General features: G+C 38.3%; 12 protein-coding genes and 2 pseudogenes across 22 annotated transcripts in view; 10 read left to right on the top strand and 4 right to left on the bottom strand.

Moving 5' to 3' along the window:
* The first annotated feature begins 8,554 nt into the window (after window positions 1-8,554).
* Window positions 8,555-13,269, top strand: LOC130724155 (beta-1,2-xylosyltransferase). The gene is made up of 3 exons (XM_057575328.1): window positions 8,555-9,264; window positions 10,460-10,609; window positions 12,159-13,269. Exons 1-3 carry the CDS (start codon window positions 8,602-8,604, stop codon window positions 12,882-12,884), a joined length of 1,539 nt encoding a protein of 512 aa, XP_057431311.1. The 5' UTR covers window positions 8,555-8,601; the 3' UTR covers window positions 12,885-13,269.
* A 3,295-nt stretch (window positions 13,270-16,564) lies between these two features.
* LOC130724154 (uncharacterized) lies at window positions 16,565-22,116 on the top strand. 2 transcript variants are annotated; one of them, XM_057575326.1, is made up of 8 exons: window positions 16,565-16,731; window positions 16,996-18,191; window positions 18,857-18,963; window positions 19,423-19,911; window positions 20,213-20,362; window positions 20,471-20,602; window positions 20,691-21,127; window positions 21,350-22,116. In XM_057575326.1, the coding sequence occupies exons 3-8, from the start codon at window positions 18,897-18,899 to the stop codon at window positions 21,953-21,955; spliced, it is 1,881 nt and encodes a 626-aa protein (XP_057431309.1). In that variant the 5' UTR covers window positions 16,565-16,731; window positions 16,996-18,191; window positions 18,857-18,896; the 3' UTR covers window positions 21,956-22,116. The 2 variants fall into 2 exon arrangements, with proteins under 2 accessions (XP_057431309.1, XP_057431308.1); XM_057575325.1 differs by having other exon boundaries at window positions 16,996-18,337.
* Window positions 22,117-22,797: 681 nt separating this feature from the next.
* Window positions 22,798-25,818, bottom strand: LOC130724157 (40S ribosomal protein S8). The gene is made up of 5 exons (XM_057575331.1): window positions 25,662-25,818; window positions 25,499-25,571; window positions 24,542-24,875; window positions 23,803-23,972; window positions 22,798-23,220 (listed from the first exon to the last, which is right to left on the bottom strand). Exons 1-5 carry the CDS (start codon window positions 25,663-25,665, stop codon window positions 23,145-23,147), a joined length of 657 nt encoding a protein of 218 aa, XP_057431314.1. The 5' UTR covers window positions 25,666-25,818; the 3' UTR covers window positions 22,798-23,144.
* Window positions 25,819-28,588: 2,770 nt separating this feature from the next.
* LOC130724156 (cytokinin riboside 5'-monophosphate phosphoribohydrolase LOG7) lies at window positions 28,589-31,794 on the top strand. 2 transcript variants are annotated; one of them, XM_057575329.1, is made up of 4 exons: window positions 28,589-28,917; window positions 30,377-30,505; window positions 30,681-30,865; window positions 31,169-31,794. In XM_057575329.1, the coding sequence occupies exons 1-4, from the start codon at window positions 28,714-28,716 to the stop codon at window positions 31,560-31,562; spliced, it is 912 nt and encodes a 303-aa protein (XP_057431312.1). In that variant the 5' UTR covers window positions 28,589-28,713; the 3' UTR covers window positions 31,563-31,794. The 2 variants fall into 2 exon arrangements, with proteins under 2 accessions (XP_057431312.1, XP_057431313.1); XM_057575330.1 differs by lacking the exon at window positions 30,377-30,505 and having other exon boundaries at window positions 28,598-28,917.
* An 812-nt stretch (window positions 31,795-32,606) lies between these two features.
* LOC130724153 (disease resistance protein RPM1-like) lies at window positions 32,607-36,409 on the top strand. Its single transcript, XM_057575324.1, has 2 exons — window positions 32,607-35,723; window positions 36,068-36,409. The coding sequence occupies exon 1, from the start codon at window positions 32,910-32,912 to the stop codon at window positions 35,694-35,696; it is 2,787 nt and encodes a 928-aa protein (XP_057431307.1). The 5' UTR covers window positions 32,607-32,909; the 3' UTR covers window positions 35,697-35,723; window positions 36,068-36,409.
* Window positions 36,410-57,249: 20,840 nt separating this feature from the next.
* LOC130726136 (disease resistance protein PIK6-NP-like) lies at window positions 57,250-60,923 on the top strand. 2 transcript variants are annotated; one of them, XM_057577366.1, is made up of 2 exons: window positions 57,250-59,701; window positions 59,987-60,923. In XM_057577366.1, exon 1 carries the CDS (start codon window positions 58,600-58,602, stop codon window positions 59,416-59,418), a length of 819 nt encoding a protein of 272 aa, XP_057433349.1. In that variant the 5' UTR covers window positions 57,250-58,599; the 3' UTR covers window positions 59,419-59,701; window positions 59,987-60,923. Both variants share the same exon structure in this region, with proteins under 2 accessions (XP_057433349.1, XP_057433350.1).
* A 3,956-nt stretch (window positions 60,924-64,879) lies between these two features.
* On the top strand, window positions 64,880-68,213 carry LOC130726137 (disease resistance protein RPM1-like; annotated as a pseudogene).
* A 13,243-nt stretch (window positions 68,214-81,456) lies between these two features.
* Window positions 81,457-87,617, bottom strand: LOC130726887 (kinesin-like protein KIN-12F). 3 transcript variants are annotated; one of them, XM_057578209.1, is made up of 17 exons: window positions 87,477-87,617; window positions 87,109-87,309; window positions 86,836-86,973; window positions 86,543-86,626; window positions 86,316-86,441; window positions 86,169-86,228; window positions 86,007-86,060; window positions 85,822-85,914; window positions 85,538-85,633; window positions 85,243-85,388; window positions 84,804-84,953; window positions 84,580-84,706; window positions 83,571-84,494; window positions 83,393-83,491; window positions 83,229-83,318; window positions 82,354-83,139; window positions 81,457-81,847 (listed from the first exon to the last, which is right to left on the bottom strand). In XM_057578209.1, the coding sequence occupies exons 3-17, from the start codon at window positions 86,875-86,877 to the stop codon at window positions 81,593-81,595; spliced, it is 3,132 nt and encodes a 1,043-aa protein (XP_057434192.1). In that variant the 5' UTR covers window positions 86,878-86,973; window positions 87,109-87,309; window positions 87,477-87,617; the 3' UTR covers window positions 81,457-81,592. The 3 variants fall into 3 exon arrangements, with proteins under 3 accessions (XP_057434192.1, XP_057434191.1, XP_057434190.1); XM_057578208.1 differs by lacking the exon at window positions 87,109-87,309 and having other exon boundaries at window positions 87,477-87,614; XM_057578207.1 differs by lacking the exon at window positions 87,477-87,617 and having other exon boundaries at window positions 87,109-87,455.
* Window positions 87,618-87,913: 296 nt separating this feature from the next.
* Window positions 87,914-95,835, top strand: LOC130726888 (uncharacterized). Of its 6 annotated transcripts, none has more exons than XM_057578213.1 (2): window positions 87,914-88,052; window positions 94,137-95,835. In XM_057578213.1, the coding sequence occupies exon 2, from the start codon at window positions 94,166-94,168 to the stop codon at window positions 95,417-95,419; it is 1,254 nt and encodes a 417-aa protein (XP_057434196.1). In that variant the 5' UTR covers window positions 87,914-88,052; window positions 94,137-94,165; the 3' UTR covers window positions 95,420-95,835. The 6 variants fall into 6 exon arrangements, with proteins under 6 accessions (XP_057434196.1, XP_057434197.1, XP_057434193.1 ...); XM_057578214.1 differs by lacking the exon at window positions 87,914-88,052 and adding an exon at window positions 89,111-91,591; XM_057578210.1 differs by lacking the exon at window positions 87,914-88,052 and adding an exon at window positions 92,884-93,299.
* A 654-nt stretch (window positions 95,836-96,489) lies between these two features.
* On the bottom strand, window positions 96,490-101,921 carry LOC130726886 (protein TORNADO 1). The gene is made up of 3 exons (XM_057578206.1): window positions 100,055-101,921; window positions 98,373-99,616; window positions 96,490-98,047 (listed from the first exon to the last, which is right to left on the bottom strand). Exons 1-3 carry the CDS (start codon window positions 101,556-101,558, stop codon window positions 96,668-96,670), a joined length of 4,128 nt encoding a protein of 1,375 aa, XP_057434189.1. The 5' UTR covers window positions 101,559-101,921; the 3' UTR covers window positions 96,490-96,667.
* An 8,879-nt stretch (window positions 101,922-110,800) lies between these two features.
* LOC130726863 (heterogeneous nuclear ribonucleoprotein 1-like) lies at window positions 110,801-116,775 on the bottom strand (annotated as a pseudogene).
* A 5,887-nt stretch (window positions 116,776-122,662) lies between these two features.
* LOC130725346 (uncharacterized) lies at window positions 122,663-123,112 on the top strand. The gene has a single exon (XM_057576585.1). The coding sequence runs from the start codon at window positions 122,663-122,665 to the stop codon at window positions 123,110-123,112; it is 450 nt and encodes a 149-aa protein (XP_057432568.1).
* An 8,534-nt stretch (window positions 123,113-131,646) lies between these two features.
* On the top strand, window positions 131,647-133,275 carry LOC130725345 (uncharacterized). The gene is made up of 2 exons (XM_057576584.1): window positions 131,647-132,243; window positions 132,400-133,275. The coding sequence occupies exons 1-2, from the start codon at window positions 131,647-131,649 to the stop codon at window positions 133,273-133,275; spliced, it is 1,473 nt and encodes a 490-aa protein (XP_057432567.1).
* Window positions 133,276-141,792: 8,517 nt separating this feature from the next.
* The window catches only part of LOC130723993 (FRIGIDA-like protein 1), a 4,161-nt gene continuing 3,807 nt past the window's right edge, over window positions 141,793-142,146 (top strand). The window contains exon 1 of the mRNA XM_057575149.1: window positions 141,793-142,146. This exon is cut by the window's right edge and continues 594 nt beyond it. Coding sequence (XP_057431132.1) covers window positions 142,005-142,146 — 142 coding nt within the window. The 5' untranslated portion in view covers window positions 141,793-142,004.

Here is a 142,146-nt window from a genome sequence, read left to right as displayed (position 1 = left end):
CATAGTCTCTAGAGCCGCCTCTACTGCTCTGATTTCTTCAGAGGTTCAGCTCCTTCTGGAAGAGTTCTTGAATTTCCTCCATGAAATTAGGGAAACCTCTGAGGATGTTGTCCATCTCCGGATTCAGACCCATCCCCAGCAGCTCATTGGTCAGCTGGTAGATGGTAGGATCCTCTGGATGCCTAACATTGATGAACAAGTCTTCATCAAATGCCTTCTTCCTGAGTTCTTCTAAGCAAGCTATGTATGATGCCATTGCTATATGAATTCTGAAGCAGATGAGTTGTGAAGACCGTTATGGATTTACCTGCTTTTTATAAGCTGAGTTACGTCTCCAGATGTTAATGCTAAAGTAGTTTCTCGAGATATCTTCATTGGAAATTGATGCAAGCATTTAACCTTTTGGCCGGTGGTAAACGTTCTTTTCTTCTTTGGCCGGTGTTCTTCACTTCATTTAATTTTCTTCATCTGCATTAATTAACTATTTTCTTAATTAATTATATTATTATCCTTTTCCCCATTTTTTTTAACTTAGACCTTCTCTAAGGGGGAGTACCTTGTACTTCAAGCTAAGTTTTTCACACCCCATGCTTTTTGCTTATGACAAAAAGGGGGAGTACAACCATTTTTTTATGTGTAAGCTGTGTTAGTGTGATTTCTTTTTCTTTTGGAGAATTTAAGAGTTCCATTCTTTATGACCATAGATCTGTCGGTGGGCATTTGCAAGGAATACATTTTCATTTCTTCTGAAGTGATCGTATGCTAAATCGGTTGACTCTGTTACTTTTACCTTGCCCTTTACTCTGAATATTTATGCGCTCCGATATTCACATATTATCTATGTCATAAATTCTCACTCTGAACTCTTTTATTATTTAGCTCAGAATCTAGATATTACTAATGTTTTCATTAATTCTCAGATTCAGGGGGAGCTAAGCTCAGAATCAAGCTGTGACTTGGATTCAGAATGAGCAACATAAACCATTCACCTCAGGATAAGTTTATCTCTATTCTCTAAACTCTGAGTGAATTCAGTTTATTGTTTAAGAATTGTTCATCAAAATACTTGGTTTTGTCATCATCAAAAATGGGGAGATTGTAAGATCAAGTTTTGATCATCTAGTACAACTCTATGTTTTGATGATTACATGTTAACTATTATGTATGAACAATTATGGTACTCTAACGTTGTTTTCTGAGTGTTTAAATGACAGGCTCTGACTCTGGTCTAATTACACATAAATCAGAAGCACTATGCTCAAAGAGTAACCTACGCAACGCTTTCTCACTCACTATGTTCAATCTGAACAGTAGAATAAGCTTCAGAAGATCTGAAGATAGTTAAGCTCTGATATGGATTCAGATCACTTGAAGTTCTGAAGACCAGAAGCTCTGAAGGTCTAGAAGCTCTAAAGGTTCAGAGGCTCTGAAGGTCCAGAAGTTCTGAAGGTCCAGAAGCTGAGAAGTGAAGACTCTGAAGTCCAAGAGTAAGCTGACTCTGAAGACCAAGTACTTCTCCTCTGAGTCCAGAAGCAGAAGTTACAAAGGTCAGAGGATCTAAGCTTCCCTCTGACTCTGATCACCAAGCTTCACAAGATCCAACATGAAGCGTCGCTCTGATCAGAAGTCATCTAGGTTAAAGGTCAAGTCGTTATCCAAATACAAAAGCAACTGTACTATTCCTGACGACCTTACCTAACGTGTTCAGCCACAGCAGAACCTGGAAATCCCAGATCTTCCCTCCAACGATAGCATTCCATGCAACGTCTAAACCCTAATCCTTGGAGTATATTAAGAGGCTGAAGATGAAAGATGCCACCTAAGAAACTTTGTTCAAGCTCAAGCTATATTCAAATATTCTCTTAGCAATCTTTCTTCAAACTGTTCTTATTGTGTTTACTTTAGCTTTCTGAGAAGCAATTCTTTGTAAACCCAAACTCTCAAACAGTTGTTTGTTTTTCCTTAAGGAGACCAAGGTTGGTTAGATCCTTGAGAAGACTAAGAGAGTTAATCTTAGTGATAGCTAAGTCATTGTATTGTTAGTCACTTTGCAGGTTGCAAGTGCAGTTGTAACAAACTTTGATTAGTGGATTGACTTCATTCTAAGAAGGAAGAAATCACCTTAACGGGTGGACTGGATTAGCTTGAGGGATTTATCAAGTGAACCAGGATAAAATCATTGTGTGCTTTCCTCAACTCTTATCTTAGCACTTTTATCTTCTGTGTTTGAAGTGATTTGTTAAAATCTCAAGTGGGAAAAGTTTTAGTTTGAAAACGCTATTCAAACCTCCCCCCCCCCCTTTCTATCGTTTTTCATACCTTCAGAGTCCTCTCTTGCGGGAGGGATAGGCAGGAAAGGGGAAGGAGGTCTTCAGTCACTCCGTTTTTTAATTGGGTCACGAATGGTATTCGATTATGACATTTTGAATAGTCAAAGTGTGTTTGCTTTATGTTTTATAGCATGCACACTTGTACGAACACACTTATCATGTAATAAGAGGGACAAATGTATGGCCAAATTAAACCATCTGCTAAATTGCTCATCACCTATGAAGCACAGACACCTCATATGGAGTGTCCGAGTGTGAGACACCGATACGACACCGACACTCATATGACACCAATACGACACGTGTCAAACACTATTTTGCAGTGTCTAAATAAAATAATATATTTTTGCGGCTCGGACACTTGAGCTGACATCTCTTAATTGCTCGGACACCTGGACAAGTTTTCAAAAAAAAAAATTAGAAGTCAAACCATGAAAAAAATTCCATTTTCACTTGATGAACTATAGCTAAAGGTTATACTTTTCACTAGTGATGATCAAGAAGGAGGTGAAAACTATTAAATAGATTAGTTCTTTTATATTTTAGTCAAAGAGATTACATTGTAAAATGGTTCCTCTAAGTATTTTTATGAAGCTGGCATAAAGTTTAGAAAATTTATTTCATGTTTAATTTGTGAAGAGACTAATTTATACTGACTTTGAGAATGTCAATATATCTATATATCTACACGCACGCACACGCAGCACTCACACACATATTTATGTATATAAGCGGTGTCCCAATGTCCAATTTTTTAAGATTATTTTGTCATGATCTGATACTTTCATTTTGCTCTTGATTTAGTTGACACTTTGGTCATTTCTAAATATGGAGCAAATGGAGACTATCCTGCCTGTACTGACTTGGCTTATGAAAAGGCTATATCAGATGGTGCAAATATTATTGATTGTCCTATTTAGATGTCGGAGGATGGCGTGCCATTTTGCTTAAGCTCCATCTTATGGAGAGCACAATCGTCATTCAATCAAAATTCTCAATGCTTCCCACAAGTATCTCTGAGCTCCAATCTGATATTGGCATATTTACGTTCAGTATGACATGCGATGATATAAAAATCTTGACCCGTAAGTCGAATGGTCTAATACCCTTCATCATTCTTCTTGTTGGGAATAGCTAAGGCACACTCTTTCCTTTAAATACAAGAAAAACATAATATATGACAAAAAAATTAATAAGTAAATGTATTTTGAAATCTTTTTTTTTTCTTTTTCAATTTCTTCTGCAGCCACAATGTCAAGCCCTTATGCTGCTGAATTCCATTTATTGAGGAATCCAAAATATAACAAAAATCTGAAACTTCTCACATTGTCAGAATTTATGAACTTAACAAAAAGTCTGACTTCCCTATCCGGTGTCATGATCATAGTTGAGGTACATTTTGCTTATGCTTAAATTATTTCAGTCTATGATGTATGATGAAATATATGAATGATTAAATGTAATTTGTAGCGTTAAGAATATTATAAACTAATATAAATGTATTAATTAAAATTGAGAAGATAAAAATTATGTTTACAATTTAGTAAAAATTAGCTTATTTCTATTATTAATAACTCTTGTCCTCTCTACTTTTTTGGTTAGTGAGAACGGAAAAAAAAAAGTAAATTAGTCCTGAAGTTTAAGTAACGTGCGATAGAGATTCTAGCCTTTTAAAAAGCGTAGTTATATCCTTAAAGTCTGTAAAATAACCTATTGTTGATATTTTTATTAAATTTTAACATATTTTAGCACATGATTTGCACATGACATTTTTCTCCCTAAATTACCCTTATAAATTACTTACCCTCACATGAAAAAATACTTAGATTTTTTCCCATTGTGGTATACTATATTTCCTGAGTTTCCTGTTAATTCCTAAGTTTTTTTTTCACCGCGATATATGAAAAATGTTTGATTTTTTTACTGTTGTTTCTTGAGTAAGATTGACTCTCAGTTGTATATAAAGTAAAAAAATTGAAAATTGACCAAATTTTTTAATTTTATGTATATTAGCGGATTTTATGCACCAAAAAAAATATACTAATGGATTTTAATAACCAAACATATAAAAAGGAAACTTATTTTCAAAATAATTTTAGGCATGTCAAATCATTCATTTCTAGTTCCAACACCCTTATACGACTAATCTTCAAAAAGTAGGATACTAAGACACCGCGTATATACATAAATATGTGTGTGTGTGTGTTGCGTGCATCCGTACTAATTTGTATATAGAAACTTTGTACCATGACCTGGATTGTGTATTTGAAGCTTCGTTGATATCTAACTCTTTATCGTTGTCACTTTGTACGTACTAATTTGTGTATATAAGATGATGTATCTGGTGAGAGGGGGTATCTTTTGTGAGAGGGAGATGAATGATTTTCAACCTTTAGATTAAGATTAAAGGTTCAGATTAAATGCAAGGTTAAACACCTCACGTGTTCTCTTTATTCCCACCATATTCACAAACACAAATTGATTCCCCTGTTTCTAAATGTAAAGCTTTTTTCAACCATTGCTCCTCACACTTTCTCCATCATCGACGATGCCAACGGGAACCACCATCGATCATTGACTCCACCAACATCTCTTCCACTCTTCCCTCGCTCTGCTAGCAAGTGTGTCTGTCACTTCCCTTCCCCTTCATTTATTCAACGTTCACCAATCACCATGTTAAAACGAAAAAGAAGAGGACATGAAGTTGATGATGAAGAACGTTGAAGAAGATTGATGATATAAATAAAATTGTGTTGCTAGATATTTTGTTTATATATGTAGCTCAATTGGTTAAGTGGTGGTTTTGCCACTTAGAAGTCTTGGGTTAGAATCTCCCTCACCCTTTTTTTCAAATTTAACTCGTAATTTCCACGTGGCAGGTCCGAAAAATAAATAAAAAAAAAGCCATGTCAGCTCATTCTGTTAGTATTTTAACGCTCGGTTGACATAAGGGTATACGGTGGACCTTTTGAAAACATGAGGGGTAGAAACGTCAACAAAAATAGAGTATGAGAAGAATTTTCACAAACTTGAAACATCAGGGGGCCAAAAGTGATTTTTAGCCTTTTAAAATGGAAATTACATAAGTACTCAGAATTTAATTGCGTTAAAGGAAAGAGAGTTGGCCTAAAAACTAGAAACAACCAGTGACAACGTATCCCAAAAGAAAGATACAAACACCCCAAACAAACCCTGAAAACACCTAAAAGAAGAAGAAAAAAGGCCGCAAAGCCAAAATGCTAACACCCAAAGAATCAAAACAAACCAAAAGCACTGAAAACCCCGATAAGAAAAAACAACCTCTCAATAACCTAACTATATGAACCTGATCCACCACAATCTCTAGTAGTCCATGGGCGGATTACAAATTGCAAATTTTGAAAAAAAAAATTGTCTCTAGTGGACCATAAGATATATTAATAAAATATTTAATTGATTATATTAAATATTTTTTTGCTGTAAAAAAAATCAATAAACAATTAAATAATTAAATAATATTTGAAAAACAAAATTACAAAATTAGCCTCCTCTTTTCTCTTACTTTGATAGTTTTCTCTATTGTAGAGCCCTTCCACCAAGGTCACGGTGAAGCCACCGATGTGGCGAACTCATCGCCCTTCAAGTTAAAACAAATGGAACTCAAATGTTGGAGGGTACTTGATGCAATCCAGATTCAACTTCCATGGTTTTCACATATTCACCTTCCTCCCCCCTCACTTTACTCCGAAAGAGCCTTTCCACCCACTTCCATTGAAAGCGAGCTACCCGAGATATGGGGAAGAAAGCACAAGTGTGAAAACAACTCAAGATCTACACATTTGCCTTACCATGTCCACACCACCTTAAACCTTCATATTCGTTGCACCATCCCCACCGAGATCACAACCTGAAACTAGCCACCTACCACAAAGCACCAAGTCGTATTCGAGCGACACGATCGACCTGTGCATGGTGAACGTCGAACCTGGAAACATAACCGCAATGGTTGCAGCGTGGTTCGAAGGAAGCAACAACAATGACATCAAGGTCGGAGTCTGATACGAGGTAGCAATAATGGCTTCGACAAAGGGTTTGTAAGAAAATGATATCTATATATATATATATGTAAAGGAGACTTGAGTTTAGTTGCACTCCTTTACATTAAATGCAATAAATGATAAAACATTTCTTTTGTATATTAATACCATAAATAATAAAATAAAAAACTAATTAAAACTTCCTAAGTCTTAATCTATTCCACTACCTACTAAAATGTAAAAGTCACTTTGAACTTTTATATTAAATAGATTAAGTTAAAATATTGAAATTGAGTAAAATTGTCTAAGTCATTAGCTATTCAACTACATACTAAAATGTAAAACTCAAATGAAATTTTGTTATAAATACATAAAAAAAATGAAAAATTTCCTTTGTATTATATACATTAAACTAAAAACTTATCAATAAAAATTTCAAATCAATAAGTTATTCAACTACCAACTAATTTATACGTTTATTGTATAAGATAGAACGTAACATGACAAAAGGCTCCATGACATAACTATGTTCTCTAAAAAGGAGTAAAACAAGACACTCTAATAAAAAAATTATATTGATATTTATCGACCAAAAAGTTACACTGGCAAAAGTACACATACATGTGAACAATTTTAGTAATATAACAATAAAAAATATTAAAATAATTTATGCAAATAAATATCTTAATAAAACATTGATTTAAAATATATTTGTGGATGCCTCATTCGCCTTTAGAAATGTCTTAGATTCGAATATTGTATCTATCTATATATATATGTAAAGAAGACTTGAGTTTAGTTGCACTTCTTTACATTAAATGCATTAAATGATAAAGCATTGCTTTTGTATATTAATACCTTAAATAATAAAATAATAAAACTAATTAAAATTTCTTAAGTCTTAATCTATTCCACTACCTACTAAAATCTAAAAGTCACTTTGAACTTTTATATTAAATAAATTAAATTAAAATATTGAAATTGAATATAATTGTCTAAGTCATTAGCTATTCAACTACATACTAAAATGTAAAACTCAATTGAAATTTTTTTATAAATACATAAAAAAATAAAAAATTTCATTTGTATTATATACATTAAACTAAAAACTTATCAATAAAAATTTCAAATCAATAAGTTATTCAACTACCAACTAATTTTTACGTTTGTTGTATAAGATAGAACATAACATGACAAAAGGCTCCATGACATAACTCTGTTCTCTCAAAAGGAGTAAAACAAGACACTCTAATAAAAAAAATTACATTGATATTTATCGACCAAAAGGTTATACTGGCAAAAGTACACATAATTTACATGTAAACAATTTTAGTTATATAACAATAAAAAATATTAAAAGTGTGTGTGTTCATTATAAAAATCAAATTTGCCTACATAAACAAATTTAACATCAAAAATAAAAATTAAATATTGATAAAATATGAATTATTAGTAAATAATTTAGACAAAACAGTTTTAAAATTAAAATTTTTCCATAAGGTATTTGTGTATTATTTAAAAAAAAATTAAATATGTTTTTTGATCTATTATATATTAGTGCAAATGACTTGAGAGGCATAACAGAGGAAACTAATTACAAAAAAACTAAATAATTTAAAATTTAATAGATACTGTTTTATGTTATTTAAGTTTTTTTAAAGAGTTATTAAAGTTATAATTTATTTAAAATTACTTTTTTGTTGATAAAAAACACACGGATTATGTTATTATTATATCTTATTTGAAGATATCAAAACTTATTATTTAATATTAAATATTTCAAAATTGAATAATTATTTTTCATATAAACAAATAAATGAATTATTAAATTATTAAAACTAATTCCATGCTAATTAGTAAATTAAATTATTAAATTTAAGTATGTATTGTTTTACAAAAAGAAAACTCTAAATTGTCTCAAGATAATCATTTTTAATTTTATTATACTTATGATCAAAAATATTTTAATATTCATTTAAAGTATAATAATTTTAAAATAATGTTAAAAAATATTGTAAATAATCTGGTGCATAATATCTAGTATTTTAGTAAATTGAAGGTTATTTAATTAATTTTCAATTCTGTTACCTTCTATTCCATTTTGTTCCGTTTCGCAACTAAACGCAAAGAGAACAAAGTTCACGTGGCAGCATCTTATTGGTCTGTATTGTCTCCTTTGGTAAAAGCACTTCCACTTCCTTATTTGATTCTACTTCTCTTAACTTCACACCCCACGACACACAGTCAGAGAAGCCATGAACAGAAGGAACACCTTGCTTCTGAAGACTCTGTTGTTCCTCTTCGCTCTCAACTCCTTCTCTCTCTGTCTCTACTTCGCACACCATCATCATCACTCTTCTTCCAAACCTAACCACCACTCTTCTCTCACACTCCCACCTTTCCGACGACCCTTTGGTGAGACCCACCACCAGACCCACTTCTCCAAACCATGGCCTATCTTACCCTCTTACCTTCCATGGTCCCCACCTTCCAACTCCACCCTTCTCCGCTCCTGCGAGGGCTATTTCGGTAACGGCTTCACGCGCCGCCTTGACCTCCGCTCCGCCGCCGCCGGAGCGGGGTGGTTCCGGTGCTGGCACAGTGAGACTCTGGGGAGCTCTGTTTGTGAGGGGGGGAGGGTGCGTATGGTGCCGGAGAGGATTCAGGTGGCGAAGGGCGGTGAGGCTCTGGCGGAGGTTATTGGGAGAGGGGAGGAGGAGGAGCTGCCCATGTTCCAAAACGGTGCGTTTGAGGTTGATGGGGGTGAAGGGTTTGGTGGGGGGAAGGAGGGGAAGATGGTGGTTGACCGTGAGTTTTTGGATCGGTATGTGCCTCGTGGTGAGGTGATGAAGCACACCATGCGTGATTTGATCAGTAAGATTCGGATCGTTGGAGGGAAGGACTTTGCTTGTGATGAGGTGAGGGGTAGAATGTTTGAATTTTGTTTTTCTTCTGCTTTCTATTTTTGTTGACTTGGATCATCTAGGTGTATGTGGTTAGTGCTTGAGTTGGGTAGAAATTGATTTCTATTTTGAACTTTGGATGTTGATTTTTCTCATTTGGATAATTCTGAATCAGATTTGTGGTAATTGTTGATCTCTTTTAGATGGGGGAATAGATATCTTCTGGTTTGTCCTGATTTAGCAGGGGGGGTTTAATGCATTGATTTGGTGGAATCATTTAGGAAGGACTAAAACAAACTAAGAATGCAGCTAGCTGGGGCTGTCTAATCTCTCTGCTTATTAGAGACTTCAATTCTCTTGAAGCAGCCATGAGTAGAGCATTGAAGAGAGGCCTAGAAATAGTTTCATTTTATAACAAGTTTTGGGGTGAAGACTCGGCCTTAGAGTTAGAGATGTAGTGTGTGTTTGGATACCAGTTGAGTGCAATGTGAATGTACTTTCATCCTTATCTATAAGATTATTTTCGTTCACTATTTGTTGCGAAGTGTGATAAGTCAGTTGTTAAAAATGTATATGTTAGGAAGAGGTTTAAGAAGTCTGGCTAAAGTCTGACTATTTTGTGTAATAGAAGGCCTTACTGACTATCTCATCAGTTAGTAAGACGCAGCTTCAATAGGTTTAGGCTATATATAGGAATTAGTTATTAGTGAAGGTAGTTATTGAAAAATAGGTAATTGGTGAGCTGGTTTCTTGGTAAGTGGTAACCAAACTGGTTTCTCGGTAACCAGTATCTCTCCCTATCTTCCCTAAACAACCCTGTTATCTCTTGTACATTCCAACAGAAATAATACTACAATTCCCCTCTAGAATCACATTGATTCTGGGTTAGCATTCTATTGTTTGGCTGTTCTCTATTGCTTTCTGGTACCAGTTCTATCAAAGTGAGTGCTAATGTCGGTTCATATTGATGTCAACTGGTATCCAAATATAGCCAATCATTCCCTTTCATAAAAAATGTGTATGCAAGATTCAATTGGTAAAACCTTTCATTCCCTCACTGTATGTCTTCTATCTTTATTTTGATTTTTAAATCTTCCCAACTGTTCCTCCCCTTTGATATAATTAACTGTAATATTGTTATCTTTCTCTGGCTGGTCAACTTCTACTTTTACGTGCTTTTGACATGAGGACTTGTACTTTCTGCTTGCAGTGGATAGAGGAACCAACACTTCTGGTGACACGCTTTGAGTATGCTAATCTTTTTCACACTGTCACGGACTGGTACAGTGCATATGTTTCTTCTAGAGTTACTGGCCTGCCTAATCGACCTCATTTGGTCTTTGTAGACGGCCACTGTATGGTATGCATGATTAGTATTGTTAATCTGTTTCACTCGATTTCAACGTTCTAATGTTGTTGGTTTGCATCTAGCACTGTGAAAACATGAATGTAACGCGTGCTGCGTCTTGATGCTATTGGTTTGCATATATAATATATTTGCCTTTTGCAAATGAATTGTTGTCATTATCTGTAAACAAACCAACCAAACAAATAAGAGTCAAAATTAAAAGGTAAAGGTATAATATAAAAGCCATTTATGTGACCTAATAGCTCATGTGTAAGTGTATTGAGATGTGAAGAGTGAAAGAAGAGGTTGTTAACTGTGTAAGTGTTTTTTGTGACCTGATTATGAAATGAAAAATCAGTTGTTGATGTTGGTAATATGGTATGTTTTCGGATGAATTGTGCCCTCTTTTATGAAAGGAACCAAATGGACCCAGCAGATTTTTATGAGTAAATGAAAAGAATTAATAATTGGAGTATCTTTAGATTTCTTTTTTGGTTGGAAACTCTATTGTAAAATTTAGTTATAATTGAAAAGATTCTGTCAAATTGATCTAATTTTGTATGTTTTCTAGTTTCCCCTTTTACCTTTTCATTTTCAATCCTGTACAATTTGGTATTTTATTAGTCTTCAGGAAAGAGGGGATATATTTTTGCACGCAGTATTATCTAAAGAATAATTCTGAACATCTAACTTCGAACTCAAGTTTTAAACTTGATGTGACAGATAAGGATGATAACTAATATTTATGATGTAGCTCAACCATATAATTTTAATCAACTTCTCTTTGTAGTTTATAAAATGGTTGGCTTTCAAATTTCAAATGTCTGATAATGGTTGGGTACTTCCAGTCAGCAGTGTCAAATCAAATCCGTTTGGTCGTCTTAGTGAACCTGCCAAACATGGAATTATCTTGTGATCAATGTGATATGTCGCTATTTGTTATGATATTAAATATTTTTCTGGTTTGTTGTCGGCACTTGTTAATAGTTATAACATGATTATCATGAGTTTTTGGTTGGTCACTAGTGTGTTAGTCATTCTATGTACATAAGATATACCTATTGACTATTAGATTTGATGTTAGATAAATTTCCTAATATCAGATAATAATCAAATCAACTGTCAAGTATTGTGAAAACATATCAACAGAGTTGTGCTCAAACTTCAAACATATCAATTCTATATCTGGGTTAGGCATGAGCAGATCATTTTTTCAACTGCCATATTTTTTTGTGACCACATATGTTGTTCTTAATCTTTACTAATAATATCATGAGCTTTTGGTTGGTCACCATGCGTGTTAGGGTTTTAATTTTCTATTAAGAAATTAGGATATTTCTCGCCATCCATACGACTTCAAAAATTCATGACATGCAATTATTTTGGTTAAATTTGCAAGTTTAATTATGTTGATTAAATATTACTGCTTTGTTTTGTTTCTTCTGCATGAACATGCATGTACTGTCTTTTACATATTTGTTAGTTTTGTTTGCCTTGCTGGCAAATAAGGATATTGGCAGAATTATTCGTTAATTTACTAGGTTGCTCCAATAAATTTCAGACTCCTCTTGAAGAGACATGGAAAGCATTATTTTCAAGCCTCAGATATGCTAAAAACTTCAGTGGTACAGTTTGTTTTCGTCATGCTGTTCTCTCACCTTTGGGATACGAGACTGCAATGTTTAAAGGACTAACTGAAGAGATAGATTGTGATGGAGCTTCTGCACAAGAACTGTGGCAAAAGCCTGATGACCACAAAACTGCTCGCGTTTCTGAGTTTGGAGAAATGATAAGAGCAGCGTTTGGGCTACCTTTAAACCTGCACCATCATGTTGGAAAACATGTCTCTGGACACAATGTCCTCTTTGTTCGTAGGGAAGATTACTTAGCTCACCCACGTCACGGGGGTAAAGTTGAATCAAGACTTAGTAACGAGCAAGAAGTCTTCGACTCCTTGAAGAGCTGGGCATCTAATTATAAAGGGTGTAAAATCAACCTTGTGAATGGGTTGTTTGCTCACATGTCTATGAAGGAGCAGGTGCGAGCCATTCAAGACGCGTCGGTTATCATCGGTGCCCACGGTGCTGGTCTTACTCACATAGTTTCTGCATTGCCTAAAACTGTGATTCTTGAGATTATTAGCAGCCAATTCAGACGGCCGCATTTTGCGTATATTGCCCAGTGGAAGGGGTTGGAGTATCATGCAATTAACCTTGATGGATCATATGCTGTACCTGGAACTGTGATCAATGAGCTGGTCAGCATAATGAAAAGCCTTGGGTGTTGAGTGTTTGGGTTTGGACTTCAATTTTTTATGACTAACATCTCATCTGTGGCATGCTCTCTCTTAACTGCAACCAGTTTGGTTAGTGCAACTGAATTTAACATAATGATTCTATGATGTTTGTGTTCAACTGAAGAAGGATGCAGGATCAGTGCCATGAGAGAGAGTTCGAATTTGCTGCCTTCATTTGCTCCATGTCCCATGTTGTATACAGATTAGGATTCTCAAATTTTTGCCTTGTATATTGAGATTTTACACACACAGCCTTGTTGTATTCATGAGCTCATTTTTTTTCTCCGGATCATTCTAATACAGATACTGTTACTTAGAATTGAGGTGATACATACACATTGCGTTTGTACGTAATAACTTTGGTCTTTGGCTGACATATCTCAAGCTTTTTTCCCATGAAAAAAGTACTTTTATTCTAAAATAATCAATTTTAATGATATTAGATGTGTTTTTACAAATTTTGAAAATACTAGAATAAGAAAAAACTAGGTTTCTGATTAATGAGAAAGTAGCATCCGGTTAAAAATAGTTTTAGTGAATAAAAAATGTTTTCTTCTTCTAGTTTGCACTTAATTTCAAAACAACTTCAGCATTTTCTGTTGGGAAACAACAGAGCTGAAGAAAAATAAAACACAATCACAACACAAGAAAATTATGTGGAAACTCCAAAACCGGAGAAAAAACCACGACCGTTGTCTAAACCGACAACCAGAGAAATATCACTATGTGAAAATTGTTACAACACATAGACTTCTCTCACTCTCACCCCAATGCCCCAGTACAACCACACTCTCATAAAGCAAATATTAAACTAAGTCAGATATAAGCTTAAAGTGCTACTGACTGGTGCATCTAAAAACAAAGAACCTAGGTCCAATATATAGCCTTGGTCTCCCCCTTGTTTCACCACACTAAGCGATGTGGGACTTCTCCAATAGCTAATTTTTAACCTCCTTCTTTATTTTAGAAACATGGGCAATGTGGGACTTGACAATCAACCCCAACAATCTCCACCTTGATTGTAAGAGTTACACATCTTCCGCTTGCATTGTCTATACCGACAATCATACTCTACCATAAAAGAGTAGACTTCACTTGGAAACAAACCATCCAAAGAATTTTCTTCACTTGGAACTAAATCATTCCAAGAATTTCCACATGTCGAAACCTTGTTGAAATTTTATGGTGCAACTCCCATGTTGGCTTCCAGGAAGTTCTTCAGCCATCGACACCTTTCACCACACACCTTGCATCAATGCCAACCAATGCCCGTGTGTTGTTTCTGAATCCGCTAGCAATAACTTGTCCTTTTCCATGGTATAGCAGAAAATACCATAAGGACAAACTTTATCTTCTAGATGAGATCATCACCATCATCTCCCAGAACAAGGGAGACAGTGCTAGCACTTACCTCAGAGTCTGTCTTTTTCAGATACTGCTCCACCTAGACAATTTCTCTTCACATGCCCAGACTTTCCACACTTCCAGCACGCCAGATTCTTTGCAAGGATCTTCTTCCCATTAGCCCCACCTCTAGTTAGCAATATTGAGCTTGAAGAACAGTGCTAGCACTTACCTCAGAGTCTGTCTTTTTCAGATACTGCTCCACCTAGACAATTTCTCTTCACATGCCCAGAATTTCCACACTTCCAGCACGCCAGATTCTTTGCAAGGATCTTCTTCCCATTAGCCCCACCTCCAGTTAGCAATATTGAGCTTGATGAAGTGCTTTCATCATTTTTCATTCTCCTTTCTTCCGAAATAATTTTAGTTGCAACTTCTTCAAAACTCAAACTTTCCTTCACATACATCAAAACACGTTTCAGATGAACATAGGAAGATGGAAGGGACAAAATGAGCCTTAATGCTTTATCTTCATCATCAATCTCTACTTTAATAGATTCCAGCTTGGAGATAATATTATTCAAAGTACTCAGATGATCAGATATTTTCGTACCTTCATCTATGCGTAGATTGTGGAATTTCTCTTTCAGCAACAACCGATTTGAGATGCCCTTTGCCTGATATAACCTTTCAAGCTTCTCCCAGAGCTCCTTGGCTGATGACAAATTCTGTACATTTGCAAGAACATTCTTTTGCAAACACAGACGAATTGCACTTGCAGCCCTCAAATCTAGTTCCTCCCACTTGTCGGCCTCCATGTTGGAAGTGTTTCCTTTCAGCGCCTTGTGTAATCCTGATTGTATCAGCACATCCTGGACTTGTACTTTCCACAAGCCAAAGTTGATTTTTCCATCAAACTTCTCTATGTCAAACTTCATAGCGCTTGAATAAGACATAACAACTGCAAACCTCCTCTTCAGCACCTCCACAATATCACACTTATTTTCTGGTGTGGAAGATCAGATAATACTGCAACCACAGAGCATACTAAGAATTGTGATATCTCATCGAACCGAAGCTTTTGATACCACTGTTGGGAAACAACAGAGCTGAAGAAAAATAAAACACAATCACAACACAAGAAAATTACGTGGAAACTCCAAAACCGGAGAAAAAACTACGACCGTTGTCTAAACCGACAACCAGAGAAATATCACTATGTGAAAATTGTTACAACACATAGACTTCTCTCACTCTCACCCCAATGCCCCAGTACAACCACACTCTCACAAAGCAAATATTAAACTAAGTCAGATATAAGCTTAAAGTGCTACTGACTGGTGCATCTAAAAACAAAGAACCTAGGTCTAATATATAGCCTTGGTCTCCCCCTTGTTTCACCGCACTAAGCGATGTGAGACTTCTCCAATAGCTAATTTTTAACCTCCTTCTTTATTTTAGAAACATGAGCAATGTGGGACTTGACAATCAACCCCAACATTTTCTAAATTGGAATTTTTTCTTTCCGATTTAGAAACCATGTTTTGTGAATATGATTTTTAGTTTTAATAACATATAAAATTTTAACGTAAAAAAAATAACGTGTAAAAATTTATATCTCATCATTTTCTAGTAATTCCTCGTTCCACTATCACTATTGTCATTTTCACCCAACACAACCTTCACCGCCGTTGTCACCTAGTATCGACACCCACTGCCACCCACCAACACCTTCAATAGGCACTACCACCACCAGCATCTTATTTGACACCCACCGCCGCACCACAACCTAGTATCTCCACTACCATTGCCACCTAATACTCTCCACCACCACCACTGTTATAATGACCGTCACTGCCACCACCACCAGCATCAGGTAACATCCACCACCACGACCAAGTAACATTAGTCGCCGTCATTGCCACCACCACCGCTGTCACTAGACAACATCAACTGCCACCGCCACCTGGTATCATTCACCACCACCATCATTGCTATTCAGTATCCTATACTACAACCACCCTGACACCCCTCCACTACGCTCTACCATGATCGTCACTTTCCACGACTACGCAAGCTATATACTATACTAAGTGGAGTTAATATTGGTAGAAAATGTCTTAGAATGTTGAATACCGTGATTATAAAGCCTACAACTTCTACAAAATTAAAAGTGTCTTTTTAAAATTGAAAAATTAGTTTTAATTTTTTTAAAAATTTTGAAACATAAATCTAAAATACACCTTGAAGGGGACCTAAAATAAACCCACTTGAATTTTTTCAAAAGAAAAAATACTTATTTTCTTAAAAAAAAATTGTAATACAAGATCTACAACAAATTACAGCACTTTTTAATGTGAAGCCTTTCTGCTTTCAAGTGAGTAGAATTGCTTATTATGAAGAATCAGAAGCCAAAGCACCACTCTGAGGTACCCTATTGATCGGTTCTCAACTCTTCGTATCTGCACATTAACGTTAACGCTCAAACTCAACGGTATGTATTGTTCCATTGATAAATCCTCACATCTTAGAATTCATAGTGAAGCTAAATTCTTAGTTTCGTTGTTTCCTGATTCCCATTCATTTTTAAATGCACCCCACCTGTTTGATGAAATGCCTCATTGTTATCTTATTTTTGTTTTCATTTATTATTACAGTGACATTCATAATTATGATCATCAATGTGTTAAGTTTATTGCCACTGAACTCAAACACACAATTTTGTATCACTGATCAATGGTGTCTTCTTTTGTGATAGGTGGTTTAGCAAATGGTGGTGTGTTTTCCATCAACACCAAAGAAACTGGCCATGACCATTGCGTGCTTCCTCTGTGGTGGTGCAGGTTTAGCTGTTGGGGCGCACCTCTCTTACGTCAATGTTGCTCCCCAGCGGGATCGAACCTTAGCTCGCGATGATTTTGTTAGAGAAACGTTGAGGAAGAAGTATGGTTACATTCCCCCGATGCAGGCTCGAAACATGGCTCGCAGTGATTCCACCAAACAACAGTGAATGACTTTTGAGTTTTAAATCACTTCATCAAATGAAGAATAAATGCTTATTGCCTATGCTTTTCACCCTATTTATCAATGTTTATAGTTGTGCCCTTCTTGAGTTTCTGCAACTTTATAGTTGTGTACTCTTGATATCAAATGTGTGTATGGGTAGTGTATTTTAGAGATTATTATTATTGTTGTGAAATAGCTGCACTAATGTTGCAGACATCAACTCGATCAGATGAAGCCATTAGTTTGATTCCTTATGGATATGTCACCGTGGATAATTCATTAGTACTCACTCAATGAGATTCTGTTCTATTGAAGTAAAAAGGCTAGTAACTAACTTGAAAATAGGGATGTTAGGAGTTAGGACGGTTTAAAAGGAAAGACCAAATTTGAAACTACTTGAGGAAGAAAAGTGCCACAACTAAATGAAGCCAGCTAGGGAAGTACATTGTAATGAGTATGACCATCATGCAGCAGATAAACAATTGTTAGTACTGCACAATTGTACACTTCCAATTGAAATATAATTTGTCATCTTCAGCTTCTTATTTTCTTTCTGGTAAAGCATAGGATAGATATGGAGATATACAAAATATTGCAGTTCAAAATTAGGATTTCAAGTAATTTTGCATAGCCTACAAAGAAAGCATCTCCAGCTCCTATATCTTGAAGAGTTTAATGAGTGTTCTTGTGTATATTTTCCTTCATCTTCTGCAGCTGCTCATGATTATCCATTGAATCAGATTTTAGCTTCCAAAACCAAGATAATTTTATTGTAGAAATGTCATTTGCAGGATGATACATGTTACATGGTCTAAAATGAGGAAATGGGGTTGAATAAAATGAAGAATGTAAGAGGGGCATGCAATAACAGTGAGAAGGAGGAAGGAGGTTCAAAGAAGAAAGATGCAAGGAAACAACTTGAATAGAATTTCTGCAAACTCAATTAAGGTCTTCTATATGTGTCAACAAAATCAAATTTCTATCCGGTCACTGTTTATGCCGATTATTTCGGATTCAAAATTTAGCCACAGTTAAAGCTCTTCATCCCTCCCCATGGGTGTACTCAGCTTGCGTTGCCAACTGAACTGATTCTCGTGAGTAAAATTAAATTTCTATGCTATTAAATAACATGACAAGTAATTATATTGAAATAGAGGTGTTCTGAGGGTTAATAAACATAAAAGCCAAATTAGAAACTTAATGAGGAAGGGTAACATGAGATGCATTGCTTTTACTTTTTTCTAGGCAAGTGCATTATTCTCACCAGTGAAAGGGAATGAAAAGTTCAGCAATAGTGGAAACGAGAATCAGCACTGTGCTCCCCATGTCTTTAAAAAAGCAAAAAAAGGAATATTTAAGTTAATACTGCACAAATAACAATACACACAAAAATGTAAGAAAAGAAAAGAGAAAAAAAATGCAAAAATGTAGTGTTCTTTCCGTTTGAAGTATTACTCATCCTCCTCAGCTTGTTCTTATGTTCTTTCCATCAAAGGAAAGAAGAGTTTCAACTTTGCGTTGTGAACACGGAAAGCAAAGCATATACATGTCCAGCTCTTATAACTGGAACAGCTGAATGAGTGTTTTTGCATGTTTTCCTTCATCTTCTGCAGTGGTTGATTATCCATTGAAGCTTTCAAATTTGCAGAACAAATGTTACTAAAAGAATCAAGTTCACTGATGCCTGACGATGATGTCAAGGCTGCTATTACTGAGTTTGGTATGTCATTTCCTATCCATTATTACAAAGAAAAAAGCATCATCTGCTTCAGTATATATAGGATTGTGCTCTATGATTCTTGTTTTTCTTAAGAAAAAGGGATTCTGAAACAAACCATGGGATTCGTAGAAATAAAATGATTTCTAGATTGGGATAGTAGGCAGTAGGCTTCAAAATTTTGTGACTTTGCGGTCACAGCTTCGAGTTGTGGAATCAGTCCATTGCAAAGCTTAGCAAGAGAATTTAAAGTCTAATCTCTTTTATTTTTGTGTAAAGCTTAGCACTTCTTGATTTAAGTTTGCTATAGATTATGACATATTCAAATGTACATACTTGATTCAGATTGAGATCACATGAGACATTTTTACTAAGTGCTGTTTTGCAAAGAAATGTTGTCTTTTCCATATTACAATTTCCCATTTCCATACAACTAATGTTGTTACTAACCATTGGCAAAAGCTAGGGGATTCAACCACAGTTACTACCAACCCCTGCACATAGCAATACTAAAAGGCGATTGGAAATCTACAAAGGCTTTCCTTGATAGAGATCCAAGTGCATTGACAGCAAAGATTACCATGATTGGCAGGACTGCACTTCATGTTGCGGCGCTCGGAGGTCAGTGGCGGCTTGTTGAGAAGCTGGTGCAACATGTGCCGGCACATTTACTTGGAGAACTTGACTTGATGGGTTGTACTTGCCTACACTATGTTGCAATGGGTGAAAGCATAATGGCAGCCAAAGCATTGGTGGCTAAAAATCCTTCTCTGACACAAATTATAGATTTCAGAGGTTCCACACCACTCATCTATAGTATTACCTCTACCAGATGTAAGGAGATGGTGTGGTATCTTGTCTTGAACACTACAGATGAGAGACCTGGTTCTCCATTCTCTGGTCCTTCTGCTGGTCTGCTTGTGGCTTTGCTTACTGCTGCCGGATTGCATGGTAATCCAAATGCTTTGCTGAATAGTATATGCAACTATGCAAGTGCGTGTTTAGAAACTCGTTCGAAAATCACGGTGAAGCTAAATGGTGGACAGAAGCAAAAGATAAGTAAAGTTACTTATTTCTGTCCACCATGATGATTTTTTGTTTCACTGTGGTTTCCGAACGAGTTTCCAAACATCCAGCAAATGCTGAATAACTTAGCACTTAGAACAAGCTAATAACCATGTTTCTACCCCTTCAATATATCCTTTTATAACTTCTTTCTTTTTGGGGGGCTCTCCCATCATCCTATGTACAGATATCACCATGTATCTTCTTCAGCAGTACCCTAACTTGGCCACTATTTCTGATTCAAATGGAAGCACAGTGCTCAATGTATTGTCGAAACTGCCCTCGCATTTCCAAGGTGGAAATAAGCTTAGGTTTTGGGGGAAATGCCTTTACCATTGTAAGTACCTTTTTCTATAGGCGTGATTCTTTTCTCCTACCATCCTTGATTGTAATCCTCTTCCACCATGTTGAAATTTTGACATTTCCTCTTCTTCAACTATGTAAGTTGTTCCCGTGGAACTTGATTACTTACCACCCAATCAGTTGAGAGGAGATTTAAAAGATTCTTATGGGCAAAAATCAAGCCATACCCATTCTCATTTTGGAAGTACAATATGCAATGCACTTCAAAATCTTGGTATGTTGTACATCTAACCTCTAACTCCCTAACATGCTTTTTCTCTTAGTTTCTGTTTCTCTTCAAAAATAAGTAACCTTATTTGCAGTTCCTGGTATAAAGCTAGTTCGAGATGCAAAGTTAAGACAAGAATCTGCTGTGAGATTGGTAGAATTTGTTTGCTCACAAGTTTCAGCCATGAACGACTCTCAATTCTGGCAGACTTTTGTGAGTGCAGGCATTATCTTCAATGCCGCATCATCTGGCATAGTTGAAATCTTAAGGATTTGTTGCCAATTTTTTCCTGATTTAGTTTGGACTCACATGCCAAATGAAGGGTACATAGCTCAAATAGCCATCAAGAACCGGCAAGAAAAAGTTTTCAGTTTTCTGTGCAAGATGCCAATCATTTGCAAGTTTTTAGTCTTAGCTTTAGATGAATCACAGAACACCACATCACATCTGGCAGCAAGGTTTACTTCTCCTAAACTAGCATCAATTTCTGGTGCAGCATTTCAAATGCAGAGAGAGTTACAGTGGTTCAAGGTTTGTTCAATCTCACAATCGCCTTCTTAGTGCAGGTTTGGAAACTCGTTCCAAAACCAAAGTGAAGATAAAATCATGGAGGACAGAAGCAAAAACTAAGAGAAGTTGTTTCTGCCCACCAAGATTTTGGTTTCACCATGGTTTTAGAACGAGTTTCCAAACATGCTAATTGTGAAGTACAATTCGGAAAAGATGTTGATAGGATGGGATGATGTCCAACAGGAAGTAGAGAAATGGGATCACCCTCTCCATAAAGAAGTAAAAGACCAAGATGGTAAAACAGCTTGGCAATTGTTCAGGGAAGAGCACAAAGCATTGCTTGAAGAAGGGAAGAATTGGATGAAGGACACATCAAACTCTTGCATGATAGTGGCAACTCTTATTGCTACAGTGGCTTTTGCTGCTGCTATCACAGTACCTGGAGGCAACCAACAGGACAAAGGATTCCCAATATTCTTGCCACATAACACATTTTTAGTGTTTATTGTGTCGGATGCATTAGCTTTGTGTTCCTCAATGGCTTCTCTTCTGATGTTTTTAGCAATCCTGAATGCGCCCTATGCGGAGGAGGATTTTCTTAACGCATTACCCCATAGATTGATAATTGGTTTGGCATCTCTGTTCTTTGCCATAGTGACCACAATGATAGCATTTAGTGCAGCCCTGTCTTTGTTGCTCCAGGAGAGACTAAAATGGGTGCCAATTCCTATTGTTCTTCTGGCTTGTGTTCCGATCACTTTATTTGCAAGGCTTCAACTTCCATTGTTCATACAAATGATCATATCAACATATGGATCTCCCATTTACCATCATCAGAGACTTTGGTAAGGCGCTTCTGGTCTATTCTATAGCTCATAAGAAACAAGACAGCAAGGAAAACAAGACAAAATCAAGTTGCTATGTCTCTTTTGTAAAGCACCCTGTCTCGTCTATTAAATTTGTGTCAAATATATACACATCAAATTTAAATTTTCCCATTCATTCTTTTATCTGTTAAACCTTCCCATTTACCTATTCCAAAAGCATCCAAGGCTCTCTCTCTCTCTCTCTCGCTGGTCTGTGTTTCTCTAAGTTTAACATTATTGAATACCAAAACCTTGCTCTACACCATTGGATAAACAGATAATCAGGGAATACAAATGCTGATACTAAATGTCTCTTATCAAATAAGTATATGCAAGCAAAAATTTAGATATCATTTAAATAGTTTTCTACTTGCACACTATGGCCATGGCATATTAAAAACAAGTACACGATCAAATTTAAAAATTAAACTCTACAATAGAAATACTATACTGGACATATTGCTCAGTAACAATATAATCATTCAATGTTGTTAATTGGACCAATCAAAAATGGTTCTTAAGCTTCATCCACAGTACAAGAATTATTATTATATCCTAGCTATTGTCTTCAACAGATATAAATTCAGTATAACAACAAAGATATGAAGGCGCTAGTAATTGCTGTTTGTTTTAAAGTTATGATAAAATTAAATTCAACACATAATTAGATTTGTAAGAATTGAGATTTGACTTGTTCATAGAAATAAGATTGCAGAAGTTTAAAAGAAAATTGTTTTTATAGGATAAAGTTAAATAACTTTTGAAGACAAATTTTCTAATAAGGATGACATCAGAAATGAAAACCAAAATAATACAGGCGGTAAATGAGTAATGAGAGGGATAATGTAATTGCGTAAATGTTTCAATTTAAAAAAGGAGCTCAACATCTACTTTCGTTCAATTGAGCTTTCGATACGCAAGAGCATACTTGAGAACACAAGCAGATTTACCCAAAACCTCATTTTGCTCTGAATGATGAAGTAATTTTAGTCTCAACTTTAAAACAAACACACTAAGTCGTAATGGAGGTAACCAATTTAAACAGTCTCTACAAGTAAACAAATATAAGCGTTCTGGCCTATGTTGACTCCCATAAACCCCTCCCTGCCCAAGAAAGCAGACCTCCAGGCAAAACTGATCATTCGGTTGTGTCTGAGATGTGCGAACAGAGCTTACGCAGCACCCTTGCCCTTCTTCTTCTGAAGCTTCTTCATGTAGAATTCTAGCTCTTTGCCTTCTAATATATATCTGCCATAAATTTACAACAAATTAGGTGCTTATAACAATATAACTAGAACTATTAAATTCAAAATTAAAAAATATTGCCCCATCGGCCAAACTGTCAAACTGTAAAGGGCAGTGATAAAATAAGTGCTTCTCTTTTCACCCGTGAACTTTAGAGGTGAGCATCACATAATTCTTTTGAAGTTAGCACAGGAGACATGGAGTTTCAGATATTGTGATAAAATCAATAAAAAAATAAACAAAATATCATTGATCAATCAGTCTACCAGTTCCTTTTTGCCATTGTAAATCATATTCATAACCATCCACAAATCTTAAAACAACAGCAGATATAACTTTGAAAATGACAGATCAGTGGGCCCCATTTTTTAAAAATTAAACAAACTTAAGCACTTATTTATTAGCCCTATCAGTATTAAAATTCTAGCTCATCAGATATATCTTCTTTTTGCAAGTAAGACATTGTTCAACAAAAACATTAAAACAATCTAAATTTGAAAGGCAATTCTAAGTTTAACCACAAAGTGCAATGAAAGGAACGAATGCACGTATATATCTGATAGCTAATCAAGTAAAAATACATACCCATCAGAACGACCACATTGACCGGGTCGGGATGAGATACAGGCTAAAAGGCGGCCACCTCCAAATTGTTCTTCAATATGAGCATCAAGTGTCCGGTTCTCTGTACGCTTTTCCAATTTTCTTAAGACATGGTTGCTCTTTTTTGCCTCCTCAGTGGCAGTTTCAACATCCTGTCCAAACATAGGTATTAAATGATGTAAACAAATACTTAAGTAATCAATCTAGCAAGTAAAACTAAATAAAATCATGTAATATTAATTGAAAAATCACAGTTGGTAAAACATGATATCCTATTCTACTTTTATAGGATAAAACTGTAATATTTCATAACGTAACCCAGATTCAGAACTCATTTTAGAGAAATAACTTTAAATATGTGAAGATCAGTTTTTACTGCATTGAAAATTTAAAGCCCTGGAGTAATTTAAGATTAGATTTATAGAATTTACAGATTTAGACGAATGACAATAAAAGTCCAATATCATAAAATAAACAATTGACAAGCATGCTAATAAAATTAAGCAATAAGTATCAAAAGATAAAATTAAGCAATGAACTGGATGAATAACCAGTGTGATTATGAACACAGCAAAAGATGAAACCTTACAATGTTCCAACAGCCAACATTGGCAATTACTATTTTATGAAATCTAATATCATGTTTATTAGGAAAGCATCTGAAAGGAAAACAGAAACAGTATGTATGGAGTAAATACACAATAGATACTGTTACAAATACCTCTCCTTCCTTCTTGGCAGCAGTTGCACCCTTCTTCTTGCGACCAAGGTCAACACCATAATGTTGGAGATACCACTGCTTGAAAGGAGCTGCATCAACCTGAATAATGGCACCCTTGACCAATGTCTGAGTACGAACCAGCTCATTGTTGGATGCATTATACACCACATCAAGAATTCTAGTTTTGCGGGTCACAGTTTCACTCCCCCAGGAGAAGTTTCCAGTATCAAGCCTCAACGCACGCCACTTCACATTCCCACCTCGAACCCTAATCCTCCTAACAGTTTTGTTGCTTGAAAGCTTGGTGTTAGCTGGTTGCCTCCCGAGCTCATACCTGTCAACAAAGACACCCCATTAAACACCCAATAATTATTAGGAAAAAATGGATAGTATAAGTGGGGCACGGCATGAGTTAAAGACACATTAAAACAAAAAATACTAAATTATCTAAAAAACCATTCCCACCCCTCTCTTAGTATGTTTACAAAACAGATATTAGTCAATGCTGATACACAGGCATTAAGAACTATCACTGTTCAATAAATAAACAAATTAACAAACTAATAAACAAAGGGTTCCCTCTAAATAATGGCGGAAATGACAGCTATATAGTGGATTATCGGAAACTGCCATGGCAGATATTTGATAACACTGATACACAGCCATTAAGAACTATTATTTAAATAGTTCAGGTACCTCACCCATAAAGATGCAAAATCAGCTACCCAATAAAGATGCAAAATCAGCTTTTCCAATAATAGTTTCTAACAAACAAAATTCCCTAGTCATATACCTGCTGAGGCACTTCAAAACAATCAAATAAACAGAAAAAATGGTCTCCAATTTTCAGAAACAATGTTTTTTTGCCTCATTTTCTAATCTTACATCTTAGCAATAAGCAAATGATAGCATAGCAGCAATAACAACAACTAGAAACAATGAGATATAGGAATTTACTTTCTCTTCTTCCTCCAAGCCTTCTTTTTACCACCAGTGGCGCGCCTCTTGTGCATGGAATCACGAGAGATACCTGCACAGATTCACACGAGTCAGCATCAAATGAAATGCGAGTTGAAGATTGAAAGAGAGGCAGAGAGAGAGAGAGAGTGGTAGCGCGTACCCATTTTCGGTCGACGAAGCAGAGAACAGTGGTGCCGCTGCGAGCTCTACCAAGAGACTTTCAGAGGAGGAGGAAGAAGATGAGTAGAGAGCAGCTAGGGTTAATGAGAAACACTCATTGGGCCAAGATGGATCCACGACTTAAATTGCAGCCCACACTCCTTTATTTTTTTCGTAGAGGATTATTTTTTTCCTTTTTAGTAACCCATACTTTTTTTTTAATTTTTTTTGAACCAAACATATTCTTTAATTAAAATCAAGCCGGCATCGAAGCCACAACATCCGCCTGCAAGAGGCTTAACAATCCCGAAGGTTCCTCCTCCAACCAAACAACATTAGAAAGGTTGGAGGCATTCCGGCTATAAAATCAGCCACAAGAGTTCTCAAGTCTACGAACAAAGGAAAGAAACATCTAATGAAGTCATATTTGAAAGAATTCATAAAGTGAGAAAAAATTTAAAGTCAAAAAACACTCTCATTTTCACCTTTAGAGACCTTACACATTAAATCATCATTCTCTTATAAGCTCTTAGTATTCTTTTAGTGTCAAATCTTGTATCACAAAATTAAAGAGTTGCTAGATCTTAAACTTTATACATCATTCTTTTTTAAGAGAATCCAAGTAGAAGAAAAATCCACTTATCATATTTGGGTTTAGGAGAAGTCTTGAAGAATACTTGTTGAAAAAATCTCCTATAAAATACTTGTGAAGGAGGAGTCATTGATACTTGGTTGAAATAGTGGTAAATCTCGGTGGATACCAAGACCTAGACGTATCGCATCATTTTAGGGTGACCACAATAAATCTCTTGTGTAATTTACTTGCTTTTAATTTATGTATTCTTATATCTTATCTGTTGCAGAAATATATTTGTTTGTTTTAAAAGATTGTTTTAAAAAGACACAATTTAAACCCTCGTTATTGTGCCCTTGCATGGCTGCATTATTTCTCAGCATGTTCACTCAAATAGACAAGTTATACACCAAGCTGAACCCATGATGTAAAAACCTCAATGGTCGTATAAAAGGCCTAAAAACCTCATATTAGGAGTGAACCAATTGACTTATGAGTGGAGAAGTTTATATCTTCTTTTTAAACTAACGCTTCCATCTTACAATGCTTTTGACTCTTTTAGAGTATTAGATTGTGCAACAATTAGAAAGTCTACATCATGGCTTCAATCACACCAAAAGAGGTCAATCCATCATATTTGAGAACAAGGAGATGAGGGGAACTTCTGTAGATTCCAAACAAGCAGCAAGAGCTAAAAGGGAAGATGGAGTTGGATGCAACTAGTGTGAAGGAGCCAACCAAGATGCCAGTGGGAGCAGTGACTTCCAGCGAAATCCAATGAGGGTGGAGACCATGGTTGGAGTTGGAGTTCTAATCGTAGCTGCAAGTGGTGGACAATTAAAACCCCCTTTTATTGTGTTCATGCATTATTTCTTAACATGTTCACTCAAATAGACAAGCTATACATCATACTGAAACCATTATGTAAAACCTCCAATGGTCGTATAAAAGACCTAAAAGACTCATATTAGCAGTGAACCAATTGACTTCTAGGTGGAGAAGTTTTAATTAGTGTTAAGAAAACCAGACCGGACCGACCGGTTCAACCAATAGGACCGAAAACCGGACATGGTACCGGTCCGGAACTCTTTAAAAACCGCTGGAAAGTAAACTGGAATTAAACCGTTCAAGCCGGCCTTCCAATGTATATAAACTTACTTTGCCAGTTCATTTCCCAATAAAAACGTCACTTGCCATTTTTTTTTCTTGCACAAACTTACCAATGAACCATCTGGTTTCGTTGTTTTTTTTTTTATTTAATAGTATATACTAATATATATATATATATATATATATATATATATATAACATTTGTTAACTTTATGAAACTTTAATATTATTTTGTCTGCTTGATATCTATTACTATTACATGTAATTAAACTTAAATTTGAGTATAAATTTAGGAGTAATAAGATAAGTATTAGTATTAAATATTCTTTTTATTAGTAACGGTTCGACCTCGGTTTGATTACGGTTGAACCTTTGAACCTTAAACCAGTACCTTCATCGGTTCAATGACCGGTCCAGTTTTCAGAACATTGGTTTTAATCTTCTTTTTTAAACTAGCGCTTCCATCTTACAACGCATTCGAATCTTTCAGAGAAGTAGATTGTGCAACAGTTAGAAAGTCCACATCATGGCTTCAATGTACCAAAAGAGGTCAATCCATCACATTTGAGAATAAGGAGATGAGGGAAACTTCTGTAGATTCCAAACAATCAACAAGAGTTAAAAGGGAAGATGGAGCGATGGATGCAACAAGTGTGAAGGAACCAACTAGGATGCCAGTGGGAGCAGTGGCCGCCAGCAAAATCCAATGGGGGTGGAGACCATGGTTGGAGTTGGAGCTGTAGTCGTAGCTTCAGGTGGTGGTCGGAGCTATTGTCGCAGACGGTGGAGTAAGGGATACAAACCCTACTTTCTCTCCAAATTATAACCAAGCAAAGCCCACTCCTCCTTTCAACCTAGAGACCCGCTAGAAAGAGACGAATGAGAAGGTAGCCTCAGGCTTGGATTGAGGAGGTGCGTCACAACAACATATCGCGCTTCTAAATCACATAGGCTTTCCCGAAGACATGGCTTCCTCAGGATGTGGCGATTCAACGTTGGAACTGCGGCTAGGCTCCCAATGGTAGATGGAGGCAGAAGAGGTGGCCAAGGTGGAGGCATGTGTGACGGGGGGAGGTTAAAATCTTTTAACAAAATGAAATGTTCAAAATTTTTATATTGTCCTCATAAGCCCAAAATCTCATTAACCTTGAAACAGTAAAAGCCCAGCACAAAAAAAAAAGACTCTATCCTCTGTTTGGCTGTTTTTGCTTAATAAAAAATCTGTCCATGTTCTGTCTCGGTGCAACAAGAATATTGTTTGTATTTTCCAGACATCCCATAGATTATCGAAGGAAAAAAAAACATAGATTGTTGGTGTCTACTACTATAGTTATAGTAATCTTCGCTGGTTTCTTTGGGAGTTTCAAGGATGGGATTCTCAGTGGCAGCTTCGCTGGGTTCCCATATTGTGCTGAGAGAAACTCATGAAAACAGAATCAAGTGCCGATTGTTTTGCAAAAGAGAGCACAGTAGCGTTGGTTTCAAGTTCTCAAAGCGTAAGGCCAATCAAAGAGCAGTTTTTCTTAGCAAACAAGAGTCAGTTGACTTGGATGAGAGGAAGAGCCCAAATGAGGTAATACCCACTTAGCATTTACCATCTTCTTTGTTGAAGTTAGTGTCTTTTGCTTGTATGTGATGAGAATTGGGAATGTTGAAGCCCATTTCTGTTAAACAAGCTTCTGTTTTGTTGCAATGCTTAAGAGTGGCTAAATCTATATAAACTTGTAGCTGTTTTGTGTTTCAATGGATATGGTATGCACATTGATTAGAGAATGTGTTCTACTGAATTTGTTTTCTGAGTATGTTATTCATGGAAGAATCTACCTGGGGAAGGCTTTGTTGTGTTGTTATTCATGGAGGAGTTTCCAGTTTTACAATGATGGGATGCTAGAAATTGATGATATGGAGAGCAGTTTCAATTTTTTGATGGAAATTGTTTACCTTTACTATGGATATTCTTCTTCTTTTATGACTGTATGGAGGTTAATTGTTAAGTTTCTTGATAGGGAATCTGAAGCACACAAGTGTGTGGGTTTTAGGACTGTAGCTAGGTTGCACTATTTACCACAGACCTATCAAAAAGTAGTTGTAATCAAATTTTGTGAAGGTGATGGTAGGGGTATTTGCTGGGATTCCTTTGGTGGAAGACAGAACTCAGAAATGATATAGGGGTTGATTTTTAATGGGACTGCTGATGAGTGATGGCCATTAAACATCTTTCTTCAGCTTATCTTGTGTCTAATTGTTGAAAATACTGTCTTCAAACCTTGATATTTTATGAAAAACTGTGAATGAGAGCAAAATAATTCATTTTCTGTCTTGAAAACTTAAATATGACCTAACCTATGGTAGGACTGGTTTCTACTAGTATTCAATAGCCTAAGACGCCCGTTTATCCATGGATTCGTGCTGGTTAGTCATGGAAGTTGATTTTTTCTTAATAGGGCTTGCCATGATGTAGTTATGGGCTCCGTAGTGTTCCTGTGGGCATTTGCTTATTTGTGTCATGAATTTTGTTGATTCTCAAATTTGTTCTCATTTTCATTTTGTTCTTTCTGCATTCCACTTTGTGGTATTGAGTATTGACATCAGTAAATATCACGAATAAACCATATTTGAGGTTATGAGGTTCAGCAATGTGAAATGCAATTTATGATGGATAATATTGTGGACCTAGGGTACATATATCTAGTTTGTCCTTGGGGCAGTATATTTTTTGCTTAATTAGGCATATGCCACCTTTAGAATTCTTGGACTTAACATTCCAACTTCTGGTGCCGATAATTGGTGCAAACTTTTGGTGCTTGATACAACTCTAACAATAAGGAAATAATAGGTCAAGAACTTTGCTCAGAACTGATTATGCATCATGGATTCTCTAGAAAGCACTTTGTTCAGAGAGTTCTTTTAGGCTTCTAACTTCTTCCTTCAGTTCTAACTATATTCAATAATTTTTATGGCCCTTTGGAATTGCTGTGAAAAGTCAGCAATATGAATCTTAACTTCGGTTTTCTTAAAACTATAAATTACAGGTTAGAGAAGAGATCAAACAATGTTATGAACTCATAAACAGATTAGGGAGAGGAGCTCTGTATTTAGGTTCTTCAAGGATGGGCCCTGGCCATTCGCATTACCTGCAAGCAAAAGAGCTGGCCAAAGAGGCAAGTAATTTCTTACATTAGCTTGCCTGTTTTCTTGCTTACTTGCTGCTGGGTATAATGCAAGTTCTTATTCTTTTGTTAGCCAATAATGTTGCTTCTGGCATATTTGATTGAGACATTGGCAAGTGTCTTCTGTAGAAGATATGACTATTTTTCCTCACATCTTTGTGAGCAGATAGCAAATCTATTGGACTGCACTACATGGTCAGGGGCTGGACCAGGGCTAATGGATGCTGTTACTCAAGGTGCTCTTCTGGCAGGAAAACCAATTGGTGGATTCAAGATAGGAAAAGAAGCAGGGGAATGGACAGCATCCAACTTCCATCCATACTTACCGTCAGGAAATTACCTTACCTGCAGGTAATCTACTTCCATTGCTTTATAGCACTAACGCACATGCAAGTGTTTGACGGAGCTTTTGAGAATAGCTTATGACCTACCTTTAAGTTGTTTTGAGCTTATTTTCTTAAGATGCTCATATTAGCTTATGAATAAGCGTTAATGTAACATATTTTGTACTTCTTTCAATAAGCTTCTCAAATTAGCTTATGAATAAGCACTTATGTGATAAGCGCTTATTGCCATAAGCGCTTAATTAAGTTATTTACCCAAACGCATCCTTAACTTCAATGGTCTGCTTAGACTGTTTTCAATTTTTTTCAGGTTTTTCTCTGCGCGAAAGCACGGGCTGGTTGATGCTGTAGTGAGGAGCAACTCTTCTGATAAGACTGCTGTTGTTGCCCTTCCTGGTGGGGTTGGTACTCTAGATGAGTTGTTTGAGATACTGGCATTGATTCAGCTAGAACGAATTGGATCAAAGCTTCCTGTTCCCTTCCTGTTGATGAACTATGATTCATTTTATTCAAAGCTGCTTGACTTTCTAAACGTTTGTGAGGATTGGGGAACTGTCTCTAAAGGAGAAGTTGCATCTTTGTGGAAGGTTTGTAACAGCAACTCAGAAGCCTTGGCTTACCTGGCAGATTTCTACTGCATTTCTTCCAGTGACACAAGTCAGAATGTAACTGAATTGTATAGCAATCATGAATCAGCTTCCTGATAAGAATTTTCCCTTCTTTTTTTCTTTTTGTCCCCTGAATGTTAATTGTTAGGTAATAATTTTCTTGCTCAACATAGCTTGAACAGTATAATATTCTGCTAAATGGTTGCAATGTTAACAAGTTTAATGCTTGACTTTTGACATGTGCAGTTGCAAGCAGATTCATAGGTAGTCACATTTGTGATTTGAATTGTGGAAAAAGGAAATGAGAGTTTTTTCCAACTTCACTTAATTATTTTTGTTAACTAGTGCCATTTATTGTTATTATTTTTAAAAACTAATTTTGATTATCATTAGTCTCAAAAGAAATAGAAAACTGCTTCAAACAAGTAAATTATAAATCATAGTCTAAAAGAACATGACAGTGAAGGCTTGAGAAGTAGAACAGAGGGGGGAAAGGAACAGGGAAGCAAGCTCTCATAGAGGGGAATGGATGGAGAATGAGGAGCAGACTGGGAGGAAAATGTATGGTTTATGTAAAAAAAACAGATACATGGCATGCTAAGAACTAAGTATGTGCCTAAATACTAGTTGAGTTTGTGTGAGTAATATTAACCCAATCCATATGAAGAGTTGAGTTCCATTCACTTTTTGCTTCAAAGTGAGTGTTAATGCCTATTAGCATTTACATCAACAGCGATTCAAACATATCACGGTTCTGTGTTTGGAACAAATAATTGAAGGAGTATGGCATGTTAAGAACTAAGAGATCACTAGCTCTACTGCCAGCACTTTCATTTATGAATGATTTGAAGAAAAATTAAAATGGGAATATTTTGTAAAATCAATCGCTTCCTCCTTATTTGATGCCCCAACAAGTACGTGTACCCACACATGTTTTAGGCATAGGAAAAAGTGTGGTTGAAACTCAATATAGAGACAGGAACAGAAGAGAAACAAACGGGATTGGGACAGATAACAAGTGATATGATAGGAAAAAAAAGAGATAAATATGAATAAAAATTGAATGGAAATGAGATGAATAGAAAATGCCGTGTGAATTTCACATGCCCACTAAGCTATGAGGAGGGTAGGAAGTACAAACCTTGAAAAAATGTAGATCCAAACACTAATTATCAAAGTTGACTTGTTTTAGGAACGACCATGTTCTTGGGTAAGCAGCCAAAGGAGTAACTTCCATATGTTATTTATTTATTCTTTCGGAACAACTAAGAATGACAAGTTGAGTCTGAATAATGATTAAACAATGACCTGGAAAACTCAAGTCTTCTTCCTCTCACCATTGAGTCATTGACTTTAGGATATAAAGATCTTGAAGCACAAAAAGCTTCCCCTTCATCTCACCACTTAGCAGAAACCAGAGCTAGCCAGAACTGCCAGAACAAAATGTGTGATCAAGTAGTGTCCTTGGCTCGTGAGCAATTGCTCCCACTGGCTCGTGATCATCTGCTTCCAGTGTTAAAGGAAGCAGCCAACATGATCAGGGGTGTTCCAAAAGGAGTAGCAGAAATGAAAGGTGACCTTGAAAGCATTGAAGACTTCATCAATGATGCAGTTCGAATGGCTGAGGCTGAAGAAGACCACACGCGTGATGGGATCAAAACAAGGGTGAAGCAGCTCAGAGAAGCATCTTTTCTCATAGAAGATGTCATTGATGAATACTCCATCTGTGAGGGGCATCGGCCTCGGGATCCCGGGTGTGCTACAATCCCCCGTGACACCGCTGGCTTCATCAAAACCATGATGCTTCGCCTTCAGATAGCCTACAAGATTCAGAACATCAAATCAGAAGTTGATGGAATGGTGAAAGGAAGTGATAAAAGTGGCATTCAAATCCAAATTTCTTCAGAACAAGGACAGAACAGTTCTTCAGGAATTCAAAATCTCACATTGAACAACCTTCAACCGGATCCATTGAAAGATGAAGCTGAAGTTGTCGGCTTTGAAGCTCCAAGAGATGAATTGATTCGTTGGTTGGTGGAGGGAGAAGAAGCAAAGCGCACAGTCATCTCTGTGGTGGGACAGGGAGGTCAGGGGAAAACCACTCTTGCTAAGAAAGTCTATGACACTAAAGAGGTCATTGAGCACTTCCGTTGCCACGCGACGATCACGGTGTCCAAGTCCTACAATGTAGATAGCTTGTTGAGAGACATGTTGCAGCAGTTTTGCAATGAAAGCAACAAGGATCCTCCTCAGGCAATGGAAGGAGAGCCGTTGAGAGCTGAAGTGACAAAGCACTTGCAGGATAAGAGGTATCTCATCTTGTTTGATAATGTTTGGGACATAAATTTCTGGAAGGTGATTGAATATGCTTTGAAAGATAATAAGAAAGGAAGTAGGATATTAATCACAACCAGGAATATGGATGTTGCTATGTCATGCAAGAGATCTTCTCTTGTTCTAGTGCATCAGCTGCAACCTTTAAGTCGAATAAAATCTTTGGAGCTGTTCTATAAGAAGGCGTTCTTTGAATTTGATGGAGATTGTCCCAAAAATCTTTTGGATGTATCTGCTAAAATTGTTGAAAAATGTGATGATTTACCTCTAGCAATTGTGGCCATTGGCGGTCTTTTATCTGGTAAAGATAGAGATCCATTTCAATGGGAAAGGTTTAATGAAACTCTAAGTTTCGAGTTGGAGAAGAATCCTGATTTGTCTGTTATAACAAAGATTTTAGGCTTGAGTTATCATGATTTACCTTACTACCTCAAATGGTGCTTCTTGTACTTTGGGATATATCCTGAAGACTACGAAATCAAAGCTGATAGACTGATTAGGCAGTGGGTAGCTGAAGGGTTTGTCAAAGATGAAAAGGTGAAAACAGTGGAGGAAACTGCAGAAACATATTTAACGGACTTGATTCACAGAAGCCTGGTTCAAGTGACTTCATTAGCTAGTGATGGAAAAACTAGAAGTTGTCGTGTTCATGACCTGGTACGACAAATGATCCTTGATAAAATTCAAGATCTAAGTTTTTGCCATTTCCCTAGTAGTGAAAATGAGAAGAAACCAGTCTTTGATGGAATGGTTCGTCGCCTCACAATAGCATCCAGTTGCAACAATGGGATGGGAAGTGTTGAAACCTCAAACATTCGGTCACTGCATATTTTCAAAAATGAAGAACTACCAGATTCCTATGTGACAAGTATCCCTTCAAGGCACAGGTTACTAAAAGTGCTTGATCTTGAAGATGTTTCCCTGTATCATCAAGTTCCTAAAAATTTGGGGGACTTGTTCCTCTTGAGGTATTTAAGCTTCAGAAATACAAAGGTAGAAAATCTTCCAGGATCCATTGGTATGCTCCTCAACCTAGAGACCTTGGATCTAAGGCAAACGCTGGTGCGCGAGTTGCCAAGAGAGATTAACATGCTTACAAAGCTAAGACACCTTCTAGCATATGATATCTCCAAGGGAGTTGGGTATGGGATTCAACTAAAAAATGGCATTGGGGACATAGAATCCTTACAAACTCTACGTGAAGTCGAAGCGGATCACGGTGGGATTGAGCTGATAAAAGAGCTTGAAAGGCTTACAGAGTTAAGAATGCTGGGGTTGACCAATGTGAAGGGAGAATACACAAGTGCTCTATGTTCCTCAATAAATAATAAGCAACACTTGGAGAAACTATATATTACTGCAGTTAATGGAAAAGAGGTCATTGATTTGCATCATCATGTATCTGCACCTCGACTTAGGAAGCTTCGCCTTACTGGGAGGTTAAACAATTTCCCACACTGGGTTCGAAATCTCAACTTACTTGTTAAGTTGTCCTTGTCACACTCCATGTTAACTCATGATCCCTTGGAATCACTGAAAGATCTGACAAATTTGCAGTACCTCAGCATCCTGTACCATGCATATGATGGTGAAACTTTGCATTTTCCAGATGGGGGGTTTCGGAGCCTGAAGCAGTTAGTACTCAGGCGCTTGTATAATTTGAATTCTATCAGTATCGGTGAAGGAGCACTGTGTTCACTGGAGAGGTTAAAGTTGGTGAATATATCCGAACTCTATGAGGTGCCTTCTGATGTCTATGACTTAAAAAAGCTTCAAGTTTTCCACATTGTGAACATGCCAGAGTTTGAGCAGAACATTGATCGCGATATAGGAAAGTTCCAATGGATCATAGAGCAGGTGCCCTTTGTGAGCATTGCTGAACGAACTTGGGCATGAAGAAAATGTCCAACTTTGGAAATAAAGGTGTGTTTTTTCTTCCTGATATTTGCATAATGATGTTGTTAGTAATGTCAACTGTTTAGCCTTCAACATGAAAGTTTTATCTGATTCCCAAGATAATTTCTAGTACTTCTCTCTGTTTGGTTTTTGGTTTATTCAGCATGTTACTTTTCAGCATTTGTTAGAAATTATGAATGGTAATGTCTATTCAGCAAATAAATAAATAAATATAGCATTGTTTTCGGCTTCAAGGAGTACGGACTTGGATTTATCTTTTCATCATACACAGTCTCACCTTTTCTCTTTGGTTATATACTGATATTGTAGTTTTTTTTGTCAACTACTGATATTGTGCTTTAAATATGCAGGAAGGCATAGTGCTGCAGAATTCAGATTCTCCATGCATGCAGGCTTTCATGATGATGACATTATATGTTTAAGTTTCTGCTTTGGCCTTTGGTGCTTCAATCCTCAAGTGAAGAGAATAATGGACCTGTCTTTCCTTGGTAGAGGAATATGAAACCTCTGAGTAAATGAGAGTGATTCAAGACATTTTGCTTTTTTATTCGTTTCCTTTGCAATGTATCATGCTTGCATTATGTTGTGAGAATTTCTTTTTCACGAATTGTAATCCATTTTTTCTGTTGATATATGCCTTTTCATTTAGATATTGACATGAAAGTTTCATGTAATTTCATTCCTTTCATAACGTTTCCTTTCTTTCTTTTTTCTTCTAAATTGCCTCTGCTTCCATCAAGGGTACCAATGCCTTGGTAACAATAAAAATGAATTGCATCGCCCTCCTTTTCAGATTACACCAGTTCATGACTGATATTTGGATAGTTAGTATCATGTGATGGAGCAAGAAAAATAAGAGGCAATTGATTCCCTCTTGAAATAAAGAAAATCAGTTCGATTTTCATGTTATATTTTTCATATCACTTGTAGAGGGTGGACAATTAGCTAGAACGTAGCAGGTGATGGAGTTTAAGCAAAACTGATGGGAAAAGAACTATCCAAAAACTGCAGACCAAGAGTAGGGCATCACATCATAAACACTTTTAAATCAAACAAAATTTAGAGGAATTGATTTTTAATGACCATTTTAGACTGGGGTCTATAAGTCAGGATTAGAAACATATTTAACCCATATCTTAAATGTTTTGAAACTCAAGGATTGTATAATATCAGGTGGAGAGTGCTCTTAATTAGATATAGTCATTGATGTACTAAAATGACAATCAACAAGATACATACGCCTCTAACTCTCATGAGATAATACATGTTCCGATAGTCAGATGGACTACCTCCCAGTACCCACAAACAGTAGGTTGTTGAATGTGTTCGCCCCTGCTTCGTCTCCGAGCGTCATCCGAGAGATTCGTGCTGAGTACTCTTGCATCCTGCTTAAGGGTGAAGAACTGCGTACACAACAACCCAACTTATAGGGTGATCCAAACTTAAGCGGTAAGCTCCACACTAATCTACCACAAAGGGCCAGCAACCAACAAATCTCCATTTTTCTGTTACACATGCATTTAGGTTAGGAGTCTAGTTAGCTATATAAGGTAGTATACACTATGTAATTGGTATGTTGATGAATGATATGTCCTCTCTTTCCTCTATTCTCTATGTTCTCCTTCCCTTTTCCCTCTCTTTCTAGTTCTTGTCCTATCATTTTCTGACTACAATCCCAACAAAACCGATTGCGATCCGCTCCACCTGATAGGGTACTTTACAAATCCGATGTCATTATGACGACGATTCAACTAAACTAAGGGCCCAATCGATTGCGATCCGCTCCATTTTCCCGTTGCTCATGTCTCATCAAAAGTTAGCAGTTCACTAACCAAGGATTAAGCGTAGCGCTCGAAGCCCTAACTAACCAAACGATGGAGCACCCACGATTCCTTATGAGTTCCTAGATGATATTGTGGGCCCAATCATGCATAGCATATTGAGATTATAACGGGGGAGAAGTGGAAGTGTGGAACTAATAGTTCAACATGAGTAAATATGTTGTGTGACATGAGATGTGTCATCACAACAGTTGGCTTGAACTAAATTATATTCTCCTTTTGATATATATGATATGATATTGTGCTGTTATATGTTCATATTGTGACTAACATATCACTCACTGCATGTGGGATCGTGAGAGACTTGGTTGTGCAGCGGATTTCATGGGAAAAGCACATTTCTCAGGGATGCAATTTCATCTTCTTGATAAAAAAGGTTTATTTTGCAAATATTAGAAGTATGAGGGTATTTCAAAAAAATAGTAAAAATATTTAGTCACCTATTCTATTCATATATTGATTTTAGTGGTACAACTTATTCAGGTATGCTACACTTTCTATTTGCTTCCTATTTTTCTCATTTTATCAATTATTTTGTCAAAAAAATTGTCAGCAATTATAAAACAATACAACATGAGACACTCCATCTACAACATATTTTATCTATCTCTTTCTTTCCATCTTTGTCACATTGTATATGACATCGGGTCTTAGACCCTCCAAATTATCAAAAAAAAAAAACATTGTATATGACATCAACTTTTTATCTTTTTTCTTAGTGTTTCTACACTCATTTTGTTTATCCAACGTTTTCCAATTATCAATTATATCTCTGAATTGTGTATCCATCCAATGGGGATGGGGGAGTATACCAATCAATTTGTAAACAAAAAATTAATGAACTCGTTCGATCACAGTTATGAATTATCTAGGCTTCAATAAGTTTTTGGTCCCTAACCTTTACCAAATGCTCGGTTTTCGTCCATCGCCGGAGCAAAAGTGGGTTTTAGTCCATAACCTTTGCCACAAGATTTGGTTTTCATCCCTCCGGAGCTCTGGGTAACGTCGGCCCATGTGACAATGCCACATAATATTAACGAGGCCAGGTGGCTTTTTTTTGTCCATTTTGTTAAAAAAATAGAAACCCAGAAAACCATGAATCTTCATCTTCTTCAATTATCTTCTTCATAATCCTCATCTTAAAATCCAGAAAATAAAACATCAACATCACTATTCATAAAATCCCCAAATTAAAAACCTACTCCCCAAATTAAAAATCCCTAAATTAAAACATCAAGCCACCATTTTCACTAGAAACCTATTTCCAAAACATCCAGCCCTGACTTTCTCCTCTTCCTCCTCCTATACAGCTCATCGCGCTCTTCTCCCTCTCCCTCTGGTTCTCGAATTCCACTTGTATCCACCTCTATATCTCCTTCGATCTGGGTTTTCATGGGTTATCCTTTTCGACCCCAGATCGAGGGAAAGTGCGAGAACCCAGATCTTTGCTCAATGGTGGAACTCGCGGGAGGTAGCGGCAGAGATGGAGAAGATGACGCGGCGCAGAGACGACTCGATGATGGTGGTGGTTCTTCAGCGACTCAGATCCAGGAGAGGGAAAGCTAGGTTTGGGTTTCTGGGGAAAGAGTGAGAATGGGGGTTTTCTGGGTTTTTGGTTTAGATATGAGTTTTCATGAGTTTCTTCATTTGAAAGCTCACATCTTTATCTTGATCTAAGATAGCACAGATCTGGTTTGCGGTACAGGGACGATATCTGGCTTATGTGCTCAGCAATTCATAGAGTATTTGATCGATGATTGGTTCCCTTTAATGGCTTTTGGGTTTCCAATTTTTGTTCGTCGATTTGTGCATATCTGAAGAAATTATGTTGATTTCAAATTGTATTTGTCATATGGGATTTTTTTTATTGTTTCTTTCATTATTTGGATTATATAATTTGTTAGAAGAATGAAATGTTAGTTTTACTTGTAGCTGTTAGTTTAGTTGGGCCAATTTGTGGGCTTGTGACTTAGCTAGGATCCGCCACTAGTATTGGCAAGTTGCCACTTTAAGTGGCAGTGTGTATTGTTTGTTGTATAAATACTGTGTACAGAATGAATGAAGTAGAGAATACACTTTGGTAGAAACAGTTTTATCGTTGAGTTTCCATATTCTCTCACAGTTGGTATCAGAGCTCCAAAAGGGGGCCTGATCCAAAAGAAGAAGATCGCAAAGAACCGCAATTCTTGTGAGTAAGGAAGGTGAAGACGAAGCACAATCAAGGTTGTGAGGATCTAATTTCGATGGCAGACAAAGATAACTCCAATTTCATTCCACCAGCGGTTCCCAAATTCGATGGGTATTACGATCATTGGGCGATGTTGATGGAGAATTTGATGAGGTCGAAGGAATATTGGAGTCTGATCGAGCATGGAATTCCAGCATTGCCGCCCAATCCAACCCCAGAGCACACAAAGGCACATGAAGAGGGAAAATTGAAGGATCTCAAGGCAAAGAACTACCTCTTTCAATCCATTGAAAGAAGAATCATGGAGACCATCTTGCACAAGGACACAACGAAGGAAATCTGGGATTCGATGAAATCCAAGTTTCATGGCTCCAACAAGGTTAGAAGGGCTCAACTTCAAGCTCTTAGACGTGAATTCGAAGTTCTTGGGATGAAAGAAGAAGAATCGGTGAATGATTACTTTGCAAGAACTCTTGCAATTGCAAATAAAATGAAGATTCAAGGTGATACACAGTCAGAAACCGTTATTGTAGAGAAGATTCTTCGGTCTATGACTCAGAAATTTAACTATGTTGTGTGCTCCATTGAAGAGTCAAATAACGTGAGTACTCTCACCATTGATGAATTGCAAAGTAGCCTTCTTGTTCATGAGCAAAGAATGACAAGTTCTGGAAATACAGGAAATTCTGGCAGCTATGGAAATTCGGGCAGTTCTGGCAGAACCATGGAAGGGGTAGAGGAAGATCTTTCAGAGGAGGTCGTGGAAGAGGCAGGAGCTGGAACAAGGAGAGTGTTGAATGCTACAAATGTCACAAACTTGGACATTTTCAGTATGAATGCCCAAGTTGGGAGGATAATGCCAATTATGCAGAATTTCACGATGATAGTGAGGAGCTTCTTCTTATGGCAAACTCAGATATTGAGGAGCAATCATCAGGAGGAAAGGTATGGTATCTTGATTCTGGGTGCAGTAATCATATGTGTGGAGTAAAAGATTGGTTCTTTGAATTAGATGAGGATTTTAGAACCACTGTTAAGCTTGGTGATGACTCAAAAATGTCAGTAAAAGGAAAGGGAAATGTTAAACTTCGTATTATTGGTATTGTTCAGATTGTGACTGGGGTTTATTTCATGCCTGATTTGAAAAACAACCTGCTGAGTATAGGCCAATTAGAAGAAAGGGGATTAGACATAAGTTTTAAGAATGGATGGTGTAGGGTTTACCATTCAGATAAGGGTCTTATTATGGAGTCTAAAAGGTCCTCAAATAGAATGTATCCAATTCTGGCAATTGTTATTACTCCTAGCTGTTATAAGATTGCTGGTGAAGATGTCACCCAATTATGACATAGAAGATATGGACATCTCGGAATTAGTGGTTTGAAGATTTTATCTCAGAAAACCATGGTGAGGGGATTGCCTGCACTAAAGGATTCTGGAACAATTTGCTATGACTGTTCAAGGGGTAAGCAACATAGAGAACCCTTTCCCCATAAGAGTTCTTGGAGAGCTTCCAAGAGACTTGAGCTCATTCATGCTGATATTTGTGGCCCCATAAAGCCTGAATCCAATAACAACAAGAGATATTTCATTACATTCATAGATGATTTCTGCAGAAAGACTTGGGTTTACTTCTTGGCTGAAAAATCCTCTGCTTTAGAAGTATTTAAAAGGTTTAAGGCTTTCTCAGAAAAGGAAAGTGGTGAGGTTATATGTTGTCTTAGAACTGACAGGGGAGGGAAGTTCAATTCTAAGGACTTTGATCAATTTTGCATTCAACATGGTATTAAGAGGCAGTTGACTGCTTCCTACACCCCACAACAGAATGGGGTGGCTGAAAGGAAAAACAGAACTATCTTAAACATGGTAAGGAGCATGTTGTCAGAAAAGGAAGTTCCCAAAGAGTTCTGGCCGGAAACACTTAACTGGGCAGTGTACATTCAAAATAGAAGTCTTACAGTTGCAGTTAAGGATGTCACACCAGAAGAAGGATGGAGTGGAACTAAACCTAGTGTTCATTTCTTTAGAGTATTTGGGCGTGTAGCTCATGTTCATGTTCCTGAGCATTCAAGGAAGAAGCTGGATGATAGAAGTGTTAAATGTGTACATTTAGGGGTTAGTGAGGAGTCTAAAGTGTAACGCCCCAATTTCTCAACTGAGGAGTCACATTAGTAACCTAACAAATGTCTAAGGACTATTTCATAATCCTAAGAAAACTCGATATATATTTTTTTCCTTTTCAAAACAACTAAACACAGTTTATACATATCATGATCTTAATTAAACAACCCGTTCCCGACATAATAATAATAGTGTCTTACATCATCATAAGCAAGTTTCCAAAATAAGTACGCACACTTAAACAGTGGCGAAAACAGGGTTTTAGTAACAGAGTTTTCAGGTAGCGAAGTAGACTCAAAGCATAAACCACTAAGAGGAAACTATATAGCTTCTTCCATCCTTGCTCCGCCAGTTACTATCCCTCCTCCATCTCAGCATGGCTAAGCATCGCCAGAAGGCTCTTCATCGCCTAATAGCGTTAAGCGCCCAAACAACAAGTAGCAAATAGAAAGGGTTAACTCCATGCAATTACCATGTATGAAAGAGAAAATCATGCAATTCAAATTTAATTACCTATCATGGTAAATAAACCAGCAACATAACTATACTCATATATCAACAACTTATCATATAACATCAAATCAGACATCAAAATCCTCAACAATATAACCTCAATTCGGATATCAATAATCCTCAACAATATAACGACAAATCAGATATCAATAATCCTCAACAATATAACAACAAATCAGATATCAAAAACTTCATCAATATAACGTCAAATCAGATATCGACAATCCTCAACAATATAGATTAACTCAGCTATCAACCACTTAACATATCAGATGACAATAAAACCAACAATATGAGTCAATCAATAACGTCTCAAAAGACGGGACGATGATAGGACCACACCTCCTCATCGCCACTTATAACGTCTCACAAGACGGGACAATCATAGGACCACACCTCCTGATCGCCACTTATAACGTCTCACAAGACGAGACAATCATAGGACCACACCTCTGATCGCCACTTATAACGTCTCACAAGACGGGACAATCATAGGACCACACCTCCTGATCGCCACTTAGCGTCTCACAAGACGGGACAATGATAGGACCACACCTCCTCATCGCCACTTAATAACGCCACGAAGGCCACACAGTACAATCCAACAACGCATATGCACAAATATATATCAACAATTTCAAATCCAATAATCAAGACAGAATAACCCTATGCTACTCTTAATATCAACAAGCATACGTCAACTCAACTCAATGACAGAAACCAGTAAACGGTCGAAGCCTCTCAGAAAACGGAGACACATGTCTCAATAAGTTTACTCGGCCGGGGCCTTCAGAAAACATTTGGCACAAGCCTCAGAAATAGTCAACATAAGCAAGCATACAACATTGCAAGCATAATAATCATAATCCAATTCCAATCAATATAAACTTCTTCATCTCAAACACATGCAGTGCGATAAAAACAGGCAAGACTCAAGGACACGCTAAAACTGAGTTACCCTTACCTTCGTGAGTAGAAGTTGGGCATGGAAGTTGTGAACCTAGAACAAAGAAAACACAATCATCAACACAAGCTTCACTAGGAGCAACACGATCTACTAATACTAATCGAAATCGTAAAGAAGCCTCTAAAGCTTCAGAGTTCCTATTTAGGCACAAATTGACAACGGAGACTTCGTTCGCTAAAACGAGCATAACTCGAGCTACAGAATTCGGAATGACACGAAACTGGAGCCAAAATTTTTACAACGGAAAGAGCTACGCTATAGCTCAGGTCATAGAGACCCAAAAATTATTTTTGGACACGGTACCCTAGCAAATAGGTTTCGGCCACTCTCAAAAATAGGGTTTCCGAACTTTTTCTTCGACCTAAATCGATTCCTAGGTATTCTTAGGCGATATCTAGGCCAGAGAAACTCTCAGCAAAATTATCGGGTCGAAAATTGTCGCAGGGGTATTTTGGTCAATATTTTTAGCTCGGAAACTCAAAATCAGAATTTCGAAAAACAAATTAGATGGGGTCGACACCAACGACGATTATGACGACTAATCCTACTAACGCTAAGCTCAGTTGAGAGTTTTAAGCCCAAAGGACGGAACTTTAGCCCAAAATGGGTATTTTGAGCAGAATCGAAACTTGGCGGCCTTTCAGCGACATTCGGCAAAATGTAATCCGCTAAACATGCTCAGGGGCACGCAGGGAATAAGTTTAGACAGATAAATCAAGTTATTTGGACAGTTTTACAAAAAGCTCAAAACTTTGAGCACAGAAAAACATAGAGAAAAGCGACAGAATTTACGATCAGAGGTAAGGAAAAGCATCAGTACCTCGAGGCCTACGCGTAGCAACGAGCTGTGGGACGATCAGGCAAGAATCGACAAAAATCACTTCTCCTCCTCTCCTCCTCCTTGCTCACGGCCGTGTGTCTGTGTTTTGTGACGTTTTTGATTTTTTTTTTTTCATTTTTCAAGCTATTTATAGGTTTTGGAAAATGTGGAAAAATGAAAATTTCGCGATTCCGATTTCTCCTGTGCCATCCTCTGTGAATTCTAAGATAGGTTTTGGCGATAGAATTTCAAAACTCAAAAGAGGTTTCTTGGAATTAAAGCAAACGACCCAAAGTCGGTGTAAATCTAATTTACCCGAAAAACTACTTTTTGCAGTGAATGTTAGATGCAGAAACTTCCTTCTGAAGAAAGATTGGAAACATCGAAAGAAATGGGTGTACGCGTGTGGAATCTTCATTTGAAGCTCCGAATAGAAAAAGTCTTCATCGTCCGTTGATTTTAGGTTTCTTGAACTAGCAGTGATTTAGTTTCGGAAAACTTCCGAGTATCGGAATTTGACCTTCATGCATTCCAGGGTTTCGTATCGAAACGCTTGTTATGGAAAGGAATAAGAGAAATTCTTATATTCCTCTTGAAGATTTTTGGAATTTATTCCTATAGTGTTCCAAGGGTATAAATTAATCTTTTCCTAGGGTTTTTGTCCTAGGCGTAAACGAATAATACTTGCGTCATAAGTTCCGTCGATTCGAATCTTGTCCTTAACCTTCTCGTGAAATATCTTCTCCATACATTTATTCCATTTAATAAACGTTTATCCAGTTTTCTTACTTCACGTTACATCGAACTTATTCGTGAATAAGAAATTTCACTAATTTATTCTAAGCTAAAAACTTGGGTCTTACATAAAGCTTATAGACTCTATGAACCCAATGAAGGTAAGATCATTATTAGCAGGGATGTGGTGTTCAGTGAGTCTGAGAAATGGGACTGGAACAATAAAATGGTGAAGCAGTCTGATCTGGTTGATCTTGGAGATGAGGAGGACAAAAATTCTAGTACTACTTTGATTCCTGAAGCTGTTACAGAACAGACTATTCAGGGAGAGACTTATGAGCAGAACTCACCAGAACCCTCACCTTCTACTACTGCTGGAGAATTGCATCAGGATGGTGATGCACCAGAGGCAAGTTCAAGAAGGAAACGAAGCACATCACCGCCAAATTAGTGGAGATGATTTGGATGAGGAAGACTTTAACTTGTCAGTTTTCTCTCCAGTTGCAGATCCAATTTTTTTTGAAGAAGCAGTGAAACATGAGAAATGGAGAAAAGCTATGGATATGGAAATGGAAGCTATTGCAAGAAATAACACTTGGACGTTTGTTTTCCTTCCATCAGGTTGTAAGAGCATAGGGGTGAAGTGGATTTTTAAGACTAAGTTCAATGAGAAAGTAGAGGTTGAAAAGTATAAGGCAAGACTTGTTGCTAAGGGCTATGCTCAACAGCGTGGTGTGGATTTTACATAAGTTTTTGCTCCGGTCGCAAGGTGGGATACTATTAGAACAATACTTGCTCTTGCTGCAATAAATGGTTGGTTTGTTTTCCAGCTTGATGTGAAGAGTGCGTTTCTTCATGGAGAGCTGAAAGAGGTTGTCTATGTTGAACTACCACTGGGGTATCAGAAGAAAGGTGAGGAGGAAAAAGTGTATAAGCTTCGTAAGGCTCTTTATGGGTTAAAGCAGGCTCCAAGAGCCTGGTATAGCAGGATAGAAGCCTATTTTCTGAGAGAAGAGTTTGTCAAAAGTCCTTCAGACCATACTTTATTTGTTAAACATGGTAAAGGGGGTTTAATTCTCATTGTTAGTGTTGAAAGTCAAATGCAATTAATTAGCACACTAATTAGAATAATTAGAGTCTGATTTGTACAACTAATTAGGACTTTTATGTTAATGTTATTAGCATTCATAGAGAGAATATTTTCCCTGATTTTTAGGCTAGAATAGTGCCCAGGTCTTTAGTCATTTGTATTCTATAAATACTGCTCATGTATCATTTTACCTATCAATATAATATCATACATTTTCCGCATGGTATCAGAGCGCGATCTGAACCATCCCTAACCTAGCACCGTCAAGCCATGGGAGACCAAAAATCTGATGAGTCACTCAAGGCGGAGGCTGGATCATTTCCGACCAGCTCACACGACGGGCTTACTCACCTTATCACTGGTCATAAGTTGAATGGCCAGAACTATAACCAATGGGTAAGGTCAGTCACGATCTTCCTCCAAGGAAAAGGAAGAGAAGGCTACATCACAGGAGATTCCAAGTGTCCTGAGAAAGGGGACACCAATCTTCAAAAATGGCAACTTGAGAACAGCCAAGTGATGACATGGCTGCTCAACACCATGACAAATGAAATTGGTGAAAATTTCATGTTCTATGACACTGCAAAAGATATATGGGATGCAGTGAAGGAGACGTACTCAGATGTCGACAATACATCTGCTGTGTTTGAGATAAAAAGCATACTCCATGACCTTCGACAGGGAGAATCCTCAGTTACTGAGTATTTTAACATACTCAACAGACATTGGCAGCAACTGGACATATATGAAGAAGTTAAATGGTGTTGTACGGAGGATCAGAAGAAATACAAGGACCTGGTCGGAAAAGAGAGAATTTACAAGTTCCTATTGGGACTAAACAAGGATCTTGATGAGGTTCGTGGAAGGATCCTTGGTGTAAGATCAAGATTTGGTCATGTGGTACAACTCTATGTTTTGATGATAACAAGTATTTATTTGTGGATGAACAATTATGATACTCTAATGTTTGTCTTGAGTGTTTTGACAAACAGGTTCTGATTCTGACACCAGAAGATATATTCGTCAGAGGATCTGAAGATCAGAGGATCTGAAGATCAGAGGATCTGAAGATCTGAAGATCAGAGGATCTGAAGATCAGAGGATCAGAAGATCTGAGGATCAGAAGCTCTGAGGGACCAGAGGCTCTGAAGGTCCAGAAGCTCTGAAGGTCCAGAAGCAGAAGTTACGAAGGTCAGAGGATCCAAGCATCCCTCTGACTCTGATCACCAAGCTTCACAAGTTCCAACACGAAGCATAACTCTGATCAGAAGTCATTGGTTAAAGGCAAATGTCTCTATCAAGAAGTACAAGAGCAGTGTACTATTATGACAAGCCTACCTACCAAGGTTCAGCCACAGCAGGTTCTGGAAGTTCCAGAAATGCCCTCCAACGGTCATATTCTCTCAACAGAAATATCCTTTGCACCTTGGACTATAAAAGGCTGAAGAAAAAGAAGAAAGCTAAGAGAGAGAGATCAAGAGCTGCAATACAAGAAAAGATTCAAGCCTCTACTTTCTTCATCTGTTCTTATTTAGTTTACACTCAGCTTATTTAGAAGCAAACCTTTGTAAACACCAACCTCAAACAGTTGTTTGATTTTCCTTAAGGGACGGGGTAGGTCAATATCCTTAAGAAGACTAAGAGAGTGAATCTTAGTGGTGATTCCTTTAGGAGATCAAGGTTGATCGGATCCTAGAGAAGACTAAGAGAGTGAATCTTAGTGTGAGCTAAGTCAGTGTATTGTTAGTCACTTGTAGGTTTCAAGTGCAGTTGTAACAATTATCTGATTAGTGGATTGCCTTCATTCTAAGAAGGAAGAAATCACCTTAACGGGTGGACTGGATTAGCTTGAGGGATTTATCAAGTGAACCAGGATAAAATACTTGTGTGCTTCTCTCTTCTCTCTATCTTTATCCGCTGCACCATCTATCTTAGAGAAACCGAAAAGATTTACTTTAAATCTTAAGGGGAAAGTTTTTATATTGAAAACTCTATTCAACCCCCCCTTCTAGTCGTTTTTCATACCTTCAATTGGTATCAGAGCGCAAGTTCTGATTACCACACTTAACAGTGTTCAGTAGATCCGGGCCAGTGTGAAAAACTCATGGATTCCACCACTACTACAAGCAAATATCAATACAGTGCAAGACCACCTATCTTTGATGGTCAGAGATTTGATTTCTGGAAAGACAGAATCAAAAGCTTCTTTCTTGGCTTTGATCCTGATCTCTGGGATTTTGTTGTTGATGGCTACACCCCTCCTGTCGATGAACATGGTGTAAAGATCCCAAGGAAGAAGATGAGTGAAGATCAAAAGAAGAAGTTCAGAGATCATCACAGATCAAGAGCTATTCTGCAAAGTGCCATTTCATATGAAGAATATGAGAAAATTACTGATCGTGATTCCGCTAAGTGTATCCTTGATTCCTTAAAGATGACACATGAAGGAAACAAAAAGGTGAAAGAGACAAAGGCGTTGTCTCTGGTCAAGTAGTATGAATCCTTCCAAATGGAACCTGACGAATCCATTGAGGATATGTTTTCCAGATTCCAGTTGATTATTGCTGGAATAAGACCCCTCAACAATAGCTACACCACTGCGGATCATGTCATAAGGATCCTTAGAGGTCTTCCCGAAAGCTGGATGCCTTTGATAACTTCTTTGGAGCTCACAAGAGATGTTGAGCAGATGAGTTTGGAAGAACTCATAAGCATACTGAAGTGTCATGAACTAAAGCGTGCTGAACATCAAGATCACAAGAAGAAGTCTATAGCCTTGAAATCCAAATCTGAAAAGGCTAAAGCTCTCCAAGCAGAAGCAGAAGAATATGAAGAAGCATCAGAATATTCTGATGAAAATGAGCTGACTCTGATATCCAGAAAGCTCAACTGCATCTGGAAGCACAGACAGAGCAAATACAAAGTCTCATCAAAGGACAAAAAGTCAAAGAAGCACTTCAAGACAAAGAAAAGTCTGATGGTGACTTTTGACGAATCAGAGTCAGAGGATGTTGACTCTGATGGTGAAGTTCAAGGACTCATGGCTATTGTTAAAGACAAAGGAGCAGAGTCAAAGGATGCTGTTGACTCTGACTCAGAATCAGAAGGAGATCCTAACTCAGACGATGAAAATGAGGTATTCGCTTCTTTCTCAACCTCTGAACTGAAACATGCTTTGTCTGATATCATGGATAAGTATAACTCTTTATTGTCTAAGCATAAGAAGCTGAAAAAGAACTTATCTGCTGTTTCTAAGACTCCTTCTGAACATGATAAAATTATTTCTGATTTGAAAAATGATAATCATGCTTTAGTGAATTCTAACTCTGTGCTTAAGAATCAAATTGTTAAGTTAGAAGAAGTTATTGCTTATGATGCCTCTGATAGTAAGAATGAATCTAAATATGAAAAGTCTTTTCAAAGATTCCTGGCTAAAAGCGTAGACAGAAGCTTAATGGCTTCAATGATCTATGGCGTAAGCAGAAATGGAATATATGGCATTGGTCATTCTAAACCTTCTGAAGTTGCTCCATCATCTCTTAAGAAAGGAACTTTCTCTATGTCAAAATATCATGCTCAAATTCCTTTATATTATCCTGTTGAAAGACCCAAAGTTGTCAGAACTTCTGGGCTAACTAACAAGAAAGGACCCAGAAAGTGGGTACCAAGGGATAAGATTATATATGTTGCAGATATCTTCAATAGGTCCATCGAAACTCCAACCGTGGAACCTGGACAGTGGATGCAGGCAACACATGACGGGAGAAAGGCATATATCCCAAGATCCAAAACTTGAACCTGAGGGTGAAGTTAATCTTGGAGGCATCAGTAGAGTAAGATTTGGTCAAGTCAAAGCTAGCTGAAAAAGCTTGCAGAGATGAGCATGACTGTTTCAGATAGAAACAAAGACTCAGAACTTGTCAAACCAGAAGCAACAACATCAGAAGATGCTACTACAACTTCTGACTTGCGTCATCAGAAGAAGAGTAGGTTCATAGCTTCTCATTCTGAAGCATCTGAAGATGGAATTTTGTCCAGAATGGAGATGTCACCAGAACCTCTGGACTTTGACACTTCTGCTCTCATAAGAAGATATACTAATCAGCAGCCAAGTATCCCTTGGTATTCCTTCTGAGGGGGAGTATTTCGTCTTATGCTCTTACTATTTTTTTTCCACCTTCATTCTTTTTGCTTATGACAAAAAGGGGGAGAACTAATAGTATCTTGACAACTCCCTTATGTGATCAATTTCCATGTTCTGACGAGGTTGATATTAAGTATTAGATTCAGGGGGAGCTTTGCTCAGAATCAAGCTCGAGTCTTGGATTCAGAAGGAGCAAGATAAACTATACACTTCAGGATAAGTTTTAACTCTGATACCTTATACTCTCAGTGTATTCAGTTTATTTGTTTAGAGTTGTTCATCAAAATACATGGTTTTGTCATCATCAAAAAGGGGGAGATTGTAAGATCAAGATTTGGTCATGTGGTACAACTCTATGTTTTGATGATAACAAGTATTTATTTGTGGATGAACAATTATGATACTCTAATGTTTGTCTTGAGTGTTTTGACAAACAGGTTCTGATTCTGACACCAGAAGATATATTCGTCAGAGGATTTGAAGATTAGAAGATCTGAAGATCAGAGGATCAGAGGATCAGAGGATCTGAAGATCAGAGGATCTGAAGATCAGAGGATCAGAAGATCTGAGGATCAGAAGCTTTGAGGGACCAGAGGCTCTGAAGGTCCAGAAGCTCTGAAGGTCCAGAAGAGAAGTTACGAAGGTCAGAGGATCCAAGCATCCCTCTGACTCTGATCACCAAGCTTCACAAGTTCCAACACGAAGCATAACTCTGATCAGAAGTCATTGGTTAAAGGCAAATGTCTCTATCAAGAAGTACAAGAGCAGTGTACTATTATGACAAGCCTACCTACCAAGGTTCAGCCACAGCAGGTTCTGGAAGTTCCAGAAATGCCCTCCAACGGTCATATTCTCTCAACAGAAATATCCTTTGCACCTTGGACTATAAAAGGCTGAAGAAAAAGAAGAAAGCTAAGAGAGAGAGATCAAGAGCTGCAATACAAGAAAAGATTCAAGCCTCTACTTTCTTCATCTGTTCTTATTTAGTTTACACTCAGCTTATTTAGAAGCAAACCTTTGTAAACACCAACCTCAAACAGTTGTTTGATTTTCCTTAAGGGACCGGGTAGGTCAGTATCCTTAAGAAGACTAAGAGAGTGAATCTTAGTGGTGATTCCTTTAGGAGATCAAGGTTGATCGGATCCTAGAGAAGACTAAGAGAGTGAATCTTAGTGTGAGCTAAGTCAGTGTATTGTTAGTCACTTGTAGGTTTCAAGTGCAGTTGTAACAATTATCTGATTAGTGGATTGCCTTCATTCTAAGAAGGAAGAAATCACCTTAACGGGTGGACTGGATTAGCTTGAGGGATTTATCAAGTGAACCAGGATAAAATACTTGTGTGCTTCTCTCTTCTCTCTATCTTTATCCGCTGCACCATCTATCTTAGAGAAACCGAAAAGATTTACTTTAAATCTTAAGGGGAAAGTTTTTATATTGAAAACGCTATTCAACCCCCCCTTCTAGTCGTTTTTCATACCTTCACTTGGGACTAAACCACTTCCAAAAATTCGGGAAGCTTTCTCAGAAGTAAGAAGGGAAGAAAGCAGGAGGAAACTCATGCTAGGGACATCCATCTCAGCCCCATCCACTGAAAGCTCTGCAATGGCAGCAAGAGGAAACCAACCTCATCCACCAACAAAGAAAACTCGCCCCTAGTGTGATCAATTCAAGAGGCCAGGCCACACCAAGGAGAATTGTTGGAGTATAAATGGAAAACCTCCAGAAGCCAAACAATTCAAAAGCAAGAAAGGCAGAGGAAACACTGTGGTTCACCACCAAAACTCTGAGGTAATATCTAATTCATCACCATTCAGCAAAAAACAAATGGAGACTCTTCAAAAACTCCTTCAGCAGACCATGTTAACTGCAGGAAAAAGTGGTACTGCTGCAGTGGCTCAAAAAGGTAATTTCTTATATGCCTTAAACACTAGCAAAGGAAAAATAGAGTCATGGATCATTGACTCAGGAGCTTCAGATCACATGACTGGAGACTTAACTTTGTTTAGTAGTTATTCTCCTTGTCCCTATAACTACACTGCTCGAATAGCTGATGGAACACATTCTAAGGTCATGGGTAAAGGATCACTTATTATCTCCCCACATATTACACTTGAATCAGTTTTATATGTGCCCGAACTTGATTGTAACTTGTTGTCCATTAGCAAGATTACAAGAGATTTGAAATGTGTTGCTAAATTCTCTGATAACCTGTGTGAATTTCAGATTTTGGAGTCGGGGAAGACGATTGGCAATGCTAAAGAGTGTGCTGGACTCTACCTCCTCAAAGTTGAAAAATCAGAAGAATTGAAAACCCATTCTTATGCAGTAGCAACAGTTCCAAGTAGTGAAAATGATGTAATGTTGTGGCACTATAGATTAGGCCACCCAAATTTCATGTACTTGGAAAAGATTTTTCCCTCATTATTCAATAAAAACCAGAAGAATTTTCAGTGTGAAACTTGCCAATTGTCTAAGCATACTCGCAGCCATTACCCACCACAACCATATAAACCATCTCAACCTTTCTCATTAATCCATAGTGATGTATGGGGACCTTCACGGGTTCACAACATTACTGGCTCAAGATGGTTTGTCACCTTCATTGACGATCACACGCGGGTCACTTGGGTGTTTCTAATGAAGGAAAAATCAAAAGTTGGGAAGATTTTTGAAGTATTTCATAACATGGTGCAAACACAATTTCAAAGCAAGATTCAGATACTTAGAACTGACAATGGTCGTGAGTATTACAATCTTGCTCTAACTTCCTACCTTCAAAAGGTTGGAATTGTTCATCAAAGTTCTTGTGTAGACACCCCCCAACAGAATGGAGTTGCGGAAAGGAAGAATAGACAACTCCAACGCAAAACCATGAGTCCAACCAGGCCCTAGAAAATGAAGTCCCTACGGGTAATGTTGTTCCTAATTCTGTTCCTGTTAACATGAATGCACCTGACACTGATATTCCTATTGCCATGAGAAAAGGGGTGAGAACTTGTACTCAACAATCTATTGAGAGATATGTTTCATATGGAAAGTTATCACAAAAATACAGGTCATTTGTAGCTGCTGTTGACAACATAGAAATTCCCAGAAACATTCAAGAAGCTCTGCAGAAACCTGAATGGGCAGCAGCTGTAACAGAAGAAGTTCAAGCACTGGTAAAAAATGGGACTTGGGAAATCACCACTATACCAGAAGGAAAGAGGCCAGTGGGATGCAAGTGGATATTTTCAGTCAAATACAATGCTGATGGAAGTATAAACAGGTACAAAGCCCGGTTGGTTGCAAAAGGATTTACACAATCATATGGAGTGGATTATGAAGAGACATTTGCACCTGTGGCAAAACTCAATTCTGTTCGAGTCCTGTTATCTTTGGCAGCAAATCTAGATTGGCCTCTTCACCAACTAGATATAAAGAATGCCTTTCTAAATGGTGAGTTAGAAGAAGAGGTGTATATGCAAATACCTCCAGGACTTGAATCACCCAACACTTCAAACATGGTATGCAGACTCCGTAAATCACTATATGGCCTAAAACAATCACCAAGAACATGGTTTGACAGACTAACAAGGGTTGTCAAAGAAGATGGTTTTGTTCAATGCCAAACAGACCATACTATGTTTGCTAAGCACTCTATGGATGGGAAGATAGCCTTATTCATTGTCTATGTTGACGATATCGTTATTACAGGAGACGATTATGACCAAATCAAACATCTAAAGAGTCTTTTAGCAAACGAATTTGAGGTCAAGGATTTGGGCCAGCTCAAGTACTTTCTAGGGATGGAAATTGCTCGGACAAAGAATGGCATTTATGTATCTCAGAGGAAGTACACTCTGGATTTACTTAAAGAAACAGGGATGCTCAGATGCAAAGCAGCTAATACCCCCATAGAGCCGGTCAAAAGAAGTGAAGAGGAAAGTATACCAGCTGATAAAGATAGATATCAAAGTCTGGTTGGAAAATTAATTTATCTAACTCACACCAGGCCAGATATTGGCTTTGCTGTAAGCTTGGCTAGTCGCTACATGTCAAACCCAACTGAGACTCACATGAAGACTGTGAACAGAATCCTCCAATACCTAAAGGGATCACCTGGTCGAGGACTTTATTTTCAGAAGAACTCAAACAGAGGCATCGAAGTCTACACTGATTCAGATTGGGCAGGTTGCTTATCTAACAGGAAATCTACCACAGGCTATTGCACCTTTGTATGGGGAAATATGGTAACTTGGAGAAGTAAGAAACAATCTGTAGTAGCTAGGAGTAGTGCAGAAGCTGAATTCAGAGCTATGGCACAAGGTATTTGTGAAGGAATTTGGCTCACACGAATGCTGGATGAGATCAGAATTCCTACCAATTACACCATGAGAATACTGTGTGACAACAAGGCTGCTATAAGCATTGCTAAGAATCCAGTTCACCATGATAGGACAAAGCATGTGGAGATTGATAGGCATTTCATTAAGGAGAAAATTGATCAAGAGATTATACGTGTTGATCACATTCCATCATGCAAGCAAACAGCAGACATAATGACTAAAGCTCTTCCAAGGAACATATATGAAAATATCAGATCCAATCTGGGTATGATAGATATCTTCCACCCAGATTGAGGGGGAGTGTTGAAAGTCAAATGCAATTAATTAGCACACTAATTAGAATAATTAGAGTCTGATTTGTACAGCTAATTAGGACTTTTATGTTAATGTTATTAGCATTCATAGAGAGAATATTTTCCCTGATTTTTAGGCTAGAATAGTGCCCAGGTCTTTAGTCATTTGTATTCTATAAATACTGCTCATGTATCATTTTACCTATCAATATAATATCATACATTTTCCGCAGTTAGTCTCTATGTAGATGATCTCATCTTCACTGGTAATAGTGAAGCTATGTTTTTATCATTCAAGGAATCTATGAAGGGTGAATTTGATATGAGTGATTTGGGAAAAATGAACTTTTCCTCGGGAGTTGAGGTGGTTCAGGATTCAGAGGGGATTTTTATTAGTCAAACCAAGTATGCTCGTGAGGTGTTGGAAAGATTTGGTATGGCTAACAGTACACCAGTCATCAATCCTGTTGTTCCTGGCAGTAAGCTTTCAAGGCAAGGAAGGGGAAGAAAGATTAATTCGACTCTCTATAAGAAAATCGTTGGTAGTCTAATGTACATGACTGCTACGAGACCAGATCTCATGTACTCTGTGTCCTTGGTCAGCAGATATATGAAGTGTCCCACTGAACTGCATCTTCAGGCCATTAAAAGAATCATGAGGTATATTAATGGCACTGTTGCTCTTGGAATCAGATACTGCAGGAAAGGTAAGGGAGAATTGGTGGCTTTCACTGATAGTGATTATGCTGGGGACTTAGATGATAGGAAAAGTACTTCGGGATATGTCTTTCTTTTGGGAACAAGATCCATTGCTTGGTCTTCAAAGAAGCAACCTGTGGTAAGCCTCTCTACCACAGAGGCTGAGTTCATTTCAGCTGTTCTTTGTGCTTGCCAGTGCTTATGGTTGAAGAGAATCCTTTTCTCTCTTGGTCACTCACTGGACAAGTGCTCTACCATCTATTGTGACAATAGTTCGACCATCAAGTTGTCCAAGGATGCTGTGCTACATGGGAGAAGTAAGCATATCGATGTGCGGTATCATTTTCTTAGAGATTTGGTTAGAGATGGGGTTGTGCGACTGGTGCATTGCAATACAGAAGATCAAGTGTCAGACATTATGACTAAGCCTTTGAAGGCGGATGCTTTTATAAGGCTGCGACAAGAGTTGGGTATGTGTTGTCTGGAGGAGTGAGTAGCTTGTTGTAAACTCACTTTTGCTGTTAACAAGTTGAGTTTAGGGGATGGTGTTAGAAGAATGAAATGTTAGTTTTACTTGTAGCTGTTAGTTTAGTTGGGCCAATTTGTGGGCTTGTGACTTAGCTAGGATCTACCACTAGTATTGGCAAGTTGCCACTTTAAGTGGCAGTGTGTATTGTTTGTTGTATAAATATTGTGTACAGATGAATGAATGAAGTAGAGAATACACTTTGGTAGAAACAGTTTTATCGTTGAGTTTCCATATTCTCTCACATAATTGTTGCTTACCAAGACCAATTATTAGCAATCACTGTTGTTCTCAATCTGTTTTTGGGTTTTTTTTTTCTATTTTTGGTGGGTGTCAAGAACAGATCTTCTTCGTGGACTGTTCCTCTTGAACATTTTCTGGGTTTTTGTTTTCTGGGTAATTGTTATCAATGGTTTATGGGTAACTGTTTTCAATGGTTTTTCTGCTTGAACATTTTCTGGATTATTTAGGAAATTAAGGTGAGGGATTAATTTAGGTTAATTGGGGTTTTTAATTACTGAGTTAATTTTTTTTTTTAAAAATAACACCTGGCCTCATTAATCCCATGTGACAATGCCACATGGACCACCGGAGCTCCGGTGTTGACCCAGAGCTCCGGAGGGATGAAAACCAAATTTTGTGATAAAGGTTAGGGACTAATACCCACCTTTGCTCCGGCAAGGGACGAAAACCAAGCATTTGGTAAAGGTTAGAGACCAAAAACTTATTTAAGCCAATTATCTAAATGCAAGTTGGTGATTAAAGATTAAAGAATGACCAAAAGAAGCTCAAAGTCTTCCCCTTCCGGTGGACTTTAAGATCAATAATGTTACTTACACACCCATCATTTGAGGTGGAAGAGGTGGAATGATGAGAAAGATAGGAAGAAAAGAAAAAGTAAGAGAGAGAAAGTATGAGATGTGATAGATGATAAGATGAGAGAGATAGAAACAAAAAGAGGTGGAAATGAAGGAGTAATGTTTCATCCACACCTCTCTTTTGAGGTGGAGAGGTGGAATGGTGAGAGAGATAGGAAGAAAAGAAAAAGTAAGAGAGAGAAAATATGAGATGTGATAGATGATAAGATGAGAGAGATAGAAATAAAAAGAGGTGGAAATGGAGTGTTTAAAAAATGAGGTGTATATATATCATTACTCGGAAATGAAGTGTTTAAAAAAGGAGGTGTGTATATATCATTGTTGCTTTAAGATGCCTGTATAGATCTTAAAAGACATAAGGTTTTCCTCTCATCTCACCATAAGGCAGAAACCATAGCTGGATTAGAATCCGAAAATATGTTAAAGAAAAAATTAGATATTGCAGTGGAGTTTATGAAGTTTACATGGAACTATTTGGTTGTACCTGCAGTCATCATGGTGATGAATGTGCCAGATGAGGTTGCTGGCATCAAAGTTGATGTGAAAGGAGTTCGTGCCCGCAGCAGAGAAGCATACAGGAAGGCAGCTGAAGCTGAAGACGGCGACACACGTGACCGAATGGAAAGAAGGGCTAGCCAGCTGAGAGAAGTGGCTTTTCACATGGAAGATGTCATTGATGAATACAAGAACAAGTGTGAGGTACAACAGCCTTGTTGCTACCCAGGATGTGGGGCTTTACCCTGTCATGATGCTGACTTTGTCAACACTACGTGCTACCATCGACTCCAAATAGCCCTTAAGATCAAGTGTATTCAATCAGAGCTTCTTAAAATTGACAAAAGGATTGAAAAAGAAGACAACAAAGTTAAGTCTTCTTCAGCTGCACAAGAACAAAGAAGACGAAGCCACTCTACCGTGATAAGAAATGATTGGGAGAGCCTTCCAAAGGAGGCTATCTACATGCCCCCAGATGATATTGTGGGCTTTGAAGGCCATTGTGACAAATTGATCAGTTGGTTGGAAATGAACCAACCACAGTGCACTGTCTTCGCCCTCGTCGGAATGGGAGGGTGAGGAAAAACCACTCTTGCCCGGAAGATCTTTAACGACAAAGAGGCGATGGAGAAGTTTGACTGCAAAGCATGGATCTATGTGTCTCAGTTCCAAACTCCAGAAGAATTGTTCAAGGACGTGTTGCGTCAGGTATGCGAACAAACAAAAGAGTCTCCTCCTCAGGGAAATGTTACAATAAAAGAAGTGAAGACACATTTGAAGAAAAACAGGTATGTTCTCTTCTTTGATGAGGTATGGGAACATAATTTTTGGAAGGAAATTATGATTAGGGAATTTGTGGGCTGTAACAATGATGGAAGTAGGATAATTATAACAACCAGGAACCTAGAAATCGCGCTGGCTTGTAAGGGATCTACTCATGTTGAAGTGCATGAAATGCAGCCTTTAACAATAGAAGAATCTTTGAAGCTGTTCCATCAGACAGCATTCAGATATGATGATGATGGATCTAGCAAAAAGATTTGTGGAGAAATAATGCCTGCTAAAATTGTTGAAGAATGCAAGGGCCTACCACTAGCAATTGTGGCCATCGGTAAGCTTGTAGCCGTGAAACCAGAACTTGCATATAAATGGAAAATCAATATTGAAAACGCAGGCATTACGAAAATTTTAAGTCTAAGTTTTGATGATTTAGATGACAGTAATCATGCTTCATGTCGTTTTGAATGTATCCTCATAAGGATGAAGTTAAATCAAAGAGATTAATTCGGCAGTGGATATCAGAAGGGTTTTTAAAAAGTGAAGAGGGAACTTTGGTGGAGGAAGAGGAAACTGTGGAGGATGTTGCTGCAGAATATTTAGATGTTTTGATAAAAAAAAAATTGGTACAAGTTTCTTCCTTTACCATTGATGGCAAACCTAAAAGTTGTCATGATCATTACCTAATACATGATATGATCCTCAGACAATTTAAGGATTTTGGTTTCTGCCGGCGTATTAGTGAAGATGTTCAGTCACACACAAGAGAAATAGCTCGGCGCCTGTCAATAGCAACCAACTGCAGTGAAGATTTACCTGGATTTTTTGATGATCTAACAAGAAGTGTTGAAAGCAAATTCATTCAGTCAGTGCTTCTCTTCACAAAAGAAGTAGTACTAACTGCAGAATTTGTGGAGAGTATCCCTAAAACGTACCCGCTATTGCAGGTACTTGATTTTGAAAATGCTCAATTATCTTGGGTTCAAGATTTGGGGGATCTAACCTACTTGAAGTATTTGAGCTTCAGGAATACTCAGATACAAAGTCTTCCAAAATCCATTGGTAAGCTTCACAACTTGGAGACTTTGGATCTAAGGCAAACCGCGGTGAAAGAGATCCCAAAGGAGGTGTGCAAGCTTACAAAGCTACGACATCTTCTGGGTAAAGACATGTCTTTGGTTCAATTGAAGGATGGTATTGGAGGGATGAAGTCCCTACAAACGCTACGTCACGTGAAACTAGATGGCAGTGGAACAGAGCTAATTACGGAGCTGGGAAAGCTGTGACATTTGAGGGATCTGATATTGACTAATGCTGGAGGGGAACATGGAAGCCATCTGTGTTCCTCAATAAATAAGATGAAACACCTGACGAAACTGCACATTGTTGCAATTGCAAAGCCTGGAAATGAAGCCATTGATTTGCTAAATCTGAAAGAGCACTCTAAGCTTCCGAAACTTCGCCTGCAAGGGAGGTTTCAGTTGCCAGAGTGGGTTCTAAGGCTCTCAGATAATAATTTGGTCCTGTCAAGTGATGAAAGTGAAGGATAAGGAATCTTGGAAGTAAAAGGTATGCTTTCTTATTCTGAATATCTTCAGAATGATATTCTTGCTAATAATTTCTGTTTAGTCATTGAAAAAATGCAAGCTATTTTTGGCTCTCTTTATCATCTGGTACATGCTTTATTTGTTATTTCTATTCTACATCATTTGTTAGAAATTAGGGACAAACATTTGTAATCAATAAGCCTCTGGGCCTTTTCAAGAGGATCTAGTTGCAGTCCTTTCATGGTAAAACAGTTTCACCTTTGTAATGCTCTGTAATAATATTTTACTCCGACTTGGTTGGTGCTAGGTTTCTTGCTGCTGTGGAAATTCAGATTCTCCATGTGGCTTTCAACAACACTGGCATTTTAGCTATAGGTTCCTGCTTTGGTACTTCAATCTCTTCATTAAGAGAATACATGTGAAGCTGTCTTTCTTTAATAAATATGCTGCTCAAGACATTTTGATTTTGATTCCACTCCTTTGTCATGTAATGGCAGCAACATGTTATGAGAGTTTCTGTTTCAAGATGTGTTGAGTTGTATGTCTTTCTATTATTTTGGAATAAGAAAACACAAGTTTCAAGTAATTTCACAGCTTTTCTAACGCTTCCTTGCTAAGTTAATTATGTTGTTTTGTGCTAAATCTCCTTCAGCCTTTTTTTGTTTTGGACATTTTCATTCATTACACCTGTATCATGGTAACAAAACTAATTTTTTTTTTTTTTTTTGCATAATTTGGGCCTTCGCTCAAAGTAAAAACAGTTTATGATGTGGGATAAACAAATGTTGTACGGTATCCGAGGCCGCCCCGAAGGCCTCCATCAAATGTTGATACAACAAAGTGGTGTGATTTTCACAAGTTTGTGGGTCACACCACTGATAATTGTTGGACTCTGCGAAAGGAAATTGAGCGTTTGATAAAGGCGGGGCACATGACCAACTTCGTCATAACTGAGTCGACCAAAGCGGATCAAACGCAAGCGACTCAAACAGCAGTGTCAAAAGGTAAGGACATTGTGGATGAATTGGGAGAACCATCTGGTTAATGCTCGTCTATCTCACGAGGATTTGGGGGCGGGCGTTTATCCAGTAAGGCTAGAAAGAGGTAGGAAGAGGCGGTTAATTCCGTGCAAAAGGTGTATGCTGGTGAATGTTGGTTGAATCATGCGCCAATTGCTATCACTCCGCACGACGTACTTTGCACATGTTACGCCGCATGACAATGATCCTATTGTGGTTACAATAAGGGTCAATAACTACACCACGAAGAAGGTCTTTTTAGATCAAGGAAGCTCGGCGGACATCATCTATGGCGATGCGTTTGAGCGATTAGGACTCAAGGGATTAGATTTGAAGCCTTACACAGAATGCCTCGTAGGCTTTACGGGCGATGGTGTGAAGGTACGTGGATATGTGGAGATAGCAACTGCCTTCGGTGAAGGTGAGTTTGTGAAGAAATTTCAAGTAAGGTACCTGGTTATTGCTTGTCGGGCAACGTACAATGTGCTGATTGGAAGGGATACCTTAAATAAGTTGTGCACTGCAATTTCAACCGCTCATTTAACGGTGAAGTATTCGGCGAGCAATGGGAAAATCAGTATATTGAGAGTAGATCAAGAGGCGGCTAGGGAATGCTATTCTCAAAGCTTGGCCTTATATGGAAAAAGGGTGGCCAAGGAAAGCCATCGAATCACAAAAGATTTTCCTCAGGAAGGCTTTTCCTTGGATCCACGTGAAGATGCGGGTGATACAAGGCCTCAGCCTGTGGAGGACAAGAAAACAATACAAGTGAATGGTAGATTCTTGAAAATTGGAAGCGCTTTGACAACTGAGCGAGAAAAACGGCTGACAAAGCTGCTTGAGGACAACTCGGACCTGTTTGCTTGGACTATTAACGATGTTCCGAGTACTGATCCAAAAGTTATTTCACATAAGTTGGTGATCAACCCTGGGGCCAAAACAGTAGTGCAAGCACGCCGGCGGATGGGTGAAGAAAAATATAAAGTAGTCCAAATCGAAACTAAGAAGTTGCTAGAGAGGCGGTTCATTTGTGAGGTTCAATATCCAACATGGTTAGCTAATGTGGTCAATGTTCGAAAGGAGAATGGAAAGTGGAGGATGTGCACTGATTACACTAGTTTGAACAAAGTATATCCCAAGGATTCGTACTCATTGCCCAATATAGACAAGTTGGTGGATGGGGCATCAGGAAATGAGTTGCTGAGTCTTATGGACGCATATTCAGGATACAATCAAATCATCATGCATCGCCCCGACGAGGAAAAAACGACATTCATGACAAATCAGGCAAACTATTGTTATCGCACCATGCCTTTTGGCTTAAAAGATGCAGGGGCGACTTATCAACGCCTGATGGATAAAGTCTTTGCAAATCAAGTGGGAAGAAACATGAAAGTTTATGTGGATGACATGATAGTTAAATCAGTTTTGGCTAGTGAGCATTGCACAGATCTTGGCGAGGCTTTTAAACAGTTGCGCGAGTACAATATGAGACTTAACCCAGAAAAGTGTTCTTTTGGTATTTTGGACGGAAAATTCCTAGGTTTCATAATTACATCTAGAGGTATTGAAGTGAATCCCGACAAGTGCAAGGAAATTTTAGAAATGAAGAGCTCGACCAATATTCGAGAAGTACAGCGCCTAACAGGAAGGTTGGCCGCCCTCTCGCTATTCTTACCTTTGGCGGGAGATAAGGCCGCACCATTTTTTCTTGTTTAAAGAAAAACACAAAATTTCAGTGGTCTGAGGCGTGTGAAGAAGCGTTCCGAAATTTGAAAAAGTCATTGGCAACACTGCCAATATTGGCAAAACCAACGCCTGGCGTTCCTTTGATTCTTTATGATTACACTATCATATCATGTTTGCTTATTTTGTTCATCAAACAGACCCTTAAGGTGAATGTCGGTAATAAGACTTGTTACATATATTAAATGCCATATTTTGACAATGTCAATGCCACTAAAAATAATTTTTTTAGTGAACAAAGCCAAAATTTGAATAGGGGTGGAATTAGGCTGACATTCACTAGACTTTACTTAAATAGGTCGGACCTGAAGGTGCGAAAAACACTAGAAAGGGGGGGGGTTTGAATAAAGTTTTTGAATAAAGGATATACTTTTGAACTTTTTCCAAACTCAAAGATAAGAACTAGATGCTGAGGGATAAGAAGTGAAGCACGCAAGTATTTTATCCTGGTTCACTTGAGATAAAAGCTCAAGCTAATCTAGTCCACCCGTGAAGGTGATTTCTTCCTTCTTCTGATGAAGGCAATTCACTAAAATCAATGAGTGTTACAACTGCACTTTGCTACCTGCTAAGTGACTAACAATACACTGATTTTCTCACTAGTATCATCTTAAGAAGCTGATCTACCGATCCTCTTAAGACTAGCTAAACACTGAATCAACCTTGATTCAGTCCTCTCAAGATCCGACCAACCTTGGTCTCTTAAGGAACTTTACAAAGTATTGTAAAAGGTTTCGGGTTTACAAGAAATGCTTCTAAAAAGCTAATAGTAAACTTAGATGTTTAAGAACAGTGAAGAAATAATGCTAAGAGATTGGTTCGAATAAGTTGAATGATTTCAGCAAAGTTTCTTAGCTTCTTTCTTCTTTCTTCAGTCTTTAAATACTCCAAGGCATATGATGTAGCCGTTGCTAGGGTTTTGTCCGTTGGAGTGGCAATCTTGTAATATCAGACTGCTAGGCTGAACGAGGTAGGTGGCGGACAGACTGAGGCTTGTACAATTTGTACTATGACAACGACCTGTCCTTTCACCACCTGACTTGAGATCTGGAGTGCTTCAGATGAACGTTGGTGAAGCTTCTGATCATAGTCAGACGGAAGCTTGGATCCTCTGACCTTGCAACTTCTGCTTCTGAACAAGTTCCTCAGAACTTCTGAACGTCAGAGCAAGAATAGCTTGGGTCTTCAGAACCAACTTCTTGCAGGTCTTCAGAACTTGAGTCTTCTACTTCTGAACCGTTCCGCTGGAACATCTGGTCTTCAGAACTTCTGACCCCGGTTCTTCAGTACCTCTTAAGAGCTTCTATCTTCAGAACTTCTGAAGGATTTGCCACTGTTCTGAACGAACATGGTCAGCTTTAGAGCTCTCTTTTTAGTAACCCTTGGTTCTTCTTCTTCTGAATGAATATGCTTGAGTCAGATTCAGAACCTGTTTGTCACAACTAAAGGAGACAAACGTTATGGTACCACAATTGTTCATCATCACAAACCTTAATTGTAATCATCAAAATATAGAGATGCAACCACTGATCAAACCTTGATCTTACAGGACCTGCTTAAAATATTCAAGGCCTGAGTCTGACCTGTAACCAGTCAAAGGTTGTTTTTAAGCCTAAGTCTGTCTATTTGGAAGCCTGGTCTGGCCTGATAAATTATTTAAAAGCTTGTTTCATTGTAATACATCCAAGAAGACTGAAAATTTTACTGATAAACATGTCAGGAAACTTATAAACTAAATACAATAATATGATTATATGGTCCAAGTCGGTAGTCATTGTTTAAAAAGGCTTATATAGTTAAATCCTTTTATAGTCTCACATATTTAAACATATAAATACTTCAACAAGTATATACTTTTATATAGTTTTAAGAAATCTAATGAAAATAATAAAATAAAAATATGTTTACTTAAATAAGCTGGCATGTTAGGCTTGTAAAGCCTTTTGGTGTGGCTCAAGACTGACCTTTTTAGCTAAATAGACTTTTAAAAAAACTTTGGTCTTATCTATTTAGTAATTTGGCCTAGCCTGGCCTGCCTGACCTGAGCCTGATGTAGGCTAGGTCAGAGGCCCTTGTCAGCGGCGTGAGCTACTTCCATTGAACTTCCCGATCGCAATCCAATAATGATTCACTAACCGTACAAAATGAAAACTTTTTTGTTCAGAATTTTGCTTTGAATTTTCGTACGGATTGAGCAATAATCCACGCAAAGTGGTTTAATATACAAATATTTCTTAAAATCTATTATATCAAAAATTTCTTGCAAATGTTCTTACGACATTTTCCTGCGAATATTTTTGAAGCAAAATCCAAAAAAGTAAGTTTTTTTATGCCGGCACTATAAGGTTAGCGTTGTTGTTAGTAAACCATTATTGATTCCAATCAGCACGTTACTCAAAGTTATTTAAACGCAAGTTGTTCTGAACTTTTGAACAACAAATACTACTAAAGAATGACCAAGGAAGCTCAAAGTCTTCGATCCTCAGGCTCAAAGACTTCACGCGTTAGAAAACTTGAAGGACATACACGATTCCCCTCATCTCTCAATTGAGCTAGACTACTAAAATGGTGGAAATTGCAATCTTATTCCGGGAAGGGTCGAATTTGATCAAGGGTGAATCAAAAGTTGCTGGCATGGAAGATAAACTAGAAAGAATTCAAGCCTTCATCCATGATGCAGAAAGAGTGGCTGAAGCTGAAGGAGACATTAAGACAAGGGTGAAAGAGCTGAAAGAAGCATATTTTCGCTTGGAAGATGCCATGGATGAGTGTATGATCCGTGAGGAACAGCAACCTCGTGATCCTGGATGTGTAGCCTTGCTTTGTGGGGTTCTGACTTCATCAAGACTTTGATGCTTCGTCTTCAAATAGATCATGAGAATCAGGTCATTGAATCAAGTGTTCGTGAAATCAAGAAGAGGTGTCCGGTCATTGAATCAAGTCAAGTGTTCGGGAAATCGAGGAGAGGTGTCTGGTCATTGAACCAAGTGTTCGTGAAATCGAGGAGAGGAGTGGCTCCCTAATCCGTTCTTACTCGGAAGATGAAGGACCATCCACATTGCTGAACCTTGGACATGCTCCTCTTTACATGGAGGAAGCTGAAAATCTGAGCTTTGGAGATGAGAGTGATAAATTGATTACCTGGCTCGTCACCGGAGGAGTAGAGCGCACCGTCATCTCTGTTGTCGGAATGGGAGGACAAGGTAAAACCACACTTGCCAGGAAAGTGTATCACAGCCAGAAGGTGGTTCAGCAGTTTGATTGTCACGCTTGGATCACGGTCTCTCAGTCCTACACCATAGAAGGGTTGTTGAGAGACATGTTGCAGCAGCTTACTCCCTATGATGTTTTTACAATGGATCTATCGCCATTGATTCATGCAGTGTCAAACTGCTTGAAGCAAAAGAGGTATGTTATCGTGTTTGATGATGTGTGGGACACACAGTTTTGGGATACAATTCAATTTGTTGCAATTGATAATAAAAATGGAAGTTGGGTATTATTCACAACAAGGGACCGGGATGTTGCATTGTCTTGTAGAAAATTTTCTCGTGTCCAAGTGCATGAGTTGCACCCTTTAACTTTTGAGCAATCTTTGGACTTGTTCTACAAGACAGCATTCCGGAATGACTTTGACAGAGGTAGTCCAGAAGAGCTTAAGTATATATCCGAGGACATTGTTAAAAAATGTGGTGGTTTACCTATAGCAATTGTGACTGTTGCTGGTGTTTTATCTTACAAAGAGAGAAACACATTTGAATGGGAAGATTTTAGTCAAAATCTAAGTTCAAGGCTTGAGAATGATTTGGATCCTATTGTAGCAATAATTGGTCTCAGTTATGATGACTTGCCTTACAATCTAAAGACGTGCTTGTTATATTTGGGATTGTATCCTCAAGATAATGAAATCAAATCAAAAAGATTAATTCGGCAATGGATAGCTGAAGGATTTATCAAAAGAGAAGATGGAAAAACTTTGGAGGAAGTTGGTCAAGGGTATTTAACACAATTAATATATAGAAATTTATTGCAAGTATCTTCCTTCGGCATTGATGGCAGAGCTAAGGGTTTTCGTCTTAATGACCTGGTATATCAGATGATCCTTAGTAGGAATGAGTATGACGACGGGAGTTTTTTCGCAATGTATTACTGAAGGTGGTACACCATACTTAAATGAGAAAACTCGGCGGCTATCAATTCAAACCATTCCCAATGATTTAAAGTCATTTCCCGAAGGCTCTCTGGTTCGTTCACTGCTTTTTTTCATTGTAAATGGATTCTCTGAATCCGTCTTGAGGCTAATCCTTTCCAAATACAAGTTGTTGAAGGTGCTTGATTTTGAAAATGCAAATGCAAGGCTGTCTTGTTTTCCTGAAAATTTGGGGGATCTAATCCTCTTGAAGTATTTAAGCTTGAGAAATACTGGGATACAAAGTCTTCCAAAATCCATTGATAATCTCCACAACTTGGAAACCTTGGATCTAAGGCAAACAAATGTGAATGAGATGCTAAAGGAGGTTAGCAATCTTACAAAGCTGAGACATCTTCTGGGCAATAGAATGCCTTGGACTCAATTGAAGGATGGTATTGGAGGTATGACATCTCTTCAAACGCTCAGTGAAGTGCAAATAGATGATGATGAAGTAGAGCCAATCATAGAGCTGGGAGAACTGAACAAGATGAGGAAGTTAAGCCTAATTGATGTGAGGGAAGAGCAGGTAAGTCATTTATTATCCTCCATTAATGAGATGCGGCACTTGGAGAAACTATACATTGAAGCTAAATCAAAAGATGCAGCTATTGATTTGCGCTTACTTTCATACCGACCATTGCTTCGAAAGCTTCGCCTAAAAGCCAAGTTAAGCAAGTTGCCTGCATGGATCCCAAGGCTTCCTAATCTTGTTGAGTTGAGCTTGTCACACTCCAAGTTAATTGATGATCCATTGCAACCACTGAAAGATTTGCCAAATTTGTTCCGGCTCAATCTCGCAAATGATTCATATGAAGGTGAAAGTCTGCATTTTCAAGAAGGAGGGTTTTGGAGGCTGAAGGAACTAGGCCTCAGATATTTGCCTAAATTGAACTCCATCACCATCGGCCAAGGAGCGCTGCGTTCTCTGAAGGAACTCAGATTGATGAGTATCCCCCAACTCAAGACAGCACCCGAGGGCATTCAATACTTGGCGAAACTTGAAGTTCTCAATATGTATTTCATGCCTAATGAATTTACGCAGAGCATGACAGAGCTCACAAAGGATATGAATTTAAGAAAATAGAAGGTACGCTAGCTTTTTTTTTCCCCTTCCAATCAATTGTGGAAAGATTTCCTGTTAGATAAACTCAAAATATTTTCTCTACTTGTGCCTCTCATTTCATGCTATATTTTTCATTTTTTATTCTACATTAGTGGATTGAAAATTAAGGATAAAAATGTCTAGTAAGCTATGACAAATTATGTGCTATTATTCTGAGCATCAAGAGCTAATCAGTTTTAGTTGTGATTTTTTCATTATCAAGATTACTAATATTCTGCTCTGAATTGGTAGGGAATGGGCTTCCACTTCTATGGCATTCAATTTCTTCAAGTGGCGTTTCACAAGAATGGTGTTTTGTGTTTCTTTCTCTGCTTTGGCACTTATGTGGAGTTGTTACTCTTCAATAAAAGTATGTAAAATAAAACCTTGAATAAGTGAGTGATTCAAGAGATTTGTTCTCTTGATTCAACTCGTTTGTGATGTATCACGTGTGCAAAATAAGTGTTTTCTGTTTCATGGATTGTAGTAAGATGTTATTTCCGATTGGAATATGTCTGTCTAATTTGGATTCAGGAAATTCATGTAATTTATTTGCTTTTTCAATTGATCAACAACAAAAAGTAACTAAGAATTCTCGCCCTCGCTCTCACCATGGGAGATACGAGTGACGACCGAAATGAGATTCAGATGGAGAATTCTGTTGATGCGCAGGAGACTACGAAGGAGAAGGCGGTACCACCGCCATGAAAACCCACGTTCAAGGAGAAAGTCCTTGGAGCTAAGCCTGTTTCAATCCCGGAAGAGGTTGATTTGTTAGAATCAGGGGTGATGATGATGGACTTGGTCGAAGGAAACCGGCTATTTCTGTCCTTTGATTTTGAGGAGAACGCATACAAGACTATATGCCATCCATGGGAAGACTGCTTGGTAATCAAGTTGCTAGGCAAGAAGATTGGCTATCGACTCTTGTGTGAAAGGTTGGGATCCTTGTGGAGACTTGCTGGCAGCTTTGAAGGCTTTGAAGTTCACAATGGTTACTTCTACGTGAAGTTTGATTCTCAAGAGGAGAAGGTAAAAGTTCTAACGGGGGCACCATGGATTTTTTATCATTATTTGTCGGTGAAACCCTGGACACCAGACTTTGTGGCAGCGAATCCTAAGATCAATACCACGGTTGTATGGGTGCGTATACCTGGGCTAGGGCTCCAGTTCTACCATAGGAAAATCCTGATGGCATTGGCCAAGGGAGTAGGTAAACCACTCAAGGTGGATATGAACACGGTGGACATGCATAAGGGAAGGTTTGCATGTGTATGTGTAGAAATTGACCTGAACCAACCGGTGGTGGGAATGATCCGGCCACGTGGAACTTGGTATAAGGTGGAATATGAAGGTCTTCACTTGCTGTGTGGGTCTCGCGGTTACTATGGGCACTTGACTCGCAATTGCACTACCGTTCAGGTGTAAAATCAGCCTACGTCGGCGGCAGACATAACCCCTACGGCGACATTAGTCCAAGAAGAGGAGGCGGCGCTAGTTGCCAAAACTACTGAGGGCCCATAAGGCCTCACAAACCCTAGCGAGGGGAGTGGCGTAATTCCAAGAAAAATTAATATACCAGATAAATGTCCAAGTTCAGCGCATGGAGAGTGGCTGAAAGTGGAAAGAAGGAAGAATAAACCAAAAAGGTGGCATCAGTCAAGGAGGATTCCATGCACTCTGACGGAAAAGGAAGTAAATCCAAAGTTACAAGTAGTAAGGCTGATAATAACAAGAAAGGTGGAAACCAAATCCCCAGAGATTTCTCACCTTTCCAAACCAATGATATTTCCTATTCTAGTGACTCAACACAATACCGTAAACGCCCTCGCAATAATAAGGTATTGACACTGGATAATAATGGTGCTAGGAATGGAGATGGAGGCACGAAAACAAAGTCGACGCCTGCAACCAGTAGCATAAGTAAAAATCGCAGAATTTGCAAAGAGATCAGATGAGGAAGGTGGTGTTACCTCAAGCTCCCTCGTCGGCCAAGGAGACGACAGATGACTATTTAGCCCGAGTTGGGGTCACTAGTACCGCGCGTGAAGTGGTGCTTTTGAGTCCTGTTATCAATCCGGGTTTTGGAGATGGTGCTGCAAGTAATGATTTGTTCTCAGCATCTAAGGATAGAAGAATTATTGGCAACATTGTGTTGCCTAAGGAAGTGGTGTTCAAATAATCGGGTGGGGTATGAGGTCTTTCCTCGGCCTTTTTTCTCCTCAAAGTGTTTCTCATGTTAGGCTTTGAAGATTTACCTGTGTTCATGTGGAACATAAGAGGAGCGATGAATGCTAATTCCAAATTAGCATTGAAGGAATTTATCCGTGGGTCTAAACAAGATGTCTTGATTCTAGTAGAAACACACTGCCAGTTTCATTGGACAACTAATGAAATTTTGGTTCCCGTATGGCAGATGTTCTACGCGATGCTGGGACAATTGCTTCGACAATTGCACAACAGTAAACAATACAAGCATAAAATAAACAAAGCACAACACCAAAGTTGTTAACCCAGTTCGGTGAAACTTCACCTACGTCTAGAGGGTTTTCACCGAAAGAAAGGAAATCCACTATCTCAAGATGTAGGAACTACAGACACTCATGAACACCACAACTCATAGTTCTCTTCCTAATCTACCCAGTGTATTTCTACTTAGTATATCGACCTAAGTATGAGAGCCGCTCTCACTTTCTCTCAACCACTGTCACAGTGATTGGTAAGAACAACAACAATCAGAGTTTAACACTCAACAAACACAGAACACAACCTTGCTTTATAGAATCAGTGAGCAAGGTTTGTTCACAACAAACACATGGACTAAGACAAATAACAACCCTAAAACACTTGATCTGTTTCTCTCAAAACCTTCAGTCCGTCTTCACGTTTTAGATCTTCATATATATATGCTTCAGCAGCCACACTAGGGTTTCCAGAGGCTGAAGCAAGCAGTCCAACAGCAGCAAATCAGAACGCAATCTTCCATAAATGTTGATTGCGTTCACAAGTCAATCATCACAAACACAATAGGAATCAATCCCTTAATCAGAGATTATTCCAACAATAAAACCAGCTCATAAATAGCTACTTAAGGCGTAAGTAATCACAATAAACTCTTCAGTAGATTTCCAGGGCACACATAAGCACTCCAAGTAAGGGCTAATGTCCTGTGCTACACGTATGCAGATGTCACAACATCTGCTTCGACATCAGGTTGTTCTTGACAAAATGCAAGACAACCAAAAGTAACAACAACTAATTTCTGGAGCACTAATGGCTACTCCTTGGCGTGTATCGAGGAGGCTCGTGGGCAAAGCGGAGGCATTTGGGTTTTGTTACACCAAGGCAGTAAAGCTACCGTTCAGAGTGTGGACTTGCATCCTCAAGTGGTCACTTTTACGTTGCTAGTGGGGCCTTATACTTGGACTTGCTCCGCTGTATACGCAAGTCCAATTCCAGGAAGGCGTGTGGAGCTTTGGGATCATTTGCAGTATTTGAGAAATATTATCACAACACCATGGTTAGTGCTTCTACCCTCTAAGGTTCGAGGAGGGGTCTTTAACCCTAATCGAGCTTTGCAATTTGGTTGATCGAGCGGTGGGTAATGTTGATTGGAGACATGCTTTTCCAGAAGGTTATGTTGAAGTGCTGATAAGTGCCAAATTTACGTGTTTTTCATTATCATTATTTGCACTTATTTGACCAGTATGTTTGCATTGTTGATCATTTTATCCCCTAAGTGGGAGGAATCATGTACGTATGGTGAGAAAATGAGAAAAGAAGTCAAGGATTTGGTTGCTGAGAAAAAGCAACTTCAGAGTAATAACTCCAGCTTGCCAGAAGAAGTAAAGACCATCAGCAAGTTGCGTGAGGAGAATGAGAAACTTCAGATCACTAATGCAAAACTACAAGAGGAGGTAACATTACTGAACTCAAAGCTTGAAGGTATGACAAAGTCTATTCGTATGATGAATAATAGTACTAATGTGTTAGAGGAGATTCTGGAAGTTGGGAAAACAGTTGGAGATATGGAAGGGATAGGCTTCAGCTACAAGAATGCAAATAAGTCTGCTTCATCTGAAAAGCAAACTAAGCAATCAATGCCAGACCCAATGTTGCATCATTCTGTACGACATGTGTACCCTCAGTTCAGAAAATCCAAGAAATCTCCTTGGAGATGTCATCACTGTGCCAAACTTGGTCATATAAGGCCCTACTGTTACAAGCTATATGGATATCCTCATTCTCATGATCAACCAAGGACTAATCCACAAATAGCTCCAGCAAGGAAAGAGTGGAAACCAAGAGGGCTTGAAGAGAAGGAGAAGAAATATATTGTGAAGGCTCCTAGGCATTTTCTCAGGACCAACAAGGATGTTGATGTTGTACTGGATAAGAAGGAAGGAAAGAAGGAAAGTCTGTGTCCCAAGACAAGATCTCTGAAATGGAAGAAAGTTCATGTTAGTGATTCAAAGGAATGTTGAACCATATGTGAAGGACATTATGCCTTCTGCTAGGAAAAAGGTAAGTGACAAGAGAGTTGCTGTGAATGTTTCCCCTGCTCCTCTAGAAAATGTGTTATTTCATCCTGAAGCAAGTGTTCAGAAGTGGAAATGTGTTTGTCAGGGAAAGATTGCTTGTGAGAGAGAGTGTAGTCAAGAAGCTCAGGAGTGCAAGGAGATCATGGACTTTCTTGCTGAAGTTGGTCTGCAATAACTCTATGACCATCTGTTATGTGTACTGTTCTGTGCACAAAGTGTACTTTCCTGAAGCACCTTTGCCAAATTTGTGTTAAAAAGGGGGAGTAGTTTGATTGTTTGTGTTGCTGTGAAGACTATGTTTTCTATTTGGTTGCTTTGGTCTGTAATAACTTGAAGACACTTTCAAGACAAGGCAAGTACCTGGGTGTGTAGTACTCCAAGCTGCTACTGTTCAAGTTGCTACTGGTTTACTGGTTTACACTTGCTGGATAGTTAGTATGTTCTGCTTCTATGTTCTTTGTTCCAACTATGCCTTTTAGAGTATGATTGTTGTTGGTATGGATGCATCATTTGAGGGGGAGTCTACTGCTAAGGGGGAGCTTTGGTTCTCTATGTTTACCCTCTCTGATCTGTGAGTTGTTTTAGACAAAATTTGACAACGGGGGAGATTGATCGAACATTTTGTCTTGCATTTTGTCAAAAATAACTGATTGTCGAAGCAGATGTCGTGGCATCTGATTTCGTGAAGCTAGGACATCAGTCCTTTGCTTAAGTTTGATTTTGTGGGCCCTTGAAGATTTTATGAAGATATGTTTTTATAGTTACTTGAAGATCAAGTAGCTGTTCCAAAAGGGTTTTGATTTGTGGGTTGTTATTTGTTGAAACAATCTTTGATAAAAGATTTGTTTCTATCTTTACTTGGGAAAAAACACAACAAGATCTTTGGAGATTCTGTTTTGATTTGATTATTGTTGCAATCTGTTACTTCAGCCCAAGCAAACCCTAGTGTCATTGTTGCTGCTGCTGAAGTATATAAAAAGGGATGAAGACCTAAAGCTTGAGGACCACCGAAGCTAATAGAGAAATATCAAGTGTTTTAGGATTGTTCATTGTTCTTTATCCTTGTTTCTTGTGAACAAACTTTGCTCCCTGATTCTATAAAGCAAAGTTGTGTTCTGTGTTCTTTGATTCTTCAAACTCTGATTGTTTATTGTTGTTACCAATCACTGTGGCAGTGATTGAGAGAAAGTGAGAGGGGCTCTCATACTTAGGTTGAGATACTAAGTAGAAATACACTAGGTAGATTAGGAAGTGAACTATGAACTGTGGTGTTCATGAGTGTCTGTAATTCCTGAATCTTGAGATAGTGAATTTCCTTTCTTTGGGTGCAAACCCTCCAGACGTAGGTGAAAGTTTTTTCACTGAACTGGGTTACAAATCCTCTGTGTTCTTCTTTATTATTTTGCCGGTTTTACTTACTGTTAGTCAGTTGTCGAACCGGTTGTCCCAGCATCGCGTAGAACATTTGTCTTGTGCGAGAACCGTAATTACAAAAAAAGTTCACTAATTTATAAATAGATCGGAAGGTTGATATGAATTAGTGTATGCTTAGTTAAATGAAGGTAGAACACCTATGTCTTAGGTCACAATTTGTGTGTTAAAGTTTTGCTTTATGTGCTTCAAGTATCAGTGATTTGCGTTAGATTTCCGAGGACTAGCATGAGATCGGGAGATAATTGCGGGTCCTGTTCAAGAGAGAAACCACTCACTGAACCAATTGTCTTAAGGTGAGAATATCTTAGGTAAGAGCAATAGTGGATTTCCACGTGACAGGTGGGGTTCTGAGTTCTGACAGGAGTTTCCGGGTGACAACGGGGATTCACAAGCTTAGGGTACCTTGTTTTAGGATAGATAGATTATTGGGAATGTCTTTGAGTGATAATTTGAGCTTTAGTGTTCTTTTTTGTTTTCTAGATGGTAAGGGATTATGTCTAGGAATTCCAACTGATAGATTCACCTAGGCTAGGGATAGTTAGGTGGATAGCTCTCGGCATCATAAATGAAATGAACCATTACAAAAGTGTTTGAGTTGAAAGCAATTAGAGGATTAGGTGAATGCATTCTAAATATGTTTTCTTCTTCGTTGTCTCTGTAAACTTTCTTTTACCGCTTTCTTATATTAAAATTCACAAAAACAATTTATCAAACATCTTTTTATCCGCTCAGATCAATGTTTAACTGGTGGAACTAATGTTCACATAATCCCTGAGGATGATAAACTTGTATCTACTTTACTACGATTGAATAATAAGGGTTTGGTTCCAAAGCAGTACAAACAACAAGGAAAAAACCTTTATCAAGTGTTGACTCGGATGTTCTCGGATCATAATCCTATTTTAGTTAAATGTGATGCTCATTCTTCGGTCCCCCATGATCGTCCATTATGTTTCTTAGCTTCTTGGACAACCCATGATCAGTACAAACAGGTAAATTCTATTGCTTGAAGGGTTCCAGGTGGTGATATCCAGGCGAATCTCTCTCAGATACAGGTTGATTCGTTATCCTTTAATGAGCAGATTTTTTGCAATATTTTTAGACGTAAAAGAAGGGTGGAGGGTAATTCTTCGATCCCCCATGATCGTCCATTCTGTTTCAGAGCTTCTTGGACAACTCATGATCAGTACAAGCAGGTAAATTCTAATGCTTGGAGGGCTCCATGTGGTGATATCCAGGCGAAATTCTCTCGGGTACATGTTGATTCGTTATCTTTTAATGAGCAGATTTTTGGCAATATTTTTAGACGTAAAAGAAGGGTGGAGGGTCGGCTTAAAGGAGTTCAATGTGAATTGGATTCAATGATCACTTCTAGCTTGCTACAATTGGAGCGTAGTCTTCAAGAGGAATATGGTATAATCTTGCGTCAGGAGGAATTACTGTGGTATCAAAAATCACGGGAACAGTGGGTGAAATTTGGTGATAGGAACACAACTTTCTTTCACACACAGACAATCATTCGTAGAAAGCGGAACAAAATTCATAGGCTTCGGCTTAATGGCGATTGGTGTACTGACGATGTACTGCTCCGGGAAGGGGCAATTGATTTTTATAAGTCTTTGTTTCGCAGGTATGGAACTATACAACATGAACCCTTCCATGCAAGGAACGTGCCAAAAATTTCTGAGAACTGCAAGAGAGCTCTTATAGCGCCAGTCACTAAAGCGGAGGTTCGGACATCTTTGATGTCTATGAAATCATATAAAGCGTCGGGACCAGATGGTTTTCAGCTTGTGTTCTTTAAAACCTACTGGGATATTGTGGGGGATGACGTTTGGAAGATTGTTCAGGACGCGTTCACAACAGGCATGATTGATCCAACCCTTGCTGAAGCGCTGTTAGTTCTTATTCCTAAGGTGGACTTGCCTACCCAAATTAAGGAATTCCGCCCCATAGGCTTATGTAATGTTATCTATAAAATCATAACTTAAGTCTTTGTGGGTCGTCTTCAACCGTTTCTAGAGCATATTATAGGCCCTTTGCAATCCATTTTTATCCTCGGTCGAGGCACTATAGATAATGTTATTCTGGCACAAGAGGTGGTGCATTTCATGGAGAACTCTAGAGCAAAGAATGAATCTCTAGCAATGAAGATTGATTTGGAGAAGGCTTATGACAAATTAGAGTGGAATGTTTTGGAGGATACTCTTCGAGACTTCAATTTTCCGGAGGTAACCATTAATCTAGTGATGTGTTGTGTGCGGTCCTCTTATGTTTCTATTCTTTGGAATGGAGATCGGCTTCCAAGCTTCAAAACGGATAGAGGGCTTTGTCAAGGCGATCTGCTGTCCTCCCTATCTTTTTGTGTTTTGCATGGAAAAACTCTCGATCTGGATTCAGAGAGCGGTTGAGGAGAAGGATTGGATTCCTATTTCGATTTCCCGAGGAGGACCTTCTCTATCTCATATTTTGTTTGCTGATGATGTTCTGTTGTTCTATATAGCCAAGGATAGCCAGCTTCGGAATATTGCTCAGATTCTAGATGGCTTTAGTCGTAGCTCCGGGTTGATTGTGAATGTGCAAAAATCTAAAGCAGTGTGCTCAAAGGGTGTCACTAGAGGCGATCAGAGACGTTTGGCTGCTGCTAGTCCCATTCCCATTGTCCATAATTTAGGGAAATATTTGGGGTTTCCTTTGCATGCAAGAAGACCTGCTCACACTCAGTTCCAGTTCCTTCTGGATCAGATTCAAAGGAGGTTATCAGCATGGAAAACTCGCTTGTTCGGTTATCAGTGGTCACGGCGTTACCGACTTATATTACTCAAACAGCTTGGCTCCCGTGCAAAACTACTCAATTGATTAACCGTGCTACCAAGAATTTTATTTGGTCCTCTTCTTCTTCTGAGCGAGGATGGCATTTGGTTGATTGTGACACTGTTAAAAAGGATAGGAAGGAAGGTGGCCTTGGCGTTAGGGATGTGGTGACAGCCAACACAACAGTACTTGGTAAATCAGTATGGTCCCTTCTTCATCAACCAGAAAAACTGTGGGTACAAATTGTGACTCATAAGTATTTGCAGCAAAATAACATTCTCTTTGTTCCTGCTGCTCGTAATGCTTCATCGTTTTGGAAGGGCTTTTTGAAAGCTCGCGACTAGTTGAAGGAGGGGTTCTCGTATAAGCTAGGGAATGGAGCGACTTCTCTCTGGTTCGATGATTGGTCGGGTTTTGGAGCTCTGGGCAAAGCTGTTCCAGCGGTTCACATTTTCGATACGACCCATCAATTGCAGCACCTGATTCAGGAAGGCAATTGGAATTGTTCCATGTTGTACACGTCGATCCCTGTCGAATATCAGGAGAGATTGAGAGATATTGCTCCAGTTCTGGATGCCCATTTGCGTGACGTGTGGACTTGGAAGCCATGTACTACGGGTGTATACTCAGCGTCGTCGGTGTATCAATGGATGCATAAGCCAGTTTTTGGTCCGAATCCGCTAAATGATTGGAGTAACATTTGGAAGCTAAAAGTTCCTGAGAAAATCAAGCTTTTTGTCTGGCTCTTTCTCTATGTTGCTACCCAGGTGAATGCTCACCGGTATCGTTGCCATCTTGCTCATTCTCCAGGTTGTGCGCGCTGCTCTTGTAGCTTGGAAGATAATTTGCATGCTCTTTGGGATTGCCCGCATGCCAGGGAGGTATGGCTCTCTTTTAATGCGCAGCGCTGGCCGGGCTTATTCTCCTCAACGGTGCAAGAGGTTCAGACGCTTCTTAGGGGACAACATATCAGCTTGTTCCTCGCGGTGCTTTGGAGGCAATGGAGGTGAGGAATGAAGTTATGCTAGGTGACAAACGATGGATGGTTGCTCATGTTTGTGATGAAATTAGAAGAGATCTGGATGAGTACGAGTGTTGGCTTGGTGGGGATAATGGTCCGGTGACGGTGCCGCCTCGCGTTATTCACTGGAAGCCTCCGTCGAACGGGTTTATCTCTTTGATGGTGGATGGAGCCTATAAACCTATGCACAACCGTATGGGAATGGGGGGTCTTGCTCGGGACTCTTCAGGAACCTGGCTAGGAGGATTTTATGCAGGAAATTTTGGTGGGGATCTGTTATACGCTGAAATGCAAGCGTTGGCAATGGGATTGCGATTCCTATGGAGGAAGAATTGGAGGAAAATTATAGTTAGAATGGATTGTCTTGTGGTGGTTAAGATGGTTGGGAAGCGAGGCATTGACTGTCATCGTTATGGTAGCTTATTGATGGACATTCATCTGCTCCTTGCCAGAAATTGGGAGATCAAAGTTGTCCATGCTCCTCGTGAGGTAAATGCTCTGGCGGATGTCTTAGCTGGCTTGGGAGCAAGGTTACAGTGTGTTGTGGTAGATCTAGTTTCCCCTCCTGATGAAGTGTTAGCTCTTCTTCAGGAGGATTTAGTTGCTTTGTAGTTTTGCTGTTAATTTTCCTATGTACCAAAAAAAAAACACTTCATTGCTCATTTAATTATTTTCTTTTTTTAATCGGCCAACTTTTCCTTTTCGTGCTCTTTTTCTTGTAGATTATTGGCAACAAAACTAAGAAAAAATGTAATTTCTCTCATTCTCATCTATAAATGGAGGGGTTTCATACCTTTTTAGACTTCATTTATTATGATTTATCCGATAACAAACTTTTGCAATTTATCCCATTACTGTAAATAATGAACTAGAGGATTCTAAACCTTCCAATTTCAAAAGGGTACCGAAGCAACGCAAAAAAAATGCAATACATGTCCCCTTCATTCTAAAATCTACCATAACATTTTATGACTAGTATTTTTTTGAGAATTTGCGAAAAAGGTATGCTTTGAAGATCAAATGAAAAACAACTAGTTCTTTCATGTTGATATCCCATATCATGAATGTTAGGATCTAAATATTAAGGATTTAATTTATTTTAATTTAGGATTTTATCTTTTGTTTTAGGAACTAATATTGTATTTTAGGATGTTATCTTTTATTTTGGTTAGGATATCATCTTTATTTTTTAGAGGTAAAATTATCTTATCAGGATTAGTTTATTATAAATAGGAGTACCCTCCTTAGGTTAGAATCATGGATTAAGTATTTGATTTTGTAAGGGAACCCGCCCTTTTGGAGAAACTAGCCTCTTGTGTCTTTTATTTATCCTTATTATTTCAATAATATTAGTTTCTTATTCAGAAATACAAAAAGAGTATCCTTTATCATAATTTTATCTTTCGTTTCACCCGTTAGGATTTTCGGATCCTAACAATTGGTCTGATCTACCGGATCTGAATTCCGCCAGCCACCACCACGCACTCCTGCCAGATCCTCTTTGCCTCTACCGCAACCGCACCACTCTCAGCCACAGTTCACTGTAGCTGCCAGATCTGCCGCTTTCTGCTCCTGTTAAATAAAAAAGCTACAGTAACCGCGCTATAGTATCGCGTATTATTCATCCTGTTTTTGTTCAGGTTCCTCCATAATGGAGGAATGGCATGCTATTGTGCAAAAGTTTCCAAAGTTTGATGGGGTGAATATGGTGTCTTGCATCGCTCGAGCCGAAAAAATCTTCAAGGGACACCACTTGTAGGAGCAAGATAAGGTGCAATTGGCATTCGTTAGTATGGATGGAACAGCCACTCATTTGTTCTATTTTTGTTGTTATCATAATCTCGACCTTACTTGGAGTTCATTTATCTCGCTCTTGCTTCGATGTTTTGGTACCATTTTTGATAAGTTGCAATTTCTTAGACAAAGTGGCAGCGTTGCTTATGTGCGAGAATTTGAAGCTCTGGTGGTTCGAATTCAGAATCTTTATGAAGTCCAGTTGTTGAGATATTTTCTAATTGGCCTCAAACTCGAGATTTGTTATCGGGTGCGTTCTTTACGGCCTACCAATGTGTCGCACGTCACAGAGCTTGCACGAGATGTCGAATTCCGCCTTACTCAGGGATAACCACCGGCTGATGCAGTTTCTTTTCCTCCTCCTCCTCACAGCGAAGGGGAAATCGTTGCTAGTATTTCGGTGGAAGAAGTGGGCATACTCATGGAGGACTCAAGCGAAGACGTACTGAAGGAGGACTCAAGCAATCAACATGTTGCACTTACTTATGAGATTTATGATGAGTCCAAGCAAGACACTACTTTTCCTCTAGAAGGTCTCAAGAAGATGCTGCCAATATGTCTCACATCAGCACAATCTCTCTATGGTTGATGCTCAGTTGACAATGACTATGAATGCTATTATGCTTAAAAAGTTTGGCAATGCATGTGTTTCCAAACATCCGAGTACACAATTAACTATGGGCTATGTGGACAAAGATGACCACTCGATGCGAAAGGGCGAGCCCTCAATGCAGATGCAACTATGGGTCCTCAATGTGTTGTCCAAGCGACCTCCTCCAATGCCGCCAGATACGGACACTTGGACGGTTGTTGTTCTGGCACTTCACTAGGTTTGCCGCCTACAATGGGACCTGGGAGGAGAAGATTGGATCTACTATGTTACTTACAACCTTGAGGACAAGGTTGATTTTAGGGGGAAAGTATTGTTAGGATCTAAATATTAAGCATTTAATTTATTTTCATTTAGGATTCTATTTTTTGTTTTAGGAACTAATATTGTATTTTAGGACGTTATCTTTCATTTTGGTTAGGATATCTTCTTTATTTCTTAGAGGTAAAGTTGCCTTATTATGATTAGTTTATTATAAATAGGAGTACCCTCCTTAGGTTAGAATAATGGATTAATTATTTGATTTTGTAAGCGAACCAACTCTTTTGGAGGAACTAGCCTCTTGTATCTTTTTATTTATCCTTATTATTTCAATAATATTAGTTTCTTGTTCATAAAACACAAATATTTTCCTTTATCATAATTTTATCTTTCGTTTCACCACGTTAGGATTTTCGAATTCTAACAATGAACCAATCATCCCAAAAACTTAAGTTGTTGGGTAAATGACACATAAGTGATTATATTATATTTCTTACATCCCATAACTATTCAAAGGATCAAATAAGTTTTAACTTTTAAGTCCCCATTTTACACTCAGTTATATCTCTAAATAAAATTAAAAAGTTTTATTTTTGATAGGGGAAAAAGCTCTCATACATAAGCTTATTATTCACTTGAGAAAATACGCATATGTAAAGAGTGAAGAATTCATGTTTTCTGACCACCAGTAATTTTTAATTTCCAGGTAAGTTTTTATGAATTTTGTGTACTAAGGGTGACCTCAGTAGATGGTGAAAGACTAATCCATTTCAAAAGATACATATCACTTTAGTGGGTTTTGCCTCTCCCCAACATATTCATTTCCATAGGCAGGACCAATGTTTGGCCAAAAAAAAAAAGAACCCTTGGCAACATGCACTTTTTATGTATATCATGAGAGCTAACCTTACGCGAATGTGGATGTTCCGGCTTGAAACAAATGGATTTTGATTCATTAACAGATTAACACTCTTTTTCTCTTCCATCTCATTTTCTCCTTTTCCAATCACATCACCTATCATATCTTTCATTTCGCCTCCATTTCTTCAATTCTTCTTTGATCTCAAAGGTGGAGATGGCATTGAAGTGTGAAGATAAGTTTTTCCTTCCTATCGCTCAAGTTTCAACTCATTACCTTTTAACAGGCTAGGGTATTATCTCAATATCTTGTGTGCCGATCTCATCTTGAATTTTTTTACGTGGCATTGTAGCCCCATGTATACAAATAAATTGCAGGTGCTCATACAGCAAGGAAAAAATATATATTAACAGGTTTTAGGCACCTTTTGATCCCAGTGAGATCTAAATGGCAGAAGAACAGGTGGAAGTTTGATCTTATGTGTACTGATCATTTGCTTATTGTAACAACAAGAGTTGAATTAGTAGTATTCCTGATATATTGCTCCAAATTCTGCTCTCCATGCCTGATCATCGTAATAAGTGTCGGAGGAAGTTGCACTGTTGTGTGTAACATTAGGATCCTGTCCATACAGTGGTTGCAGTGCAGACTCTGGTAATTTGCTTTCTGTAAGGTACTGCTTCATGGTATCAATCTCCGTCTTGTGTTTTCTTGTCAGCTTCTCCATTTTCATTTTCAAATTTTCATTATCTTCTTGTGAATTTGCAAAGTTCTCCTGTATAACACGAGAAATATGATTATAAATTTATGAATCACAAAAATGTTAAGACAGACATATGCACAATCTTCTCAATCTCAGTTACTCAAACCAAATGAAGATAAACATGTTATAACTATACCTAAGTCCCTACAAGACTCTATATATATACCTATGCTCGTGTAACTTCATAAACTATGGTGTCTGAGAAAGTGGAGCATTTTACTTTAATGATTAGTCCATCTGAAGAACATTCTCTGCTACTTTTTTCCTTTTTAACAAATTGTAAAATGACAGAAGTATAATGTATTCCTAACTGCTTATTCTGCCTTTCCCTGTTTATTCTGTATTACTTTATGCCAGACCCTTTCTTTTTCATGTTTATATCGTGATTGGTGTGCCAAAACCCAACCCATTTTAATAATTTGTCACTAAAGATATTTTCAAGAATATAATGCATCAAAATCAACATCGTCGTAATATATGAAGAATTGCTTCTAACCCCTTTGTGAGATAGAATGTACCTCTGCAAATGCTGCTGCTTGTTCAGCTTCTCTTAGTCTAACAAGTAGTTCTCCAGCAGCTTGAACAGCTTCAGCAGTGTCTCGAAGTTGAATCTTCAAATTCTGGTTCTCCTTTTTCAACAGCTTTGATTCCCTTTCTCTCTCTACCCTTAACACAGAAAGCTCAGCGGAAAGAGATTTGGCAAAGCGGGCTTGACCTTTCTTTGAAGCTTTTGCTGCTGCCTTCTTCACATCTGCTATTCCTTCCATTATAGCTTCATGCTTAGCCACCAAGTCATCGTATTTTTCTTGCAGATCAGCATAGTGTTCTACCATTTTACCATGCCCAATAACTGCTCTTTTTAGTACATCATCCATCTCTGATGTGGACTTCTTCTCCAACTTCAGCTCTGTCTCCAACATCTCTGCACGCCGGCGGTAGGACTCAAGATCAGCTCTAAGTTCATCAGTAAGACAAATCCATTCACTTTCCATTTCTGTCCATCTCTGTCTTTCATTCTCTAGATCTTCACTACTACTATCATGAGAAAATACACCACTATTTTGCAGTTGTATGGATCTTGATATCAAAGAAGATCTAAGTTTGTCAGTATACTTTTTTGCTGGTGCATCACTATATAATTGCAGCTTGCTCCTTGGATTCCGAATTTCATCAAGAAGTGATTCCTTCTCAGCTGAATCAAAAGAGACATCTCTCTGAGCTAACGCTTCCTGGACTTCTTTCATTTCACTTTTTTCCTCTATGATAGATGGTAAATGACCATTTGAGGAAGTGCTTCTCAGAAGCTGCAATTGAGTGAATGACACAAAATAATGAGAACAAAACCTTCATCTCGGTAGATTTTATACGTATAAACTTAATACCAACAAATGACCTTGTTTTCATCCTTCATTGAATTATACTCTTTACACTGGCTATACACAGTAATGGAGTTCAGTTCTTTCCCTTCTTTCAATTTCTCCACCTGGATACAAACGCATATTGTCAGTAAATGTAAAATCACGCACAAAAATAATTTGGGAAGGAAAATCTACATACCAATTGATTAAGTTGCTCAATTCTAGCCGCTTGCATCTTACAAACATTTTCAAGCTCCTTCTCTCTCATGATGTCTTTTGCCATTAATTTATTCAAATGCTTTAAAGTGGAAAAAAGATAAATGAAGTTATTAAGATATACTTAAAGAGATATTTGTGGAAATCAAGTCAAAACATACTTTTGGAACTTTATCTGTCAATCCTTCAGGATTTCCCTTCTGTCCAACTGTTTCAAACGAGGATTTGAAGCTGTCTTGGACTTCAGTGGAGTCCTGATTAGGATTAGAAACTTTTGTCCTACAATATGCACAAATGAATGCCGCAGTTACTTTGTCACTGGTAGGTTTCTGTTGTATTGTTTGATCATAAGATTCAACCTTGTCGATTTCTGGGGTCAAAGTTAAGTGCTTAAAGGAGAAGGAAGTTGAAGATCTGTTCAATGCTGAGTTCTGCTGGTGATAGTCAATTATCTCTATTCCCCTTTGAAGGTTTACTGCCAAGGATTCTGCCCTGCTTGACTGTAATGAGGACCGCATATGCTCACCCCTTTTAAATGACTTTCCTAGCACATCTTTACTGAAAGTTGAACTCCCAGCAACATTGTTCCCTCTTCCAAGATAACTCGACGAAATAGCCACACTTTTCCGTTGGTTATTGCTGAATTTTGGAGATTCAGACAACTGTGGTCCATCAAGTATTGGAGTATTATCTGCTGATACCATAATGTCCTCATGACAAGGCTGACTCCATCTTTTTACATTGCATACCTCCACTTTTTCAATTCCATCATCACTGATCAAGTCTTCATCACAATTTTCCTCAATAGAACAAAACTGGACACGGTCTTCACTGATAAATATGTCTTTTGGATTCCCTTCACATGAACTATCCATTTCATCAATTTGCTCGCGTAATTGCCTTATGTCATCCGCGTTGACAATTATATCATCATCAGTATCATTATCAAAGTTAGATAAGAGTAGAGAGCGGTTTAAGCTGACTCTCAACTGATTAAGGCTTTCCTGCACATTATGTCCCTGGAAGCATCCATTTTTACTACCAACTGAGCCATGAACATCAGCCTTTGCTTTAATAAGTTCTTCCTGAACCAATGAAAATATTGCAATTCAAATATTTACATCAGTTTAATTCTTCAAAAACTATTTCCAAACAAGTCCAAGAGTATACCTTCAAGTGCCGGATATTGTCACTCAAATCAATGTCATCCTCCTTTATTACATTGATAACTGGCTCATTTCTGATGGATCTTACACGCTCTCCGAAGCCGAGTGACTGCAGGGTTTCACCATTGCTCCTGTAATCAACAAATTGAATCTTTATTTATAGAACTTTATACTTTCCTGCTACACTATAAACATGAATAAAGTATACTCTTTGATCCAGGTAAATACTTGTTATCAGGGGAGACGGAGCATATTACTGAAACTTTGGTATTTCTGCCAAGTGATTCTTGTAGTAAACGTGTTAAACATGATTTACTGTGTGCGAGGTCTACATTTTCTCCAGACTGAGATTTGTGGATCATAGCATCCACTAAATGCCTACACCAATGAAATATATCAGTGGGATTTGGGTTACAAATAAAAAACTAGTGACAGAAGCAACTAATTCACAAGTAGCAGGACACTGCTCTTCAAAGAATGATACCAAATAAATACATATATCACTGCAATATATGGAATCTAGCCAATATAACAGTTTCGTACAGTGAAATAAGAAGAATAATATATCATTTTAATGTCAACAGAGAACAGACTGAAAATCCCATTCAATCAAGCCCTAAAACATATAAATAAGAACTATGAAGTTCTTTAGTCATGGCCATCTTACCCAAGTTGAGATAATGATTTCTTTACATAGCTGCTCTCCCTGAGACATTGGCTGCCTCCGTCGTCAACTGTATCACTGTCCATTCCAGCAAGATCAATAAGGCTGATTTTGCTAACTTTTGAACAACTGAAACCCTTTGTGGTCCCCTGCAGCATCAGTTGATGAAAACCATATTTAGCAACCATACTAATAGAAAAAATTAACAATATAAACTTGCCTTCAATCTAAGAAGAAACAGTAGTTTCCCCATACAAATGCTAGTACTGTTAGGTAGAATTATAAAATTTGGCAATACCTTATACAAAGACTCAATGACAAAAGTGAAAATGATATGTGATCTCGAGCTATTTGAATTTAAGCTCGTAGCACCAATTTTTCTGCTTGAGAGACCCTGCAACATTTAAAAATAGAGAAATGAACTTAGTGATTAAGATTGGGGGAAAATACTGCTTTTATTCATGGACAAATGCATGCAATTGCTTCACCAAAATATCAGCGATCAAAAACAGGCATTTAGCTTCTTATAAACAGAATAGAGATATCTAACTTTCAACAATATATGCTTGGATGCTTCCCTACCTTAATCAGAATTTGGGCCACATCATCATAGCAGGTGACATATTCCTCAATCAGATTCTCAATATATAATGCACTGTTGGAATCGTCCTTCATCTGCGTAATTATAAGAAGCATTCAGCATTGAAAACAGGAGGCATAGAAAATATTTTATAAACATTGTACCCAAGGGGGCAGTATATGCCTACCTCAAGGTTATGTTGGGTTGGATTCAGTAAATTCCCAATTCTTTCATCATATATCTGTTTTAAAACAAAAAAAAGGGAATTAAATTAGCAACCAAGGAACAGGCTCATTGCTACATTCAGTACAATGGGAAGCTTTATAAAGAAATTCAAGTTCAGGTTTACCTCAAGAAAAGAACAACGGCATTGATAGATGAACTGTTTCTGATCAGACATAAGTCTCTCCTAATATAGGAATTCAAACTAGTCAAAATTCACAAAACCATGATGCAAAATTAACAATTAAAGTAGGAACTAGGAAGTAGAACATACTCTCTCAAGCTCAGAAAACAACATTCGGAAGATCCGAGGAACTATCCCCTGGTGACTTTGACACGAGGGCTCCTCAACCATGGCACTCGGGGGACCCCACATTGTATAAGTCTTTCCACTTCCAGACTAGTACAGAAGTACAATACAAGTAAGTAGGGGGCAAGAGGAACATGTTACACACTTTTTCACTAAGTTGAAAAAACAATACAGCAAGCATCAATATGTACCTGGCCATATGACAGAATTGTAGTGTTGTAACCAGCTAAAGCATCTCTAACCAAGGGAACACCAATTGACTGAAAAACATCTTTCTGAACATACAACAACAGCTCATAAATCACATCAGAATGATCTTCTCTTATGCATACCAAGCAATAACATCAAACCAAGGCAAACTACTTATTCATTTATTCTGCTAGCAAATTCGATAATTTCTAATTAACCTTCAATCAGATCATGCAAAATTACTGAAGAATTCAAACACAGCACAATTACACAGTTAAGTAAGGTTCTTTACTACCTGATTGGAGTTGGTATCAAAAACTTCATCAAATGTGTACATCCTATCCCCAACACACAAGGCATCTGAAGAAACCTTCTTAACTTTCCAATCTCCTTCTTTTCCATTGCTACTTTCAGGTCTAATTCTCACCACAACCTGTTCAAAACAACATATAATAGAAGCTCAGAGAAAAAAAAAAAAACATTTTTTGTGCAAAACCTTTTGTGGGGTTACAGATTTCAGCTCAAACATTGAAATGTAACACAGGTTGAAGCAAAGATTTGAACTTGCCTTCACATGAGGGTTGTTGTGAGAAAATGCTTTGCTGGGATGATTGAGGGGAATGTTTGGGTGGGTTGGGGGAGTGTTTTCGGCGTCGGATTTGGGGTTTGAAGAAGTGGGTCTGCGTGTTGAAGATCTGGGAAGAAGGTTTCTGATGGAAGAGGAAGAGATGCTTCCTAAGAAACCACTCGTTGCGTTGTTGCTCTTTTGCTTCATGGTTTTTGCAATGAGAATGCGTATAGAAGAGAGAGGAACAGAGAGAGAGAGGAACAGAGAGAGAGATTCAAATGATGGAAAGAGAGGGAAGAAGAAAAGAACACTTTTGAAGTTGTTGAACTGTGTTGAAGGGAAGTGGATGAGAGTTTTGAAAATTTTACCTGAAATTACGAAATTGTCCAGTATTTGCTTTTTATAAACAAGACCGCTTTAGAATCTTATCCCCACCACTCATCCCTTGATTCACTCTCTCTCGTTCTAAAACACATCCTCTGTTCTCACTTTCCCCTGTGTACATGTTGCAGGTCTGGGTTTCTTACTTCGCATAACTAAATCTCATCTGTGTTCATCGCGGATCCGGTCTCTCTCTAAAACCCATATCTTCCCTGGCCACACAAGCTGTGGTTGTGGGTTGCGACGACAGCAAGGAAGATTGGGTTCTAGAGTCGTCGTCGGGTTCCCTTGGGCCATCTCCGTCGACGGTGGTTGCCCGGCCCTTGAGCTGCCTTCTCAGAGTCCATCACCGTTCTATCTCACTCTCTGATCTTCGATCACCCTCATCTTCATCTCCCTTACTCTCTCGTTGTTCCCCTCCCTCTCCCTATATGTGTGCATGATAGCTGGTGTATGTTGGGTTGAAGAGGAAAGAGGTCTCTGATGATCAGGTTGGAGAAGAAAGGGCTAGGGTAGATTTCTCCACCACACCTCTAGCATAATTGTCATCCTTTTATTCTTAGGTAATTTCATTTTCATGGTTCATGTTTAATATTTCATGTTTGATGTTTAAGCACATATATTTATTTCTTTTTTATGTTTGCTAGCTAGGTTTTTCTCTCTTCTTAGTAAGAGTTTCTCATACTCTAAGTAATATTATTTTTGTTTACCTTTTATAATGTTCTAGTTTTACCCTCCTCCATCTGCCAGTTTTTCTCTAGCTTTCATCACTTTTTTCTCCCGATCTTTCTCATAACCATTCTATAATTTTGAGTAACTTTGTTAAACTTCAATCTTGTACGACCTAGCTGCTTGTCCTTGGCAGGGCCGGCCCTGGGCCTGTGCAAGCAGGCCCACAGCCCAGGGCCTCCAAAAAGAAGGGGCCTCAAAAAAAATTTCGAATACTTTTTACAGTGTTTTTCCTTAAAAAAGCGCTGTAAATAGTCCATCTTTTACAGCGCTTCGTACCGCTGTATACTATTTTACAGCGGCTAGAGGTCCAAAGCGCTGTAAAAGGCCTTTTTTAGGTTTAGTGTATCTATTAAACTTTCTCCAAAAAAAAATTTAGGGGTCTATTTTTATTATTAACCCAGGGCCTCCAAAATGTCGGGACCGGCCCTGGTCCTTGGATTGGTCCCCTCCCACCAGCTCTGGTAGATTTGGCATGCTCGAAAATAAGGGCAACAAACAAAAACAAAGGATGAGATAGATGAAGACTTTTTGCAGAGAGTCATGTCAAATCTATTGGTAGATTTGGATTTGACAAAGTATTCTATGTTATTTAGTAGTTTATTTTATAGCATTGTAATATTGCTCTATTGTATGGAGGTTGTCTTCTTTTTATTTATAAGCAGGTTGTCCTCTTTTTACTTGATGTAAGTGTTGTTTGTCTTCCTAAGTGGTTTTAATCTAAGCATGTTAATTTGAAAAAAAAAAAGGAATTAAATGAGTGAATATTTATTGAGATCATAGGTTTTTAATTTTTTTTTTAAATAAGTTGTTTTTCTGATCAAACTGGTTGGCTTAGCACAATTTTTAAACAATTAATAACATTTCTTGATTATTGAATTTTGATAGGAAATCATTAACTATCTTATGTTCTGTCATTCATATTATGATCATATAGAATTAGGGTTGAGATCATAGTGTGTTTATCTTCTCAATCTTCTCAATCTCATTTATCTTCTCAATCTCTACTCCCCCTGAGCCATCACTTACCTCCTTGAGAATCGCCGGCCCCACCACCACTCTAGGCTTTCTTCCTCTCTTTTTCCCGTCGTGACTCTTTCTGGTTCTCCCAATTTCCAGAGCTTCCAACGCCCTAAGTTTGGGTCCTTTACTACCTCCTCCAGGTGTTCGCTATCCTCATATTCGAAATCATAGTGATACCTCTCCTCTCTGTCTTCGGTATCAACAATTTCCTCGATCAGGCCATTAGGGGTATAGAGCCCTTCAAAAGAAAGTCTTTCTGCCCCAAGCTCTTGACCCGCTTCAATGGGTACAAGTTGTTCAGTAGCCCCAAGAAGTAGTTGTACTGGGGGATTATTAATGGGTTTACCAGCCCAATTCTTAGATGGTGGCCCATTAGCCTCAAAAAAGAGGGACATAGGAAAATTACTTCCAAAAAAGGATAGATTCCACCCCTCTGTTGGGATTTCTATTCTCTATAAATTATTTCTTGTTATTGCATTCCATCCCCTAGCAATTAAATTAAAACCATCAAATTCAATCCCTTCTTGAGCCCATAGTAACGCCCTGTACCAATCAGAGTCCACCAAATTAAGTCTTTTGTTTTCTGTGGTGTATTCACCCAAGCATCCAAAATCATTGACGTTTTCTTTTCCCAACGCGTCTTCGACATTCAAAATTTCCCCGTAATCACCTGACGACTCACCTTCTACTGCTTGTTGGTCGACTCCGGCCGCCACTGGAAAAACCATGTCTTCTGATTCTTCAACCCACGATCTCTCAGGTGAAAACTGTCGATCATGTCGCTGAATATCATCCAGACGATCAACTTCAATTAGAATTTTCGTTTCTTTGCCATCGATGCAAATTGGAATACTCAGATTCTCCAGCAGCGGATCCTTAGCCATGATTAGGACTCTTGTAAAGTCGAACCCATACTCCAATAGATCATCTATACGAATGAAAGTTCCCAGGCTCTCAACTAAATTGATAAAGAACTCTGATGTCCAGAACCCAATTGGGATCTTCCAAATCTTCAGCCATGTGAGATAACTCAGAGGATATGCATCAGAATCTGCTGTTCTAATCCTCTCAATGAGACCTGCCATGTCTCCAACGCCTTCCAAGATGAACTTTTCGCACTCCTTCTCGGAATGAAATTCAATAATTCTCTCCATTGCCCCAAACGATTTCACCCTCGCATCTCCATATCCTTTGGCTTCCTACCATGTGTAAAGAGCGTCGCCATGATCTAGTTTTTTCAAGCTGACAATCACCATTCTCGATAATTTGTCATTCTTTGTCACCCTCTTCTGTTTCCATCTGCCATCGTTCTCCGGTTGGTCTCCAGTCGTTTGTTTGATTCTCCATTCTTTTCGAGTTTTAGCCCGCGTTCTATTATTGCTTTTCACACCTTTTTCCTTTCGCCTCCAAACCTGTTTTTGGTTCCCATGTGCCTTTAGCCAGCCTCCATGATTACTATTATCCTTTCGGCTTCTCTATATCTGCAGTGGGTACTTTGCAGGGTGTACAATTAGGAAAGCAATATTCATCCTCTTTCGATGCCAGTTATCCATTGCTCGCATCCCCTCTTTCATGTAGGTGAAGTGTACAAACCTAAATCTTAGTCTTCTTCCTCTTTCTTGCTTCTGGATAGAAATACACTTTCTACTTTCCCATATTTTTCGAACGCTCTTCTCAGTTGTCTGTAGCTCACCCTATCATCCCATCCATCGACGAATAACATCACGCCCCCTCTAGAACCAGGGCTCTTCTCATGCTCGTAATTTTTGTGCCAACGTCTTCCTCCATTCCTCCTTCATGGTCTCCATAAAACCCTAGCAGAGCCAGTGGGGCTTGTCGTTGTACAACCTTTCTATACTACCACAACTTTGATTTAAGGCACATCCTATCCTACTACCGACTTGTATTTTATGCAAGTTTGGAAGATTGAGTTTGCACTTCATGATACTTTAGGAGATGATGATGAACTCTTGAAGGAGATGGCTACAAAAATGCATAAGAAGTTTGGAAGCATCAACTTTTTGAAAACAATAGCTCAAAAAAGAAGAAGGTTGCCACGACACATGGAAAGTCACAACTTGATCTTTATTTTGATGAGCCATCTTTGAGTTTTGGGGATAATAAAGATTTGGATGTGTTGCAGTGGTGGAAAGAAAATAATAGTCGATTTTTTGAACTATCAATTATGGAACGTGACTTGCTTTGCATTCCTATTACTACTGGTGCATCTGAATCTGCATTCAGCATATTGGTTCACATGTCATTAACAAGTATAGAAGTCGACTTTTAACCAAAAATGTGGAAGCTTTGATGTGTGCTCGAAATCGGTTGAATGGTTTTGTTGGTGGAGGTAATTTATTTAGTTTAATAAAATTATTTGTTACTTCATTATTTTTGTAACCATGTATGAATTTAATTAGTTTGTTCTTCAATTGTTATATATAGATGATGATGGTGATGATTAAGGTTTGAAAGATGGTAATAGTGGTGGTAATGAGTGATGGAAAAGCGGATGCATCTTCTTCCAATATCAAATATTTTGAACTAAGATTATGTTAGAACTTATAAGTTTTAAATTAATACGTTGTTATTGTGAGATTGTTGGTGTTGTTTTAAAAGACAACTATGAATTGTGACTTGTGTTATTTGTGTGACTTTGAGTAGGTTGTGAATGTGGTTTTTTAATTATTTATTATCATCTAGTTGTGATGAACATTGGACATGTCACATGGATGATGAATGGAACAATGAAACATTGAACCAACTAAATTCATTTTTTGTGGTGTGTAATATTATTTTTCAATTTGAATTTGTGGTGTGTAATGTTATATAATCATTTTTTGATGTTACATAAAGTGAGCTAGTCCATCAACCCGCCAATCTGCCAAAATGTGGGCTGGGTTGAGACTTTCAACCCATATATCGAAAGTGGGCCAACTCAACCCGCATTATGGCGGGTTGGGCCCAGCCCGCTAGCCCGTATTGTCACCCCTAGCGGGTATGAGGTGAATTAGGTACGATAGTACTCATACTCACACCCATATTTACTACTTTTTGCAAATATTTACTTATGTTTTTTCTAGTGGGTTTTTCCTTTGTCAATGGTTAATATTTTTTGCGACTACCCAATGAATTTAAAGTAATTTTGGGTGGGTGTGGATCCCACACAAACTTAGTTAAAAAGATAGAAGGTTAATTACTTACGTGACAATTTAATACTCATTCCATTCATGTTTATAAAAAAAAATTAAATGAGAAGTGCACGTTCATCCTCTTTATAAAAAAAAAACGTAAAATTTGTAGTGAATTAATTATTTTTAGACAAAAATGTCTTCATTTATACAACTAATTAATGATGAATAAAAAAATAAGAAAAGTAGGTTGGAATAATTTTGAAAAATTTATTTTTCGATGTAGCAAAAAAAGAAAAAAAAAAATTTTGAAAAATTTAATACTATCAACTACTTTTACTATATCGGTAAAGAGTGTGAAGTGTCTACTGTGAAAATGTTAGTTTATTCTTATAAAAATTAAGTATTTTTTTTTTTAATTTAGCGGTAAGATTGGGTATGAGTAGAGTATGGAAAGAAAAGTCATATCTGGCTATCTGCACTGCAGCATAGCATGTCCCACTTACAATAATCCACTCAAATGCATCCTGATTGGTCTGTTTTAGATTGGGGCCCTGGCGTGGGGCGGTGTGTCCCCTTCCTCCCTCTGTTCTTCCCCTCATACAACTCAATATAAACTATTTTAATTCCATTCCCCTATAAGTACATACATTATTACTCTTTTTCCTGTATCCTTCCCATATCTCCTACTCCAAATACTCACATACACACACTTGCACTCTTTTCTTGTCTTCTTCACCATCAGATCCCTGCACTTAACCATTTCTCATTCTCACAACTCATCATCAACATCCTTTTCCTTTTTCACAAACTCACAGCTTTTTTTCTTGGTGTCTCAGAATCACTACCTCGATTCACGAATTGGGTAATCCTCTAATCGAGGATTAGAGCCACCCACACAAAAAAGATTCCACTTTGACTTTCAAGGTAAAAAAAGACAGGTGAAAGCACATCATCATCTTCTAGAGTGTTTTACTATATCAAACATTTGTTTATGTCTTTGCAGTTTTATATGTTCCTGTTTTCTGTCTGAATTCTTGTTTGGTTTTACTTTTTAGTGCTGTTGTGTGATTTGAAGTGGAATTTTTTAAAGTGGGTTTATGTTTTGAGCTCTGTGACACAACCTGGGTCACTGTGCCCATGCTTTCCCTGTTTCCCTCCCTTGGATTCCGCTCTAGTGTTTTCTGTGCAGGAGAACAAATAAAGTTGATAGCTTTATTGGAATCTGATGAAGTTTGGTGCCACCCTTTGATTTTTCTTAATAGTTTTTAAGCTTGAGCTGTTCTGGGTATTGAGCATGTTGGAAAGTTTCAATTTTGGGGGCTACATGTTCTGGTTGCACTTGGGTTTTTGTTCATCTTGATTCTCAATTCTGAACTGCCTTCTCAACGCTTTGGAGGAACCTGTTCAAGCTTCCTACTTTCCTCTCACGTTGTAGGGTTGATTGTTGATTTATTTCCTTCTTTTTTCCCTTTCTATGTTGTATTACATGCAGTTAAGTGTGTTTCTATTTTGGATCTGCCTAACCTAAGCCTAGGTTTTGGGGCAGTTTATTCAGGCTTTGTTAGTTGAGCTTGGTGCTGGATTAGTGTATTTTGTGCTCTTCTAGTTCTAGGTTGTTTATTATATGGTATTTGATCTAGTGCCTGTTTCTATGTCTGTGATTTTAAGTTCTAGCCTCTAGGAATTACTTGTGTTTTAGCTTTGAAGTTTGAATTGAACTTAAGTTGAATTAGTTTTGTTGTTCCCCTTGTGCTTTTTCAGGTTCCTAGTTACTGTGTTATCATCATATCATGGATTCCCCCCAATCTGTTGTGTCACCCTTCAGGAGCTTGGTTTTGGGTGAGGGTGAGAAGCACAAGTCTAAGGACATTGAAGTCAATGGGAAGGAAGCAGTCATGTCAAATGTGGAGGAGTTCCTTGGAGTGCTTGACGTTTTCGTGCACCAAGCCAGGGACATTCAGAACATTTGCATATATCACAAGCAAGATGTTTATGCTAAGATTTGCCTGACTAGTAATCCTGAGAATACCGTTTCTACTAAGACTATCAATGGAGGAGGAAGGAACCCTGTCTTCAATGATAATCTTCGTCTCAATGTTCCGACTATTGAGTGTTCTCTCAAGTGTGAGTTATGGATGCTTAGCAGGGTGAAGAATTATCTTGAAGACCAGTTGCTTGGTTTTGCTTTGGTACCTTTGTCTGAAGTACTAGTCCAGAATGGGAAACTGGAGAAAGAGTTCTCTCTTTCTTCAACTGATCTGTTCCATTCCCCTGCAGGTTTTGTTCAGTTATCCCTTTCTTACACTGGTGCTTCCCCTGATGTTATGGCGATTTCAACAACGCCTACAGGGTTGTCCTCACATGTCACTGAGCAATGCTCAGAAACTTCTGAGTCATTGGCCAGGGATTTGGATAAAATTGAGTTCCCAGATCCTAAGATTGCAAATGAAGACCACTTGATGGTTTCAGAATATTTTGGCATTCCATGTGAGGAGACTCAGTGCTCTGATAGCTTGGCCACTTCTGATGCTGAGAATCATAGTTCTGAAGCCGGTGTTCGTCTTGTTGAAAGTTTCGCAGCATGCAGTGTTGAATCTGCCCAACCTCCTAAGGTTGATTCTCCACCCAGCAGTGTGTCAACAAATGGGGTTTCTTCTCATTCTGCACCTGCAAGCTCAGAATCATCTGACGCTGCTGCTTCTAAGTCTCCCGCTCAGGAACAAGTTTCAGGCACCAAAGAAGATAAAAACGTGGATGATAAAGTTGGTGAAAGCAATTCCTCAAATGGGGCTCAGAGAGACACATTTCCTAAGCCTGTTGTAACTGTGAACATTGAGCCAGAGCCACAGATGGTGCAGCAGGATATTGTTGACATGTACATGAAAAGCATGCAGCAATTCACCGAGTCATTAGCAAAAATGAAGCTTCCTATGGACATCGAAAGTGAACCAACTAGTTCAGGAAACTCAAGCACTGAGCAGAAACTACAGCCACCAAAGAACAGTACCTCCCGTGTGTTTTATGGGAGCAGAGCTTTCTTCTGAGTATTTGCTTCTTTGGTTTAAGGGAATATGAGCAGGTGACTGTAGATTTTAGAACAAAACTGATATTAGCAGCGAGATGAAGAGCATGTTTGGAAATCCTTCTACAGTTAATTTTAAAGCCTAAATTCTGAAGATAAGCTTATGTGAGTAGTATCTGGGTGTCAGAATTGATTGTGAGAAAAGAGAAGTTGATCCAAACATGCTAATAATGTACTATCCAGTGTGGTTTCTCCTTCTGTATTTCTTCTGTTGTTGTAGGTTACATGGATTATAATTTCTGTACTCTCACAAGCTTGTCTCTATGTTAACTCCGACATGAACTTTCCTGTGTTACCTTTCTTTCTTTGTCGTTCTCTCAATTTGAATGTCAATAATTGTGAGATCGAATTTCATCATACAAGTATTATTATTAATCATGCTTACTAGTGATAATATGGCCCCACATTCACATGGTGAACACTGAGTAGATAAAGCAAAAATCTCCATGGTTTTGCTTTATTCTAATTCACATGAAAAAGCTATTAGCACACGGCAATCATGGGCCTTCTTTGTTTTATCAGCCTAAATTTCTCTGTCCTAGTTCAACAACTTTGGAATTACTTAACTTTGCATGTTTGGAAACACATGCGTGGATACATAATGAGAAATCATGGTGAAGTCAAAATCACAGTGAAAAGAAGCAACCTCCCTTAGCTTTTGTGATTGTCCATCATGAGTTTGGTCTTATGTGATTTTCCATTGTGAACCCAAACATTCATAGTTGATTTTGAAGCCAGAATTAATTTTAGGGAGAACCTTCTTTGATAATGTACGGTTAGGAGCTCTATAATCACTTTTGGTGAGAAGTTACAAATTGTAGCTTTTAGGGTTATCGTGCTTTGGATTGTCTACCCTACTTTGAAGTTACAAATTGTGCTTTTGGGGTTATCGTGCTTTGGGTTATCTACCCTACTTTGGAGTGTCTACCCGTCACTAATCCAAACACACTATGAGAAGCTTCTTGGTTTTAAAGTATATTCTAATGAAATAGAAACTAATCCAAATATGCAACTATATTGGAGAATTGCTGGTGTTCAAGCTTTCATCATGTTGGAAATTAAAATTTGAAATCTACTAGACCAACATCTATACTCCTTTAAATGTATTGGAGAACTTGAATACATGCCATATTCATATTAGAAATATATAAAAGGAAAAAAAAAACTTGAAAGCTAAGGTTCATCTTGCTATACAAGGATTTCTGCAGTTTCAAACTGGCACTTCAATTATCTCTGCAGATCTGGAGTAAATGTGCCTCCTACAGATCCATGCAATTTGACCACTGTCCCTGTACCTTACTCTCCACAGGCCAAACTTCTCTGCAATATCCTTCCCTGTGGAGCATCTCCTTTCCCTTAAGAAATCAACCACCCATTGCTGTGCAGCTCTTAAATCCTGTTGAATGCCTCTTGAACCTTCCATGGACCTGTTTCTCCGTCCCATACCTGCTGCAGCCCCTACAGCACCAGCTGCAGCTGCACCAAAGAGAACTGAAGAGCCAGTCAAATGAGCCACTTCCTTGCCCAAGTCTGGTATCATTTGCCCCATTCCAGCCGCGAGATGAGCTCCGATTTTAAGAGCGAAAGTTACCAGCGTCATGAACTTCTTCATGTATGGAGCCAAAGCCTTCACAGCCATATTATCAACTTGCATCATTTCACACCCCATTTGATCCTCAACAACGTGCATCTGTCCCCGGAACTCGCACAACATGTGGAGCCGGAGAGCAGTCATGCCAGAAACCATGGTTGTGATCAGTCTTCTTGAGTAGTTTTCTGTGTTTACAAAGTAGAACATGTTAGGTACTTTCCTCTCCTCAACCTGAAGATTGAAGGTTGCTATGTAGTTCACTTTGCGATGAAGCTCGAGGAGGAGTCTATGTTCATAATATCTCAGCCCCTGGATTTCTTGCTTCAAGTCTCTTATTTCTTGTTCAATAATCCTTAGTCTTTGCAAAACTTCTTCAACCCCTTTTGCAATGCCCCCAAAGGTTGGGTCAACTGTTCCAGATTCACTGCTTGAAGTTATAGATTGATCTTGCCCTTCTATGTTGTTTTCAGGTGGGACTTGCAGCTCTTGAGCGAGATTGTGCAGGTCATGATACCTTCGATGCAGCACTTCCCGGAAATCATCATCCGATAAAAGGTCTCGTGCTAAATCAAACCCTTCTTGGAGAGTAGGCCTACCAGAGTCCAGAACTGAACTCCATGTGTGTTGATAATCATACATGCTTTCTGCTGGAAGTGAAAGTAGTGCTTGTTTCAGTTGCTGAAGAGAAACAAATTGAGTTCTTCTGTATCTAGGAGGTGTTAAATTTCGCACACATTCAGGTCTAATGACATTTTCAGTCATGGTGATTCCATGGCAAACGCTTTGAATTGCTGGGATTATAAGTTGCTGAATGACTCTTAAAGTTTCTGTCAAGTTTTTGGTGGAGCATGCAAGGATGTCAATGTAGTAACCCAGTTGTCCTCCAAGCTCTACTCTGATGTAGATTCCATTAATGCTGATTGAAATGAGGTACTTCTCAAGAAAGTAAGTTGCACCATGTTGATTCTGTAGAGCCTTTATTCTGTTGTGAAGGTGCACCTGCAACATCAATTGATAAATGTTCAATCAGAAAGTTGTAATCAGGAAAAATTCCAATTGTTCTGGATATTGTAGCTTTAAAGATCTAGAAGTGAAGATCAAAATATAATCAGGTAGGAAGAAGTGGATAAATTGATTTGTTACGTGTTACATGTATTTTGTGCACCTCATTTCCTTCATAAAAAAAAAGTAACCAACAATGGATAAAAACTTCTAGATAGTGCAGGAACCATTTCAGTGGAAAATAAGAAAAAAAATTTGCAAGAACAATTCCAAAAGTTGATACTGAAGGGGAAAAAGGGAACACGCTTAGAGAAACTCTTACCTGTAAACGAGGGAAGAATCCTGGAGTTAGAAACATGTGGCTTGAATCATCACACTCGAGATGACGTCCTGCATAAATGCAATCTGGTGTGCTTAGCTGCCACCTCTGAGGCTTTCCTCTTCCTTCTTCAAGAATGGAGGGAATCAATAACAGAGAATTTGGATCTGATGGATCTTGCTCATAACAGAGTTCAAGTTTTAGCATCATCCTCACAAGGTCACTAGCATCTAAGTTCTCAAACACCTTTGAACCCATACCGGGAATCGGGCTCTGTAAGCTTCCCCTCAAGATTTTCTCCAGTTCCTTCCTGCTAATAAATCCACTGTTTTCTGAGGAGTGTTGCTTTCTAACATTCAGTTTTATGAGCTGACCAAGTACTTCACCACAAAACCACTCACAATCTAAAATTAGAAACCCCAACTCATCAAAGTAAATCACCTCACCAATGTGATGAAGACAAGTTGCAACAGCTTTTCTCTTCATTTCCACCACCTCTTTGTTATAATGTCTTGATCGAATTCTCAAAGGTGGGACTTTTACTTGGCATAGCTCACCAAACTCCTTCCACTTCATTGCTGGCTTGTTGTAATTCTCGGATCTCCAGTCTGATAAAATCTGTATGAGATCATTGCAAAGTTGATAAACTCGCGGCACTCTTTGGAGAATCGTCTTGCACGTCTTTCGGATGTGATGAGTGAGTTTACTAACCGATGCTGATGATCTTGCATCAACTGTAAATACAGTTGGGTAGAAGTCTACAAAGCCTTGGAACTTATCTCTCAATCTCTGAATGGAATCAACTGTTTGCTGAAAATTTTGCGAAGATTGGTTAATTTTATCGAAGTGTGTGAGAACAACAGCAACACTTGGTAGCATGCATTGCTGCACTGCTCTTTTGGAGTTGGAAACTATGAACCGAAGCCAATATTGCAGGTCTTCTTCAATCTCTTCTGTGCTTTTTGGTTCTTTGTTACTTGGCTTCCTGAATAAACTCAATATGATAATGAAAAATGATGCACTACCATGCCCTGGGAACATTAGATCATGTAAAGAGAAAAACTCATGTTGACCAGCAAGATTCCATATTGAAATCTTTGTATCCTCATCATTGAAAGTTTTTATCTTCATTCCTACTGTTTTTACAGCCTGCTCCACAGGGTTCACAATTGTTCTGACTTGATCCAAGTAGGGAAGCGTCGAAGCAGAGAAATTTTGTGATATTGAATGACAAAGTGTTGTTTTGCCTGAAAAATATAATTGAAAATATGATTCAAGTTGATTTTCTTTTATCTTGTGTTTATAAGAAAATAATAGAGCTTAACTTAGATTCATGAACATATGTTTTGAAGTGGTGTTTCATGAAATTAGACCATGTTTGGAAGAGCTTATTTGATTTTATCTTATAGCATAAGCGCTTATGCAAGTGATTCTGAGAGCGTATGTAAATAACTTCTGGCCTACCTATAAACTACTTTGATCTTATTTTCATAAGCTGTTCAGATTAGCTTATGAATAAGAGCTTATACTTACCTATAACTTATTTTCAGTTTATTTAAATAAGTTTCTGAAATTAGCTTTATGACTAAGAACTTATATGATAAGCGCTTATTGCCATAAGAGCTTAATTAAGTTGCTTACCCGAATACACCCTTAATATATCCAAGACAAATAATCAACCTTACCTGCACATTCTTGCGCACAGAAGAAAACTCTGCAACTCTTGGGTTCTGTTAGTGGCATGTCCTTGAGCAAATCCATTTCTGGTTCAGTGTTCTCATTCTGCCCCAATCTTTGATAAATCCCAGTTGTCTTTCCAGAACTGTGTAAAGGTGTTCTGGAGAGATCAATATCTTCAATCCAAGGATTTATGTGCAGTGTCTCCATAATTGTCTGCAGCAACGTCTCTCCTTGCACACCTTTGCATCCTTGCAATGACAAACATTTCAAGCTAGCATTCTTCTCTAAGCTCTTGAAGATTTTAACATAGTCATCTGATCTCAAACTCTCATCATCATGTATTCCCAACTTCCTCACTGTCTCATTGGTTGTTAGAAACTGTGTGAGAGCAGCTAAACCATCCCTTCCTATTCTTGTTCTCCCCCCTCCAAAAGTAACACACTTCAAAGTAATGTTGGCTTGCATTTGCAAGGCTGAAAATCTACTCAGAGGGCAGAGTAGATGCTCCACACCTACTCCACTGAACCAATTTCCAGTTAGATGTAAGGTTTGCAGACTATGATTCTTGAAGAGTCCAGCTGCAACATACACAATGCCCTTGTCTTTAAGGCATGTTCTGGACAAGTTCAGCTCTTTAAGGGTCTGGTTCTGTTCTAAAACCCATCTAAGTTCCTTCGCACACCGCGATTTTAGCTTGACTCCGGTCATGTCAAGAGATTTGACAGTGGAGTTCATTCCTAAGGAGCATATAACCCTGCAAGCACCTGAGAGGTTAAGCTTGTAAATTCTAAGTGTGCTGTTCCCAGGCACAAACTCAACCACCTTGGAACTTTTTTCACCATTTTCTCCACTCCAAACATGAACTTCCATGTTTCTGTTCCTTGCCAAAACTGCAGATATCAGAGGGGTAGCTGTAATTGCATTGGAGTCAAAAATTGTCAACAATTTAAGAGTTGGGTTAACTTCAATCATCTTGGAAAGCTCCTCAGCACCTCTTGATCCTATGGAATCTTCCCATATCTGAAGCTCCTCCAAACTCTCATTCACCATAAGAGCAGAAGCAATGAGTCCAGCTCCAACAGATCCAATGCCTGATTCTGAAAGCATGATCTCTTTGATCACTTTATTTGCCTTCAGAATGTCAGAAAGGTCTGATAGGGTTTTCCCATTGAACCTGTTTCTTCGAAAAACAACTTGCTGTATGCTTTGATTATTCCCCAGCAAGGTGCCAAGGTTTCTTACCTGTTGTATTTCCCATTCAACTCTGTGGAACTCCAAGTTTCTCAAGGTGGATTTGGTGCTCTTGGATGCTGCTAATTCTGTCAAGAGGTCAGAGAAGAATGGAAGATTTTCCTTGGAGATGTTTATGTTTATGGAGTTATCTGTTTCTTGGTAACAAGCTGAAGTTGGTTGAGAAAGGTAGAAGGAGATACTGTGCAGGTTTAGGACCTCTGAATTGATTGCTTGTAGAGCCCATTGTAGCTCCTTCAGGTTCTGATTTGATGCCATCACTTGAGAATCTTTCAAAGTTGGAGAAACTTAGCTCTTTACCAGAACATAGGCAAACAATAACTTGGAATTCAAGTGGTTTTTTTGAAGACAATGGACAAACATTTGTCAGTTTAGCCTTTCACAGTGAGTTCATGAGACTTGTTTGAGCCACTCTTGCAATATTCTTAACTTGAGCATAAAATATTATCACTGGCATTGATTCTTGAAGTGTGCTAGCTGTTTTTCATTCTCATTTAAAAGTTTGTACACACTTCTTTTACACTCACACCAAGGGAGAAACAGGAACCTTAGAGGGAGAAATGCAATAAACAACTGTATTATGAATGGTATGATACGAGAAAAGAGAGAGAGATAGGAAGAGAAAGTGAGTGAAAATAAAATGGAAAAGAAAGTGATGTATGATTGACTCAAGACACTCATTGTAATTCCACAATGTTTGCATAAAACCTTGACCATGTCGTTAGCCCATTACTTGGAAAGATATGGCTTGTAGTTAGCAGCAAATGGGTTAACAAAGAACTTTCACCCTGTCATCCTTTTTCATTATTTGACAGGAAAAGAAACCATAAATTTACTGATGGTGAAAGTTGAGCCTATTAATGAGTGTGGGGTATCTGCTTTTTGACCTTGAGGCCTGGAAGAAACTTTACCAATTTCTTCTTTTCTTCCTTTCCCATTTGAATAAACATAGAATCCTATTAAGTAAGGGAAAAGGGTAGCTCAGTAGTGGACAAGTTAAGCCTCTTTTCAAGGCTCCTAACGGTAAAGAAATCCTGTGCTTATCTTTATCTAAGCATGTTTTTGAGTCACCCAAGGTTGTCCATTATTAATATTTTCTATTTATGTAGCTAATTTAATCTAATCACATAATACAAAGATGAAAATTAGACAGTGAGAGAAACAAAATAAGTAAACAATCTTGGTCCTGTGTCAAATAGATAATGTGGAGCAATGCGCCTTTGATACATGTGGAATTGTCTACGTTATGGAACTAATAATAATATGGGTTAATTATGTTTTTAGTACATGTAAATTAAGAGCAAATAGATTTTGGTTCTTCCTAAAAATAGATCATCGATTTTAATCCCTTCAATGTAAAAAATATAAACATTTAGTCCCACGTTATGACATCACTGTTAAGTAATGATGTGGCTAACAAAATCGCCTTAGCACTGCAAGTTAAATCTTTGGGTAAATAGTCAACTTGGTCCCTGAAAGTGTCAGCCGCCTTCAACTTCGTCCCTAAACTTGCAAAATGGCGCCCGTGGTCCCTGAAAGTGACATTTATCCTTCATCAGAGGTCCATGAGTTAAAAAAACCTCACACCATAAACGGAAAAGTGACGTGGCGTATTTTTTTTTTTGAAAAGCAACAACTGACGTGACATGTGAATGTAAGGAATATTTGTAAATAGTTCAATTTAGTCCTTGAAAGTTGAGAAAATTTTAAAAACTTCAATTTAGTCCCTATGATTGAAAAGAATTATTTTTCTCCCCCATCTTCCTCTGCCTCTCCCAGCCACCATCATCCTCTCTCCATCTCCATCTTCTTCATCCTTCTTCTTCTTCCCACCATCATCCCCTCCCTCTCACACTCTCCCTCACCCCAACCCTTTTTCCTTCCAAAAATCAAATCCTTCAACCCAAAATCACAAAATCAAGAAATAAACTTGAACCCATAAATTTAACCCTCTTTGAGAATCATTTCCATTGCCACCAAACTCACTGCCCAATTAGGTAATGTCAGTATTGTTGAACAAGTCAAAGTTATACCAGCAAGAACGGTGTACCTTCCCTCCACTGCTTGAACAAGTCCTTTTTCAGCAAATAAAACCTTGGAAAGGTACCAAAACACATTTAACATAGGCATGAGTGCCAAAACTAACAAAAAATCAAACACGCAAACAAAATATTGAACTAACCTAGTTGGAATGACATGAATTGGATGCATCAAATTTTTTTTGCGAAATCGCTTTCAGGTGGCATCTAAGGATTTCGAATTGAGTTTCTTTGAATTCTGCAATTGGTGGACAAATCCTGAAGTGGACAATTTCAGCAATGAGGATCAGCAGTGAAAATAGAAACAAAACCTGAAGTGTACAATTTCAGTGAGTAGAGCTCAGAATCATGGCTGTGAGATCGCGATTCAACTAGATCTGGAACAAAATCAAGCAATGGAGATTCGTCAGTCATCAGAGAAGAACACGAAAATATGTTCTAGCAACTTAGAACTGAGGTAGGGATGTAGTAGGAACCCTAGAAGGAGAACTAGTCGATGGTAGAAACGAAGGTTTTGGCTTCGATGAACATGATTTGGGGTGAGGAAGAGCGTGAGAGGGAGGCGATGAGGGTGGGGGGAAGAAGAAGAAGGATGAAGAAGATGGAGATGGAGAGATGGTGATGGTAGTGGGGAGAGGTAGAGGAAGATGGGGAGAAAAAGAATTATTTTCAACCATAGGGACTAAATTGAAGTTTTTAAAACTTTCTAAACTTTCAAGGACTATATTGAACCATTCCCAAACATTCCTTATGTTCAAATGCCACGTCAGTTGTTGCTTCCGTTAACGGCGTGAGAATTTTTTAACCCAAGGACCTCTGATGAAGGAGAAATGACACATTCAGGGACCACGGACGTCATTTTAAAAGTTTAGGGACGAAGTTGAAGGCGGCTGACACTTTCAGGGACCAAGTTGGCTATTTACCCTTAAATCTTTTCTAAGATCTGCAATGAATGTGGGGTATCTGCAAGTTAAACCTCCACTAAATCTTGCTGAAGCCTTCCATAAAAAAAAAAGGTCATGTGTGCTTCAAAGTTGTCCTTGCTTGCAGTACTTGCAGCTCCTTAGAAAAGATTTAACGTGCAGTGCTTGTAGAAAAGAGTTGCGGGAGCCAAGGAAACTTATTTTTCTAAATCATGTTTTGAAAAATATATTAGCGTTTATAGTTGTAGACGAGTGATTAATAGTGTAACAAAAAAAGACGAATGATTAAAAGATGATGATACCTTAAAAAAAAAAGCAGATGATGATGCCATTGATCAGTTAAAAAATATTTTAAGCGAACACAATTAGAATATTGAACTGAGATAACATAAATGCAAATGGATCAAATAAGTGTTTTAAACTCTATTTATTCTTTAGTTCAACAATATTTTAACAAATAAATGTTAATAACTATGTAAATAATATTTTGGCTTAATTCCAGTTTGGGTCCCTGATGTTTCACAAATGGGCGGTCTGCACCCCTCTTGTTTAAAACGTGCGGTCAAGATCCCTTATGGATCCAAACTGTGATAACGATGCCCTTCTGTTAACTTCTGTCTGTCTGTTGATCAAACAGAATGACTTCATTAATTGAAGTGGCGGCCACGTGTAATACAATTTTCTTTAAACTTTTTTTTTTCATAGACCAAACTTTTTTTTTCATATTTTTTAAAAATAATTTTATTTTCTGAAAAACATTATTTTTATCCATTTTTTGTTTTTCTAGTTCATCTTCACTCTTCCTCTCTTCAGATCTGGGGCAAATTCATCTTCATTTTTTCTGGTTCACCTTCAATCTTCCTCCCTTTTCTCTACCTATTTCCTTTTCGATTCTATTATGGGTGGAGATTCTTGAGTTGGGTTTCTAGGTTGGGGTGTTATTTGTTGGGTTTTCTAGGGTTCATAGGTGGTTGAGGTGGTGGCTCGGTATGGGGGTGGTGGCTCAGTGTGGAGGCCGGTGTTGATTGTGTTCTGATTTGGGGTCTACGGGTCGCGATGATGCCTTACCCCGCGAGAAGGTAGTCAATTTCTTGTTGGATCTGGTCGGATCTGTGGTCTTTTGCTAAACAAGATGAAGTTGGTGTTTGGTTCCAGAGGCAGATCAATTGAGGCCCTAAAGTTTGGACGCATATCAGGTCTGATGGGTAAGACGATTCAGTGTGGTGGGTGTTGTAAACTCATCTGGTATCCTTGTATGATCTTCAAATCAAACCATAGTTAGCAACCCAGTTCTTCAGCTTTTAGATACTGGGAATTTAATTCCTAAAGAAGAAACAAACATGAACAATTTCCCTGCAAATTATCTATGGCAGAGCTTCGATTACCCACGGATACGTTGTCACCAGACATGAAAGTTGGTTGGAACTTAGACAAGGGCACGAAGAATCATTTAACCAGAAATAGGAAGACCCTTCAACAAGAGATTACACGTTAAAGATAGATGGTGGTGGGTGGCTTCTGAGTGGTGGTGGAGTGGAGAGAGGTTGGTGGGTTATGGGTTGAAGATTTTTCTGGCAGGAAGACCCTTCATTTGGGGGGGGAATTATTTTCATGAAAAAAAAAAGTTTAAAGAAAATTGTTTTACACGTGGCCGCCACGTCAATTAATGAAGTCATTTCCATTTGGTTAACAGACGGAAGTTAACGGAAGGGCATCGTTATCACAGTTTAGATACATAAGGGATCTTGACCGCACGTTTTAAACAAGGGGGTGCAGATCGCCCATTTGTGAAACATCAGGGACCCAAACTGGAATTAACCTAATATTTTTTCAAAAAGTTTGAGGGAGCCTAACTCCCACACTACACTATGATCCGCCCGTGCTGCCAGCTTATATAGTTGACATTTTAGGTGATAATTGACGTTTGATTAAGGATTCTATTAAATCTAAAAATTTAGGTGGGTTGTTTGTGGCGGTTAAAACCTCCATTAAATGAAATAAAAAGATATCAATGTGTATAACTGTCACTAAATTAAAGAAAATACACACAGATGGTCTAAACTGCTAGTAATGCGCATATAAAGAAAATAGTGGTGGTTTAAACATCCACAAATGCGCAAAAAAGGCAAGTAGATGCATTTTTCACCACGAAGGACCCAAAAAAAATATTTAGGGTTTGAACTACAACTAACACTTAAACTTAAATAAATTATTTATTTAAAATAAATTTAATCCATTATTTAATTTTCTATTAAATTAATTTTTTAAATCAATTTAAACAAAATAATAGTATTTGAGGCAAATGTTTATACAATTAATTAATTATACTTGTTTATTTTTATTTGTAAATCTAAACTGAACTTAGAATATTTGTAACTGAATCATTTTTCTTACTATGAATTCTTTTTCTTATGCAGGAAAGTCATCTAAGTGAAGTTGATGAAAATTAAGAATTGCAAGAAGATTAGGATGGACTTTGAAAGCTACTTTGGGATGTATTCTTGCCATTGTCTTGCTTGAGACTATAAGATTTTATCAAATCACTTTTCTCTTGACTATTCTATGTTATGGATTAAGTTTTAAACTCCTTTTAAGTGCTACTATTATAGATATGTGATGCAATGATTGCTCAAATTTAAGTATATAATTCATTAATTATTTTTTGATTAGCTTTTTGTTGTGTGTAACTCTTTTCAAATTTAGATTTTTGCTTTAAAGTGCTTTTATTGCTTTTCTTTTTTTCTTTTACTAGCTTTTATATGATTTTAGGTGTGCTTTTAATGATAGTTGCTAATTTCATAAAAGTTTGGTCATGCTAACCTTCATAGTTTAGCGATATTGAAACAATATTCAATGTCATTTTAGACAACAATTCATAATGATGTCAATGTTGTCACAGTCATCTAGGGCAACAACTGTTAAGTGTTCATTAAAGCTTGTTACAGCTTGAAAGTGTTGTGAGGATCCACCTATAGGCAACATTTATCGACTGTAAACTACATTTAACTGTTGCCAAAACAATTAATTGTTGCCAAAAGAATATGTAACACGAGCATATCCAACACTTCAATTAACACTTCGAAAGTGCAACCTTTGAGTTTAGGCAACAATTTTAATATCTTATCTGAAGTTGATTAAAGTAGCACAAGAGGGGGGGGGGGGTTGAATTGTGTCATCCAAAAACTTGGATTTCCAAACGATTGAAAGATTCATCATCTTTGTTGGGATCGTTTGGTGCAGTGGAATAGTCTGACTAGGGAAGGAGTCATTGAACGCCATCGTTTTATCCTGGTTAACCCCCTGAACGACATGGCTACATCCAGTCCTTGGCTATACCAAGATTTCACTAAGGACTTCTCCTTACAAGTATTATTTTACCCTACCTCTTTTCGGGCATAATAAGTATTCTTTGTCTCTGCCTCTTCAGGCATACCAAGTATTATATTGCCACTGCCTCTTCAAGCATTATCGAGTATTCATTTGCCACTACCTCTTCTTGCATTACCGAGTATTTGTAGGACCCCTCCTTACTAAGTATTATCAGGACTCCTCCTTTATAACAGTATATAGGACTTCTCCTTAAACAATCTTTTTCAAGATCATTTCATCTACAAGAGTCTCTTCTAGAAAGAGTGATGGTAGATACATCTAAGCTTATGATTTATAAAGTATGTTTTGTCAGATTTGACTCTAAGTGTATACTATGTTCTATTACATCAAAAAGTTAGAAAGGATTTGACTTTTAAGAAAATATACTCTTCATGTTGAAGCAGACAATGATTAAAATCTATTCATTTGAGCATGTCACCGACTTCTGAATTTGTGGGCTAAAGACTTCTATTCTTGAGCACAAAGGCTCCTTTAGTTTTGTGCCCAAAAGCTTCAAGTCTTCACTTCTTCTCTTTATACTTCTAAATCTTCTGTGAGATAGATTATAGCCATTGGAGCTTGTTCTTCATGAAGATTCTAGTCGTTGGATCAAACGGTACAAAGTGTACTTGCGTCAGATACGTAACACTGTTTGATTGAGACCTTTTTCCGAAAAGATGAATTATGTCATCTAGCAGGTAGCATAGGTCTGGACTTCTATCCGTTGGTGTACAAATATGGCAATTTGATAGTGGCACCACGATTCCTTTATCTTCATCATAGCATTGTGTCAGATCATGTGACTTAGTCTTTGAAATTTATGCACAAAGCTTTCTTGGCTTCTTCTTCAATAGGAAGTGTACTTGATTTGACGTTGTAGCTTTCTTTGAGTGTAAGCTTGTTTTCTTCTTCAGATTATCCTTATGCTTTTATCGTCTTCCTTTTGCTTCAAACGATCTTTCTTCATCGTTCTTCTATTCTTCAGACGATGTTTCATGCTTCAGTCATTCTCTTTCTTTCAGATGATCTAACTGTGAAACTCATTCTTCTTTCTTTCCTTCTGAAGTTACAGGCTTCATTTCATGATAGACGTTGTACTTTTCAGAAGTTCTGCTTCCATCGTTCTTCTAAAATTTAGACGATGCTTCTGATTTGACTCATCTTTCTTCATCTTCTTCTATTGGTCATGCATATATCGTCTATCATGTTTTGAATGATAAAGAATTTCAGAGAACCTAAATGAAATGCTCACACTCAATGTGATTTTCTTTTTCAGGAAATATCTTTCATGGAATCAGATCCCCATCGTCTGATGACAAAATACAAGACTACAAGCAAAGCTAAATCAAGTCAAAGTACAAAGAAGGTCAAAGCTACACGGAAAACTACACGAGCTTAGTAAAGACAAATATGTGAATCGCCTGACCAACAGAAGAAAGAGAAAGAGCTTCAAGACAGACTACCTAAGCAAAGATGGAGTCTATTCTACTACATCGTCTGAACGAGAACAGAGTAGAAGACGAGAAGAGTCAAAGCGTCAAGAACAGAAGATCAAAAAGATGAGAACAAACAAAGAATAAAAATAGATGATGAAGAAGAATCCAAGCGTCAGGATAAGCTATGCAAGGAAGTTCAATGCTAGTATATCGTCTGAGAAGACTGAAGTCAATGAAGATCAGCATCGTCTGTCTCAAGTAAAAGAAGTGCATTCTTAAAAGAAGGAGCGACATATACAAATTTTAATCCTCTGACAATCAAGAAGAGAAAGCAAGTGCAAGAAATCATGAGACATCTCACAAAGCACATTCATCTAGTAAATGATCACAACGTTGTCAACATCAATTTCATATATCTCTCTTGCAAGGACTAGAACAAGGCTCGAAGTGCTACCAACTACTGACATAGATACACATTGTAGCAACCGGTCTCCATCAAAGAAGTACAAGGCATTAAATGCACCTGACGAGAAGACTGTTTGATCCAACGACTAGTTTTCAAGTTTCTCTACACGCTCCAACAATTCTCAACACATCCATGGAGAACTTGAAGTATAAAAGGACGAGTTGAAGATATTCAGACTTGCGAAAATAAGCTATAACTTTTCATCTGAATTATTTTCTTCAAAGTACTCAAGAGTCAGATCCTTTCATCGTCCAAGAGAAGAAGAACCACATAGTCAAATCTTCTATCCAACCTTCTCTAGAGTTAGAACACAAAGTAAACCTTGGATTCAAATCTCATCCAAACACTATGTAGTTCATTGTTATGTAAAATTTTACAATACCCCTTGTAAGAAGAGAACCATGTAGAACCAGACGATCTTGAAAAAAAATCATTGGAGAAGTCTTTAGAAACTCACCAGGAGGAGTCCTTATAAACTCTCTAGGAGGAGTCCTTATAAACTCGTCGGGAAAAGTCTTGTTGAATACTTGTTGTTGGAGAAGTCATTGATACTTGTTAGTGAAAATATTAGTTAAGCCAAGGACTGGACTTAGCCCCATTGTTTGTGGGTGAACTAGGATATATCACTGTGTACATTTTTTTGAGAACAAATATATTATATTAATAACAAAGATAGATCATGAGAACAATCTTCTCATGTAGATTGAATGACAAAGTTATACCAATAAAATACATTCACCCAAAGCCCAGGTTTAAATAACAATGAGCCAAGCCACCCCTTGAACTATTTTGGTGTAGAAGACAACTATGCAGAGCCTCATTAAAACCCCCTTAGAAAAACCCAGTGAGAAAAACCCTAAAGGGGAAAAAGAGTACTCATACAAAAGCCAACACCAAAAATAGTCACTAATAGTGAACTTTGAATTCACATTAGATCTTGATACATAGTAGCAAAAGAAGCTAGAACAGAAACAGTATAGGAATTAATCTAAGCTGTTGCATATATTAATTCCTTTGACAACACTTCCTCTTCATGCCTTCTTTAATATACCCACCAAAGACCATGACCCGTAGCCAAAGATATTCCATGAACCTCAGACAGAAACCATTATACAGACCGCAACTATTTCATATTTTCATAGAAAACTAGAGTTTGCCCCATCCAAAAAACAGATGAGCAGCACCTCTTTTAGCCAATTTATCTCCAATAGAAACTAAAAGCACACCAAAGCTCAACCAAGACCTTCATTCTTTTTTACCCTTGACGAACAATAAACCCAATCCCTCACCAATTGGTCCATAACCTCTTGGAGCTCTCTCACAAGGTTGCTGACTCTATCAGTTATAGCAATAACACTCAAGATTTAAAGGGAACTATATCACTGTGTACTTACTGTCTATTTCTTTACTCCTTTTATCTCCGCTGCATCAAACGATTGCGAAAATTATTTCTAAACTTATATCTGCTGCATCAAACTCAAGATTTAAAGGGAACACAATTCAAAACTCCCTTTCTTGTGTTACTTTTCTGATATCAACCCTTTGACCAAATCTTCAAAAATGGATTGTCTTGTGTTGCCTGAATTAGGTACATGCTTGTAGGCGTAGACAATTAGACAATAAGCTTTGCTCCATTTCTTCAAATCTTGCTTGAGAGAGTAAGAGGAAACTTTGATGGTGACATCGTTGTACTTGTTTCCTTAATCATCGTGCTTTGTAGAGTATCACGTGATTCCTTTGCACTTGACTTTCTTCTCAAGAATGTCAGAGAGATTTCCATTTGAATGTGGCGCTCTTTTTTCTAGACATTTCTTTCCATGATCAACCTTGAGATAGGATTTGAGGGTAGACGTTGAGTGCGGTCTTCTCAGACGATCTGATAGCTTCGCTTGATCTTGCATGGGTTGACTTTGGAGGCACCAATAAGAAGGATTGCTAAATGATTCTTATTCATGTGAAGAGGGGTAAATAGAGGTAAAAATGATACTGGAAGGTATTGTTAAAAGATACCTCATGATTAATAATATCCGACAAAATTTGGCTTCTTTTCAAGAGCAATGGTGTCGGACAATCCAAATCCATATAGCCTACCTCATTTAGTGGATAAACTTTTGATGTTGTAGTTTTTGTTTAATAGAGAACAAGAAACCAAACCAAGACCTGTATCATTTAACATAGATCCAACACCTTGATAGGTAAAATTGTTATGACAATGATATCCAAAATTCAGTGAATACATAAAGCATAAGACAAATCCTTTAATCCATTCAAGGGCAAGATAAAAGTACGACCACATGTAAGTTCATTCATTTGAAGATCCAAATCTGAATTATAATTAGAAAGATGAAATCCCATGAAAGTAACAGCAGAAATCTGAATAACCATAAAAGTTGCTACTCATAACCACAAGCTGCACAAAACAAAATAAACAAAAAGTATCTATTTTGAGCCATGCCCACTAGTGGAAAGTGGAAACCAATCAACTTTGTTCCATAAAATATAATTCAACAACATGTCAATACTTTTGCATAACAATTGCTACAACTAACACAAGTGAGAATTGACTAATTTTGAAAATCAGGAACATACATTTGACTTAACAAAAGAGCAAGTGTATGTTTATAGCAAAAGGGCAACAAAAGATAATGGAACAGTTCAGGTACTTAATTATATTATGGGGGAATGGGATCCTTCATAGGAATATCCCACTCAAGTTTCACACTTAATAAATCAAACTAAACCTCACTTAGAATTTTGATTAGAGATGGTAACAAGAACAAACAATTTTTTCAAACATTACAGTGGCAAAAGAAAGAAGAAATAAACTTAACAATCTATCATTAAACAAACTAGCGATAACGTTCCTCTCTGGAGATGCACAATTACACTATCATGGAACAAATCTTGCTGATTTTACACTTCAATCAAATTCCAAGAAAGGAATCTAAGTCTTGAAAAACGAGGAACGAAACGGGGAAGAAAAAAAAACCAAGCCTTGCACAAAATCACGTGTAAATTGCCTTGTCTTTGAATATGTATACATCCATTTAGTAACAGATCCATAATTATTTGGATGTGGGGGCAATATACACATTTGAAAACTTGCACAACTTTTTCATTCTTAACTCTATCAAGGATCATTTCAAAAAAATAAAATATCAAAGATATGTGGCATTATTTATCTTTTCCATCTAGTGAGATTTTTGTAAACAATTTTGATTTCATTATAGAAGAGCATGTTTCCATAAATTGAACCTGTGACCATGAGTTCAAGTATATAAAATATCTTTTTGTGTGAAAAATATCGTAAGACTTTGTACAATAGATCAAATAGTTGGATGTCTTTCAAACCTGACACATGAGAAAGCTTTATGCACCATGTTGCCATTTTTTATTTTGAATTAGTTTAACTAGAAAGTTACATATTTGTATGGTGTGTATCTTTTTTATTTTCAAGGCACACAAGTAATCAAGAATGGGAAATAAGTAATAAAAAGTGTTATGACTCATTTTATACTCTCACTTCATTTACCTAATTACTTTCTATTTATCTCACTATTCTCTTTCAATTATATCACTTATCACATTTCTCACTCTTTTCATCTTATTTCCCTCCTTCCACTCCACTTTCACTTATTTGGTGTCAATGGAAATAAACTCTTCAAAAAAAGAATAGGACGATAAATAAAATACTCTACCAAATATGCTTCAATCTAAGCCTACTAGAAAGTGACAAGGGGGCACTAGAAATTTAAGTGGGGGTAGTTTTATAATACTATAGGATATTATATATTGATGTAGTGTTTAAAAATTTCATGGGGGCAAATTCCCTCATTATGTTGAACCTGGGTTCATCCTTGCTTCCATTGAGAGAACATCATTAGCTATATATGACGAATCTTCTGAATTGATATCTCTGAAAGTGATGGATATGTATGAATTCACGAAACTTCATTAACCAGTTTCCCTTCATCTACTGCTACATGACATATCCAATTAGGCAACGATTCCTGAAGCAAAAGGTGATTCAATAAAAGAAAATGAGTAATATGAAATTATGAATTTCAGAAAAATGTAAAGAGAAACATTTTACTATGATAAAGTAGACAAAAGGGATTATCGCTAATCAGCAACAAAATCATTATTGATAATGAAGCAAAAGTATGATGATTGTACGGGAACCAAAATGATTGTAATTTGTATGAGCATCGTGATCGAGTTGGATCATATAAATTGAGATACTTTGTAAGAGAATATGTACACAAGTAACTCAAACATGTAATTTTTCTATGCCTTAATCATGGCAATACAATTATTCATATTCAACATAAAAGAGCGTGGTCACCGACACCGCATCTTTAATATAACATAACTTACAAATGTTATAATTTTCAGTATAAATTTAGATTAAATTAATCAAGTAACCTACACATAGATACAAGCAGTTCTAAGTTGCAAGCAAAAATTCTACGAGGATTCCAATAAAAAAACTTATGGGAAAGCTATCTAGAATCTGAAGACAACAATAAGAGACGTGCATAACAGAAGTCAGAAACCAAGACCACAGTATAATGAATAAAAGACACTGATAAAGCTGTCATGGTATCTTTATCAATATATCACAGTTACAAATATGCAAGCTCAAAGACTAATGTAATATAAAGTTAGTAAGTTCCTTCTGATAATTTATCTTCTGAAATATATAAAAGACACTATTGGAAACCACAACAAAAAATTATAAATAATGTGATTTTTTTAGAGACAACAATACATTGAAAGATCTTACCTCTATTAGATTGTCTACTTGTAACATTGTAGTTTCCAATATAACCCTCAGAATTCTTTACTGGGTCATTTGACTCTATACCACCAAGATCATAACCAAATGAGCTAGAATCATCTATCTCAGAAGTAGCAGATCGCCAAGTAGAGTCATTGTAAACTGAACCACTTCCGGTACGGTATAAGTCCCCATATGATCCTTCATAACCACCAATAGATGCATTAAATGCAGAAGATGGAGTCACACATGTATTGTTGTTTCTTCCATACCCTCCTCCACCTAATCCAAAATTTCTATCTCCACCTTCATAAACATTACTACCAGCTGCATAGTTAGACATAGCCCCTCCACCCTGAGCTGCAATGGACGGATCCCAATTATTATTTCTGATTGAAGCACCGAAATTACCCCTTCCAGATCCCAAGAATGCACCAGGGTTGCCTGAGTTATTGGCACTATTCAGGCCCCCCATTTTCATTTCCCCAAACATTCCTAGAAGGTGAGTTTATAAAAGAATCGCTTCTCCCATTACCCCCATTATAGCAAATAGAAGTTGTATATCTGCTTGTGGTGCCACCATAGAAAGGACTAAATATCCGACCATATCCAAAATTATTCCCATAATTAGAATTTCCTCCAAAGTTCGGGTTCAATCCTGAATCCAAATTCATCCCCATTCCATAGCCAGTGTTTCCAAAAGGGGAAAACCCAGTTCTAACACTAGTAAGTGGGCTAAACCTACCATTCATCCTGACTCCATGACCTCCTATTGGACTCATACTATAACCTTGAGCATAAATATTTAGGTAGCTACTGGCTCTATTCAAACCATAGTTATATCCTATCAACGGGCTCCGGTTGGGATCAGGTGAAAGCTCTTTAGGAACTGCTCTCTTGACTTCAACCATCTTTGCATTGAGTTCATGAAACGTTTTATAGAGAACTTTATCCACAGCTTCTTCTGAATCATATGTGATAAAGCCAAAACATCTTGGCCTCTGAGTATTGTGATCATACATCACTACAACATCAGTAATTGTACCAAACTGATCAAAATACTTTTTAAAATCACTCTCAGTGATGGTTGATGGTAAACCTCCAACAAAAATCTTTTTTGTACGTCCAGGACCAGGAGATCCACGTGCACTACCTGACTGTCTATTGACATTCTGCTGATCATCCCTAGGAACAGCTTTCTTTGCTTCAACCTGAAATTTAACAGGATATAGATCAAAATCTGCAAGCCATTCTCAGTTTCTTATATTCTAGACATAAAAGGATCAAGTTAGGTCCAATGTACATATACGTTCAAGTACCAAAGTTGCTAGACTTTAACCCAACAAAGACCATATTGAAAATGAATTTTCGGTCACCAAGAAAGTAGAAAATCTAAGAGTAGGACACAATGATCTTTGTAAGAAATACAAGTTCAGCCTAGTTTTTATTAATGCAAGAGTACACAATTTTTTTTTTGACACAATGCCATTTCCAAGTATATAAACAATGAAACAACTTACTGTGCGGCCATCAATTATGTGCTTATCCATAATGACTCTTTCTGCAACAGCAGAATCAGCAAAGACAACGAAACCGAAACCACGAGCACGACCTGTTAAGCGATCTCTCATGATCACAACCTCTATCACCTCCCCATACTTGCCAAAATATTCTTTAAGATGTTCCTCATTAGTGTCCCAAGATATTCCTCCAATGAAGAGCTTGCCAAGATCTGATTCCATCTGTTCTCATACCAACCATGACCAGCAAACTATCAAACATTGATTTCAATATTGAGATTGAACAAAACTCAAACAAGCACCCAATTTGAGTCAAAATTCTCATGTCACCAAAACCAAGCCAAACAACAAATTTTCAGAATCCAACATCCACATCAAAATAATCCAATGATGGCCGAAATTCCAGTCTAGGAATCAATCTAAATGCATAGTTTTCCTTTTTAACAAAGAATCAAGCTCAACCTTCATAAAAATTCAATCTTTCCACCAACAAGAGCATAACAAAACCGATAAGAAAATGCACATGAAAAAATCATCTATAAAAAGAGAACACACCTTATCGTAAAATTCAGACAGAACCCAAGTATTGCTTCGATCAGACACGAAGTAGGTTTTGTCAAATTCAATCTAAGAGCATCGGATCTTCCGAGCATCAATCAAAACCCGAACCAGAAAATTTAATCTCAGCACCCCATCATCACAAAAAATTGAAAAAAAAGGAAATGGATCAGCAATGAAAATTCAAAGAGGTTCATAAGAGATCGATGAAAATTGGAGCTACCCAGATGAGAAAAATTTACCATAAGATAAAGATGGTGGAATAATCATGGGCATGCGAAAAAATGTTTCAATGGGATGAAAAAAAGCTCGGAATGAAAACAGAGGATGTGCTCATCATCCCCCCTCTCTCTCTCTCTCTCTCTCTCTCTCTCTCTCTAATCTATTTTTCTTTAGCTATTCCACTACCTTAATTTAAATGAAAAAAAGAAAAGGATTTGTAGCTAACGTGGTGTGAGAGCATACAATGATTTTTTTTTTGTTTCAAAAAATATGAGTGAATATTTATTGATAATGAAAATGAGTTTAATGTAAGTTTTTTTTTGAGAAAAATAATATGGCTTCTTGAAAATATTATGGACTTACATAGGTTTTTATTAAAAAATTTAGTGAGCTTAATTTATCTATCTCAGACAGTGACTAATCCTTTCGTCGCAAGTGTTCACACTAAGCGATTAACAACTGCCCACAAGCTATGCTTCATTAATCTGTGGAGATTTAAATAAGACTTTGTTGTATAGAAAATATATTAATAAAAGTTGGTGTTATGGAATATCGTTTGCACTATTATTTGAAAGAACATTACAACTTGAGATGCTTCCATTTAATAAATGTTCCTAAAAAATTGTTCCTTTGAAGAAAAAATTGATTCAAATCTTGTATACATGAAACCAATGAAAGAGGTAAAATAGCAAAGTAATAATGAGAAAGAAACTATTAATTTTTGCATTTACATTGATTGATTGATATGGTCATAAAATGATTCTATTTTTTTTGGTGAACAAAGGAATTTAAAAACAATAAAGAAGTAAACTAAATAGGATCAGCATAGAAACGATGATCCGAAGCAAATGTGAATAATTTTTCCCTTCCAATATCTGCTAAGACCACTTCTTTAAAGCTTTAATGGACACATGTCCATGCTTCTACATGTTTTCCCTCAAATTCTCACTGGTGCAGACCTCAGTGATGAAATTGAGTGTGTTGTGCTTCTCATCCCTCCAAACCTTGTAAAGAGTAATGATATATTATCTATTATAATATATAATTTCTAAATATTTAGTTATTATGTTGACACTGGAACAACTCCACTAAAATTCTATTTCCACATTAGCTTTATATGTAGGGTGTCATTTGAATAGTATCTCTACCTTTTAAATACCTTTGATATTCTATACCTCTTATCATAATAACAATTCAATATTTTGATTACAATTTAATCTAAAATTTATTTCACCCCTAACATGTTTATCTTTTGATATCACAATAATGAAAATATATTTATAAATTCAATAAAATTATATATACAACCAAAATCAATGTTATCCTTATCCTTTATTTTTATAGATTACAAAAATACTTAGAACACAAATTATAATTCAAAAAGCAAAATTTAAGAACATAGTTTTATATAATATCTCAATACAAATGAGATAATCGACTGTTTTAAGCATAAATAACTAGTATTTTAGCCATATAATGCAAGGGGAATATTTTTTTCAGAAAGGAAAAGAGAATTATAATAATCAAGTCGAGAAACAAGTCCTCTCAGCAATGGACAAACGACGCAAATACAAAAAAATAAAACAATGAGATACGAACCCAAGGAAAACAAACAGACGACAATAAAAACCAAAACAAAGCCACAACTCCCGGACAAACCCAACAACGACAAAATAAAATAATAGGCGAAAACGAACACCACTCCAATCTAGAGAAAATGAACTAAAATTTATTGTATTTGTAAGACCCAGATTTCTGACTTAGATTAAATAATTATTTTCCCAACTCATGCATAGGATCGGTGCAAGCGTGAAAGGACCCTGCACAAGAGTATGTTGTTTTGGATAACTTAGCGAAGAAGGAAGTTCAGGAAATGATTGAGGATAGTACTATAGTCAGTATAAGAGTTAGCACGAGCCATTTGCACACCCGCCTTATGGCGAGAGCGTCCGAAAAAGGCTATTTCAGCTCTTAGAGCATTGTTCAAGCTAAATTCAAAATCCTTAGAGAAATAAGAAACTCTCTTTATTTCTCCCATGACCAGCGTTTCGATACGGAACTCTGGACTGTACGCACGATAGGTTTTGCTTCCCGGAAGTTCGGCGAAGCTAAATTCTATCTTCTCAAGGACTTTAATTTAAGCCCTGGATGAAGATTTTTTCTATTCGGAGCTTCTAACGAAGTTTCCATCTGCGAGGTCTTATTTTTTTCGACGATTGCAATCTTTCTTTAGAATGAAGTTTCTTCATCCGACGCCAACTGCAAAAAGTAGTTTTTCGGCGTATTTTGATCCATACAGCGTTTATATCGTTTTCTTCAATTATGAGAACCTCATTTTGAGTTTTGGCATTCTGTTGCCAAATATTCACTTCATATCAGCAGATGAAAATACCAGGACAACCGGTTTCGGAAAACCTAGAAGTTTTCTTTTTCGACGTCCGCTATAAAAGGCGGGAAATGAGAAATGAGAAAATATCTCATTTCTCACCAACAAGAGAGAGAGAGACGCGGGTTTTAGAGAGAGGGGGAGGATTTCTTCGCGAGTTCTTGTCCGATTTAAGTTTCTTTGGAACGGCAGCGAGGTAATCTTGCTATTCCATACCTTTGTTTCTACTTTATGTAGCTTTAAACCATGTCTTTCTATGCTCAAAGTTTTGAGCATTTTTCAAAAATATCTTTTTAATTCGATTTTTTTTTCTTTCAATCGTCTTCTTGTTGGGGAGAGTCACGGCGAGGACCCATGGGCCAAGGCCGAGAGGAGACACCAAGGAGATCTTGGACACCACATCTTAACCCAAAACCTTAAGGCATTAGGTTTATGGGTCAGTTCTCTTATAAACTCTCCCTCTCACCTTGACTTCTCCGATGTGGGACTTGACTCCAACACTTGATTCCAACAATCTCCCCCTCAAGTGTGAGTCCCTCAACCACATCACCCATGGTCCTCTCATCTACGAAAGTTATCCACCTTGCACCGCCGTTCGCTGCCAACGGAACCCGCCGCCTAGCCACACTGCTAGGAAGACTCTTAAAGTTTTGACCCAAAAGCCCCTAATAGCATATCAATTTCTTAAATTTTTCCGAGCATTGATTTACCTTAGTTATAGTCCTAGGTTACCTAGGAATTAAATTAGATCGAAGAAAAAGCGCCGAAACGCTAAAATTGGGTAGTGGCCGAGACTTACTTATGTTAGGACTGAGATGAAACTCAAATCTGGGCAAGTGTGGCCTTAAGGTTACTATAGCCCTTTAAGTCACCGAAATTTTGGTTTTGATTTCGTGTCATTCCGAGTCCTATAGCTCGAGTTATGCGCGTTTTAGTGAGCAAAGTTAAACATTAGAATTTTCTGGTTTGGTTTCACGTGTCAAACTCACCCATTCGGGAAAAATCTTCCATTCGTGCTAGAATGTCGTACTCTGAAGCTTCTTAAAGCTTTGTTTAACGTTAGTTAGTAATGTTTCGATCGAATTGACTTGTTCTGATTGATTTTCGTTGTGTTTGCTCGAAGGTTTGACTTTGGAAACCTTGGGAACTGTTGGAGGAGCAAGAAAAGGAACCTTACCGATTCAAGCTGGACAATCAGGAGGTGAGGGCAACTTACTTTGCTAGATAATGACTTAGGCGTCGATAACTTCGACTTGCTTATTTGATTGTGATGATGTTGATTGAGCTGTTTTGGAAAATGTTTACTGAGGCTTCAACCGTTGTTAAATCTTGAGACTTGTGTCCGTTTTCTAGGGCTTCGGCTGACATATGTGTTCATGATTTGATTGTTGCTATGATTGATGTTGACTGAATCACATGCTATATATGTGCTAAGTGAGTAATCATAGGATGTGTTGATATCTGTGAAAATGCTTTGTTGGATTGTGCTAATTGAATTGTGCAAATATTTATATATATTTGTGGATCATCGAAGTGTGGGGAAACTCGAATTTAGACCATACTAGAGACTGGGTTTGGGGAATGTTGTGTAGGTTCTGACCTGAGGTCTGAGCCATTATTGTGTTTAGGATCAAGACCTTCTCGAGGAGATTCTTGGGAGTATCAGGATCTTTTGACTTATAGAGTTTTGGAACAAAAGAGAATTGGAACTTGACTTCATAAATGAAATTCATAATGCATTAACCAAAGATAGAACACCTTCAAATAGTAATAACAATTTCTTGGAAAAGACTTAGGATCTGAAATGCGTTGGAAAACGGGAAGGGTCGACAATCTAAGTGTGAGGAAAATCCTTGAGTGTGATAGCACCTTCTTCTCTTTGAGCAATTCGTCTAACCATCCAAAGGATGAGTCGGGGAGGGAAACTTCACTGAGGTGGGAGACTTCTTGAAAGCGGGAAACTTCACTGAGGCGGGAGACTTCGTGAAAGCGGGAAACTTCACTAAAGCGGGAGACTTCGTGAAAATGGGAAACTTCACTGGAGCGCGAGACTTCGTGAAAACGGGAAACTTCACTGAGGCGTGAGACTTCATGAAAACGTAAAACTTCATTGAAGCGTGAGACTTCATGAAAGCGCGAGACTCCATTGAAGTGTGAGACTTCATGGAAGCGTGTGATTCCATCGACGTTTACCCTAGGGCAAATGACAAGGACGATTTGCTTAGTTAGACACGTGTGCGTGGGGAGGACGATATATTGTTTGACTAACCTTATCACCTAACTGCATATATTGAGATGTTGATGATTGAGTTGTTATTAGAGATTCAATAACATGCTATGTATATACCTTAGGGTAGGAAATGGAGAACCTATATAAGTATATACCCTCTATTCATCACATGTTGCTTGCATTATCTATTATATTCTGTGAGATGACCCTCACGCCTTGGCTTTGTGTGTATGTTTGTGTTTGGGCGGTCGGACTGGTGCTAGACGTCCAACAACTGATTCGAGATGATTCGTCACTCGGGGAGGACCCTGAGCGAAACGACTACTACTGAGCTTTCGACGAGGACCCGGACTTCATGCGTCATTAGAAGAGGATCGATGTTAGTGGTATAGGGTATGGGTGGCTAGAGTACAAGTATTTTGGGTGTTGTTGTTTTGGCTCTGATTCGTTATTGTATTTTGGGGCAGGGTAGGTGGACTGGGCGGGAATAAAGACTCCAATGCCCGCCCGAAACCAGCAGCCAGTCGGACGAAGGAAGATATGGCGGGAACTGGTGAAACGCTGAGGATTCTCGCCCTCCCCTTTAGGCGGACCCGCAAGCCAGCTGGAAGATTCTTTTGGATTTGTCTTATATGCATAGAGATTTGGGCCCTAATTGTCAGGCCCAAATGTAGGAAAAGTCCATATCATGACCATACCCTCTATAAAAGGGAAGGTCATCACCTTGTACTGGGGACTTTTGAACAATTAATGAGAATATACCCTTTTTGTTATATCTTGTCTATTTTAGTGCTCTGCTAGGGTTTGTTTTCCACTCATCTTCTTACGTAAGCTTACCTTAGGACAGAACATTGGCGCCGTCTGTGGCTCTAACCTAGATCTACCAGTGAAGTAGAGGGTGAGAGTTACAATTCATGGAAACTCGTTCGTGCGGCGTGGGCCGCCGTGATCATCGCCGGAGAGGTGGTGGTCGTCAGGGCGGACACGGCGGCGGTCGAGACAACAATCATGCAATACTTCAAGAGCAAGAGCAGGAGGCTTCCTCGGAAGGTGTTCACTCGGTGGCGCAGTCACCAGCGTCGCTGGTGAATTTAGCTCCGGGAAAGCCCTCAGATCTGATAGCCAAATCAAATCCAGGTGTCAGGCGACGATCAACGCCGCCTGAGTACGTAAACTTAGAGGATCTTAAAAACAGCGCTCCGAGGAAATCACAAGAAGTGATAACAGGTATCACACCCGTGGCTTTGAAGCAAATGTTGGATACTTTGCAAAAGGTACAAAACCAAAACGAGCAGTTACAAGCCCAGGTGGAATATTTAACTCAGAGGCAAGATTTTAAGCAGGGACAACGTCTTGAGGCTGAGGATGTCGTCGAATTTCAACCTTTTGTTCCAGCCCTCACAAAGGTGGACATACCAAAGCATTTGCAAACAATGGCATTAGACGCCTTTTCGGGCGATTCTGATCCCATGGAACATTTGAGGTACTTCAACACCAAGATGGTAATTGGTGGGGCGACGGACGAGGTGAAGTGCAGATTGTTGCCTTCAACATTCAAGGGAATGGCGATGCAGTGGTTCATCAGACAACCGCCCTTCTCCATTAACAATTTTACGGATTTGTCTACTAAATTCTTAACTCAATTCTCCGCCAACAAAACTACAAAAACAACTATGTTTGACCTCATCAGCATACATCAACAGCCAGGAGAGAAGCTAAAGACCTACATGGCGCGCTTCAGTAAGATGGCTGTTCAACTGGAGGAGGATAACCTGGATGTATGCTTGGCGTCTTTCAAAAATGGCCTTAGGGCGGGGGATTTGAATGGAGATTTAACAAGACGACCAGAAAGGGACATGATGGATCTTCATGCTCGCGTTTAGGAATTCATCTTAATTGAGCAAGACGATCAGAAAAAGCAAGAAAGGGAGGAGGGGCGAAAACACGCCCAGCCCGGCGATGTTTCGCAGGAAAAACCCAAGGCTGGAAAGGAAACAAGGATAGCTCAAACTCCCTGTGCCAGTGTGTGCACCCAGAAGATCAACGATCGACTTCTCTGTGATGATGATTCTTCTGCCAGCAATGTAAGAAACCACCTGAGTGTCATCTCAGTCGGCGTGTTTCCAGAATTCCTTCACCATCTTGACATAGACTGGACCTCGAAGCCTATTGAAGTATTCTTCCCAGCCTTGAACACGAACTTCAGGACGAAGATCATACCCATTTGCTGCAATGTTGTCCAGGTCGAATCTCCATTCAGCAAGAACCTGGAGTTCTTCAGGAGCATAGACACAATGAACGGCACATCCCCGTTCTGCAAGAGGGATCATCTGCCCTTGAGCTTGAGCTTGAGCTTCTGGTTGATTTCTCTGATTTGCAGAAGCCGACTGACCGGTAATTTGACCTACTTCCATAACTGGAAATCTGGTTCCTTCGGCAGTTTCTCCTCTGTTAGATTTCACCATCTTTGAAGTGGTTGAAGGTTTGGGTAGAAAGGAAGAGGATGGAGTAAGAGAGAGAGAGATCGTGGGGATTAAGGGATTTTGCAGTTGAAGAGAGAGAGAATAAAATCAGAAGTGATGGAGAATGTGTGTGTATAGTTGGTTTTTGAAAATAACCGTTGTTGATTAAAAAGCAAAGTAAAATCAACGGTTAAAAATTAAAGATATCATAGCAACAGATAAAACCAATAGCACACGTTGGAGAGAAGCACATCAACACTCATTACGACAGACTGTCAGCACGGGCACAAGGAACGATGTATCAGAGCTACTGACACACGTTTACTATCTCAGCTTCAGAGTGAGCACCAATGGGTACTTAAACTCTGATGGAGTTACCTTCTGAACTAGACATCTTCTGATAGAGAAGCATCATAGTCAGAGGTTCTGATCCATCTTCATGCTGGACAAAAGTCCATATTCAGATTTTTCAGAATGAAATTAAATCTATCCTCTGCTAAGGGCTTTGTAAAGATATCTGCCCATTGATGGTTAGTATCAACAAACTTTAGAAGAAGTACGCCCTTCTGAACATAATCTCTAATGAAATGATACTTTACCTCAATGTGTTTTGCCCTTGAATGTAAGATAGGATTCTTACTCAATGAGATTGCAGCAGTGTTATCACAATAGATTGAAATGTTGCTCTCAAGGATTTGATAATCCTCCAGCTGATGTTTCATCCAGAGCATCTGAGTGCTGCATATTGCTGCTGAGATATATTCTGCCTCTGCAGTGGACAGTGCAATGGTTGATTGCCTCTTGCTTGCCCATGAGACTAAGTTGCTTCCCAGAAATTGACAATTTCCAGAAGTGTTTTTTCTCTCTGTTCTATCTCCAGCATAATCAGCATCACAATAACCTGAAAGCTTATACTCTGATGTTTTCTTATACATCAAGCCAAGGTTAGTGGTACCTTTCAGATATCTTAGGATCCTCTTAACAACAGTTAAGTGGGTTTCCCTCGAATCTGATTGGAAACGAGCACATAAATGAACACTAAACAAAATATCTGGCCTAGATGCAGTTAAGTATAGAAGTGGTCCTATCATACCACGATAGAGCTTCTGACAAACTTTACCACTTGCATCTTCTTTCTCCAGGATGCATGTAGGATGCATTGGAGTCTTGGCAATTGTAGATTCCAGCATATTGAACTTCTTCAGAAGTTCTTTAGTGTATTTGCTCTGATGGATATATGTTCCTTCTGGTGTTTGATCAACTTGTATTCCCAGAAAGTACTTGAGTTCTCCCATCATACTCATTTCAAATTCAGCCTGCATCATCTCAGAAAATTCTTTGCATAGAGATTGATTAGCAGAACCAAATATAATATCATCAACATAAATTTGCACAATTAAGATATCATCTTTGTAAGTTTTGCAAAAGAGAGTTGTATCTACTTTACCCCTTACAAACTCATTCTCCAGAAGGAATGAGCTGAGTCTCTCATACCATGCTCTGGGAGCTTGCTTCAGACCATAGAGAGATTTCTTCAACTTGAAAACATGGTTTGGGTTCTTCTCATCTTCAAAACCTGGGGGTTGATGAACATAGACTTCCTCTGAGATGTATCCATTTAGGAAGACACTCTTAACATCCATCTGATGAAGAATTATGTTGTGATTCACTGTGAACGAGATCAACAGTCTGATTGCTTATAGTCTTGCTACTGGAGCAAATGTCTCAGTATAGTCTATTCCTTCCTGCTGATTGTAGCCTTGAGCAACTAGCCTTGCCTTGTTTCTGACTACATCTCCTTTCTCATTTAGCTTGTTTTCTGAACCCCCATTTGGTTCCAATTACATGGACACTTTGAGGTTTCTTCACTAGGCTCCAAATATCATTCTTGGAAAATTGATTCAGTTCTTCTTCCATAGCCAGAATCCAGTCCTTGTCCTGAAGAGCTTCATCAATTGACTTAGGTTCAATTAAGGACACTAATCCTTTCAGACTGAGCAAGGTCTCTTCAGAGGGTCTGAAGGCTGATCTGGTTCTGACTGGTTCATCTTTGTTGCCCAGAATCAATTCCTTAGGATGAGCCGCAGTGATTCTGCTCTTCTTCTGAGATTGTGAATCAGAGGGACCAGCTTCTTCTGGTTCATCTTCATCTGGCTCAGCTTCCTCTGGAGCTTTGCCTTTGTCAAAAACATTTATGCTTAAATCTGCAAACTTCTCAACTAGCTTTTACTGATCAGAGTCAAGCTTATCATCAAATCTAACATGTATAGATTCTTCAATGGTTTTAGCATCAGTATTATAAAATCTAAAACCTTTAGATCTATCAGAGTAACCAAGTAATAGACATTTAGACGATATAGCATCAAACTTATGCAATTTATCCTTAGTGTTAAGAACATAACAAACACAACCAAAAGGATGAAAATAAGAAATGTTGGGTTTTATATTCTTCCACAATTCATAAGGAGTCTTATTCAGAATTGGTCTCACAGAGATTCTGTTCTGAATGAAACACGCTGTGTTTACTGCCTCTACCCAAAAGTGCTTAGCCATGCCAGTTTCTTAGAGCATGGTTCTAGCCATCTCCTGAAGAGTTCTGTTCTTCCTCTCAACAACACCATTTTGTTGAGGAGTTCTGGGACAAGAGAAATCATGTGCAATTCCATAGGAATCAAACAGACTCTCAAACTTGTCATTCTCAAACTCTCCACCATGGTCACTTCTGACACGCACAATCCTACAAGCCTTCTCGTTTTGCACTTGGGTTATGAAGGTAGAAAACACAACATGAGACTCATCCTTGCGGGTTAGAAATTTTACCCATGTCCAGCGGCTATAGTCGTCAACAATGACCATCCCATATCTCTTGCCACCTATAGACTCAGTTTTCACTGGTCCAAACAGGTCGATATGCAGAAGTTCCAATGGCCTTGAGGTTGATACAACATTCTTTGCCTTGAAAGGGACTTTTGTGAATTTTCCTTTCTGACATGCTTCACAAAGAGCGTCTGAAGAGAACTTTAGAGTGGGTAAGCCCCTGACAAGGTTGAGCTTACTCAGCTGAGAAATCTTTCTCATACTGGCATGCCCTAACCGTCTATGCCATACCCATTGCTCTTCATTAACAGACAGAAGACACTTCACATTCTGAGCTTCCAACTCAGATAATCTGATCTTATAAATGTTGTTCTTCCTCTTGCTGTTAAACAGAACAGAGCCATCGATCTGACTTACAGCCCGACAGGACTTTTGATTGAAGATAACATCATAACCCTTGTCAGCTAATTGACTTATAGACAATAAGTTATGAGTTAAGCCGTCTACCAATAAAACATTGTCAATGCATGGACTACTATCTACACAAATAGTACCAGTACCAACAATTTTACCCTTTTCGTTGCCACCAAAGCCAAATTCGCCTCCAGGCTTAAGTTTTAGCTCTTGGAACATACGCCTTTCTCCCGTCATGTGACGCGAGCATCCACTGTCCAGATACCATGATTGGTGTTTCAGTGGAGCTATCAAGGATATTTGCAACATAGATAATCTTATTCTTAGGTACCCACTTTCTGGGTCCTCTCTTGTTAGTTACCCCAGAGGTTCTGATCACCTTGGGTTTCTCAACATGATAATGTAAAGGAATTTTAGCATGATATTTAGACATGGAGAAGGTTCCCTTTTTGAGAGGGGGTTTAGCAACTTTAACAGGTAAGGGTTCAGGCAATATAGTACCAGAGGGAACAAAGCATTCATATAATGATTTAGCTTTAGGCATAGGAGGCTCATTTCTATCAGGTTTAGAATAGCCTATGCCATGCATTCCATTTCTGCTTACACCATAGATCATTGAAGCCATTAAGCTTCTGTCTACGCTTTTAGCCAGGAATCTTTGAAAGGATTTTTCATATTTTGATTCATGTTTACTATCAGAGGCATCACAAGCAATTATTTCTTCTAACTTGGCAATCTGATTCTTAAGTACAAAGTTGGAATTTACTAAAGCATGATTATCATTTTTCAACTCAGAAATAATTTTCTCATGTTCAGAATGAGTCTTAGAAGTAGCAGATAAGTCCTTTTTCAACTTTTTATGTTTAGCTAATAAAGAGTTATACTTATCCATAATATCAGACAAAGCATGTTTTAGTTCAGAGGTTGAGAAAGAAGCGAATACCTCATTTTCATCGTCTGAGTTAGGATCTTCTTCTGATGTTGAGTCAGAGTCAGTTGCGTCCTTTGACTCTGCTCCTTTGTCTTTGACAATAGCCATGAGTCTTTGAACTTCACCATCAGAGTCAACATCCTCTGACTCTGATTCTTCAAAAGTCACCATCAGACTTTTCTTTGTCTTGAAGTGCTTCTTTGGCTTCTTGTCCTTTTTCAGCTTTGGACAGTCACTCTTGTAGTGCCCTGATTCTTTGCACTCGAAGCATGTGACTTCCTTGATTGAGGACTTCTTCTGGCCTGATGAGGATTCAGACTTTCCTTTGGCTTTTCCAGAGCCTCTGTACTTGCTCTGCCTGTGTTTCCAGATGCGGTTGAGTCTCTTGGAGATCAGAGTCAGCTCATCTTCATCAGAATCTTCTGATGCTTCGTTAGATTCTTCTGCTTCAGCTGACATGATCTTTTGTAGTGTAGCTTTTGTTGAGAGGTCTTATTCCAGCTACCAGCAACTGAAATCTGGAAAACATATCCTCAATGGACTCATTTGGCTCCATGATGAAGGACTCATACTTCTGGATCAAAGACAGCGCCTTTGATTCTTTCACTTTCTTGTTTCCTTCATGAGACATCTTCAGGGATTCAAAGATGTCATTGGCAAACTCACGATCTGTAATCTTCTGGTACTCTTCATTGGAAATAACACTCAGAAGAATAGCTCTAGCTTTGTGGTGCTGTGAGTAAAGCTTCTTTTGTTCAGCAGTCATCTCTGATCTGGAGATCTTCTTGCCTTCTTTATCAACTGGACGCTCATAGCCATCCAAAATAATATCCCAGAGATCTGCATCGAAGCCCAGAAAGAAACTTTCAATTCTATCTTTCCAATATTCGAACCTTTGACCGTCGAACATGGGAGGCTTTGCATTGTAGCCATCTTTTTGCGTTTCACTGGTGGTAGCCATTTGTTTTTCACACCGGCCCGGATCACTGAACACTGTTAGGTGTGGTAATCAGAACTTGCGCTCTGATACCAATTGAAGGTATGAAAAACGGTAGAAAGGGGGGGTTTGAATAACATTTTCAGAATAAAACTTCCACCTTAAAGATTTTAGCAAATCTTTCGAGAACAAATAAAGTGCTTAAGATAAGAGATGGAAAAGCACACAAGGATTTTATCCTGGTTCACTTGATGAATCACTCAAGCTAATCCAGTCCACCCGTTAAGGTGATTTCTTCCTTCTTAGAATGAAGGCAATCCACTAATCAGGTAATTGTTACAACTGCACTTGAAACCTACAAGTGACTAACAATACACTGACTTAGCTCACACTAAGATTCACTCTCTTAGTCTTCTCTAGGATCCGATCAACCTTGATCTCCTAAAGGTAACTAAACAACTGTTTAAGAAAGATTGTTTACAAAGAGATTGCTTCTAAAAAGCTTATAGTAAACCCAATGAATTCACGATGAAAGAATGCTTAGAAAGTTTGAATATAGCTTGCGCGTGTGAGATTCTTCCAACCGCATCTTTCAATCTTCAGCCTCTATTTATACTCCAAGGATTAGGGTTTGAACGCTGCATGGGAATGCTACCGTTGGAGGGCAGTTCTGGAATTTCCAGCTTCTGTTGTGGCTGAGAATGTTAGGTAGGTCGTTAGGGTAGTACATTTGCTTTTGTACTTTGGATAGTGACTTGACCTTTAACCTAGTAGACTTCTGATCAGAGGAATGCTTCATGTTGGAACTTGTGAAGCTCGTTGATCAGAGTCAGAGGGAAGCATGGATCCTCTGACCATTGTATCTTCTGATTCTGAACTCAGAGCGAAGTACTTGGTCTTCAGAGCCATCTTGCTTCTGGACTTCAGAGTCTCCACTTTTCAGCTTCTGGATCTTCAGAGTCTTCTACACCATCAGAACATCTGAACCTTCAGAGTGTCTGGGTTGTCAGAACGTCTGGATCTTCAGAACTTCAAGTGACTGAGTCCATATCAGAGCTTGTTTGACTTCAGATCTTCTGAAGCTTTTCTACTGTTCAGAGTGAACATAGAGATTGCAAAAGCGTTGCTTGGGACACTCTTTTAGCACAGTGCTTCTGATTTGTGTGAGATTGGATTAAGGTCAGAGCCTGTAAAAGCACACTCAGAAAAACACGTTAGAGTATCAAAATTGTTCATACTAAAATGTTAACTTGTAATCATCAAAACATAGAGTTGTACTACTCGATCAAAACTTGATCTTACAGTGCAGTACCCAACCTGGCTCGCCAATGTAGTGATGGTCAAGAAAGCCAATGGGAAGTGGAGAATGTGCACGGATTACACAAGTCTGAACAAAGTGTGTCCCAAAGATTCATATCCTCTTCCCAATGTTGATAAATTGGTGGATGGGTGATAGCGAATCTGCAAGTGTACAGACTGCTCGAAGTAATAAAAAGATCGAACCACAGGGATTGCGTAGTTTATACTCTAAATTAACTAAATTTAGAATGAAAGGACACGGAAATAAAAGTAAAAATAAAGATATGATTGGTTGTTTGTAAGTAACTCAATTGCAATAAAATTAAAGAAAGCAAATAACAAGGGTGAAGTGAATTCAATTTAAAAACGCGCTAGGGATCCTGATTTCGTTAACCCTCTCCCTATGTATCTCCCCAAACAGTTATAATTATGAATTCAATTAATTATCAAGGTGCTAAGCCTAAATGTCCACTTATCAATTCCTTGCATAAATGTCCCTTCCAATTAATTAGTGATAGCTAATTCCTTAGTACCTAATCCTAACTAATCAGAGATAAAAGTCCAATTCAATTCAGGCAAACACAAGCAATTCGTTACCCTTATTCCTAAGGTGTACAGACCCTTGCCCAATTTCTCCCCAAATCCCTAAATTCTACCAATTTTCCAATTGCATAGAAAATAGTATGACAAACTATTGCAATAGGAAGTTTCAATTAAAACAGAGGAGAAATTCAATAACTAAAATAGAAATCATAATCATAACTGAAATTTGGTTCAAAACATAGTTTAAAAGAAAACTAGATCAATCACCCTAACACTAAGGAGTTTAGCATGACATAGCCATTAAAGAGAAATTAAAAGAAGTGCAAAAAAAACCTAAAATATTAAATCACGTTTTTCTTCTCTTCCAATACGTCGTCTCTGCCTCTGCCTCTGCACTCCCTCCTTCCAATTAATTATTCACGTCATATATATATTTATATAAATATATTGCAGCCGCCACCTTTACTTTTTTCCTTCTGTTTGCGTTTCTTTCAATGATCAATCACGTGCCACGTGTCAATCTTCCACTGGTCGAAGCTTTAAAGGGTTGGATTCTAGTGTTTCACAGACCACGGTCTTATGGCGGACCTTCGGCGTGATTAAGCCATGTGGCAGGGCTGAAACAACAGCCATTAATTTGCTGCGAGTGCATGGTAATATCCGTGGACTATCAGCGTCAGATCAGCTCCCTTTATTAATCCGAAAATCCTAATAAAATGTAAATAAATTTCATAAAAATTATAGAAAAATACTAAAAACATATAAAAATACTAAAATGCATGAAATAGTTCTAAGGTGGCCTGGATTGACTAAAATACCCTAAATAATATATCAAAATGCATAAAAATAAGCTAGAAAAGTAACTTAAACACCCGGGTCATCAATGGGGCTTCCGGAAATGAACTTTTAAGTCTCATGGATGCATACTCTGGGTATAATCAAATCATGATGCATCCCTCGAACGAGGAAAGTACAGCATTCATGACCAATCAGGCGAATTATTGTTACAAAACTATGCCTTTTGGTTTGAAAAATGCGGGAGCTACATACCAACGCCTCATGGATAAAAAATTTTCAAGCCAAGTTGGAAGGAATATGGAAGTATATGTGGATGATATGATTGTTAAGTCCGCCAAGTCCAGTGACCACGACGATGATCTTAGGGAAGCATTTGCTCAACTAAGAAAATATCGAATGAAATTAAATCCCGAGAAATGTTCATTTGGGATTCAAGGGGGAAAGTTTTTGGGATTCATGATAACATCAAGGGGGATAGAGGTGAATCCAGATAAAGGCAAGGCGATCTTGGAAATGAAAAGCCCAACAAATGTCAAGGAAGTACAACGATTAACAGGACGCATGGCGGCTTTAGCGCGTTTCTTGCCAATGGCGGGCGATAAAGCAGCTCCGTTCTTCACTTGTTTGAAAAAGAACTCGAAGTTTCAATGGACCGAGGCATGTGAACAAGCTTTTACTAAATTGAAAGAATCATTAGCAACGTTACCGGTACTATCCAAGCCCACACCCGGCGTTCCTTTGACGCTCTACTTGGCGGTCACGGATAGGGCGGTCAGTACGGTGTTGCTTCAGGAAGAAGGGAAAAGGCAGAAGGTTATATATTTTGTGAGTCATACTCTGCAAGGTGCTGAATTGCGATACCAAAAAATTGAAAAGGCGGCCTTGGCAATTCTAAAAACAGCGAGGCTCCTTAGGCCATACTTCCAAAGTTTCCAAATCAGAGTTAAAACTGATGTTCCCTTAAGGCAGGTACTCCAGAAACCCGATTTGTCAGGGCGATTGGTCAGCTGGTCAGTCGAGTTGTCTGAATATGATATACAATATGAGCCAAGGGGCCAAGTTACAATCCAAAGCTTGATTGACTTTGTGGCGAAATTAACACCCACAGAAGGCGAGAAAACTAAGGGAGAGTGGGTCCTGTCCGTTGATGGATCCTCCAACGACACGGGAAGTGGGGCAGGAATAACTATTGAAAGCCCGGATAAGATGGTCATCGAGCAATCTTTGAAATTCGAGTTTAAGGCGAGCAACAACCAATCAGAATACGAGGCACTAATCACCGGATTGAGGCTTGCCATTGAATTAGGCGTCCAGAAATTATTCATTAAAGGCGACTCACAGCTGGTTGTTAAACAGGTAAAAGGCGAATATCAAGTGAAGGACCCACAACTTTCTAAATACCTGGAAGTGGTACATAGATTAATGATGGAGATAGAGAAGATCAGGATAGAACATGTTCCAAGAAGTCAAAATGAAAGGGCTGACGTACTAGCAAAATTGGCCAGTACGGGGCGATTGGGCAACTATCAAACAGTCATCCAGGAAACCCTTCCTCGCCCCAGTATTGACTTGGTGGAAGTTAAGTTAAAAGCAGTGAAGTCAGTGATTGAAGGCGAGCCTTCATGGATGGAGCCAATCAAGACTTTCCTCAAAAGTCCTCCGAAGGATAATGATCTGAACACAAAAGAAAAGCGTAGGGAGGCTAGTTTTTACACGCTGATAGACGGTGAGCTATATCGGCGGGGAATTATGTCTCCTATGCTCAAATGTGTTGACACAAGAGATGCACTGGGAATCATGGCGGAAGTTCACGAAGGAGTATGCTCTAGTCATATAGGTGGGTGATCATTGGCAGTAAAGGTATTGAGGGCAGGATTTTACTGGCCGACGATGAAAAAGGACTGTCTGGAATACGTCAAGAAGTGCGAAAAATGTCAAGTTTTTTCTGACTTACATAAAGCCCCGCCTGAAGAGTTAACAACCATGATGGCACCTTGGCCATTTGCTATGTGGGGAACTGACATTTTGGGACCATTCCGAGTAGCAAAGGCATAAATGAATTATATCATTGTAGCGGTTGATTATTTCACTAAATGGATAGGAGCGGAAGCAGTGGCGACTATTACAGCCGCCAAAGTCAGGAATTTTCTATGGCGACGAATTGTGTGCAGGTTTGGGGTCCCCATGACTTTGGTAACGGACAATGGGACTCAATTCACAAGCAATGTCACTAGGGAATTTTGTGCAGAGATGGGAATTGAAATGCGATTTGCATCAGTGGAACATCCACAGACTAACGGACAGGCGGAATCAGCCAACAAGGTTATTTTGAAGGGCTTAAAGAAAAAATTGGATGAGGCAAAAGGTCTTTAGGCGGAGGAGCTACCTGGCGTCCTATGGGCATATAACACGAATGAACAGACAAGCACGAAAGAAACCCCATATCGTCTAACTTATGGAACTGATGCCATGCTCCCTGTGGAAGTTGAAAACCAAAGTTGGCGAGTAACCCGATTTAATGAGGACGACAATGGGGAGAATTTGATAGCGAATCTAATCATGCTGCCTGAGGAACAACGGGAGGCACACTTAAGGAATGAGGCGGGGAAGGTGAAGGTTGCAAGGAAGTTCGCAATAAAAGTGGTCCCAAGAACTATGAGGGTAGGAAACTTAGTGCTTCGAAAGAAGACTATACCTGACAAGCATAACAAACTTTCGCCCAATTGGGGTGGGCCTTACAGGATAATTGGCGATGTTGGAGGTGGAGCTTATAAATTGGAACAACTTAATGGTCAAAATATTCCACGTACATGGAACGCCTCACATTTGAAGCAGTACTTTAGCTAAGAGGAACAACAAAAATGAATGAAGCCGCACTCTTTTTCCCTTTCTTTGGAAAGGTTTTTAATGAGGCGGCATATGTAAATAATGAAGGGACAATAGCTCCCATGAATGGAAAGTAATGAAAAGATCATTTCAAGAGATTGTCTATTTTTTGATTTATATTACGAATTTATGCGGCGCAAGTCGTATCAGGGTATAAAATACCGCGAATAATTCTAGTGGCCACTAGAAACCAAGCCTTGGCAATTCTAGTGGCCACTAGAAACCAAGCCTCGTCGAAAAATCGGCTAAGGTATATAAACCTAAACGTTAACAAAATTCGGTAAATAACAAATTCAAGGTAACAACAGTTAAACTAAAAAGAACTTCATTAAAGATAAGAAAAGGGCGTGGCCCATACATGTCTTAAGTAACAACAAACAAAAGGGCAAAGCCCAAAACAAAGCTTGACTTAAATAAAATAAAACAACAAATAGAATCAAGCCAGGTTCTCATTGTTGGCGTTGATGTCTTGGCTTGCGGCAGCTTTTGGGTCCTTCTCCCCTTCATCCCCATTCTTGTCCTTGCCCTGATCATCTTCGCCATTTTCTTCTTCAGATTCACTTTCAGAATTGAATTGAGGAAGGAGGTCAATATCAACATCATCATCGCCGACTACCTGGCCATCCTTAATCTCCTTCAAAAACCCGATACGGGAAAGGTCAAAGCCTGGTTCAACAACACTGATTTGCTCTTTAGCCTTGAGAAAATTGAATGGATGCACGCCCTAGAATGGAGGCATTCAAGCGTTCATATTTCTCTTCCATCTTTCGGCATTTAGCCTGAGCAGCAGTGTGTTTGACATTAATGGCTTCCTTCAAAGATTTAGTCTTTTGAAGGAGCAAGTCAGAAGTCGCCAAGTCTTCAGTTAACTTAGCACATTTCACCTCGGAAGACTTCAGGTGCTTGTTGGCAGTTTCAGCGTCGACCTTTGCTCGCTCATATGCAGCCTTATAGTCAGCCGCCTTCTTCTCAAGACGATTCTTAGCCGCATGTAAATCCTTCACATAGTGAGCCATACCCGCCACTGTACTGGCGGCAGAAAGGGCATAATGAATGGCCATGGAAGCAATGTTGGGGGGACCTTGGCCGGAAATGTCTTTATGAATCCTGTTGTCAAAAGTTCGATTCATGAAGTCCAAACCGTTGAAGTGAGGATCAGACAAGTTTAGTAAGGTAGGGAGAGCCTCGCCTCCGATGGCTGAACTAGAGCCAGCATGACCAAATGGAGTTGGCGGGCGGTTAATCTTTGCATTTGGATCTTCTCGGGGTGGCGGGACATTATCATGTCCCTTCTTTTTTTCTACCGGTTTACCTCTGGAGGCTAAACCGGATGGATTGAGAGTCGTCTGGTGTAAGGGTTTACCACCAGCAGTTCTTTCAGTGGCGCCTGAAGTTTTCTAGCGCTCAGGATCCCTGATGTTGTCAGAATCCGAAGCGCCTTCAAGTTTTTTCTTCTGCTCAGCATCCGCAGCTCTTTTTCTCGCCACCTCAGCAGATTGGGCGAGATACTCTTTCATCTCCAACGGGCTAGCGTCGACCTTGCCTTTACCCATCGTGGCTACACAGGAAAGTATCACAGTTAGAAGTGACGCATGAATAAAAAAGCAAGTTATGTGTGAAGATTATAAACTTACTAAAAAATTGATTTAAAGTGCCAGTTTTCGACGCCTCGATCAAATCATGACCAGAGACTACCAGCAATGAGCGAAGATAATCGGCGACCCCTCGCTCAGAATCATCCAAGACGTCATATGAAACAGAGATTTTTCGGCGGGGATTTTTCGTCCAATAAAAGGGGAAGAGAGGATTATTGTTGGAATCTCGGAACAAATTCTTTACTTCAGGCGACTCAACAACTTTAAAGTATTTTTTCTGCCACACTTTGTAATGGCTCTTAAGGGCAGTAAACCGGCTCATTTTCTTGCGGGCTAAAAGAGGGACCCACTTCACGGAAGTAGGTTTCTTGGTAACAGACTTATAGAAAAGAAAAAACAAAGGGTAGGTGGGCGTGAAGCTCAAATAGTCACATAGAATTTCGAAGCAACGGACAAAACCCCAGGCGTTGGGCTGGAGTTGACAAGGCACCACATTCAGAAAGGATAGAACATGACATATGAAAGGCGAAAAAGGAAGTTTAATGTTCAAATTAGTGAAAAAATAACCATAAACGAAGAAGAAGTCGGACGATTCATCTGATGATTCTTTGCGTAAAAGAACACAATCATCCTCGCCGCATGGAAGAACGTTTAGCTGAAGGTCTTCGTTATGAGAAGTGGCGGGATTTACCTTCGTAAACCCTTGGGCAGATATCCGAAGCGAATTAAGGCTCCCAATACTACCCCAGATGGAACGCCACAGACATTTATATTCAACCAAATGTACGTTTGTATGCCATTCGGGCGAAGATAAATCCCCATTGGAGGAAAAGACAGAATCAACAGAACCGGCTGGTCCGGAATCCTCGTGAATGGAAGGCGAGGATTGGATTTCCATAACAGAGGGGGCAGAAATTTCCCCCTCCGTTGAAGGTGATGAAAGTTCTAAAGAAGAAACGCTAACACTATTCAATGACATGCTGAGTAATTCCATGAAAGTTAAAAGAGGAAGATGAACAGTGTCAAGAAAGAGAAAGAAAACAAAATGAGAAGAAAGGATGTAAAGAACTCACCGGAGGAAGAAATGAGAGATTGGGTAAGGAGAACGTCGGCTAAAGGAGAACACCCCGCAATGACGACGGCCGGAGTAAACGAAGGTTCGCCGGAGTTCAAAGAAGAGAAAGTGAGAGAATTTCAGAGAAGTTTCAGAGAGTAAAAAAGAGAGTTTCAGAAAGTAAAGAAGTGAAAGGTTAAAAGAGGTTTTATAGGGGAAAAAGAGGAGAGAGAATGAGTGGGATAGGTAGCGAAGAGTCGTGGGATTTGAAATTCAAAAAGGTGTGAGGTGAAAAGGCATAACTCCTCGAGACACACAAATGGAAACTGCATTCATGGCAAATGATGACGAATCCCGGAAAACAAGGATTGCGTGTGTCAGTTGAAAAGACATGATTGACGGTTATGACAATGGCGACATATCTCTATAAAAAGTGGCGGCGTAACAACAAAACATAAAAGTGGCGGTGTAACAACAAAACATAAAAGTGGCGGCATATCAACGACTACGAAGAATGGCGATATAAATAACAAAAGTGAAAGGGGGAGTGAAGAACAACCAACATTCACAAATAACTCCACCAAGAATCACTCAGGTAGCGTTTGGTGACAGAACGGAACAGGACATAATAGAACGGAACGGGACAGAACAGGATGGAACAGGACAACAATGTTCTGTGTGTTGTGTTTGGTAACTCCAAGTCAATAGAACAGAACCATGATTTTAATTACATATATAACCCTGCATGTTTAATATTTGATTGAGGAAAACAAATTGAACCCAATTGAACATTTTGTATAGAAACCGTTTGTTATTGCTTACTTCATGAATAATCACTTATTTCTTTAAAATAATCACTTATTTCTTTAAAATAATCACTTATATATTGTTGAAGTTGTTTTAGTATGTTATTGAAATCACTTTTTTATTTCATGATAAGCTAAAGTAACTGTTTCAAATAATCTGTTTTCAGCTTCACCTGAAACAAACACAAAAAGTGAGATTTTGATTAAAAAGGTGATTTTTTGATTTAAAAATGGTTTTTTATTAAAAAGTAATTTTTCAAAATAAGTTGAATCAAACGCACTCTAATTAGCTCGTTTATCATTGCTTACAACAAGTGATTTTACGTTTGAAAAAATAATTGATTTTATTTTAAGTGATTTTTTTGAAAAAGTAGATTTTCATTTAACTTTGTCTACAAATATAATAAGTGCTTTCAATTTTAGAAGTGATTTAAAACTGTTTAGATACATAAAATTTCAAATATAAATTAAGGGTATTTTTGAACTTGCAAAAGTTTTAAGAGAGTGTTCCGTTCCGTTCCCTTCCGTTCCACCCTTCTCCAGGGAACCAAAATGTCCCGTTCCTAGAGCCTTTTGTCCCGTTCCGTTCCATCTTAAAAACATGACAAACACAGAACGGAACTCATGTGTCCTGTTCCGTTCCCTTCCCACCTGTCTACCAAACGCTACCTCAGTGAATAGTGAAGGCAAGCAACAAAATAGCATATTGAAGACATTTCGACTCAACCTACCTGAGCCTCATGTCTTGGGGGGGCATGTGGACTGGGCGGGAATAAAGACTCCAATGCCCGCCCGAAACAAGCAGCCAGTCGGACAAAGGAAGACATGGCGGGAACTGGTGAAACGCTGAGGATTCTCGCCCTCCCCTTTAGGCGGACCCGCAAGCCAGCTGGAAGATTCTTTTGGATTTGTCTTATATGCATAGGGATTTGGGCCCTAGTTGTCAGGCCCAAATGTAGGAAAAGTCCATATCATGACCATACCCTCTATAAAAGTGAAGGTCATCCATCACCTTGTACTGGGGACTTTTGAATAATTAATGAGAATATACCCTTTTTGTTATATCTTGTCTATTTTAGTGCTCTGCTAGGGTTTGCTTTCCACTCCTCTTCTTACGTAAGCTTACCTTAGGACAGAACAGTAGGTCCCTGACACATTACTTTTTGGTGTGGTTCTCTGTCATGGGGATCACAGGGAGTAGTCGGACGTAGGAAGTCTGGAGGAGGCCGTTTTGGGTTGACTCTCCCACTTTAAAGACATATACTTATAACTTTGTCACTCTAATCACTCGATCTGTACATATTGTCTTCGGGCTTACTTTCTGTCTCTTTCTGCTACTTATGGTTACATCGGGGTTGTATATCTATATTGTACTTTAGTTATGTTGTGCAATCTTGGGTTGAGTCTTTATTTGAAAAGTCTTTTACTTCAAAAGAAAACGGAAAAAAATTACCGGCATTTTTCGCTTTATTTTATTTTTGAATTACTAAGTGACACCTGTAAATCGGGATGTTACAGTATTAATTTATTTTAAATATAATTTATTAATATATTTATTTGGTGGAAACTTGTTTCATATAAGTTTAAAATGAAATAGATATTTTCAATAAAAAATAGATAAATATATTAGATTAAATTTAATGTGTAATGATAATTGTTACGGAAGAAAAATAATATTTATTAAAAATTTTAATGTTATCATGGATTGATAATAAGGGGCAACATATGTAATAAAGTAAGATTAAAAAATAATGATACACATAATGTTTTTTAAATTATAATGACATATATAATAAAGTAAGAATAAAATACACATATGACCACGAGATAATAACCCCAACAAGACTTCTCAAGATTTATCAGCAAAAACAATTTTCCTTGGTTCAAAATATTCTTGAGTAATGTATAGGGTACCAACATCCAGATATTGATTCAATTCAACATATTCTATAACCCACAACGGTACCGCAAACTGAAATCAACTTCAAAACAACCCCTCAACCATAGCCATAACCAGAATATCAAAACCCCTCAACCTCCATACAATCTATAAAAAAAACTCCCAAACCACCTTGAGCCAAAAACTGAGCCTTTCTAGCACGCGTTAAAACCCCATATTGATACAGGGAAACATCAACGACGTCCTATGATTTTTTACCCTTTTTATTTTACCCGCGGTCCTGATGGTGAGAAACTGACGCTTTAGAACCAAGATATTTGTGGGAGCCATTTTTCAAAAGAGAATTCTCCTTACCCCAACGAGAAGGATGGTCCATGAGACACTGAATGGCTTCATCCAAACCAAACGAAATGGATGAAGAAGAAAAGAAATCCGCAGCGCAATCAAGACTTGAACCGAAACCAAAATCGAAAGAATACCTTGAATCCTCGGGAGAAGAAACTACCTCAACGTGGCTCCAACAATTGTCTCTCTCTGTTTCCTTGACATTCATAACATGAATGAGTTGCAACATAGCCATCTCTTCCAAGTTTAAAGAGCCTCCATCCATATTACCTAACGATAACCTCTTAGACTCTCCAGCCTTACGATTCAACCAATCAATCCCTTCGTCCAGTTCGATCTCTGCATTCCCCCATAGAATTGTTTTCTAGAGCTTCCACCCATTGTCCAAAACATGGGCCAACCATCAGCAAAAAGCTTCAGCCTCACTTTAGCAATAAAATCCTTGTCACAATATACCTTAATCCTTTCTCCATCACAAAGATCCACCTGCAGAAAGCGTGAAACAACCAATGCAACATCTCCAACGTCAGAGTGAGAAAACATTACAATTTTTTCAAAAAACCTTCGCCTCTTAAGATGAGAAACAACCAACGCAACATCATTCAAGCCCTCTTCAACCCTCATATCAACTACCTTACACCAGGCTGCAGAAGAAATTACTGGAAACAAAAAATCGTTCGGAAACCTTGAGCCCTCAGTGGTGACTCTTGAGCTACCAAAAATCAAGCTTTCTTCTCCCTAAGAGAAAGGCATCGTTCGTCGACCCTTCAGCGTCCCCAACTCAACATCACTCACGGTGAAGAGGCAGGAAAGGACGCAAACGACTGGCGTTCTTCTTCTTGAGACAAAGGAGCCACCATCTTTTTGGGCGGATGTTGGACGCCCCTTTTCGTCAAGTGTGAATCTGTAGATGCCTGATAAGGAAACCTCGCCACTGCCACGAACAACGCCACTCCCCGACCCTTGCGCCATTCATAAGCTTAATCGCTAGTGACACATTCTTCATAGATGTGAACCGCACAAATCCAAACCAAAATTGCCCCTTGATCTTCCTCATTCACTGCTCAGAACCTTTACTAGGTTTCCATACTGCAAAAAAAGTCCCCTAATTTAGTGATAACCAACAAAATCCCCATTCCCATCGATGAACATAGCGGTGTACGACTTGAAAGCGCTCCTTTCTCCTCGACCATGAACCAATTCTTCTTCGGGATCTCCTTCCTCACAATCACCTCTGTCAAGATCTGTGCCGAGCCCAACCGACGAACCACCATGGCCCAGACCACTTGCTGCCCCCACAACGCATTTTAGGGAGTGTGAAATCCTAGCAGAGCGTTTGTCTTCCATTATTTCAAAATAGAGACCGTGACAAAGGCCGCCAGAATGGCAGCGAGCGGAGCAGCACGAATGAGAAGGGTCAGAGTCTCGCCGCATAGAAAAAGAAGGTTGTCGTCGCCGTTCAGGTGAGTGCGGCGAAAACCCTAACGCAACCAATTTTGGACGAAGCTTATTAAGAAAACATCTATGGTTAATTATTAGATGCTTTCTAATAGATATTTTTTAATAAGCTCTCATCGGATTCCCTAACGACGAGCCATCAACTTTCAGCGCAATCCAACCCAGCCGTCCGGCGGAGCGCGCCAAGAAATAGTTACATAGGTGGCATCCTCTCATGTTCTCCATTCCTTGACTTTTTTTTTCTTACTATATATTTTTTTAAAATACTATCATAATATTCTTAGTAAGTAGATAATGTCATGATTTTTTTGAATTTCATAATTCATTTGCCATTGCACACACAACCGTTTTAAGCGCAATTGCTAAGCAAGTCTCAGCAGACTCCATCCCCGCTGGCGCGAAACGGCGAGTTCATGATCTCTCTTCATGCATCGTTCTAGGGTTTGCAGAATGCACCAATCGTTCCTCCAATCTCGTGAATCTCAAATCCCCACTTCGAATTTCCATTCTCAGTTCTCAAAACCCTAACAATGGCTACGCTGAATTCGATTTCAACCGCACTGAAGAAGAATACTTCGACGAACAATCACATTCCCAACCCAGAAACCCTAGATGTTGAACCTATCCACCGAACCACGAAAGATGCGAACTTTCCGGCGAACCCTAACGACC

This window comes from Lotus japonicus, chromosome 6 (assembly GCF_012489685.1).
Source record: "Lotus japonicus ecotype B-129 chromosome 6, LjGifu_v1.2".
Taxonomy (NCBI): Eukaryota; Viridiplantae; Streptophyta; class Magnoliopsida; order Fabales; family Fabaceae; genus Lotus; species Lotus japonicus.
Note: the sequence above shows the minus strand (reverse complement) of the source record. Positions and strands in the feature narration are given on the sequence as shown.

Excerpts from the sequence above, each read along its gene's own strand:
- LOC130724155 (XM_057575328.1), top strand. The coding sequence starts at position 8,602 with ATGAACAGAAGGAACACCTTGCTTCTGAAGACTCTGTTGTTCCTCTTC. Across the intron at positions 9,265-10,459 it reads AGGACTTTGCTTGTGATGAG|TGGATAGAGGAACCAACACT; the intron begins GTGAGGGGTAGA and ends TTCTGCTTGCAG. Across the intron at positions 10,610-12,158 it reads TTGTAGACGGCCACTGTATG|ACTCCTCTTGAAGAGACATG; the intron begins GTATGCATGATT and ends AATAAATTTCAG.
- LOC130724154 (XM_057575326.1), top strand. The coding sequence starts at position 18,897 with ATGTTACTAAAAGAATCAAGTTCACTGATGCCTGACGATGATGTCAAG. Across the intron at positions 18,964-19,422 it reads GGCTGCTATTACTGAGTTTG|CTAGGGGATTCAACCACAGT; the intron begins GTATGTCATTTC and ends CATTGGCAAAAG. Across the intron at positions 20,603-20,690 it reads CAATGCACTTCAAAATCTTG|TTCCTGGTATAAAGCTAGTT; the intron begins GTATGTTGTACA and ends CCTTATTTGCAG.
- LOC130724157 (XM_057575331.1), bottom strand. Across the intron at positions 24,876-25,498 it reads GCTTGGAGGAAGAAGAGAAA|GTATGAGCTCGGGAGGCAAC; the intron begins GTAAATTCCTAT and ends CTTTGTTGACAG. Across the intron at positions 23,973-24,541 it reads CTGCCAAGAAGGAAGGAGAG|GATGTTGAAACTGCCACTGA; the intron begins GTATTTGTAACA and ends ATGTTTGGACAG.
- LOC130724156 (XM_057575329.1), top strand. The coding sequence starts at position 28,714 with ATGGGATTCTCAGTGGCAGCTTCGCTGGGTTCCCATATTGTGCTGAGA. Across the intron at positions 30,506-30,680 it reads CAAAAGAGCTGGCCAAAGAG|ATAGCAAATCTATTGGACTG; the intron begins GCAAGTAATTTC and ends CTTTGTGAGCAG. Across the intron at positions 30,866-31,168 it reads GGAAATTACCTTACCTGCAG|GTTTTTCTCTGCGCGAAAGC; the intron begins GTAATCTACTTC and ends AATTTTTTTCAG.
- LOC130724153 (XM_057575324.1), top strand. The coding sequence starts at position 32,910 with ATGTGTGATCAAGTAGTGTCCTTGGCTCGTGAGCAATTGCTCCCACTG.
- LOC130726136 (XM_057577366.1), top strand. The coding sequence starts at position 58,600 with ATGTATCCTCATAAGGATGAAGTTAAATCAAAGAGATTAATTCGGCAG.
- LOC130726887 (XM_057578207.1), bottom strand. The coding sequence starts at position 87,315 with ATGAAGCAAAAGAGCAACAACGCAACGAGTGGTTTCTTAGGAAGCATC. Across the intron at positions 86,442-86,542 it reads CAATTCTGTCATATGGCCAG|TCTGGAAGTGGAAAGACTTA; the intron begins GTACATATTGAT and ends CTTCTGTACTAG. Across the intron at positions 85,915-86,006 it reads CAACCCAACATAACCTTGAG|ATGAAGGACGATTCCAACAG; the intron begins GTAGGCATATAC and ends ATAATTACGCAG.
- LOC130726888 (XM_057578213.1), top strand. The coding sequence starts at position 94,166 with ATGGATTCCCCCCAATCTGTTGTGTCACCCTTCAGGAGCTTGGTTTTG.
- LOC130726886 (XM_057578206.1), bottom strand. The coding sequence starts at position 101,558 with ATGGCATCAAATCAGAACCTGAAGGAGCTACAATGGGCTCTACAAGCA. Across the intron at positions 99,617-100,054 it reads CTGTGCGCAAGAATGTGCAG|GCAAAACAACACTTTGTCAT; the intron begins GTAAGGTTGATT and ends TATATTTTTCAG. Across the intron at positions 98,048-98,372 it reads GATTCTTCCCTCGTTTACAG|GTGCACCTTCACAACAGAAT; the intron begins GTAAGAGTTTCT and ends TTGATGTTGCAG.
- LOC130725346 (XM_057576585.1), top strand. The coding sequence starts at position 122,663 with ATGGCATTAGACGCCTTTTCGGGCGATTCTGATCCCATGGAACATTTG.
- LOC130725345 (XM_057576584.1), top strand. The coding sequence starts at position 131,647 with ATGCCTTTTGGTTTGAAAAATGCGGGAGCTACATACCAACGCCTCATG. Across the intron at positions 132,244-132,399 it reads AAGAAGGGAAAAGGCAGAAG|GTACTCCAGAAACCCGATTT; the intron begins GTTATATATTTT and ends CCCTTAAGGCAG.